This window comes from Medicago sativa, chromosome 6 (assembly GCF_051527215.1).
Source record: "Medicago sativa cultivar Bolivia chromosome 6, Bolivia_mono, whole genome shotgun sequence".
Taxonomy (NCBI): domain Eukaryota; kingdom Viridiplantae; phylum Streptophyta; class Magnoliopsida; order Fabales; family Fabaceae; genus Medicago; species Medicago sativa.
Window position 1 is genome coordinate 385,040 of NC_140754.1, and position 126,427 is coordinate 511,466.

The following is a 126,427-nucleotide window of genomic DNA, read 5'->3' on the forward strand; positions in this document are numbered from 1 at the left end:
CAAGTCGGGACCGGACAAATTTATTATTTTAGAGAGTTTATTAATTTACCGAGTATTAAATTAAAGAGTTTCTACTGTATATAACCTTTGGATTAAATAAAAATGGCTTTTCATATTGTTCACATATAAATGAATCTAAACTAACACAAACATTGAAGAAAAAGATAATGTATACAATTTATGAAGTAAAATAATATTATTTGCTAATGTAATTATAACAACTAAAATCCGATATTTATCTCTTAAGAGAAACTTCTGAAATGCAGTGGATCTTGTTTCCCTGAAAATGCAAAGAATAAAACACTCAATATATAATCAATAACACAACACAAAATAAAACATTAATAATTAAAAAAAAAGCAATGTAATATGCTCACAGATGCATCCATGAGAACCATGTCGAGAGAAAACGGATGAGCATCGCGATTGACATCACGAACAAACCAAGCACGGACAATCCGTATAACTATGCTCCAAGATTCCTTCACCGGACTGATCTCAGATATGTTATCTGATCTTGGAGCCATATGAATATACCTTTTTTTCTAGGTTGAGAGGGAAGAGAAGTTGACAGATGATTTAACAGAAGAAAACATTGGTATAAATAGGCTAATTGCACAAATAAAATATTAGTGGAAGCAATGTGAAAATAAAAAATAACATCAAATAGTTGCAACATGATTGGTTTAAAAGAATGACATTGACACATGTCAATGTAATATTGGACGAATATTTACAAATGACACAAATGACATGAATTAATTTTAATATTTTTTTTCGCGACAGAGGTGTTAGGCGATATGTACTATTAGAAAATTCGGAAATTAGGAAATAAGCACTATATGCATAACATACTCCTATAAATTTCTGTTAAGGAAATAACAATAATCCTCTTTTTTCATTATTTCCGTAAAATTCTGTTAATTTTTTCCGTAAAATTCTGGTCACTTTTGATTGAAATCATGTGCATTAAATACTCTTATAAAATAGACATAACATTTTAGGATAATTCATCAAATTATGATTGTTGTTTCTATTATAAACTTTTTCATATTTATTGTGTACATAAAAGAAAACATTGGTGCATTAAACAACAATTTCAAATTCTGACTTTTTGCACAACATTTTCGGTTACCTAATTTGGATTCCAATTTTGTTTGTTTTTTTCCTATTATAAACTCCATCATATCTTGTGTGTACATGAGAAATAACATTAAATGAGTCTTTCACTAATAGGTTGCCACGTGTACTTTAAAAAAAATAGCGCAAATATATATAATAGAGATAGAGATGAGACTTTATTTTTTTGGGTCATGTTAACTTGTGCCCTAAGGGTACAAGTTAAGGAACTTAAAATGGAAAGTCAAAGCAACTTTTATATTATAAATACAACTTTTGAAACATTTAATGCAATGAATGCACAATTTTCAAGATTTTTTTCTACATTTAGCCTTTTTAACTTATGTCCCAAGGGCACAAGTTAACATTTCCCTTTTTTTTTTTTGAACAAGCTATTGTATGAGACTTTAATCTCTATCGATGGCTAGTTATACCTATATCCTAAAGGAAAATGTTAAATTGTGTTCTTAGGACACTTGTCAATATATTAAAAGTAGAAATTTTAAATTGGAAGTCGCGTATCTCATTTTTCAATGAGTTAAAAGTTGATTTTAAAACATAATTATCATCTATGAATTTCTTAATATTGACCTTTTGGCACAAAGATGATTCATCCTTACAAACCTATTGATACTTTTTGGAATGTTAACGCACACTCTAAGTTGACTTGGTACTAAGCTTGAGTTTAACTTTTCATCTAATTTCATAAAAATAAAATAAAATTACTTGATTTTAACTTTTTTTTAGCTGTTTGTAATTTCATTTATGCATTTTGCATTGTTCTCAATTCATCACAAACTAAATGAAATCCAATTAATAGTTTCTTTGTTTAAATCTCATATTGTTCTCGATTCTCTATGTGTATTACATGTACTCATTTTTCTGTTTATATTTATGTTGCAATTAAATTATACAAAGAAACATATTATATATATATATATATATATATATATATATATATATATATATATATATTAGCACAGTACCTAAACAAAAATAAAAGCAAACTGAAGGGCAATAAGAGATCTCTGTTCATTAGGTTTTTATTTCTTATATCATAAGCTTTATATATTACTCTTCTACATGATGTTCAATGAATTATATTTGTGTATGAATACTATGTATTAATTTATACAAAGAGACATGTCAAGTATATACATAGGTTAGCGCAGTAGAAAAAGTGGATAGATGGACGATAGTATACTATTAAAAGGGAAGGTAGTAGGTTACTTGTAGCCGTCTCAACCATTACGCCTTTGAAGTCCTTGGTGTAAGTCCCAATTATTATTATTTTTTAAATTGTGTGTGCGCGCTCGTGCATCAACAACACTAGTAATGAGATAACAAAAAAAATTTTAACTTTTAGATTTTCACAAAAGTATTAATTTTTTAATCATGTAATATACTAGTGTGCTGCCCGTGCGTCGCACGGGTGGAATCAACGACAGATGAAAACCAGGAACCTGCACAACGACAAAGCATAGCAAGCAACGACAAAAATGTTACAAAACACAAACCACGCCACTACCGACTTAATCCAAAAAAAAAAACCCAAAACACCAACGAAAAAAATTGGGCATAATATGAACACAAAACTACGCTGTTCATTTTTACGCGAAGGTGTAGCAGTAGTCAACAAAGAACCACACAGCATCCTCGAAGTACATGAAAACTCTACAAAGCTTTGAGATAGTGTATACTTGAATGAAAACTCTACCACATCCTAATATTAGTTAAAATACTCCAACAACGACAAAATGGTAGTGACACAAAGAAGTAAATTACAATTTTATTCAACAACGTTACACAAAGCACACCAAATTGGTGAAACATCATATAAACTAAACGGTGAATCTCCACCCTATATTATGACAAACATCAGGTCTAGAAGTTACACAGTGATACTTTTATTCCAATAATACTTAAACAACCATATTTATAAGACAACATACTACATATTTGCAACCAACAACAGTCAAATCTTCTGGAAGACTTCATGGTAGACCACATTTGTCGTTGACGTCGATGGCTTACCATCATCATCAGTTATTAATATTTTCAACCCATTCCTTGATCTAACATGGGAAACAGCAACATAAAGTTGACCATGTGTGAAGACCGGCCTTGGTAAATAAAGTCCAACAGTAGACAATGTATGTCCTTGACTCTTGTTAATTGTCATTGCAAAACACAAACACAAAGGAAACTGTCTCCTTTGAAAAGTAATCGACACATTTGCATCTGAAGGCACTAAATTCATTCGAGTGATATAGACTATCTCACCACTATGAGGCCCGTTAACAACTTTTGCAAAAATAATATTCTTTCCCATTGATGCAATTGTCAACCGTGTACCATTGCAAAGTCCAGATGAGACATCAATATTCCTAAGCAACATCAATGGGACACCTACCTTCAAATGCAATTTATGGTTTGGCATCCCAAAACATTTGATATCGTTTAAAAATTCGGTTGTGATCCACCTTTGATCAATTCCAACATCTTCATCGCATTTGCATATGGTATCATAACTCAAGTATTCCTTTTCTTCTCCAGGTATAAGAGTCATCACAAAATCATTAACCCTTTCAACCAACTCAAGCGTAGGAGCTAGAATAGCTCGATCTTGGAAAAAAGAGAAGTCTTGCATGTTTTGAAGTAAATCAGGATACGTTGCCCCAACGATATCAGCCAAAAAATCACCAGATGTCTTCACAAGCAAATCAGCAGGGATTTCAACAGAAGCCTCACCATCAATTTGTTCCCCTATTCTACCATCACCAATATTTAGAATCCATTGGGCAAAATCCCTCAATGACTCAGTTTCACCACTATCAGAGGACCCTTCCAACCGCATGTTTTTGGTCAACTTCAAAACCTTGCACCACCGCCACAATAGAGATGAATTTATAGTAGCATGACAACATCTGCACGACCTCCTTTAGGAACAACAGGAAGTATTTGTCGGAAATCCCCACCAAACACTATAGTTTTCCCACCAAATGGTAAATTCAAGGCATCACCCCCATTCTTATTCATTATATTAAGCAAGGTACGATCGAAAGCCTCAAACGCCAGTCTGTTAATCATTGGAGCCTCGTCCCATATAATCAAACTTGCCATTGCCAATAACTCTGCCTTTTTGCTATCCTTATCAATTTTACAAAACGACTCTTCAATTAGAACTGGTATTGCAAACTGAGAATGAGCAGTTTTTCCACCAGGAAGAAGCAAAGATGCAATCTCACTTGAGGCAACGTTGAGCACAATCTTACCCTCTGAACGAAGTTTGAAGGATAAAGCATTCCAAAGATACGTCTTTCCAGTCCTACCATACCCATCAACAAAAAACATACGACCTAAATTTCCATAAACAGCATCCAATATTTGATGGTAAGCAAACATCTGCTCTTCGTTCAAGTTCAAAAACAAATCGTTGTGTTTTGAAAACATCTCGGCTGAGTCATATGATAATTCATTCGCCAATAAGATGTTATTGAATGGTTCAGCAACATGAGAATCTAACTTGGGCATGCACTCAAAATCTTCGAGTGATTTCCCGTTACCTCGCAAAAGCTTGTCAATCTCAATCAAGCAGAGTTGCTTCAAATCATCAGAGGATATAGTCAAATCTGCGAAAAATTATTAACACAATAAGTCAAATCAACAACCATTATCTACACTCAAGCAATATGAACAAAATTCATAATCAATAGAACATACCAGGAATATGAAGCAACCTTCGCCTCTCATACAAAATTCCATCTGACAATATCTCCCATGTTTGCTCCCAAACATTCAGTGGATCACCAAGAGAACCACACAACAACAAATTTGCAAAAGTCTTTCGAACAGAGGACCCTGAACAAAGAAATCCTTGTTCAATAAGGGCATCAATAAATTCTCGATCATCAGCCAATAATGAAGTAGAAGATAATAAGAGCAGAGTTAAGGTCAATGCATTGATTCTGTTTCATTTTAAGCCCAATGCATCTTATTGCTGGGTTGGTCCTGCATGAAATATCGTATTATCCTCTGCTCTGTGTTGATTATAGTCATGTTTCATTGTATTAATGATAGCATCTTTTTACTCATTTCATATTTGGGTTGCTCATGTTATTAATAAGATATTAGGTTGGTAACTTGTCTGGATGCATACTGTATTATTGTTGATGCTTTCTTCATGTGGTTGCTGACAGGAAAGCTATATTACTTGCATCTGGTATCTTAATTTCTGGGAGGAACAGCTTATGCAGGCTTCCCTTTCCATTGAGTACACAGCCTCAGTTAATTGTGTGGTGTGGAGTCCTGATGGAACACTTTGCAGTATGTTATGCCAAGTTTATACTCCTGTGTTTTACTCTCATATTCACTGAATATTTCTTGTGATACTTTTGCCTTTTGCATTATATACAAATATGTAAGGAGTTCTAAAGTTGTCTTTATCCTATTTGATACTTCAGGTGTTGCTTATTCTAAACATATTGTCCACATATATTCCTATCATGGTGGGGATGATTTGAGAAACCACTTAGAGGTTCATCTGTCCAAAGTTCATAGACTTTTTAGATCTTTATTCATTTATTTCCAATCCTTACATTGGATGATTGAAAGCAAAAGATCCATAACTTCTTGATATATGGATATCAATATAGTTTTTGTGGCTCAGACAGAGGCTCATGCTGGGAGTGTCAATGATCTTGCTTTTTCTTATCCTACACACACAACTTTGTGTTGTAACATGTCGAGAGGACAGGGTCATCAAAAATCGGTTTACCATACATATTTAATAGACCTATGCAAAAAAATTCATTTTTAAAAGTTTAATGTTTACAGGTATGGGATGCAGTCACTGGTGCAAAGCAATATACTTTCTTAGTCATGAAGCACTTGTATATTATGTATGCCCTCATCACAAAGATACCAATGACACACTATTCATAAATATGCAAACTATCTCTGGTGTATCATCCAAAAGGTATATGCATTGGACTCAATTGCACTCGGTGTCAAAAATCAGCTGCAACTGCAAATGAGAATAAGACATAGCAGCTGCTGTTATGCTCTCTTGCTACAGCCGATCAGCTGATGTGCTAGTTTGTTTAGGCCCATTGTATTTTATCCCTGTTTAGCGCGCCATAGGGACCTCTCTATACTATCTATTTATGGCATGGGCTCTGTCCGTTGCTAGCATCTGCTACTGTCATAGCAGTGGGAGTGTAGGGGGTGGCCTGCTCTTTACCTTTGCTTTGAGCTTTCGTGTTCCGTATAAACGTGGTTCCAACTGTTACCTTATATCATCCATACCTTGCGTCTTGTACTCCTTTGGCGTTAATAAATTTTATCGTTTCAAAAACAATAATAATAACAGCTAAACCTGGATAATAAGCATAGCCTGATACCAAACATAAACATTGCAGTCACATTCTAACAAATTACTTAAAACAGCTGGCCAAAGTTTCAGGCACAAGGAAGATGGAAATAATCAACATCAACCTCAAAACATTACATCTGGATGCATAGTCTAAAAACATGCGGGCACAAAACACATCCCATCTAACGTGACATAGTAATTATAAGCACATGAATGCATACTACAAAACACCGTACAACTTAATTTAGTTAAAACATCAAGGTAAATTACTTATAATGCGTTCAGAAGCTTGGACCACCGAGTTTTTGCGCCTACATAGGCTTTGAGACAACCTCTTGATCAAAAGTTCCAAGCTTGAGTGTCAAAGCCACATCCCACTCACCCAATGATTCTTCGGTCGAACTTGGAACACTCGAGGAAGAGGAACATGAACACGTTGTGCAACACAGGAAGGTGTAATATCACCAAAAGCAGGCCTGAAGATGGACTGGAAGAAAAAAACAAGGTTGGTATATAATTACATATTTCATATAAAAATACACTTTGAGAACAACCCCAGCTATTATCATATGCAAATTTTCTTTTTAAATCCAATAGAAACCATAGGACAGACACACCACCATGAATTCCCACATACCCCTGCACACCTACTCTAAAAATATATGGCAGAACTATTACAAACCTTGATTGGAGTATAATTATTTCCGCAGGCATGGTGACGTCTGATTGTTTCTTCATCATCAGTCAAGCGGACAACCTCAAATAAATCTCCAGCCATGCTCTCCGCAAGCAATGTCTTTTGAACAGTAAAAAGACATTTTTTATTCTTCATAGCCTTCATTCCATCCTCACTCAAAGCAGATTTCAGTCCCTAAAAAACATATCATTAACGGTGGGAGAAATAGCAATGAGCTGCATACTGCAAAATTGACAATATCCCAAAACAACAAACAAAGAACCAACCGTAGTTTTATAGTTCAGTGAAGAAATTCCATCAAGCAAGTAATTAGCCATTCGAAACCTTCCAGTGGCTTCTCCGTCACCGACGACAACGCGCAACCTGGATAAAACTTGTCAGATATCCTTTGCAGAGATAAACCAAAGCCTTGGTTACAAAGATAAAATTCAATAGGAAGAGTCTTACTTCGCAGACACGTTAAAAGTTGTGCGATTACATCTAACACACCGATAAAATCCATCGGCTTGACCCATTATCCTACTACAATCACACAATGGAAACCAACATTTTTCAATGTGGTAAAGACCAGTAATCATAGCACAAACAACGAATAAGCCATCCTCTCGAGCATGAATAAGCTGAGCAATTGATTTCGTAGGAACAACACCGTCAAACTGAGAATGATCAGATCTGACCACGGGCGGCGCATCGTGAACACGGTTAAGGGGACATTTTTTCCCTGAGAGAACTAACCTACACACGCACACAAACAATGTTTTTAATAAAAATGTTCAGCCTATGAATAACAACAGAAAAATAGCATCACACAAACACGCTAAACACCAGACTGATTAGTTTAGCCAACCTAGATTTGAACTGAGCAACTTCAGCAACGGCCGGATTGAATAACAACCTTGTCATATACTCGGTGTTCTTGACCGCAATAGAACCTAACAAAACATTCAATTTCATCAAACTCTCAAGACTTAACACTGAAATATATAAGAGCAATACACAACCCAAATAATATGCCAACCTCCATCAATCCTAATTTTAGCAAACTGGATCACAACCACAGGTAAAAAGTTACTACAATTCTTTAACATCCTCTTGAACGCTGCTACATAAGGACCAGTGAGTGTACAATCAATCCTTCCCCTACACAGTAATTAAATACAAATAGTGAACTACTCAAGTCTCAAAAGCAATGCTTCAAATCAATGAGTAAAGGCAACACACCTCTCGTCTGTTAACTCAAGTCTAACAACGGTGGACAAATTGTCACTTGCATCAACAACACATTCATAATGCACAGAAGTTAATAGCCCCATAACATCTGTCAAAAAGCAAGATTCAGAATCTAAAAAACTACCCTAACACAACCAATGGACAATCCAAGTCAAAAATATTAAAAGGAAGAACAAAATCAAAAAACTTACCAACCAAGTAACGATATCCAAAAATACGCCTCCTGATCTGCTTAGAGGTAAAGAGGGTCAATCCATATGGCGGAATGTAGTAATTATCGATCAAATAAACCCTTGTACTTGGAAGAAACTCGATCCTGTAACTATGATGAGTAGGCCTAGAAAATCCAAAGTTTTCAAATGCTCTAAAACAGGTAATAACATAAGCAGAATTTTCCTTAAGCATTGGCCTCTTAAAAAACTCTTGACATTCAGTAGGCATAGTTGCATGGATCTTAACACCCTACAAAGCCATACAAACAAATCAAATAAGCAACCATAATCCATTGTAACTACAGGAAAGTAAATACCAGCAAAAGAAAGAAAAAAAACCCTATAAGGAATTTATCAGTTCATGAACAAAGATGATCTCATTATACCAAAGATGATAATCATTTTGATTAAGAAAAATCAAAGTATTACATCTCAGAAACTAATGAATGAAAATCATTTGGGAAAATCACTTAGGACTCTAGAGATTGTTTACAGATGTATTATAGACTTTATTTATGAAACATGCAAGCTTTATAAAAATCAAAGTATTGATGATAATCATTTTGATCAAGAAAAATCAAAGCATTACATCTCACAAACTAATCAATGAAAATAATTTAGGAAAATCATCTAGGACTCTAGAGATTTTTTACAAACGCATTATGGCTTTGTTTATGGAATAGGCAAGGTTTATAAAAATCAAAGTATTACATTAGGAAAATCAAAGTATCATGAAAGTATTATATTTCAGAAAATCATTTAGCACTATAGACTTTGTCCATACAACAGGCAAGGTCTACAACAAACACTTTGAAGTACCTACATCAGACCATGAATGGAAATGATTAAAATACTCATATCACCATCAAGCAAAACCATCTCAGTTGAGATAACCTTGCCATGCACTATGCTACTCTCAACATTGCACAACCTAATAACCCTAGCCTTTATCCTCCAATCAATTTTTGGTGGTCTTACACTCGCCAAACAATCAAAGGGACGTTGCATGACTGGAGTTTAAAACACTGTTCAGGTAACCTTGTATGAGAACTTTGAAAATACAGAGTTGGTACTATACTTATAAAGAAACAAAGCTACTAATGGAATACCTCTCTAAGTGTACGACATGAAACATGAGAAATAGGGAGCCGGATTTGAAATACATTTGTTACTATTTTAGGCACTGTAGCAAGCTGTCTTGTTTTGGGCAAAATTACACAACCCCATGTCCGCATTTAATTCTATTGCTGCCTACAAATATTCTCAAGGATATGCAATGATGTTATGGAAAAAGTAATGTTTATCACTAATAAGGTACACCTAATATAGAAAAATCTAGATTAAGAACACTTATTTTAATGGCCAATGAGACATCTTGGGATATGTCACAACTTAATTGGAAAAATAAATGAACGCCCAATTTAGTATAAAAATCACTTGATACAGTGTACACCCTCCGATCAAATTTATAAGCAAAAAAACTATTTTTTGGGTACATTGAATAATTAAATTATTTGATCTTTAAATGTGAATGAATACATTAGTTATTCAAAGTACCTAAAAAATAAATTTTTGCATATAAATATGACCGGAGGGAGTAACTTTTATTCATATTATTTTAAGAAAAGCAAAAAAACACCTATTATAAATGTAGAGGGGAATGCTAGCAACACACGTTCTGACACACACTCTTCAACACACTCTATTTGATTGATTAAAACTGACATAAGTCTCAAATAATCATGTGGTCTTATAAACAAATATATCATCCAAAAAATAAAATACCATATTCGTTTAATCAAAGGTATATATGACAAAAAATGACACTTTAATGCTCATATATTAATTTGAATATAATATTAACCTAGCACCCTACACATGACAACCTACATGACTTAAATGGAATAACCAATTATAATATTAATATGATGAAGCAGAAGAAAAGATGTAGAGTGGTGCTCTATCCGGTCACATTTATAATCAACTTTTACCAATTTAAATTCATTAAATAAATTATGTGTATGTACTACATTATATTATGGATATATTAGATATTTTGAAGAACCTAAACAAATAGAAGTTCCCTATAAATGTGATCGGATATAGTAATTACTTTAAGAGGAAAAAAAACATATAATTGTATATGCGCTCTGAGATACAGAGATGTACGTGAAGATTAATTTCAAATGAACGGGGTTCTAAACTATTTAAACAAAGTAAGAGGACTATTTTTTCCGGTCACATTTATAAGGAACTTTTACCGATCTAAGTTCATTAAGTAAATAATGTGTGTATACTACATATAAATTATGGATATATTAGTTATCTTGAAGAACCTAAAAAAACAAAAATTGCTTAAAAATGTAACAGGAATGAGTTATTACTTTAAAAGGGAAATATAAATTGTTTATATCTTTGCTTTGAAGAACACACGGACATGAAAATAAATAAGTTCAAAAGATAGGGCTGCAGGATTAAAGCTACCAGTTGTTATGGCAATGAGAAAGTAAAAGTTGCCTACAAATTTGATAAGTACAAACTTGATACCTAGGCCTACAATACCTAGAACCATATAACCATAACCATCAGAATGGGAACTTTCTACAATCTCAAATAGGATAAAATATAAATACAACATAATTTTCTTCAGTAGGAACTGTCAGGTACATAAAATAATTTCTCTTTAGTAATTCAACACCAACAACACAAAAGCCAGCAAATATATCCCAATAACTTTCTTATTTAAATATTTTGACCAACTCGTCACAACACCAACAATCCCACATAACCTATTACACTACAAACTTAACTAAGACAGAAATATAACGTCACAGAGAATAAACAACAACAATGTCAACCACACATGGGGTAATTTCATACAACAATAACACTTCTAAGGACCACAAACACAAATCATTCACTCTCAGCAGCCCTTCCATATGTCACACGAATAAGCGACTCCAAGCCATCAACTTCCACATAAGCTTCCATGAATTTCCTCTTAAGGGCTTGTTTCAACTCCCCACCAGCAACTGTTCCAACTACATTGGAGTCTTCCCCTTCCTTAACATCTATACCAGCAGAGGCAGAGATATGAAAAGTATCATAAAGACAGTCAACAGCATGAGCAACCTCGACACAGCGATCAATTTCATCATGAGAAGAATCAACAACTTCAGCAACCTCAACGCATCCATCAGCTGCATCATGAGGATAGTCAACAAACTGAGGAGTCTCAACGCATTGAGCCTATTCCTGCAATAAAAGCACACAGCTTATGTGATCTAATGTATTTAGACAAAGCTAAAGCTAATAATCCAAGCAGTCTCAACTTTCTTTAATTGTGATCAATTAAGGGCTACAAAGCTAATAATAAGCAAACACTTACAACAGAGGATGCCAAACCATATGCAGAATGAAACGGATTCAACCATATATCCATCAAGGAAGGACCAACAAAAAAAATCTTCAACCTTATAAAGCATACCAGAATTGGGACCATCCTTCATCTTCTTTGTTACCTTGAAAAGTAGGGGATCCCCAAAAAAGTCATCCATCTCAATAGGATACAGAGTATATCCTCCATCCTAAAGGAAAAAACAACAACACAACCAAAACCACAAATGAGATTAAAACTACCTAAAAAAAGTGTGCAATAAACAACCACATGCCTTGTATATTGCACAAAACCTACCAACGACATCAAAAGATCGCAGGTATAGGGCGCAGCCTCCATCGCAACACGATCACTAAGAAGGAAAATAGTTTCCTTCTCAACACTCCCAACACTTATCTTTAGTCTAAACCTACAATAACAAATAAAAACCAAAATAATAAGATTCATGTCATGTATTTAGACAAAGTTTCTTAATATATAAAAAACCTAAAATTTTAGATATGAAAACCTAGGATCAAAGTGAGTAGAATCCTCAGGTAACCACATATCAACACCCTCTTCAACCCCAAAGTAGCAAGCAATAACAAAGGAAACACCTTCATCCTCTGAAGAGCAGAAATCAATAAATTTTGTTACTGCATGGTCTCCAACAAAATCAGCAAACCCAGACATTTTCAACCAAAAGATGTCAGATCTATTCAATCAAGGCAAAGGTAACCAACAAATATTAAAGTGTGTTGTGCACCCTTACCATGAAGTGAAGCTTGTGGGATATATATAGCAATGATAAGGCAGTTGGGAGGGAAAACAAAAAATTCAAATAATGCATATAATATGCATATAAAAAATAATATAAATATTTCAGCAAAAAAAATCTGACAACACCAGACCCAATGGTGACAACCAAACAAAATAATATAGACTTTCTTGCCAAAATAATTGAATTAACTAAATTAACTGAATTAACTAAATAAATTATACAAATGATGCATATCTAATTTAAATAACACATTAACTATATTACAAATCACTCCTTCTAAATGGTGCCTATGATTCGTTCTTGAAGGAGCTCAGACTTTCTTTCTTAGTCTCATTGTGGTAAGTCTCTGAGATGTTATTTAAGAGTCAATTTATTGATATTGGTAACAAACGGAGCACTGCCTTATATATTTCAACGCAATCCGCTTAAATTGCGGCAAAAACTGCACCGTAGATACTCTCAATCACAGATGCATTCAATTGACAATCTATTACGATGTAATGGGATACATTTTTATAAGATCAAATGTAGGTCAATGTTTTTCTTTATTTCTTTGAATAGCTTATGTTTAAGTGAAATAAAATATCTACTTTTCTTGAAACTTAAAATCAATTTCCTGTATATAAATTTTACAGATCTAAGGAAAACTGGGAAAGAAATAAAGAAAAATGTATCGGGTTTACTTTCAATCTACAAACACATACATGCACCAGGTTTACTTTCAAGTTGAGGTCTAGTAATAGTGCTCAGAAAATTAAACACTGACAGGCAGAGATACACACCTGACATAGGATTTTATTCCTGTAATTTTCTGAAAAAAGGACTAAAAGACAAAGAAAGAATAGCAGAGTTGTACCGTGTATCTCTCCCTTGCTCTATTCAAAGAACCCATTGCATTTCCGATAAGACAGCTGTCCAAATACTGAAGCTTACCACTTGCTAACAACAACTGTATGAATCAAAAATAATAAATCTGTGATTTGAACAAAACTATAAATCTGCACTTATCCAACACAAACTCCTTACAATACCCATGTCAGGATGGTACTCGAATTAGACACTAACCCATGTAATATCACAGATCAACATGAAATCAATAACCCACTACATCAAAAACGATTGAAAACCAATAGATTGGATATAAGATAAGACAATGAATCAGGCTAATATAAGAATGTTCACAATCCATGAAAATTGCACAAAAATGTAAATGAAAAAGGTATCGCATACTCTTCTATTCTACCTATACGAACAAAAACTCACCAGAAGCTCAACACAGCTGGAACGAAGGAGACTCGCGAGAGTAGAAGGGCTGAGCGACCAGACCTCAAGAAATAACAGAGAACAACGAAAAAAGGGGAGCGACCAAACCTCAAAAACTCAACACAAATGTGGCACCACACTGCAAGGAACATTTTTATATAAGGGCAATCCTTAACTGAACTTAACTTGGCCCAATTTAATAAATATGTTGCTAGCCCAACCCCCAACAATAAGTTTTAACACCCAACAACATAATTAGAAATTTCTTGTGTCAATTACACACCCTTTCAACTATTCTAAGGACCATAATTAGTAAAATGTTATTAATTAAAATAATAATAATGACTAATGTACCTAGTTTAGTTATCCATGGATTCCACTACCCTTTAAATTGGTTTAATTATATAACATATATATTTCCGAGAATTAGCAATATTATATATTCCGATAATTGGTTTAAATTGGTTTAACTATATAACCTATACATTTCTGATAATTCCAGCCTGCACTTTCTTTCTTTTTTTTCCCTTGATCCAATATTATTCTTCATCATTATTTTAGGATCTATTCTCAAACTTCTTAGTTCTCTCCATCTCCCTCATCCACAATGAATAATGGAGAGCAATCTTAGTTCACATACTACCTCTAGCTTGAAGAGAAACCACCACGATGATGCACATCATCACGTTGTTAAATAAGTTTATTAAACATCATAATCATAATCATCCTGGAACATATAACCAATTACCCAACAGATGATGAATTATAGCTATATGAAAGTTATATGCTATGGAAATTAGTGCATGTCAAATATAGGATGGAATTATCAAGAGGAAATTGAATAAAATGTAATGCACATATATTAAAACAGAGACTAAAATGAAGGACAAATACTTTATTCTTCATGATAACATAGATACTCATACAATAGGTATGACATCAACACTAAAAGTCCACAACGACATAACATCAATGCAATAAAATACTCCCACAAACCCAGAGGGAGATTTTAGGAAATGGAACATAGAGGATAAGTTCTATAAATACTTATACAATAAGTGATTATTACAAAGCATAAAGTCTAATGGACAATCCAACACAACATAGTAGACAACCACACAGTCTCAACCCTACAGGTGAACTCAATCCAGATCAAGTTTGGGAGCCTTGGTTTTCTTGGTGGTAGTGGACTTGTCACGACCAACTGCGTCAAATGCCTTGCGCAAATTTCTCTTAGCTTTGTTGACAGCCCCATTCTTCTCAGCAGCAGTAGCTCCTGACAGGTCTGGACTTTTAAAGACAGTACCATCATCCGCCAAACTTACAGCCTCACATCCAGGATCCACAGCTAGGGTCTGCTGCAAATATAAGAATTTATGCAACAATTAAGGTCTACAGAGAGGATTAAATGTAAAGTATCATCCACTAATATAATATGTCTACCTCCTATTCTAAATTTATATAAACCCAACCAAAGTTATAAAAGCAAAATGTTACCTTAAGAACTGGAGCAGTATTTTCATACCCAGATGTATCAGACACACGATCCACTGGAGTAACAACAACATTAGCCACGAAATCCTCAATTTGTGTCTCCTCAACAACCTCTGGATCCTCACCCAATTCATTCAACTCAGCATCCACACCATCAGACACAAACTGCACATTAAAATAGCATCTCACTCACTTTGTTTGGATACTTTGGTAACTTAAAAAGGATATAAAAGTGCATTATGTTGTTTCAATCAATATATTTTTCAGAAAAGGCTTCATAATTAATGGACATAATTATAATTCCTTACCAATATTTTTTTTCTCAATGCTGTTTTATTTCATAATTTATCTCAAAACCACATAATTAGTTAATGCAACATCCATTGCCAGCAAATAAAAACAGTGGTTAGTATATATGTGCTTTGGTTAATCGATTTTGCTTAATTATTCTCTAGCCTGCAAACAATTCATGGGTTTTAAACGACATGATTCACGATGGCGCCAAAGGCAATGACTTCATGCAGACAAAGTGTGCATACAGTATACCATTAAATGTTTCACTCTTTTGAAAACTTAATTATTCTACATAATGTTCACCCTCAGCATGATTCTAATACCTACACTACTGCAACCAAAAGAAACTGTCCAATTTATTGCAAGTGAACTAAACTTGCTCCTACCTAACATAAATTTTCCGTTAATAGAATAAATATACACACCTTGGCCGGTGTCTCTTCAGCAACATCCAGATCCTCTACCAAATCACTAACCTCAGAACCCACAACATCAGAGAAAAACTACAAATGGAAAGCAATCGGTCTTAGGCCATACATCAAAACGCAACAGCTCTATAGTGCTTAACAACAAATGCTAAAAAAAGTTTACAAACCTTGACAGAAGTGCAGAATTCCTCAACAATAGATGGATCAACACAAACCCTCTTCACCCTATAAGATCCATCAAACATGACCCCTGCAGATGCAGTCTTCTCGACCTTAAACAACATCATCCTTCCCTTCAAACTAACAATCTCAAGAGGATAAAATCCAGCATTTTCAGCCTAACAGAGATACATCATCAAAACAATTACAAATTGCAAATAAAGACAAAAACCGGTGAAGAAACCACAACAATATCACCAGGAGAATCATCTATAACCAACTTTGGCTGCAGAAACTAAGTCGCTACACTGCTCACCAAGCAACAGTTGCATGTCACCATCAAACATCACAAACACTGCATCTGATGTAGAATCTCTCACATTGAGCTTCACCTTATACCTACAACACATAATTACAATAAACAAAAAACACCATACAAAATATTTGAATAATAGCGATGGGTTTAATTTAATATAACCTTGGAACCATATGGAACACATGCTTCACACACCCCTTGCAGTAATATGCACCAGAATCAGGAGTAACACTCCTATGACAACGACGCGCAGGATACCACCAATCCTCCCCCTCAACCAAACCTTCCACAACAGCACAGACAACATAAATCCCATCCTCCACAATGGCATTCAACTCATAGATATTTTTCTTGGGGTGATTACGCAAGAAATCCTCTTCAATCGAAGGCCTAATGCGAGGACCAAGCGAAGGAACAACACTAGAAGGTTCAATGCCATGGATTGCAACACTGATATTGACATATTAACACATATTAACACATTAACACAGAGTTTACATATATTAAAAAATAGAATTATATAAAACCAAAGTCACACAACAGAAAAAAAAAAAAAAAACAAAGAACATACAGACCCTTCTCTAAATTTCACAGCCTCTTCAAAAGGAGGATTCACCCAAATTCTAGTCGTGTTCATAACATTCTACATAGAGACCCTCTCTGCATATAAACAGATAAGCTTGATCCATAAATTACAAAATGCAAATAAACAGGCAAACAGGACAGAAAATTTATACCTCGGAATATTTTAATTTTCGCAAATTGAACCACAACAACCGGCAATCCTTCCCCAGCTTCCCCCATCATCTTCTGGAGAGAATCAACATAGCTTCCAAACAACGCACACTCAACCTTACCAATGAGAAAAACACCAAAACAGGGTTAATATAGTTTAATAATTACAATTCAACTACATAAATCACTATTATCTAATAAAAAAACTACATTTCGTCAGTTAACTCGAAAACAACCATCTTAGTAACCTTTCCATCCCTAACGTACTCTCTCTCGGCTGAAATCCCAGTCATCAAACCAACAACATCTACACAGAATTAGTTGAAACAAATTTTAAAATTAAAACAGGCCCTGCATAGTAACCACATCAAACCACACTGGACTCACCAACCAAATAATCATAATCAGCGGTGTGGGCGCAAACTTCTTGGATCTTAATCGGAGAAAGTCCATGCACAGGGATAAGTGAACTCTCAACCCTCTCCACCTTTGTCTTCGTTTGAAATATCAGCTTATATGGATGAATGGTAGTACGGTATGAGCCAACACCAGGGGCAACTGCAAAGTATGACATCTTGTACACTCCTCCTTCTACCAACTTCTTCTGAAAAACATACAACAATTGCCTTCTAATGGTGGCATGAATCTTCCCACCCTACGAAAGGAAGGAAAAGGGAGCATTCAAATATAAATTTCTCAAAAATGCAAAATTCAAATATAAATTTCTCAATAGTACAGGATTCTGAATGTAAGAAATAAACCTGATAGACAAAATAAATAATCAACATACCTTCTCATCAATCAAAACCATCTCAACAGAGTTAGCCTGATCAGGTTTCAAAAAGGTTGGGACCTCCCACATCCTAAGCACACGCACCTTGATCCTCCATGACTCTCTACCAGGAACAATATCACACAAACAATCAATGGATTTATCCATCTAAGCTGCAACCTCAGAACTGTTTTGGATCAAGCTTTGACACTTTGACAATAACCGCACCAGACTGGACAAATTTATAGCACTAAGTCAAGGGTAAAAGGGACAAATAAAAAATAGCTATAAACCCATAGAGTCTGCAGAAACCTGCAACATGGTACAACAAACCCTTACCCAAAATCTGCAAAATCTGCAAAAACCTGCAGCATAGTACAACAATCCAATAGAATCTAGACGGATTATCCATGTCCACCTGCCACACCGCCACTACAAAACAAAAATTTGAAGTTATAGCTTTGCTAGCAATGCAATAAAGTCGAAGGATACATACCTCCCAAACCCTCCTGCGTAAATCCCAGCCAAATCAATTTGATCTGGATCTGACATACAAAGCAGCATGGTACAGCAGGTAACCCAGGCGGCTGTTATCGATTCCGACAAAAACGCGGATTGAAGAGGGAGAAAGGACGGGGTACGCGAGAATTTTGAATCAACCTGGAGCGAATTGGCTATTCTCCTTTGTAAGAGTTATTGATGCAGTCCAGAAAAGTGGCATAAAGGTTGAATATTTTCATGATTTTTTGCAGCCATGTTTAACACGTTAAAATATGGCTTTACGCAAAAAAAATATAATTTTTTCGAGAAAGGAATCTCTTATCATGTCCATAAAACGGGCTCTTAGTTTTATAAATTCCACATGCATTAGTAATTTCTTTACAACTATACTCTTATTTAATTTACCATTGAAAAACATAAATACATTTTTTCTCATGTGATATTGATAATTATAGGGTTAAATATGTAAAATTAACACTCATTTCAGATAAATTGATTTTTTATATTTGAATCGGCAAAATTTATTAAGCAAGCTTACCATATAAAGAAAATACAATATGAGATGGGCCAAACCAAAAAATGTCCTCCCAAATAAACAATCTAATCTTTATACTAACAATTTAGAGTTTTTAGAAATAGCCTATTCCAAAATCCTCTCCTCTAAAGATGTCCACATCATCATAATCCTACTTGGCATTTGTTCCAAAAATTTCTCTTAATTTTTAATACAAGCTTAATAATTATAATTATTATTAAAAGCCGTTTTTTATTTAACATTAAATTTTACATAAAATACATAGTTGGTTACAATCAAATAATTATTAATATAATTATTGTTTCGATTAAAATTTATATGTTACATTAAAAAATTGGTGCGTTACAATCAAATAATTATTAATATAATTATTGTTTCAATTAAAATTTATATGTTACATTAAAAAATTGGTACGTTAAAATTAAATAATTATTATATAATTAATGTTTTGATTAAAATTTATATGTTACATTAAAAATTTGTATGTTACAATCAAATAATTATTAATATAATTAGTATTCAATTAACAGTTATACGGTACATTAAAAATTTGGTAGGTTACAAAATTATAATAAATAACTTGAATAAATTATATTTTGAATTTTGGTCTGTTACAAAATTATATTACTTAATATTAATAAGATATTATTAAATTTCAAATGTTATGAAGTTAAATTTTTGTAGGTTACATGAAATATAATCTAATCCTTTAATGCACATTTTATAATATTAAAGACGTTGATAATATTAATTTCAAAACGGTCAAATTAATAATTAATAGATATCCGTTACGGTACTATTTTTCTATATAAATAGTAGTGCTTTTGGGTACGAGTACACAACATTCACAAAATTTAGTTCTTCTTTTTTTTGTTCTCTGGTTCTCTAATATTTATATTCTAAGTTAGTTCTATAATTTTTTCTATTGCAAAGAAAAATGACTACGAAACACGACTTCATCTCTGATGTTTCGCCAAGAAAACAATCCCGAACATTGGTTGTGAGGATTGTTCGTACTTGGTTTGTTCAAGACTACAAAAATAAATAACTACCATTTTCCATGGATTTGATTCTAATGGATCGAAAGGTAGTTTTATTATTGTTTGTTTTTTGTTTTTTTGTATTTTTTTTTGTTTAAAGTATAGTGTTTTAATCTTTGTTATCTAGGGTGATCGAATTGGTGCGTCTATATGAAGAACATTGATCTACAAGTTCAAGGAGCAGCTCCAATGGTGTTCACGATTTCCTCATTTGATGTTGCTTGCAACAGTGGTTCGTATAGACCATCATAAAACGAATACAAACTTAATTTTACAATCAACACAAAAGTCAATATATCTAAATCTGCTTTGGTCCCTACAAACATGTTTTCGTTTACACTACATCTGATGTTTTCAATGATTCTTACGACATGAAATGTAATTTGAATAATATTTTTATCATCAAACTAATTTCGAACCCCCATCCCTTTCTAACAACATGAAATATATAATATGTTGATGTAGTTGGTGTCTTGACTGGGGTGGATTTTGTTTGTATGAAGACGTCAAATCAATTATATTAAAAACCCTTCAAACACAAGATGTGCATGGCCAACAAAGGAAAATACAAAGTTCAAGATGCATAGATACAAAAAAACCAAATCATGAGGTAGAATAACCAAGACAAGTAGAAAAGATTATTCCACCAACATTTCAACTCAAAATACGTACATGATTTCTTAGCATTTTGTAACCAGTAAACGAGAATTGTAAATTTATCTAACAACACCATAAACTGATTCTTGTGACAAAAATGTAAGAATTTTTGTCTTTCCAAATAATCCAAATGCAAGTCAACAAAATCAACTGAAAACTAAAAGTAACTTTTTTTGGAACAATTGAGAACCACTGAAATGAAGAGTACCCTCACAATAATTAATGGGAAGAACACAATAATTATCCAACCACTTTAGAATATTATGTTATATGATACCAAAGAATTCACACTAAAAATAAAAAAGATAATTTTCCTCTTTTTCACATCTGCCTGAACATAAAAATGAGTCCATGTTTTAAATACTCCATCAAGCTAAGTTGGCATTTTGTTAGAATTCAGATATTCAAGAGCCTACACGAAAACAGAGACATTAGAGGAGCTACTTTGTTCCTAATGAGATTTTTTTAGAGTCATAGGTTCATCATGCTCCACCTGCATCTTTTGATGATATACCCCTTTGTCAGGGTACCTTTCACCATGATCAACTTTAAAGAAACTTATCGAAAATGTTAGCCCTAAAAATAATGTTGTCCAACAAACGTTAGCCCTAAAAATAATGTTGTCCAACAAATAACAATAATATATCCCCTGCACCTCCTTCCAAGAAAAATTCTATGGCATCGTCTCCACCCCATCCAACCTTAACCTACGTATCTCTTTAAATGACAGAGTTATTTTGATATAACTCAAAAGTTCTTCTAAATATATCACACAAAGGACCACTCTACAATCACGAATCATGGCAAAAAAAAAAGGAGTATTTTTCTCATCACTCTCCACTATCATCAAGTTGTCATCAAACCAATTTCTAATCCCCATCTCCGCCCCTATTTTAACACCATGGAAGTAATTTTACAACACATACGCCTAACTGTCCCCACTCTTCACATGAACTCCCCCCAAACTATTCTAAGAAGCTAAAACTTTAAAATGCAAACTCATTGATCCATATTAGCCTCCAAAACCATTCACGTAGCAAAGATAAGTTAAACTTCTGCACTATACAAACCCTCAAGCAACAACTATATCGACCAAGACACACCTTATCTCACTTAACCCAATTGACTTTCCTAGCTTTCGCACTCCCTCCACACTAAAAATAATAAGGATTCAATAAAATAAATTTTACTTAAGTAAGCCTTGAAGAATGAAAGAAATTAAACCGATTGTGGTGGATATTGAAGGAGAATACAAAGATACATTACAAGAACATTGAATTAAATTCGAATGGGTGAACTCGATTTGTTTTTATTTTTAATATATAATACATTATGATATTTAATTATTATTTTAATTATTTGTCAATTAATTTTTAAAAGATATCAGTTTGAATGTACTCTTTTTTCTATCTTTCGGTAAATTTAAAAAGGCGAATCTGACAATTTTGTTGGCAAAAGTTAAGTTGTTCCTAGGTAAGTATTTATAACTATTAACTTGTTTATTTAATACCATTGAAACGTACATATTTATTCATTTACTTGAACCATTTTATTTGTTTATTTAGAGATTGGAAAACGATGTTACAAAATTCTTTTCAATCAACTAAGATCAAATTCAACCGTTAAATTATGGAGACAAAAAGAACTAAAGAAAATGTATGCTTATTTTGATGAAGGAGATTTTTTTTTCACAATCCTTTTAGTAAATACATTTTCTAATAAATGGTAAAACAATTACCTTTATTTTTAGTTGCCTGATCTATCCCGCATTAGCATACCAGAAGAATTTTTTAACCTTACTCTTAGGATCGCCATTGAGGAGTTGAAGAACTTGCATGAAATTGAGTGGGTTGACATAGATCTCCTACCTTTTTCTTCCCCGTGTTTGATGGAGGTTTTAGTTTGTTGGTTTTGGTTAGGAACTTTAAGAAGGAGGAAGTTTTTGCTTGCAAAAAAGGGGAAACGATGAATTCGAAATCATAACTACACTAAAGTATAACGAAATTAGGTTAGAATGTTTTAATTTGTGACCCTTGATCTCTAATTAAAAAAAATGTAGGGAGGAGTTTAAAGAAAATTGTTTTCTCAATTTTTTCTCACTAGAGATAATTTGCTTCCGAGAGAAATAGTCTCTCCAATATTTTTTAGGGACTCTCTTCAATCTTAGATATAAAGAATAAACAATTACATTTTTTTATCTTAAATTAAAAAATATATATATGTATAACTTACTTTGACTCTATTTAATGTTATCTATCCTAATATACATTTTAATTCATGTAAGTTTTATTTTTATTATTTTTTTATTCTCATGAAGAATTTTTTAACCTTATTCATATATATTATTAAAAAAAGGGAAAAATTATATAAAACCTGGAGGACAAAAAAACCTGACCCAGTCAATCCAAGTGGATCCACCCTAACATGTAATACATCAAAAAAAGATCAATAAAGTGGATTCAACCCTAATTAATTCTAACAAACAAATACCATTAACGATAGACGTTTGTGAGGACCAATCGGGTCTATAATTTGGCGAATTGATCGATCGTCAACACAAAATCGGATCACGTACCATCAACTCCCTGCAACGACAACAAGCATTAACGACTCTTTCGAGTCCACACAGTCCCATGTCAATCAAGGATTAATGGGATACGAAACACATACATATTCTTGAGAGTGAAGAGTAGATTCGACCACCAACACGGTAATTAACAAATACACACGCACCAACTGTTTACTGCTATGATCAACATCAAATTAATAGTCATTTCTGGCCCAACACAGTACCGCAACCACCTCCAAAGAAAGGGAGGAGACGGCGGATTCGAATGACCCACCATAACCAATCCACACGGCGGCGAAAAAGGTCCAAAACGGTGGTAAAATAAAGGATAAAGAATGGACCCTTTTGAGTTTCAACCAAACCAACGCGGGGTTCTGCCATTGAGAAGGCAACACATAGAACCAAACAAGTTCGTCGGTGCCAACCAACGATTTACGAATACCAACAACTCAGCAACCACCACCCGTAGCAGACGCGGTACTGGTTGAATCGGAAACCAACGACGCGGATTGTTGTGGAAACCGAAAAAAGGGTGGTGCGGAAGGACGACACCACTCATCGCACCATCGTTGCATGATGGTACATCGTGAGTGATGAAGTTTTGGAAAAAAAAAAGGGGTGAGGTGGCGGAAGATTTCTAAAGAGAGGGCAGAGCCAAAATGGTAGACTATAATAGAGGTGATCATACCTCTTATTAATTAGATATATTTTTAAGAATATAGTAATTATTTATAGTATTTTTATATTTGAAGCATTGTTGTACTTTTTCTCACTATTTTATCACTCTCACAAAAATAGTTATATCTTTATAAAATTTAATTTTTTTGTCCCGATAAACAATGATTTATTGTCTCAATTTTAAATATGAAGATAAAGTACTACATAATGTCAAAATTCTGAAATGAAATCAAACTAAAAAAATCAAATAATAGCTAAAAAAAACTTATTTATGTGTAAACCCTGTTAAATAATTTTAAATAAAATGTATCCCGTGTTTGGCACGGGGCGTTACACTAGTATTCTAACAAAATGAACATTCACATTCACATTAACACACATTCACAACCATTTTCGAAAAAAAGGTCTCCATAACTTTCTGTAACAAAGAAATGCTTTTTGTTGTTGTATTATCTCCTGATTTTATGTATTTGTTTTATTCTTTTTGGTTTTAATTTGTTGGAACAATTAGCATGCCCTAGCTTATGTGAAGGGAGATCGTTTCTATGGAGCAAAGGCAACTATAAACGTTTGGCGCCCACAAATTCAACAACCAAATGAGTTGAGTCTGTCTCGACAGTATTTAGTCAAGGTCTCGACAGTATTGAAACAGGCTGGCAGGTAATCGTGAGTTTCAAGTAGGGCTGGACAATCGGACGGTTCGGTCGGATTTCGGTTGGAAAATGCAAATCCGAGTGACCACCGCGGGTGGAAAAATGAAACCCACAGCCGTCCGTCTGCCTCAACGGTTAGTTCGGGTGACGGGTTATTCGGATGCCGGTTTGGTCGGACGGTTTGCACGGTTTCAAGAGACGAAGGAGAGTAGTGCAAGAAGATAAATTTTAGAGATCAAAGAAATTCAAGAAAGTTGTAAACTGTAATCTACTCTCAAAAGAAACCAGAAGCTTGAATATAAGAAAATATTTGTAGCAAACAATTTCAATATTCATTATTCACGAGCTTAAGAAGAGAAAGGTTGTGTATGTGTGTATCATGGTGAACTCATCCAAGTTGTAGTTCATTGTGAATATGGAGTAGTACAAGAGAAAAGAGAGAGAACTGAGGTGGTGTGGTGTTTTTTGTTTCTGAAAAAAGGTGGGGTTGTGTCTTGAAAGTTGAAGAAAGATAAGGTAGCCACTAGGTTGGTGGAATAGACACGTGAAGGGTTAAGATATGTCTAGAAAAATTAAATATTATCTCACTTTGTGGGTCTCAAGGCAAAAAAATCAGTACTAGTACACAGGTATTACAGTATCTTTTTAGAGTATCACTGTAGGCTTTCATGTGAACGGACGGGTTCGGTCACCGTTGGACCTAAATTTGAAAACCGAGCCCGCCCATATGAACTCACTGTTAACCTTTTTTGTTCCTTTTCAACCCGTCACCCATTCCGACCCGCCCGCGGCGGTTGCGGTTTTCCCGGTTTTTTCGGTTTATGGGCGGATTCGGTTATTTTGTCCAGCCCTGGTTTCAAGTTAAGTCATGAAATGAATGAGAAACTTTAGACCTTAACTTAATCCATATTCATATTTATGTTGAAATTAAATTATAAAAAAAACATATTATATATATATTATATATATATATATATATATATATATATATATAAGTAGACAAATTTATAGAAAAATGATGAATCTCATTTGACTTGAACAAAAATCACAACTGGAATTTATATAAAAGTAGACAAATTTATAGAAAAATGATGAATCTCATTTGACTTGAACAAAAATAAAAGCAGACAGAAGGGCAACAAGAGATCTCTATTCATTAGGTTTTTATTTCTTATATCATAAGCTTTATATATTATACTCTTCTACACCATGTTAACTAAATTATATTTATATATGTGTATGAATATTATATATTAATTTATACAAAGAGACATGTCTAGTATATACATACATTAGCGCATTAGAAAAAACGGACAGATAGGTACGGAAGTGTCCGTCTAAACGCTAGTATGCTATTAAAAGGGAAGGTAGTAGGTTACATGCAGCAGTAAAGTCCTTTGCTTTATGCCCCAATTTTTTTTTTTAAATTGTGTGCGTGCGCGCGTACAAGATGAGGCACAACACTAGTAATAAGATAGCAAAGATTTTTTTTTTTTTTTAACTTTCAGATTTTCACAAAAGTATTAATTTTTTAATCATGTAATATATGTGGAGTTCAAAAAAGTGACCTAGAAGTTTAATCTTTTCATGATTTTTTGTAGCCATGTTTAACATGTTAAAATATGGTTTTACGTAAAAAATTATAATATTTTTGAGAAGGGAATCTCTTATCATGTCTATAAAACAGGCCCTTATCTGAAGGAGGGCCTTATTATTAAAATAGAGTAAAAACAAGCAATATACATGAAGGCCCTTAAAACGTTCTTTCTTTCTTGCTTGAAGAACACATGAACAGATCCTTCAATTTTATTTCAGATTCATCATTCCACATTTTAAATTTCTCTTCTTTTCCTTTACTTTTAAAACCGCAACTTTTGACCATGTGAGAAGCTCCCTGTCATCATTCTTCACAAGACTTGTGTGACATTATGTCGGAAATTATACCTTATACCCCTACATTTAATCCTTTACCCCTACAATTAATTGAAAATGCCAAATTTACCCTTGTCATTTGGCTTCACCCCACACAAAATTCCACCTGCAAAACTTTTTTTAAATTGGATTCTCCAATTTCCAATTTTAGGAATACATCAAAGGTCTACCAGTTAATTAATTTGTAAATCAGAAAAATTGAGATTGAATTGTGAAATTTGAAGAGAGTTAATCAAAATGGATTATGATACCAAAACCCATAAAATTCTTCTTTGAATTCAATTTCTTCATAGCAGAAAACTCATCAAATACAACACAAGGCTACAAATGGTTTACACAATCAAAAACTCATCAATACTTCTTTTTGTTTTACGTTTTTCATTTTACTTTTTTCAATTTCATCTCTGGAATTCACTAACTTTTTTCAATTTCATCTCTTGAATTCACTATGTTTGCCTTTCTCTTGTCTTGTTATTCAATGTTAGTGTGTTTTTCTCCCATGGTGAATTCATGTTTGTTAAGAGGTAAAGTTCATGTTTTTTTGTTAAAAAAAAAAATCGTTAGCATAATATTTTTCTGGTTTTGCCTCTTTATCGATCTAAAGAATTTTCCTTTCTAGTTTTTTGGAACAGTGTATTTTAAATTGTTTATGAAGATGAATCTGGAAACCATCCCGGTTGTTTTTAGGAAAATTATGTAAGGGTGAAATCAAAAATTATAAAAAGGGTAAAATTGGTACTTACCATGATTTGTAGGGGTAAAAGATTAAATGTAAGGGTATAGGGTATAATTTCCCATTATGTCACGGTGACATTAAATCTGGGCCACACAAAGGTGTTGTGTTGTGTGGCCCAGATGTGTTGTATGTGTTGTGTGGCCCAGATGTTGTGTGACAATGTGTGTTGTGTGGCCCAGATTTAATGTCACCGTGACATAATGTCACACAAGTCCAACCCGTTAGCAAGGGGTGATATTTTTAGAAGATAATTTGATGGTTAAGTTAGTAAATAATTTTTTAAAAAGCAAATTGGGTGAATGAGAAATTTTTATTTTTTAATATGTCATTAATAAGCAATTTACAACCGTTCACAAGGAGATTTTTTTTGTGGAAAATAAAACTTTGAAGCTATTTCTACCTTAAGTTAAAAGATTAGAACCAACAATGGATTGATACAAGCGGTAAGGGACTTAGACTCATTAAGCATGTGGTTAAGAGTTCAATTAATAACTTATGTGTATAGAAAGAAAACAGATTGAGAGGGGGAATCTACCTTGAATATTCCACATATTTTTTGAAGAAGATTAATGACCACTAAACATCGGTGAAAATTTCTTATGTAAAATAAAATTAGAGAGCCAACATATATACGAGTCTAAAGGATTTTAATTCATAAGAAAGAAAGCCTACTTTAGTTTTTCTTTTGTGTATTTAATCATTTAAAATCTATTTGGTACCTCCTAGCTAGTCTCTGCACCCCATGTTAATCAAAACTTTAGTATTTAACCACTTTTTACGGTGGTTAAACAATAATCTTTTTATAGAAAAAAAAAACTAAAATCCCAAACATTTATAATTTTGGAACCTACTTTTATTAAAATACAATTATACATTTAGAGTTTGGTGGTATTGTGGAATCCACTTAAATAAATGAGTTGTTTCAGAGTGATGTGACACTGTAGAACCCACTTAACTAACCCATAATAAAGACTAACATTGAAGATGCTAGTAGGAACTCAACTCACTTGAAAAGAAGAAAGGAAGAAAAGAGAAGAAAATCTTAGAACGGCTACCATTGGTTTTTTTTATCAATATGTTAAAAGAATTCAAATAAAATATTACAAAGCACCATTTGGTATTTATTTTCATCAGAATTGTTTTCAATTTTTTTTTTATCAATTTAGAAATAATGTTCTTAAAATAAGTTAAAAAAAAAAAAGAAGAGAATGTTATTATAATACATGCATTGTATGCAAGATAGAATGTTAATGTGTGCCTAACCGTTAAAATATTTATTATAAATGCTCAATGTTCACATATGATTATTGGTTGTGTTCAACATTTTCTCCATGTATGCTGAGAATAGAACTGCTTCCATAACCGTTAATTAGCCTATCAATATCCTTGTTATGGTAAATTTCCAAATTATACTATGAAACTACTTAGAATGACTAAAAATAAAAATTTATATATTTAACCTTGACTTTTATTTAGTAAATAAGCAAAAAAAAATAACGCACTCTACCATAAAATTGCAATTTTCCTTCTTTGATGTAACCAAAGTACAAATCATCTCATGTTCAAGTAAAGAATATGATAAGTAAAAAGTAATTAATCTAATGATATTAACTATAAATATGGAAATGAGAACAACATGTCCAGGCTTGCTCCCAAAGTCACAATATTTGTATCTCTTTCATCTCCATAGTAGAGGTTCACACACAAATAACTCACACAAATAAGTCACAATTCAATGATTGATTTACTAGTAAGTAATATAATTTTGAGACTAATTTGTTTTTTTTTTGAATCAGCAAAATTTTATTAAAAATTAGATCTCTGTACAAGACGAACAGAGATCGGTGTTACAGAAAGTACAAACAAAAGGCGTCGTATATTGGCGGAACATCCGAAATTAGACATAAATTAGACATTAGTTAGTGGAAGGACCAAATTGTTCCGTATTGATTTCACACCTTGGTTTCAATTAGTTCATGTCTAGATCATAAGTAAAACCTTAAACAGTAAGATTTCATCGATTGAATCTAATTTATTCGATTTCTAAGCCAACTTTATTCTTTGAATAGTGAGATTTCACCAATTTATTCTCAATCAGTTGATGGCTTTATTCACTTCATATGAGTAAAAATGACTAGGTGGATTTCAACCTTTAATTCAGATATGAAAAGGATGAACATAATTAAATCACTTTGGAGAATCTCTTCTATGCTCCAACTCCAACATATATCCAAAAATAACTTCTACAAACTACTGATAAAAAGTCTCCATCAACTAATCTCAGTTGATAGGGACATTGCATTAATATATGTATGGTTGAAGTCCGAACACCAGACATCTTGCATATTCATTTTATGAGGTGAATTTTTAACTATTGAACTACATAGTAAAAAAAAAAATACCATTGATAAAAAACTTTTACTATAAACTATATATAATTCTTCTTAATTTATAATGTATAGTATTTCTTTTACGAAATACACCAATTGTTCTTTCCAAACCATCTTTTACTCTCTTTTCTTCTTATACATCTTCTACTCACGTGCCCCTGTTTTTCCTTCTTCCACGCTTGTTATTATTTCAAAACAAATTTCAGTTTCATAGTACAAAATCACATGACTCATATACATCACACCATGTGCATGAAACTAAACAAGAGTCATCCCAAAATTGCATAGCAAAACCAAGAAAATGTAAAACCTAAAATTATACATGAAAGAGGAAAACAAAGTGGTTGGATTCACTAACACTATATCTCGTATCATCAAATCTACATTTATTTACCACTAGCTAGCTATATTTTTGTTTTTCTCTATAAATACTAACAGATAGTTGAATTTATTTACCACTCTCACTCAAAATTCTTCACTACACACTTTCATTTTGCAGATAACTCAAAAAAACCAACAAAAACACCATGGCCAAGTAAGGTTTTTAATTGATTTTTTTTTTGTGTGTTTTAATTTACTTAATTATTTTTTTTGTATATGTTCTTTTTAACTGATTTTTTGTTTTAATTCACATGTAACAAATAAGGTGATTCAAATAACGACTCCTATTATCACATGTTCTTACTTATTCTAGATTATATAAATGCTTAAATTGGTAAAAGTGACAAACATGCAACAGAAATAAAAAGCAAATAAAAAATTTAAATTTCATCAGAGTTCACAAAACATCCCATATATGTTATTAATCTGTCCGAATTCTTAATAATGAACACATAAGCTGTCCATATATGTTTGAGAAAAGAAAGATACCTAGGAAGTATATTTTGATTATGAATCTGAATATCAGAATAGATTTCATTCCTAAGATTTATGCACAGTGTTTTGATCTTCTGGTAAGCGGTAGACATGGTCAAAGGATCCATCAAACAGCTTTCATTATTCTGTGCAATATATTCATCTGTGTCTGAAAGGTGCCTTCTAGCCCTCTTTTTTGCCGCAACCTGAGATAATATTAGTTGTTAATTACATAGAAAAGTGTAACCAATTAGTAAATAGTAATAATAATCATCATCAAGAACTCAAGTTTCTCCAACCTGGAAGTAGCGACAGAAACTGGTTTTGGCCTCAGGAGATAAGATATCGTGAAGAAGCTTGTAAAGTTTAACAGCCGGTTCCAAAACAGGAGCTGCATGACTGGATGCTGGTCTGAAAACCTCAACGATACCAGAGAAAGATGACTCATCAAGAGACTTGTAATTCTCAAATGTAAGTGTGAGTATCTGTTCAATTTTGTCCTTGGTCTCTCCTAGTAGTCGATTCTGATAAGATGACCAAATTGAACGTATTAGATAAGACAAAAAATTCAATCTATTTGAAAGTAAATAAATGCCAACTAAATATCGTATGTTGACTTGTATATGGCTACGCTTGGATAAACAGTTTAATTAAGTGGTTATCATATAAATGCTATGTATAAGCTATTTATAGAACAATAAACAAAATAAAGTATCTCAAAAAACAAAAAAAAAATCAAACTGTCTTCATAATAGTTATAAGTTGTTTTCCACAAGTTGACGTGCTCAAATAAATCAATTCAAACAGGCCCATAGTTGATCTTAAAACAAAACTTTAAAAATATATTAAAGTAGATGACATTAGTTAATCTAAGTTAAAACACTTGAATAAAAGATATGTTGATGATACCTCTTGGTGGCTCAAAGAAGTTTTGCTATTTCCCTTCATGATAACAGGTGCAAGCAGATTATATACCAAGTTAAGGCAATCTGCTGTTGGTGTGGCAACATCCATGACATACGATAGATATCTATTTGAGCAGAAATGCAGAACATTATGAACACAACTACCACAATAATTTAGACAAAGTTTAATAAATTAAATATTTCAGCAGGAAATAGCACATCAACTTCTCATTACCTCAGCTTCGTATATATCTCAGACACGCCATAATATGAAGCAAACTCTGTCAAGAGCCATTTCCATGGACCATGTAATTCTAGGTTCCTTTGCTGAAAGCCCTGAACTTTCATTGCAACTTCTAGAACCAGGTCATATACAACTGTCTCCGCTACAGAACCACACTGCAACCACAAAGACAGTAAAATGATATATTAGGAAACTCAAAGAACTTTAGATAACAATTCCTATAGCAAATGTATAATACATAAAACTATATAATGTTCACAGACGCTAACCTTAAGATGACTATTGTCATCTGCACTGGTTGAATAAAGTATATTAAGTTGTATCTTGCCAACAAGCTCATGGTCTGGCTCGCGGTAAACATTCCACCAGCGTACTTTGTCAGACTGTTTTCGGATTGAATATGAATTATATCTTAATGATCACCACTCAAACAGGCACTAATAACTCTACGACAGAAATGCAATAAAAATATTACCGGATTATCAGCTATAGCAGCCACTTGGACAAGAACACGCCCAAAATGCTTTCCCTTGGAATCTTGAACTTCAATATGCAAATCATCTCCAAGACTATCTGGAAAACTGTAAATGTAATAGTCAGAATATATTCAACCAGCATAATGGTGAATTATATTATAAAGACTGAAAATAAAATAACTTACAACATATGGACTTCACTGGATCCAGGCTGCAACCTAATGGCATCTTCTTCAACTAAACTTTTGAGTCGTAAGAAACACGTGAATGTCTCTGATGATATACACATGCGGAAAATAAGATACAGTAAAATAAGTTAAAACTTATACAAATGAAAAATGGGTAATTACTTTATAAATAATTATAATTCAAACATTGAGAGAAAATCATTTATTTCCAACATTTTTCCCCTTAAGGCATGGATAATAAAAATGAGTGCATGAGTGCATTTTCCCATACCTTGCACAGCTTCGTAAGAGGATGAACTATTCCGCAAAGTTGTTACACCAACTTTTAGGAGTCCAGAGACTTGTTGTATATAGCGTGTGCTAGCATGCACATATGCCAGGCTTTTATGTGTCAGGGAACCATTTGCAGGCAAATGTGGTACAAACCGAACTTTCCTAAGAGCGTGCCAACCAGAAGATAGTTTTGACTGCAAATTTGAGAAGTGGTATTGCATTGAATCCATTTTAAGCCAGTAGGAGGGTCGACCCCCACTTTGACTTTGCGTACTGCAAAAGTGAAGAATGTCACAAAAGACTCACTATGGAGAAGTTAAATAATTTGAAAAGAAAAACTAACACACAATAATGTACCTTGCACCTTCATCTTGCCAATAAGTTTTTTCAGTTTAGGAGCAACACCCTCACTAGAAAGTTCTCCATTGCATTTCACCATTAGCTCCTCTTCTGGTTGAAGAAGCACTTGTCGCAATCTACAAATTAAAAAAATTAAATTACATCAACACTTGAAGGAGAAGAGAGTGTCAGAAGAGTCTAAACTCTAAAGTCTTAACTCACCCAAATGCATCTCTTAGTAAAGAGCATTCATTTTCCAAAAACATTGGAGCTTCCTTACACTTACACTGCTTGTGAAGGCAAAGACGCGCACAGGCGTCATATGCAATTACCGCATACCATGGCCCAAGAGCACTGAAAAGAATTCACGTAGATATATTATCATATATGCTTATGGAGAAAAGCATTCAGCACAAAAAACAAACACTAAATATTGATACCTTGCATGAAATGTTGGAAGGCCATTGATTTTCCTTACTAATCTCCTCCTCTTCCTCGGGAGAGAAATCTCTGAAAATGGGGGTGCACTCGGAACGTCTTCGTCCTCATCATCAGACAACATTCCACTCTGAAAATTCTCATAGCACAAATCACAAAGTTAGGCTAATTTAAGCCAAGATATTTCACCTATGAAGCACGAACACAGACGCGATACCGGACACAGCACAGACACTTACACCAATAACAATGTGTGAAAGTGAAATATTTTAATGTAACTACATGTGGTGCCGTGTGAGTGTCCGTCATGTCATTGACACGTGTTGGACACACCTTCAACCCGAAGTGTCCGTGCTACATAGTATTTCATTCACCCAAAAGAAGCAGTAGCAAGTGCTTAAAAACCAAAAAATTGAGAAAATTTTGTATGAATAAAACACAAATTCAATCTCTAAACTATCTCTTATTAATCTCCTCTTTCAAAAACAATGATTAATTACCCTAATCTAGTAATGATCATTGATCACTGTCAAGTGAATACAATACAATGAGAAAGATTAACATGTTAAACTATACAAACTTAACAGATTAATTAATTTCAAAACAATGATTAATTACCCTAATCTAGTCATGATCACTGTGAAATTGATACAATACAATGCAATTAAAATCTTAAACTATAAAATTCAGAAAATTAATTATTGAAGAGAGTAATTAGGATTGAAGTATTACCTTGTAACCAGACATTAAATCCATTTTCATAGCTCACAGATTCCTTGAAGAAGAAAATAAAATCGAAGCAAATCTGAATTGAATTGATGAAAATCGAAATTGGAAATTTTGAAGAACCCTAATTTGTGTTAAGACAAAATTTCGTGTTTTAAGGTTCGAATCAGAAGAAACACGAAATCGAAAAGTGCTGTTTATATAGGGGTCTCCTACGTGTCGAGCAAGATTTGTTTTTAGATTTGATTTTGAATTAATAACCCTCGATTTTGAAAAGTGAAAAGTGAAAATATATCTTTTTTGAAACAATTTTAAAATCATATTTTTTTTATTTTATTTAAATTCAAAATATAACTTTTAGAAACAATTTCAAAATCATATCTTTCATTTTATTTAAATTTAAATCCAAGATATATCCTTTTCAAATAATTTCAAACTCATAACTTTGATTTTATTTAAATCCACTTTTAAATAAAATATATGTTGTGAAACAATTTCAATATCATATTTGCTATTCATTTTTTCATGTGATATGACAAAACTTTGTGATAACTATCATGTGTATAAAGATTACCTTGTTCCCTTTATATATACATCAAACAAAAGGCATAGTTTGCGGCACCCTTGTATAGTTCAATGTTTATATTTCTTGATTCTTAAATATATTTAGTAACGAATAGGTTCAATATCTCATATTAACTTAGTTCAGCATAGTCATGTATTTTTACAATTATATTCATCATAAGGCCTTAAGATATTTTTGTAGTTATGCAGAAGATGTTATGTCCCTCTTTATGATTCGACAAATACCTATTAACCAACTTTATAGTTCTTCTTTTACATTTAGACAATGTTCGAATGACAACAAAACACTTAAATCCAACGTTTAAATAAAGTACGTCTCATATAAAATTTAGAACCCTCTCCGCACAGAGGAATTTCTACAACTAGTAGCCTTTTCTTTTTGTCTTGCGAACAGATTGTTCCTAATACCCTTCGGACCAATTAAGTTATTTAGGACATGAAAATGGAAAAAGGGTTGAAGATTTAATTCAAATTAGCTATTCAACTGAGTGAGTAAAGTGAGTAGTTTTAATTGTTGATGGATGAACCAATGGTTAATATTATGCACATCCATAATAAATCATAAAAGATTAAGCAACTAGGATCAAGTGATTAACGGCATCAACCAAGTGACGAATTAGTTAAGAAAATGTGTTAAAATATTAACTATTACTTTTCTCATAAGTCATCAAGATCTTTACTTATTTTATTTTCCAAGTAAACTGCTCAATGTTGTTTAATAGTAACTATAGCGGTAATGTAGCATTGGAGGATTTGAAAAATCACCAAAGAAAAAACAAAGATCTTTACTTATTTTAGAATTCATGGAGGTTTCTACTTTTTTTTGTCAATTAGTCACTGCCTAATGGCTAAAGCTTACACATTTAAATATGGAGAAGTGAGATGTCCGGGGTTTGAATTCCGGTCCATACATATAATATGCAACGTCCCTTCTGAGTAAAGCTCACGGAGATGGAGGTTTCTACTTATCCCCTAGAAAACCCAATATATATTCCCTTTTACCTCCAAGTGATTTTATATCTCCCTTAGGCAACAAAAATAAATACATAAAAACTACTTAAATTTTTTTCATGAATGAATTTCATTCTGAAGATAAGAAGAACATAGTAATAGCACAAAACTTATAGTATTAACAGTAGTACTCTTGAATAACTAATTTCTAAACCATAACAACTTTAAAATTTATGTACCCGGTGTATTGGAGAGTCCTTCAATAAATTCAGCATCAAAATTGAAATCTGGAAGATCAATTGATCCATTCTTATCAAAGTCACAAAATTGAAGGTCATCAAGGCAATCAAGATTATCCAAGACCTGTCCCAAACCATGAAATGGTAACCAATCCAATTCAAACTGAGACAAATTCAAACTTCCAACCACATCCAATTGTTGCATCACTTCCAAAGGACTTAAATAAGGCACATTTTGTTCCACAAATTTACCTTCCAAAGGATTAATCTCAACAATAGGTTGATTACTTGAAAACTTACCGCACTCAATCAAATTGTAAACACAATTAACCGATTTGAGCGAAGATAAAGATGCATGTGACACACCGCTCTTAGAAACAACCTTGTTGAAGCCTTTGTTCCTCTCCTCATATGCTTCAAATTCAAATTTTTTAGCTTCATACGCTTTTGAAGCCTCTTCTGCGGTGTTGAAAGTTCCCAACCAGTCACGCGTCCCTTTAATTGGATTACGAATTTCTGCAACCCATTTACCCGATTTCCTCATTCGAACACCTCTATATTTGGAAGTAGGTTGTTTTACTATAGGTGTTGGTTTTGCAGAAATCTTATTCTTATTCCTCATTGTTTCTTCAACACAAACAGTGTCATTAAAAGGATTAGGTGGTATTGTAAATTCATGCACAGCTCTCTTCCTCTTCATTGGTTCCTCTACATAATGATTCTTTTCATTTGTTGATGAATCCGTTGCATAAGGGTCATCATAGATAACTCTCATCCTTTTTGTGCTTTTGGAAACATAAGATGGATCGTTTTTGCCGTGATCCATGATGAAATTTGTAATTGTAAATTATAACGATAGTAATATTTTTTTGTGTGCACCAGTGTTCCATGCGACTTCAGAAACTAATCCTAGTGTTGGATCTCAGATGAGAGGCAAAACTCTTCCTCAAAGATTTATAGTAATATTCTTCACAAAACACCTTAACAAATAACATACCAAAAACTATTTTAGGAAACGAAATGAAAAAAAGAATAAAATAAAAATATTTTTTTTTTGAAGGAAAAATAAAAATATTTTTTAGCATCAAGTGAGATTCACTAAATACATATTTTTGAATAGCATCAAGTGAGATTCACTATATCCATAATTTTGAATGGCAATTAGCATCAAGAGAGATTCACTTTTAATTTAAAGTAAATACATTTTTTTTTGGGTGGAAGTAAATACGTATTTTTTAATAGCATCACGTGGGATACATTTTTTTTTTTATGCCGAGTTAGATTCACGTTTAAAATAATGAAGAATGCTAAAGTACCCTTGAAACAAAAAATGGTGAAGGTAGGTATAGTGTAGTAGACCCTATATAGGGTAATGGGACGGAATAGGAACGGGTTTTATCTTCCTCGTTCCCGAAGCGATTTGAGAGAGAAGCGCGTCTTTGTCACCGTAGAAGTACATGAGGTTGAGGGATGTGAGGTAGGTGAACCTTCTAAAGAAGCGATGAAGGAAAGGGTGTGTTTGTTCAACCACACAGAGCGAGAGTTTGTTCCGGTTGGTGAGGGAGAGAAGTTGTTTGGAGACAACGGAGAGGGACTTTATGTAGTGACAGTCGTCGCCATCGTTGTTTAGCAATTGCAAGACATGTTCCCAACAATCATCAGGTAAATAAAAGTCTCAACCATTTTTGTGTCTAATTAATACAAGGATTAGGATTTCAAACTATATATACGAACCTTCCTGGAAGAAAAAAATGTGCATGAGTGTAGGATAAAATAAACTATATATGAGTAAACAAAAAAAAACAATATATAATTAAATATTTCCTAAGAAAATAAACTTCAATATCTGTTTTAAAAATTCAAAATTTCTCTAAAAAAAAAAACAAATTACAATTTGTTGTATTTTCTTCTAAATCATAATAGTCTTTGGAGAGGAAAAAAAAAGCTCAATTTTATGTCATGATAATAAACCTAGAAGACACTATATAACAATAGAAGACAAAAATCAAAGAATGAACGTGAACGATAAAATAATATAAACGATCATCAATAGAAGACTATATATAACAAAAATTGAAAGGACTTGTTAATCTCTCAGAAAACACAATTGAAAGGATGTAATGATATGAAACAGAATAAGCACAACAGATAATTAAAATATATTTTACCTTCTTTAGATTAATACAGATACGCCATGAATTAGTGATATATGAATGTTATCACTTGAATTATAGAAATATTGCTGTTGAACAAACTTTTTTTTTGGTAATCGGTGTTAGCCAAGTAAAACAGAAATTTAAAGATACAGGGTTTCTAGTCTGTTAGGGTTTATGAAAAAAGGTATATATTTATTATTGACATACTTATTTGTATTTCTTAGATATTTTTAAATAAAATATATCTTTTTAAACAATTTCAAAACCATATTTTTTTATTTTATTTAAAAAAATAAAAAGTTCATAAAACTACTCAAAAAAAATTCATGAATGAATTTCATTATGAAGATAAGAAAAACATAGTACTAGCACAAAACTTCCAGTACTCTCTTGAATAACTAATTTCTAAACTATAAGCAACTTTAAAATTTATGGACCCGGTGTATTGGAGAGTTCTTCAATCCAATAATCAATCTCTTCATCATCAACAAATTCAGCACAAAAAAAATTAAAATCTGGAAGATCAATTGAACCATTCTTATCAAAGTCACAAAATTGAAGGTCATCAAGGCAATCAAGATCATCCAAGACTTGTCCCAAACCATCAAATGGTAACCAATCCAATTCAAACTGAAACAAATTCAAACTTCTAATTGTTGCATCACTTCCAAAGGACATAAATAAGGCACATTTTGTTCCACAAATTTACCCTCCAAAGGATTAATCTCAATAATAGGTTGATTACTTGAAATCTTACCACACTCAATCAAATTGTAAACACAATTAACAGATTCGAGCGAAGATAAAGATGCATGTGACATACCGCTCTTAGAAACAACATTGTTGAAGCCTTTGTTCCTCTTCTCATACGCTTCAAATTCAAACGTTTTAGCTTCATACGTTTTTGAAGCCTCTTCTGCGGTGTTGAAAGTTCCCAACCATTCACGCGTCCCTTTAATCGGATTACGAATTTCTGCAACCCATTTACCCAATTTCCTCATTCGAACACCTCTATAGGTGTTGGTTTTGCTCAAATCTTATTCTTATCGGTCATTGTTTCTTCAAGACAAATTGTGTCATTAGGAAGATTAGGTATTGCAAATTCATGCACAACTCTCTTCCTCTTCATTGGTTCCTCTATATAATGATTTTTTTCATCTGATGATGAATCCGTTGCATAAGGATCATCATAGATAATTCTCATCCTTGTTGTGCTTTTCGAAACATAAGATGGATTGTTTTTGCGGTGATTCATGATGAAAAATTTGTGTGAACCGGTGTCACATGCGGTTTCAGAAACTAATCCTAGTGTTTTGTCTCGGGTGAGAGGCAAAACACCCCCTCAAAGATATATATAATAATATTATTCACAAAACACCTTAACACACTGAAAACTATTTTAGGAAACTAAGGGTGCGTTTGATGGTCAGGATAGAGAGTAAGATATGATAAGCATTTCATATCCTGTTGCAATCTTTTGTTTGATGCACCGATAAGATATGATAATTTATTCCATTTATTTATCTTATCCTATCACTTCTTTGTAATTTATATCCTAAGTTTAGGCTGGGTTAGAATTATCCTATCAAAGGTAACAACTAAAATCTTTATTTTGCCCTCACCCCCCACTCCCCTCTCTATCGATCGAATCTTGTCTCTGTTGCTCTACCTCTTCCTCCATAACTCTTCAACACCATTTCTTCTATGTGTTACAAATCTAATCCCAATTCATCAATATAATCCCCTTTTCCTCAACATGCTTAATTCTCAATTTTCCCTCTTTTTTGGTTATCTACGTTGTAGTGAAGTCAAATTGAAAATAATTGTTCTTTTGTTAACGCCAAAAAAAAAAATTGAAACAAATTGTTAAGATGTCAATTGGTGTTCGATTAAGAAGAAAAATTTGAGTTTATTGTTTATCAATTATAACATATGCAGGTGGAGATTTTATTTAATTGTTGGTTGTAGCTATAAGGTATGCAATTAATGTTGCTTTCCCATTTACTCGTAATTTACGAGAATGGTTTCTAATGGACGAAGAAGTGCTGTAACTGACAAAGGAAGAAGATGATTAATAAAGGAAGTTATAATTTTATATCATTAATATGAATTTAATCGTATTCAAGGGGGAATTAATTATAATGGTATTTTTGTCATTTAATTCTAATATATATGCTATCATGTTTATTATCATGTGTGTATCAAACACATGATATGATAAACATTTATCCTGTCTATATCATATCATGTCTTTATCCAGTTTCATATCATATATTATCTCTATCATATCCTGACCGTCAAACGGACCCTAAATGAAAAAAAGAATAAAATAAATATATATTTTTGAATAGCATCAAGTGAGATTCACTTTTAAAGTAAATACAATTTTTTTGGTTGGAAGTAAATACGTAGTTTTGAATAGCATCACGTGGGATACACTCTTTTTTTATGCCGAGTTAGATTCACTTTTAAAATAATGGAGAATACTAAAGTACGCTTGAAATAAATACATATTTTTGGGTTGTGTTGTTCAAAAGATTTTTTTTAGACCAACAAATCGGTCTCTCAATATGGTTGTCTTTGTTAAAATATAGACAACCTCGTTTGCTTGTATTCCCGCCTAAATCTTGCTCTTTACCCAAATGGAGTTGCTCATTCCCAAAGTAAATGATGGATATACCCCTACACAAATTAACTCACGCAGCGTGAGTTAACTCATGTTAGTTCACCTTTTAGCTTCTCTGTCTACTTCACCTTTTTTCTTCCCATTTCAATGTCCACTCTCTCTAATTTATCTCTCTAAACGAGAGACATAGAACCTCAACCAAAGCTTGTTGCTTCTTCTTCCATCAACGTCCACGAAAATCCATCTTTCAAAATTCATGTGTTAACGTCCTCAAAATCCTTCCTTTAACAGAGTTATGTGAGGATGGATTGGATACATGATTCGCAAAGGCATGAGCGTGAAACTGAGAAGACGAAGACGACACTATTTAACACAAAAGAGAATTGATTCCAATAAGAGGTTTGTATCAAAACAATTGAGCGGTGGTAGTGGTGAACTTAAGGGAGAGTTATGCAGATATTCACATGCGTGTGCTATTTTTTTTTTTTTTTAATTAAAAAAATATCAAAAAGTGCACCGCGTGGAAACAGATGTATTCACATGTCCGTGAAATTTCGTTGTGAAAATTGCCGTACCAAATAGCATTTTTCATCCGTAATTTACTTTGGAAATGAGCAAATCTATTTGGGTAAAGAGCAGTACTCTTCCCGCCTTTGCTAAATCATATGCAACCTCATTTGCCAGTATCCATACAAACTCCACACTAGACTTTACATAAAATTGTTATATGTGGCTAATTTTTCTTCTTGTTGATTAAACTATTCACAATTCGTCAAAGTGCAACCTGAAACGAATCTTATTTTTTATACAATAAATAACATTTTTCGGACCAATGGATCGTTACCGTTCTAAAAATGGGAAAGAGCAAACTAACAAGTGGGGTACAATACTTCACTTATTTTAAGAAAGATCTAGAGATTATTAATAAGATTGATTGAAATATAGTTTATGATAGAACACTACAACGTAATTTGATGATTTGATCTATTTAACCGACCCACTTAGTAAGATCATAAATGAATATTACAGAACTTTTCCGACAATTCTACGCACCAAGTCAGAAATGAACTCTTAAAATTAAAAATTCCACAAAGGGCCATAATATGCTTAAAAATTGGTTCATAAACATGTTTACCAGAAAAAGAAAACTGCAAGTCCTGAAGATAAGTTAAAGATAAGTTTTGGTGATAGCCTCTTCCAGCTCTTGAAAGTCCCATGCATCATCTGCTGAATATTGTCCTGGAGAAGAATTTCATTACAGTTAATAGATCATAGAGACAATCACTCTTGAATTGAATTGAAGGTCAATGGGAAATATTACTTACCAATTGAATCTCTTCGGAGAGCCGTTAGGTGGGCGCAACTACAATTATCAAAGCAAAAAAAAATCGTCAATATATTCACAGCACTACTTTGATGTTGCATCACAGAAAGTTTTATATAAGAAATAATAAAACTAATATTCTAATACCTGCCAAGAGCCTTCCCAAAATCCGCACAGAGTGATCGAATATATGTCCCTTTAGAACAAGTCACTCTAAAAATCAAATTTTGTCTGGAAAAAGTATAACAAATAAATCAGGGCCAAAATGAACAAATCAACTACAAAATCTAAACAGATAAATTTCAAACATAATTTTTATAAGGAGAAAGATCCCCAATAACAAGCGATGCGTGATATGATTAATAAAACATGTAATCCATTATAAGCGCAAAGCTGTTAGACCAGTATCTCAGAGAAATTAAACGTGGTTTATTCTTCATTGAAACGGTGATATCACCAGGGATATTCGACAGACTAGGGATTCTCGTTCTTTCTTTACAGTTTTTCGCCAAAAATCCTCCAAGTTCCTCCTACAGACAATAACTAACTTAGAAGTTCTCACAAGTTTACAAACTAATGGTTGGTTCAGCTTGGGCCCTGTCACAATAACTATAGCACATTCCCCATCTTTATTACATAAACTTGTTTGATCAGAGCTCCCTTCCTATCAAAAACCCGCATAAAAAATCCATCTCCTAATCTTGTGTTTATTGTATGTTTGGAGCCCAAAGGCTAACAATCATTCCATTAGCAGATATTACAAAACCAACAACAAAAAATCCCAACTTTCTACATTGAGGAGTTTCTACCATTTAATTATTTAGGACATGAGAAGGGGAAAAGGGTTAAAGATTAGGATTTAGATCAAGTTAGTAATTCACATTAGATAGTGAAGTAACTCCAATTGTTGATGAATGAATCAACAGTTTATGTTTCACGAGTACGGATCATCTCCATTTCTCAAAATAAATGGAGGGTCCCACCATCATTATTATTTTATATATTTTTTCAAACTAGTGGTGTTGATTTTAACTTCTATTAATGGTCAACTTAAATCATGATTCAAAGGCAAAAAGGGGCACAGAACGGAGGCTCCCAGAAAGTTACCTGTCATCCAAGCTACGCTCTATGTCAAATTGGAAGATTGAAATTCGTCTTGGCGAGAGTTCAATGCTTTCCCCTCTCCTTGCTTTCTCATACAACTTTTCACCTCCAACCTATAAAAAAGCAGTGATGATTGTAAGGAATTGCTTCCATAAGAAACCAAGTCTTTATAAATGACAAACAGAAGTCATATGACAAAGTTTCACGATGCTGAACGATTTAAATACGAAGAAAAATGTTGATTACATAGGATGCATAAAAGCTTTTCTGAGTTGAAAAACCATTTCTGAAATGACATATTTAATAAATTAAATTTAAATTAGTTCAGACTTCATCCAACTTCATAACTTTAACGAAACTATGAAAATTAAATGGTTCAAGAATGGTAATTATTCTTACTTTAATAGCAGAGAACATAGGTGGAACTTGCCAAATCTCCCCACAAAAGGACAAGGCACTTTTCTTTATGTCCTCGTCTTTGATGTGCTCCCATGGCTCACGCTGAATGACCTACATATTAAGCTGGCCTATGAGTGAAAAAATTGCATGTAGTTAAAAACTTAAAATCAAAACTAAAATTGTCATATGAATTGTCATTCCTAATTCTGCTTATGAGTCACATTACAATGATTTGGATGCATTTATCCAGGCTTGAATTGATACTTTTCATTGCCAATAAATAATACTTGTGTATGATGATTTAAAATACTCTTACAAACCAATTTCAATATATTGAAACCGCCCAAGGTCCAAACATCAAATCATATTAATAAACACATTATATCATATCATATTAATAAACACATAGGCCTCATCAAATGGGCAATTTTCGCATGGTGTCAACTTATAAAGCAACACCTCACCATCTTACAAATTCAACAGATCAAATTCAGCCGGTTTTAGTTATTGGACGCACAACTAATGAAGCAGGAAAATGTGCTCAAAGCCCAAACCCAATTCAAATTTCAAACACCCAAACAAAAGAAATCTGCAAGAACCAGTGTTTCGGGAAAAGGTGCACAAGAAAGAATGATACAGCCAATATTTTTTTGTAAAAATTCAAAGTCAGCTTAACCAATAGCCAAGTACGAACAAATAAGACAAAATACTCTCTTTCCATCTTTCTCTTCACCCTCAACCACACACAGTGGCGGATCAGAGGTAGAAAGCAGAGAATCAAACAGAGCAGAGGCAAACGACGATGAACTACGCACTGAAGAACGTGGCAGAGGCAGAGAGGATGGCAAGTTGCATTCTCGCAGGGACTGCCAAACACGAACAAAATTGGAGCATGGACCGTCGGGGATGACAGACGAAGTCGCAGCATACAGAGGTTGAACGCGAGTCACATCGTACAGAGGTTGAAGGGTCCTTTAATGGATTAATAAATTATCTTTGACAAAATGGTCTAACTATGATCTATCTACGGTTACAATTCAATCCCGCAATCAGTGAGAAATCAAATTTTTCGCCTCTCTATTTTAAAGTCATGATAGGAGAAAGTGTTATTTCAGGTAGAAAACGAATTGATTTAGCAATTCAGTTACTAGAACTATTCTGAGAACTATGGCTCGCTATATATATATATATATATATATATATATATATATATATATATATATATATATATATATATATATATATATATGGCGCTAGGACCATAGTGTGAGCTCATTTGTCTATTGCGTTGCGTATGTATGAAATCAGACAGAAATACACTGAGTATCTATAATGCAGCCTTTACATTTGAAGCAATGCAATAGGTGAACCAACCAATAGCTAATTATATAATGTGCTATAAGCTTAAACATGAGAAAAACAGATTAACTCACTGGTGAATCAGCATCCCATGTTGAAGTAGCCTCCCCTAAGCGGAAAACCCCACTATAACCCTTAACCATCCCTTGATATCTGAAGCATAAAAAAAAAATCAATTATTCAGAAAAATTATCCAGATCAAAAATTTTAATTAAAACAAAAACTGTACTATAGTGGAACAGGATCCAGTACTTAGTACTCAAATGGGAACAAAACTCTATTTAAATTCAATCACCTGTCCACCAGTTTTGTTGACTTGCCAACGCAAACAATCAATAAACCAGTAGCCATTGGATCAAGAGTTCCGGCATGCCCAACCTGTAAATAATTAATACTTTAAGTCTACATAAAGAGAGAATTGAAATATATATGTGTACTGTGGAAAATAACCTTTTTCACTTTGACAAGGCGACGAAGCTTTCCACAAACTGTGAATGAAGTCCAACCTGCCACAAATTCACACTTAATTTTTACTTTCATGGACACACATCCCAAAAGAAACACTATTAAGTATCTCAAACTACCATATTTAAGAACATAATGTTGCAAATTGAAAAATTGAGTATAAAAATTGTAGCAATATCCACACAAAAAAAACAAAGATTTCAATCAAACTCCTACATTATGTGATCAATGAAAATGAAATCAGGAAAACAATGATGCCAATACAACCTAAACCGTCACTTAGTGCTGCAGTAAAAGCATATGGCAATGATGTCATTCTCATTGAAAGTGGAGCTAATTCAGTCATCACGAGTAGTGTACTAATGATAGTTATTTTCCAAAATTTGCATATATTAAATATAATTATAACTATTAGTAGCTTTTATAATTACCCAAAAGTAAATCAACATGCAAGCAAAACGAAGCAAAGCAAGGATTCCTGCCATCAGGTTAACCACTCAGTAACGCAGTCTCAGCATTCGGATAGCTTGTATTCCAACTTTGCAAATGAGTGCAAAACACGAAGTTGGAACACAGACCATCTAGGTCAACAGCTGTCTGATTGCCTGACTGCAGCAATGTAGTCTATTTGCAACACAAAATAGATTTTAGTTTGAATTCCGCTACAATGCAAAATAGGTTTTAGTTTGAATTCCGCTACACTACAGTGCCATAGCTCCACGATAGCAGCTATTAAACAATACTTTATACTAAATAGCGTATTACATAACGATAGTGATTTGCTTAAATTCTGTTACGCTATAATGCAATAATACTAAATAGCTACTATTTGACAACACTGGACTGCATCAAACTCATTTTCGTTTCCACAATAAGAAATGTAAATAGCGAAGTGGCTACCTTTAGGTTTGTTAATCAAAAGCACAGTCCCATGCGAACTATCCCAAACATGAGGAAGTCCCGTCCTCCTCGAACTAAAAAACGGCTCAACAACTTCAACCTCCTTCTTCACATTCAAACCCTTAAAAAACTCCTCTACCTTCTTCTCACTAACATCTTTACTATCCACACCCCTCTTCCCCTTTTCCTTTTCTCTTTCCACACCTTTCTCATTCTCCTCAAAAAACATCAACTTATCATCACCATCACCAACCTCATCTTTCTTCCCCCCAACACCAAAAACACCAACTTTCTTGCTCTTAACCCTAGCATTCGCATTCTCATTCGAACTTGAACTTGCATTTCTACGATCATCGTCTTTCCCATTCTCATCAAAAAACACCAACTTATCATCATCAACAACCTCCTTATTCTCCCTAAAAACACCAACTTTCATGTTCCTAACCCTAGTATTCGCATTCGAATTAGCATTTGACTTTGTATAACTAGCATATGAACAATTAGATTGACCAGGTTTCAAAAAAGCCTGATCCAAACACTGATTAGGAAAATACTTTTTCTCCAACTGATACACCATTTTATAATGCTTATCTTTCTCCCAAGGATAACAAAAAGCATCATACATATACAATTCCTCTTCCCTCTTATGCAAAGTCCTCAACTCCACAACTTCCGGTATCATCTCCACCAATTGTTCCTCGTTACGACGATGATCATCATCGGAATCAGACCCATACATTCTCTTCCTCCTCTTGTTATAGTATTTTCTCTTGGATTTATCAAGATTGTGATCATCAAGTTCAAATTTTGACGAACCGGGTCGGTTTAATTCCGGTTCAGTGGTTAATTTATCGTTGGCCCAGGATTGGAGGGAGGAGTTTTGAGGTGGGGTTGGTTCGCGTTTAGCGGTTCGAGTGGGTTTGGGGAGATTGGGACGGTTGATGATGAGTTCGTATTGAAGTGGGTATGGGGTTGTGGAGAGGAAACGGAGAGTGGAGAATGGGTTGAAGAATCTGGAAGAGGTTGTTGTTAGGAAATGGAGATGGTGGGTTAGAGATAGAGATATTGGTTTCACCATTGTTGAAGAAAAGAAATTCAAAGATTTCAGTGAGGGTAGTGCAGTGGGTTGTGTAAATTATTCAATAATTAGTTCTTCTAAACAAATTAATCATTATATTTTATGACAAAATTACCCATAAAATTATGTAAACATTGCTGTGTTTTTGAATAAGTTTAGTTCATAGGTCCCAAGCTTACCTCACTAGGCAAAAGATAATGCATATTATATACAAGGTTGAGATTCGAACCCCAAACACTATATTTATTCATCTGATAATGTATGTTTTTTTTTTTTTTGAAAGAATCTGATAATGTATGTTAACACCCCACTTATTCACCTTAAACTAAAATTTTTAAGCAGCTGGGTTACTTCACCAAAAAAGAATCGTTCATATAATATCGAAGGCTCTTCGAATAATTGATAAGATAATTTATCGTGAATAAATTTATAATTGATAGATGATAAATCAGCAGATGATTGATAACAAATAAATTAACCTTTTTTAATCTGTTATGTTTGATAAAATGAAAGATTAAACTAATCTAAAAATAAAGAAATGACATGAACAAATATATTTAGTTAATATTTAACTTTATTTTTTTGGGTCAAGAATATTTAATTGTTTTAATTAGTATGCTTGAAGTAATTTGTTACTCCATAATGTGTAATTCATCTTACAATATCTATTTAGGTCATGTGATTTTTTTTTTAATTAACTCTACGGTCAACGTGAGAATGAAGCTTTGGTAATTCTGAATTTGTTGTTTGATAGTAGTTTATTAACCAGTGCTCCGGAGGCACTCCTTGATACTACCCTTAAAAAAACATAATAGGTTTTAGGCTTAAATGCACTTTTCACCCCGTATGTTTCAAAAAGTTGTGATTTTGGCCCCTTGTAAAAAAATTGGATATTTTGACCCCCTAACTTTTGGCCCTCTTTTGATTAGCTGATTTTATGCCAATTTCTCAGTCTCTGATGGTGTAAACTGACATGGGGATAGAAGGATGCTGATAAGTGGAGTCCAAAATTGCATGGTGTCTAAACTGACATGATAAGTGGAGTCCAAACCGATAAGTGGGTCCTTCTTTAGGGGGGCCAAAAGTTACGTCATGCCAGTTTGGACTCCACTTATCAGCATCCTTCTATCCCCGTGTCAGTTTACACCATCAGAGACTGAGAAATTGTCATAATCTCCATCAAAATCAGCTAATCAAAAGAGGGCCAAAAGTTAGGGGGTCAAAATATCCATTTTTTTTTATAGGGGGCCAAAATCGCAACTTTTTGAAACATAGGAGATGAAAAGTGCATTTAAGCCTAGGTTTTAAGATCAAAAATCTATCTGTTAAGGAAAAGCTAGATCACTAAATCCTTGGAGTTCTATGTTAACTTTTCATTACACGTTTTTTTAAGGAGCTTTTCATTACATGTTAAATATTGTCATTTGATTTACTTGGAAATTATTTACACTAATTAATGATGAAAAAAACTATAGAAAAATCCCAAAAAATGCAAAACTATAATCTTATCATAAGGCACATTATGACAAAGGAAAAAAAACTCTTGGAACATTTTCAAATCAATTCAAATACTAAAAAAAGAGTCAAATACAATAGATAGAAGAAGAAAAAGGAAAGAGAGTATTGAAATTGAAAATTGAAAATTTGAGCACCCGCGTTCGCGCTTCATTCCAAATTTTCAAACACAAATGGAATCCGAAGACGACGAATGGGAGCTTTGCTACGACGACGGCTTCGTCTACAAACGCCGCAAACGCCGTCGTCTCAACTCACCGGAACCCTCCTCAACAGCGCCAGATCAGAACGCGCTAGAGAAGTTACGAAAAGAACGAAAGAAAACGACACTTTTGAAGCTTAAATCCAAGTATGAAAAGGAAATTGTTCAGTGGGAACATTTATCAAACACCTTAAGTGCATTGCAGCTTTCTTCTTCAAATCAGCTTAATGAGCAGCAACAGAACCAAAATCAAAACTTGTCGATTCCTTCTACTTCTGGATCTGCTGAATCGTCTCTTCTTGATGATCTTCTCTCTCAGGTAACTTCACCATTCTTCGTAATTTTGAAAGAAATTTTGTTTTTGTGGGTGTTGATAAATGTGTTTGAAATTTGTGTTTTTTAGCTACCCGTTATCTATTTTGTTCATGATTTTGAATAATATGAAAGAAAGTTTGAAAATTTGGGGTTTTTGTGAAGTGGGTCTGAAATTTGGGTTTGTTAGAGTTGTGAAATTCTGACAAAAAAAATTATGTTTTTTCTTTGTGTTTCTGTTGGATGTTGGAGTTTGAAGTGATTTATGTGAATAATGATGACATGTATGTATGCTGGAATTTAGTTTACAGTTACTATAGATTGCGTCAATTTTGTTGGTTTTAGGTTCAGCTGTAAACCTGGTTTGTGTGCAGTTACTGCTTAGGAAGCATTGTTAGTCTTCTAATTTGAAAAATTGGTAAATTGGGGCTTAGGAGTGTTTGAATTTTTCTTTTGTGGTCCGTAGACAAGGTGGTAAACAACTAAACATAACTGAAACTCACGCATAATTGTGAGGTCCTGGATTCGAACCCGAGTCAAGGTGTCTAACCTAGCAATTTCGACATTGTGGTGAGTTTAGCTGGACTTTACAGACCCGAGTGTTTGGAATTGGAAGAAGTTAGAAGTTAAAAGTATTAAAAAATATTTATGGAGGTTTCTGGCTTTTATGATTTATCTCATGTTATTTCTGTTAGCTTCTTAATTGAGTTTATGAAAAACATCAATATGAGCTTAAATATTATGCATGGACTGCGTAAAAAAATTATAAAAACATTCACCGTATCTTATGGATTTGGATCAGACGCAGTAATTGTGTCATGTAGTATTGCGTCTTGTCGTCCGATCTGAATCGATGGCTGAGATCAGTTAACTATGTAATCTGAACTATCCGATCTCAAATCAATGGCCAAGATCGCTTAAAGCTTGAAACTGTGTGCCAAAGTAACTACGGTCAAGATAGCTTCTTAGTTCAGTTTATGAAAAATATGAACATGAACTTTATTGTTATGCGTAGTTGTTGTAGAAAAAAATTATAAAAACATTTGTCATATATTATGGATTTGGATTAGACGGAGTAACTGCATAATGCAGTACTTCATCTTGCCCGTCCGATTTGAATTGATGGCCGAGATCGGTTAACTGTGTAATTTGAACTGTCAGATCTCAAATCAACGAGTAAGATTACTTACAATGTGAAACTGCATGTTGCGGTATTTGCAACAAATCCCGCTCCATATCTTACCATGTAAATACTGGTGCAGATATTTTGAGAAAGGCTAATGTTAACTTGTGCCCTCAAGGCACAAGTTAAGAAGTAAAAGTAGAAATATTTTGTTGTAATTAATACATTTGAATTTAACTTTTTGACTTTTAACTAATTGAATGCACAAAATTTAAGAAATAATTTCTACATTTGGGTTGCTTAACATGTGCCCCAAGGGCACAAGTTAACATGACCCTTTGAGAAATGATGAGTAGGATATGATTGATTGTTTGTGTCACGCTTTTGGTGCATTGGTGTGTATGATGATTAAACTCAATTAAGTAGCCGTTATTTCTGGCCTTGGAACATCCTTTGTAGAATTATAGACTTGTTAATCTAACTGAACTGCATATGTAGTGAATGGTGTTGAATGTTGATGAGTTTGTCACTCTTAATTTAGTATTCTCAAACTTGCAGGTGGAAGCTCAGGAAGCAATCATTCATGACATTTCCAATTTATGCGACGTAGCCGAAGCAATGTGTTCTAAACAAGAAGAACAATATAAACAATCTTTGTTTGATCTACCAATCTGGTCTACACCACTTGAGCTAATGCAAGTTTTATGCTATGATGATTGAAACAAGTTCTATTTTATACCATTCACTAGGTAATTATGTCAAGTTCAAAGGAGGGTCTACACTGTTCAACAAACAATTACATTAATTGTAACTCTTAAATGTAATGATGTTAAATAGATTAGACCATTGGCAGATTGGTAAATATTCTTAGACTATTGATTGATTGTATTTAAAAGCATCCAACTTCTGGCTGGAGTCATCCAATTAGAATTAGCTTATGTTGAATGTAAAGAGTGAGAAGGTAGTTTGAGTTCGGTAGTTTTGTATGTTTGGAATGTTGGAATATTAAATGAGATGATGACTATTGTGCGGTTTCTGACTGATTTTCTCTTTTATTTGCTACTCTTACTACACATGATGCTTAAATATGATATGAATTCAAAACTACTGAGTTCAATTTACTACTTCACTATTGTGCAGTTTCTGACCGATTTACTACTTCACATGATGCTTGGAGTTTGATATTATGACTTCATTGTAGGACACCCTTATCTATAGGCATAAGATTTTACGTTTTGAGGTGCCAAATTTGTGCTGAGATTTTACTTTACAGTTTCCAATTCTTATTTTTAGTTTCATTATGAGACCAGTGGCAATGGCAAGCCATAGTCTAAGCTGGTGGCTTCAAAAATCATTCTAAAAGATGGAATATCATTTTAGATGACTTTATAAATTAACAAAAATTACAGACTATAAATCACAGATGTTACTTATCCTTGTCAGGAAAGTTTAGTACTCCAATGCTACTAATGTGTATGTGCAAAAGATAAGGATATATATTCAATTTGTTCCCTAAAATTGTAAGATCGGAACACCTTGATTGATTTTTGCATAAACCGTAATGACATTAAATTGATAAGGAGAATGGTCACCAGCGCCCTAAGGGTATTGGTTAAGCAACAAAAACAAGTAAGTCTTTATAAAAAGGTAATCTCATCAGAAGTAAAAACTTCCATTTTCAAGACAAAAATTTTATTTAAGGATTCCTTAACCAGTACCCCAAAGGCATCAGTTAGCAAGATACCAAAAAGAGTTACTTAACCCAAATTTTGAAACATTGAAAATTCTATTCAATTTGCAGGAGACAAATGTATATCTCAGTACATAAACCTCTCAACAACAACAAAACTGGACCATATTCAACCCATGTGTTTTCATTTTTAAATTCATCCATAAAAAAACATGAATCTCATATTGAAAATTCCAACTCATAATTAATGAGATGGATATGCTTCTTCTGGAGAACAACTAGTACATTACATCTTCATGGTTTTCAAGTCCATTTCATTTAAACGAGAAGGAAAAGGTTCAAGAGGTATCAAAACAAATCCTGCTTTATGACATTCATCCTCAAGAAGCTTTGCTTGAGATGTCCCCTCAGTACAATATGCAACAACAGCTCCTCCGCTACCTGTAAATTTTGACGCGGCTCCAACCTTCCTAGCAACCTCTACCATTTTTATGTTCACATCACCAAGTGCATCATCTCCAAACATTAACCTGTACAATATATAAAGACCAATAACAAAGTTTAATACAAGTACAAGAATTCAATTTTCCTATTCCTTTAATTAGTTGGCGCAAATAAAAATCATGATTTGCGATTTTTATGATATAATAAGTGTACTACAGCCTTCTTCAAAAAAAAATAAGTGTACTACAGCAATTTATGTGCGACATCATAAAGATGCATCCCAAAGAACGTTTAAAGAAAAATGACTGTGTAACCTAGGGAAAAATTAAAGTCGGTTATGAGTATATTAGGTGAGATGATAGCTCTTTTATTCGGGTGTTAGGTGGAGAGGACCATTTGCCTATTTGTTTGGACAAAAGGTGAGTGAGTCTTGAGATTTACCAGATTAGTTGTGGTCCTTAAGGATTTTGCAAAGCATAATCATATATGCTGGACTACAAAGCTTAAAGAAATATATTTTGTCGCTTTGTTGTTTAATTCCTCTGAGATTCTATGTGACTACCTCATGTCCCTTTCAAAATTTTCAAATTATCCGGAAGTTAGACAGCCAGCATGGAGCTTGTCTGTGTGGCATCTTTCTTGTGGATAAAGCCTTGTTTTATATTAGATGCCAGACCCTTGTTGAATACGATGTTCTAAACTTTTAAGAGCCGACTGGGGAAGAACTTGTGCTTATTGTGTATTCATGAATCATGTTGGAACTTTTACCACTGGGGTTTAGCACAAGTGGTTGCTGCACACTGTGTGAAAGAGTTGTAAATCCGACGATACTGAGCTCAACTCCTACTGATCAATAAATTAGTACACTGGAGTTAAGCTGTAAAGTTAGTAGACTTGCTTAGATTAGGCTTAAGTCTATATGTTGGTCGTAGTTTAGAGCTTTTAGTGGGGACCAAAGAACCAAGGGAAGGACTACCTATCAATAAGTAAGTTGATGTTTAAGTTTCAAAGTTGGAGTTTTTAAATGCTATCAGTTATAAAAATCAAATGGTCCAAGTCCAACTATATGTAATGATACTGAAAAAACAGCAATTACCTTCGCAGGTCAAAATTTCGGTTCATGAGAGCTGCTAGTTTGGAATAGTTCTTTTCTTCTAATGCTGCCTTTCCTTCTTTCGCAATACATGCCACTTCAAGCATTGATTTCACAATGAACTCGTCACCATCAAGCCACCTCTGCCGCACTTTACTATGTACCTGCATCATCAATTACAATTAAAATTTGTTTATATATGAAAAATCAAATTAAGCGAACTTTCCCGTGCTCTTATTAGAAGTGATAGCCCAAAATATCACTTTATGGTGTTTAGTGCTATCTCAAACATGCTGAATAACACAGTGCATCAAATTAGCAGTCAAATACAACAGATAAAAAAAGCCTCTTCTTAGCCTCATAGCACATGCTACAGCAAACACCTCTTATTTTAGAGAAAAGAATTGGGAAATTTATGTAAGTAAGCAAATGAAATATATCTCAGAAAAACATACTTGCAAGAAACAGAATATGCAAGTTAGGTGTGATGTAATAGCACTATTGTAAAAGGTACAGGGAGCATACATATACATATAAAATAACAGATAAAGCCATTCGATGACACTAACCTTTCCAGAATCACTAGGATTCGTTGCATAGATAAGGTATAGAGGTGGGAGTAGACTCAAATCCATTGGTATATAAATTCCATGCCCTAGTTTATCCATGTTTTCCTTGTTGAAGTCCTATAAAAGCAGAGAAAGTTGCATCACATGATTAATTGGTATTCATTATAAACATCTGAAAACGAATGAGTTGATCAAAATTAAACAATGTACCATGTAAACTAGTCCACCATAAACTTGCGCCACCCGATCTTGAAGACCTGCAACTATTCCAAGTTCTTTCTCTGCGGCGAGGATAAGGTTAGGCCTCACCTCCACCTTGATTAGATGCCTAACTTTGTAGAAATCAAGAAAGCAGTTCAAGGCAGCACTCACAATCCCACTAGAACCCGAAAGTCCACTCTGAAACACAAAATTCAAAACTTAATCCATACTATTTCCTCAGCAAAACAACAGATAGAAATATGAAAAGGAAACTGTTTACACTAATAATAAATAATGAATGAGTGAATCCGGCTAAGAACGCCTTCAGGGCACTGTACTGGTTAATAAACAAAAGAAAGACCGTAAGGGCACTTGCTAAATAACAAAAGTTGAAGTTTTTATAGAAGAACACAGCATTTAACAATCATGTGACCTTAAAAAGATGTAACATGGCCGTGACATAAAGGTTCCAAAAAAAATCCTGACTCTAATTTGGGCCGCGACATAAAGGTTTTTAATGTCTCTAGAACATGGCCGCGATTGAGGTCACTCACATCAGCATATTTGAGTACGATTTCCCACAATATCAAGGATCACAACCGGTGAGACCTATAGGCCATGGTTCAACTGCCTTAAACAAGGACGAAACCACGATCAAATTGCCAAAACAACGGAATCAGGACGATTCAAGGTTCAACCAGTTAAACAATCTAGTTTAGTTTGGGTTTTAAAACACTGATCACCGGCTGAACTGTCCAGTTTGATTTTTTAAAACACTGATCACGACACAACCAGGACTTAAAATCATACCCTCAAGTACATTAACAAGGATCATAATAATAGATAGATAAATGGTTTACATTCAACACAAGAAAAAGGTAGTGAGTGATATAAACAAGTAACGAGTTTAATTTTCATACACTATCTGTATAAACAATTTTACACTTTCAACACATTACAATCATCCATATGACTTACTACTTTATAAATAATAATTCGTATGAAAGTCAAACATTTGATAATGATCTGATGATTATGATTGATCTAGAGTATAAAAGTTGTTCACACAGACTATGTGTACTCACTCGACACATGACAGCTCACGATAAAATTCAAAGATTGTTTTGGATCTGACAATTATGATTGATTAACAACAACATAAAAACTCTTAAAGGTGAGAGTGTATGTATATGAATTAAATCCATAAATTATAGCAAGATGGTTATATACCTGACGAGGGATGTTAGTATCATAGGAGAGAGTGAAATTGGTATGATGAAGAAGATGAATATTATTATCTTTACAATAATAATAAAAAACTTTATAAATAGCCATAAGCAATCGAACTCCTCCATAATAACCTTCAGCATTTATCCTATCAACCTGCATAACATAACACAACATGCATTAACAACAGAATATCATGCTCACTGATAATTTGAATCTAATGAATGTAATCACATGTGTAAGTGCCATGTCAGACGCCTACACGTGTCGGATACCAGATACACCTTCGATCAGATATGTATGTCGGTGTTACAGAGATCATCGTGATCATAACAAAAGAAGAAAATTAAGAGACATGCAAAAGAAAGAGAGTACCAGTTGATGATGAGAAGAGAAGTTGACAAGATCATGAGTAGGATGAGGTTGAATGATGAGTTCATTGGAAGGAACGAGCTTAACGGTTGCAAAGAAATTGGAAATACTGAAAGCAATTGTTTTGCCGTAATAAACATCGCTTGGATTTCCTAACAATCCAACTCTTGCATATGCTTTGTGTTCAATCACTTCCATTGCTGCTGCTGCTGCTGCTGCAAATTCGATTTTGATTCATTCACCTCTTTTCTCTTTCTCTTTCTCTTTTATGATAAATTATTATTATAAAGTTTTATATCATTCATTTAATTTAATTTAATTAATTAATGCTATCATTCAATTCAATCTCGCACCGTTTTCTTTTATTTTTATTAGACCAGACCAAAATAACTCACCTCATACCGTACTCATCGTGACATGTCAGCAGGGGTGGGATTGATTAAAAAGTCTATATAGATTAAGTTAAAATATATCAATTCCTTGAAGAAGAAAAAAAACAAGTGATTGGGTCTTATCCTAAAATTTGTTTCCGTGTGAGAATGAGGTGGCGACAACTCTTTGCGTATAGCTTTGAATTTGTAACCTTCCACGATACGAAGAAGCCAACATGACATGTCATGTTTTATTTTTGTTTATTTATGGATGGATTGTATGGTGGGCCCCGGTTGGGTCATGACTCATGGGACATGGTCTGTTCCTTTAGTGGAAAAAGCTTAGTCAGGTGCTTTACTTTGAAATTGAAAGCTTAGTCAGGTGGTCACATCACTTAAGTTAAATATGGTACCACCAACTCAATTAATAATATAGAATTTATTTGTAGTTTGTTTAAATTCTCCATAGCTCAAATTTCTAAATGGTAAGTGTAAAAATATATTTGAACACTCATATTTTTAAGTTAATTTTTAAGATGAGATCCGTTCAAACTCATTTAGAAAATTGTTGTATACATATCTTGTAAGGTGGAAAAACACCAGTAAAAGACGAAAATGCTCCCGCGACATTTAACTATCGAAATTTAGAATCGGCTGCAGTTAACTACCGAAATTTCTTCGGCAGTTAACTGCCGATGGAAAAAGGAAAAAAAAAAAAAAACCTCCTTCGGCACTTAAGTGCCGAGGAGGTCAAAACTGCCAATTTTTCCCTACTACCGAAATTAAATTTGCTATGATGATCGAAATTGTTAGCAAACCATTTAGTCTTAAATTTCAACGTGCAATTCCTTCTCTTTCTTTTGTATTTTACTAGTGTAACGCCCCGTGCCAAGCACGGGATACATTTTATTTAAAATTCTTTAACGAATTTTACACATAAATAGGGTTTTCAAATATTTTTGATTTTTTAATTTGATTTCATTTCATAATTTTGACATTATGCGGTACTTTATCCTCATATTTAAAATTGAAACAATAAATCACCATTTATTGGGACCAAAAAAATTAAATTTTATAAATATATAACTATTTTTGTGAAAGTGATAGAATAGTGGGCAAAAGTGCAATTATACTTAAAATATAAAAACACTATGAATAATTAATACTCTTAAAACAATATTCTTAAAACAATATCTAATCAATAAGAGTTCAAATTAACTTTGGTTTCCCAGTCATTCAATATATTAAACAGTTATGATTACCTCTGTTTTAATCTACTACTATGAATAAAATTATTACTTTGTTTCATTGTTTCCCCTTTTTCCAGGCAAACACTTCTTTCCTCCTATAGTTCCTAACTGAAACCCACAAACTAAAACCTCCTCCTAACGTGGGGAAGAAAAAGGTAGGAGATCTATGTCAACCCACTCAATTACATGTAAGTTCTTCAACTCCTCAATGGTTATCCTAGGAGTAAGGTTAAAAAAACACTTCTAGTATGCTAATGCATGATAGATCATGTAACTAAAAATAAAGGTAAAAAACGAAGGTCAGAAATATTACAATTTATTAGAAAATGTATTTGCTAAAAGGATTGTGAAAAAAAATCCCCTCCGTCGAAATAAGCATAGATTTTCTTTAGTTCTTTTTGTCTCCATAATTTAACAGTTGAATTTGATCTTAGTTGATTGAAAAGAATTTTGTAACATTATTTTCCAATCACTAAAGAAAGAAATAAAATTGTTAAGGTAAATGAGAATATATATGTACTTTTCAATGATATTAAATAATCAAGTAAATAGTTATAAATACTTACCTAGGAACAACTCAACTTTTGTTAACAAAATTGTCAGAGTCGCCTTTTTAAATTCACTGAAGATAGAAAAAGAGTACATTCAAACTGATATCTCTTCAAAATTAAATGCAAATAATTAAAATAATAATTAAATATCATAATGTATTATATATCAAAAATGAAAAAATAAAAAATAAATCAAGTTCACCCATTCAAATTCAATTCAACGTTCTTATGATATATCTTTGTTCTTGTAATGTATCTTTGTATTCTTTTTTCAATATCCACCATTATTGGTTTAATTTCTTTTTTTCTTTAAGGCTAGCAGAAGTATAATTTATTTTATTGAATCCTTATTCTTTTTAGTGTGGATGGAGTGAGGAAGTTAGGAAAGTCAATTAGGTTAAGTGGGATAAGGTGTGTCTTGGTCGATATAGTTGTTGCCTGGGGATTCGTCGTATACTGCAGAATTTTAACTTATCTTTGTTGAGTGAATGATTTTGGAGACGAATATGGATCAATGAGTTTGCAGTTTAAAGTTTTAACATCTTAGGTTTGGAGGGAGTTTATGTGAAGAGTAGGGATAGTTAGGCGTATGTGTGGTAGAAATACTTCCATGGTGTTAAAATAGGGGCGGAGATGAGGATTAGAAGTTGGTTTGATGACAACTTGATGATAGTGGAAAGTAATGAGAAAAATACACATTTTTTTGCCATGATTCGTGGTTGTAGAGTGGTCTTTTATGTAATATATTTAGAAGACTTTTTGAGTTATCTCAAAATAACTCAGTGCCATTTAAAGAAATGTGTAGGTTAGAGTTGGATAGGGTGGAGACGATGTCATAGAATTGTTGTTCTTTGTTGGATAACATTTTTTCTAAAGGTAGCATCATTGATAAGTGGACATGGAAAGTTGATAATGGTGAAAGGTACCATGACAACGGGTATATCATATGATGATGCAGGTGGAGCATGATGAACATACGTCTCTAAAAAATCTCATTAGGAACAAAGTAGCTCCTCTAAATGTCTCTCTTTTCGTGAAGGCTATTGAATAACTGAATCTAACAAAGGATAACTTAGCTTGATGGAGTATTTTAAATATGAACTCATTTTTATGTTCTGGCTCGTGTGAGAGAAAGGAAAATGTTAATCATTTTTATTTTTAGTGTGAATTCTTCGGTAGCATTTGACATAATATTCTATTGTGGTTCGATTATTATTATGTTCTTCCCATTAATTCCTGCGAGGATACTCTTCATTTCAGTGGTTCTCAATTGTTCCAAAAAAAAAGTTCGTTTTAGTTTTCAGTTGATTTTGTTGACTTGCATTTGGATTATTTGAAAAGACATAAATTCTTACATTTTTGTCACAAGAACCTGTTCATGGTGTTGTTAGATAAATTTACAATTCTCGTTTAGTGGTGGCAAAGTGCTAAGAAATCAGGTTCGTATTTTGAGTTGAAATGTTGGTGGAATAATCCTTCTACCTGTCTTGGTTATTCTACCTCATGATTTGGTTCTTTTGTACCTATTCATCTTGAACTTTGTATTTTCCTTTGTTAGGCACATCTTGTGCTTGATGGGTTTTTAATATAAATGATTTGACGTCTTCATACAAACAAAATCTACCCCAATCAAGGCACCAACTACATCAATATATAAATGTTAAGTAACTTAACACTAAAATTTTCACGTTGTTATAAAATGGGTGGGGATGGGGTTCAGAATTAGTTTGATAATAAAAATATGACGGGTTCAACTCTTCAACATACTTTCCAAAAAGAGTACATTTTAAACGATACCTATTTAAAATTGTCAAAGATTATACAAATATTAATTAATACCATAATACATGTTTAAAAAAATTCACTTACAAAAAATCAAGCATTTGAATCCAGTTCAATGACATTCCTCTTAATTTTTCCACCGTCTCTTTGATATTCTCTTTCAACACTCACTCCAGTGACTCCAATTACATTTGCAAATATAACACAAATTAAAATATTGATTAAATTACCATTTAATATAAGAATATAACGTATACTTGAATTATATTAAACAAAACATTTTATTAGCATTAAAACAAAGATCTAAACGGTTATTTAATTATTAAACCTATTAATTCAACCTTTAAGATAATTATATAACGTTTAAAAATAAATTGTAACATTGAAATGCCATTAAAAAAATATATATGAATGAGCAAAATTAACAAAGAAAAAAATTGATATTGTAAAATAAAACTATTTTCATCAAAAATTAATTAATTAATTATTGTAAATAAACAATAGTAAGTAATACAATTGATACAAAGAAAATTATATAACCTTAAAAACTAATTACTACAATTAAATTTTTAATTAGTAGGTTTTTGTCATAGTGTAACAGACCAAAATTCAAAATATAATTTATTCAAGTTATTTATTATGATTTTGTAACCTATCAAATTTCTGATGTACCGTATAAATGTTAATCGAATACTAATTATATTAATAATTATTTGATTTTAACGTCCAAATTTTTAATGTAACATATAAATTTTAATCGAAACAATAATTATATTATTGTAACGTACCAATTTTTTAATGGAACATATAAATTTTAACCGAAACAATAATTATATTAATAATTATTTGATTGTAACCAACTATGTATTTTATGTACAATTTAATGTTAAATAAAAAACGGTTTTTAATAATAATTATAATTATTAAGCTTGTATTAAAAATTAGGAGAAATTTTTGGAACAAATGCCAAATAGGATTATGATGATGTGGACATCTTTAGAGGAGAGAATTTTGGAATAGGCTATTTCTAAAAACTCTAAAATGTTAGTATAAAGATTTATTTTTTGGTCAAATGCACGTAAATAATTTTATTATATTCCATAAGAAAATGGTTTTTTAATTAAATAAATAAAATCGCACATGAATTGATGATATTTCTTGGATACAATACAACATGCACATGTGTAGTAATTTAACCTCGCATGAGTTCATTTCAGTGTAAGGTGTAAACATGGGTTATGTGGGAGTAGGGAAAAATTGAAAGTTTTGAGCTCCTTAGCACTTAATTGTCGAAGGAGTTTTTTTTTTCTTTCCCTTTTTTCATTGGCAGTTAATTGCCGAAGAAACTTCGGTAGTTAACTGCAGTCGGTTCTTAATTTTTGTAGTTAACTGCCGCGGGGGTATTTTCGTCTTTTACTGGTGTTTTTCAGCCTTATAACATGTGTACACAGCAATTTTCACTCATTTAACATGAGTTGAGGTTAAAATTGAATTATCGAAATTGGACTCAAACCCACACTATGTAGTTTGTTTAAGGGTATTGAAATTGCAATGTCAAAATTGAACACTCACATTATTCAGGTTCCCACACTGAAATGTATAGATGTATTTAAACACCTTGAGATAGTTTTTAGGATGGGATTTAAACTCATAACAAATAAAATTAATGATAATATGAATTAATTATGAATTTTGAAATGGAGGTCGTTATGAAGTTGACCCCAAGCTCTGCAAGGAAGCACACTAGTAGGGGAGGTGTTATGTGTTTGTTGGAAACATTTCATCAGAATTGGACCAAATACAAAGTACTATTGTTGAAGAACAATCACATTGTACCTATAAATAAGTGGCAAAGAGATTTTGTCAGAGATGAGAAGAATTCGTACTATAAATATATGACGTGTCTGACAAGAAAACATTTGGTAGGTAGTCAGTCATCAATCATCATCGGAGGAATGGACATAGGCTCTCTTTGGTAAAAATAACGGATAGCTGATAAGTTAGCTGATAGCTGATGACTGATAGCTGATGACTGATGACTTATAGCTGATAAGCTAATTGAAGTGTTTGGTAAAATTAGCGGTAGAACTAACTTGTAAATGTAAAATGACATAAAAGGACATTCTTAATTTATAGTAAAATTTATATTAATTTATATTTAAGTGTTTATAATTTAATGATTTAATATATTAATTTATATTTAAGTGTTTATCATTGCACTGAAAAATATAAATTCAAACTTGTCATTTTTATGAAAAAAATCATAATGTAATTTATGAAGAAAAAAGATATTTAAACGGAAGGTAACGAAGATTTTTGAAAGAGAAAAAAAATTATATTGCATCCATGGTATATTGCATTGAAGAAACAATGGAAGGAAATATATATATATATATATATATATATATATATATATATATATATATATATATATAACAACGGAACGTAAGTTCCAGTTTAAAAAAAAAATGGAATAAATTATGTTTTAAAAAAAATAATTATTATCAGAACCTTCATTTATAAAAAAAAAAACCTTCAAATATGCATATTTAAAACACACGTATTTTAATTTATATAATATAATAAAAGATAAAGGGTGAAAATGGAATTTAGTTAGACTAATAAGGGTAAAAATGGAATAAAAGATGATAAGCTATAAACTATAAGCTCAAACGCTACTTGGAATAGCTTTGAAAAATAGATTATAAGCTCGTGAAATAAGCTATAAGCTCATGGTGAAAAAGCGTTACCAAACAGAGCTTTTTTTGTCAAACGAGCTTATAAGCTATCAGCTATAAGCTATAAGCTCTTTTTTGGGTGTTACCAAACAGACCCTAATGGAAGAGGATATAAGTCTTATGAGGCATAAAGATGGATGAATGATGATATTTGTATAATTATTGTGTGACAATTTTTGAGACAATTTTTTTTTTATTTTGGTCAAAATTAATAGTGAGAAAAGGAGGAGAAAGAGTAAGAACACAATAAAAGTATAAGAGAAAGAATTGTTTTAAGATTATTTTAAAATAGTTTTATAAACATCATTTTTGGACATGAATATAGCAACGTAGAAAACTTTTTGGCCAAAAACAAATTTTGTAGAAATGTCTAATAGGAGTATCTTTCTCATAACAATCATTTTATCATTTCATTTTAATTTTATTTTACTAAGCAAGCTAAAGGGTTGGTCCCCTCAAAAAACAGGAGAAACTCTTCTATGAGCACAACCTTAAATAAAAAATATTTGATCAAATTCATATCAAATAAAAAATTTAAAAGAGAATAAAATCAAATGATGTTGATTGATGTGATTAAATTACTTTTGTTTTAATTTTTTCATTTGATGTGAGTGTGACCAAATATTTTTTATTTGGAGTTGTGACCATAAAAGAATTTCTAAAGAAAAAAGGCAAGGGGTTGTTATTAGATAATAGCAATTAGAAAAGTCGAGCTGAAAATGTTTTTATCAATAAGTTGGGCTAAATACTTAATGCTTGAACTTGACTTGTGAAAAAAATAAATGGTTGGTGATCAATTCACTTATTTAAACGAGTACGTTAGTATCATTCATTGTTGTAGGAAATTGTTTAGCACATCTTTTAACAACTCTAACGTTGAGTTTAGTCGGATGCAAGCAAATGAGGGCCTGCCACAAATTAGGGTTCATTTCTACATAGGCTCAAGTGAGTAGAATCCCCTTCTCACCTTGGATCATCACCGTCTCAACGAAGCCTCATAATGTCATGGTGGCTCATAAGGGCCATCATTTACCGCATTTATGGGCACCATTCTATAACGGTTGCCCCATCATCCAACCATTACTACATAACGGTCTCCTCGACCCTATATAAAGAGCTCTTAACAAGGTCACAATGTATGTATCTCTCTATGCTTCACTCTCACTGTTGTTTATACACTGACTTGGGCGTCGAAGCACCTACATATACAACACCTCCTTCTCCTCAATGGGGTTGAGACCACACGTCTTCGTAGCACCGCCATCAACGATCAAAGCATCTCCTTCATCTTTACACCACCACCGTGACTATCCTCACTCTTTTCAAGTAAAATCTTATGTTTGTTCTGAACAAAAATGACACATAGTGTTAAGAATTTAAAAATGAATCATTTGTTATAGCTTTTGTAAAAATGTTTTTTATACTGTTTCATTTTTCTTTAACAATTTTAAGAAAACTTCAAATTAGAAATTGGTTCAAAAAACATATGATAAAAAGGCATTTTAAGTATTTCATTTTTACTTGACATTGATGTTTTGATGATAATAAAAGTAAGAGATCGATTATTCACTAGTTAATTGTTTAAGTGTGCAGATTAGATTCATACAAATATAAAAAAAGTAAAATGTTAAAGAGTGTCTTTAGAATATTAGTTAAGAGAACAAAATAAAAATAATGTGTTGAAAGTGGTGATATTTATCAGAATTTGGGATGATTATCTATAATTGTAAAACTATCTTTAAACAATATTATGTCAACTCTAATGTTGAGTTTGTGAGGAGACAAGTAAATGAGACATCCCATAAATTAGCTAAGGCGGACACATATTCACTTAATTTTTAGATTTTGATAGAAGTATCAGATTGTATTGAACATATTTTAAGTAATGAAATGATATAAACTTCTATCTTTAAAAAAAAAAAACAATTGTGACTTGGTAATAATTGTCGCATGAAGGAAAAAAAAAAATTATTAACTAACGAACAATTAACTATGCTTACTACTGATAGAGTGAGTTACAACTTATATGAGTATGTCTAGTCAAAGCAACAATGTTATGGTTCATGCCATATGTTTACGTTAAACTTTGCAGAACGAGTCGAGTATTGATATCCTCTAGTGAGTCATGGTCTAGTAAGTAGTAAATAGACAAATCACAAGTAGGTTAAAATACATGTAGCTTTGAATCAATAAACCATTCACTTACGGTATGATAACAAAATAAAGTGTGAACAAAGAACAAATAATTTGAACTTGTTGGTAATCAACGAAATACACTCATATGATCAACTATTAATGTGTTCTCATATACTTTGATTGATATATGATTTGAAAATGAAATATCCTCTCTATGAGGTAAAGTAAAGAATACTTTGTATCTTTGAGAAATAGGAATAACACTCAACTCAAGAAGTAGGTCGTAAGATCTTGAAGAATCTAGAAGAGTTACTTCTAATTTTGCGTTGAGACATTATAGTACTACAAGTAACTCGACGAGGCTTTAATATGAAACACGTGGAGAGCTTGTTAATATACTTATCTGATTTAGTTGATTATTCGAGTATAGAAGACAAATCTCTCTATAAGGAGAGGACTATATATAATAATATGTTTTTGTGATTTAGTATAAAAATGTACACATGTACAATTGTCTAGTAGCATCAACAACAACAAGTGTGTGTTTTATCATTTGATTAAGAAATGATATCATATCTCATTTGATCTAATAATGTGATTTTTTTTTAGTTATTTTTCATTTTGAGAAACGAGTTCTAATAATTTGAAATTCAATGGAAAAATAAGTAAAGTAACAAAGAATTGTTTTATAATCAAACTCAAGTTTATATGAACAATTCATATTTGGTGAACTCGTTAATCTACTTAAGCCCTATTGCTTGATTTAATGATATGATTTATTGATTTAACGAGTGAAACCAACTTTTACATGATAGAAAACATGTCTCACACGCATACATGTACCACATTATTGGTCTTATAACAAAACTCTTGGCTAATTGATGTAAACTTTCACTTATACAAAATAAAAAAGTTAAGATAAGATAAGAAAGCATATTCTTATCATCATCCAATTTTAAAAGCAACTTACGAATATTACTGTCACTAGTCACTACCATAACTCAACCATGTTCACTCATTAATCTAATTTCATACATCAACATGTCATCTAGATCTATATTCCCATTATCCTCAGATTCTGATTTAACTTAATTAATTCATTGTTCAACTCATTTGAAATTTTACAATACCAAAGAAAACCAAAATAAATTGAATTGGCTAACTATAACAAAAAATTTAATTAAATTGTGCTTAGTTGACACGTGTACGACCCCATATAATAAATATAGCCCAGTATTTATAATTATAAAATAAAAAATATATTATTTTATTTCGTCTGATCAAAATCGAACAACTATAGATATCCCAAACACATGAATGCGATATTTTTCCAGCTACAGTGAATTCCATTTTCGATATGACACATTCAATTATGTCATTTTTTTTTTAAAATTATCGACGTATCAGTGTCAATATCATATCTATAGCTGAATGTGCAACTACCATGTAGTAATCAAGAGAAAACCAATTAGTATGTGTGTGAATGTCAACTAAACTAAAACACTATACTTGTGACAAAGACTAAATTCCTTCCACCCTTTTACTTTGCCAATGGCAGCAACATCACAGAAACAATACAATAATCAATCAATACGCGTTACACAGATTATTAAGCTATATATTAATATCAATATCAATATCATAAGATATCATTTTTATCTTTATTTATTTTTCTTTCAATTCAATCAATCTTCCACCACCTTCTTTCTTTTCTTCATCTTTCAATCTGGGCCGTTCATTTTCTCATCCCTCTTTCATTTTTCAACCTTACCCTTATCTATCTCTTCTTCCACATTTCTTCTGACATAGCCTATTATTTTGGATCTTTGCTTAATTATTATTTTTTGTTTTTTTATTTAATTTAATACTTATTAATTATTATTCTAAGCACCTCTTAACATGTGAAGTTTTATTCTTTGCTCCCTATAAAAAAGCAAATTTTTATTTCATTCTCTTTTCTTAATCATCATAACCGTGATTTTTGGGATAAGTTTGTGTGTGTTTGTTTTGGGAAAGTTGCATAAAGTTTAGTTTTTTTGTTTTTGTTTTCTCAGGTTAATTATAGTAGCAGTACCACTTTGTTGTACTTTGTTGCTGTCATGTAACTATGTTTCAGTTCAGTTAAGGGTATGTTTGGTTTTTGGTAAATGGTAAATGTTGCAAAAAGTTTAGTTTTTTTCTACTTTGAGTAAAAAAAAAAAAGGCTTTTTTTTTAGAAGGGTATGGCTGGTTTTTGGTGAGTGTTGATTGATGATATATGGTTGATAGATAGGTGTGTTTGGTTGAGAGTGAAATTGAAAATGGGATCTGGTAATGAAGTTCATTCTGTTGGAGAGTTTAATTTAGATGCTAAATGGCTTATAGATCCTAAACAACTATTTGTTGGTCCTAAAATTGGTGAAGGTGCTCATGCTAAAGTCTATGAAGGAAAGTAAGTCAAACTTGTCATTTTTCTTTTAATCAATTTTGGATTTTGAGTCCTTCTATCATATGAACTCATCAGAAATAAGTTTGTTTTCATTTTCAAGTCTGTATTAATATGGTTCTGCTTTCATCTAGATTTATATCCAATTTCACATTCGTAGTTTGTACTTAGGGTCTGTTTGGATTGACTTACTTGAGCTTATGTAGTGACATAAATACTTGTGACTGTTAGACTGTTTGGGAGAGCTAATGGACACAACTTATGAACACAGCTTATAGCTTATATGAAAACAAGTTGACTTTATTTTATCTTTTGTTATAGAAATAGATAATACATGAAAACTTATATGATAATTGCTTAATTAAGTTGCTTATCCAAACAATGTCTTAACCTGTTTGGAGAAATGCACATCATGTATCTGTCGGTTAGGATTGTTTGCTGACTTATTGAGTTATTTGTTGGATTTTCTGATTGCAGATATAAAAATCAAACTATTGCTGTTAAAATCATTAACAAGGGTGAAACTCCAGAAGAGATTTCAAGGAGAGAGGCTCGATTTGGCAGAGAGGTTGCTATGTTGTCGAAAGTTCAACACAAAAATTTGGTCAAGGTACTTTTTCACCAATCCAAAATCTAATTATATTTACTTTAACTAGAATTGATAAGAGACTATGTTGGTAGTGATTACCTGGAAAGAGAAAAAAATTGTCTCATAAAATGTTGCATTTGTTTTTTGTTTGATGCCAGTTTATTGGTGCCTGTAAAGAACCTGTGATGGTTATAGTAACTGAGCTTCTATTAGGTGGAACATTGCGTAAATATCTGTTGAGTATGCGACCAAAGTGCTTGGATATGCGTGTGGCTGTTGGATTTGCTCTTGATATCGCTCGAGCAATGGAATGCTTACACTCACATGGGATCATCCATCGTGACCTTAAACCTGGTATGCCTGCAAAAGTGTTATTCACATTTGTTTCATTAATTAGTTCATTTAAGTATAAGCCGATGGGACTTCAATGGAAAAGTTTGCAGCTTAGCTATATAGTTTTGCGGAATTGCTCATCCTGCGTGAATTACCTTTCAAGCTAGAAAATGGTACCTTTGCTTTGTTGACCACTATACTATGATCACTGTTCAATAGAAAAGTACTTTAAAAAGTGACATTGTTATTTTTAATAAGCTTTACCATGATACACTGTACAATAATCTATAGTTAAGGAGTTTTATATAATATAAATTTATGTAAATTGTGTGTCATTCTCCCTATATACAGCCTAATATGATCAAACTGTCATCACCATCCTTGTAAGGCCATGTAGGCCATATTTGGGCAGACATTTTAATTAAGTGTTTATCATAAAGTGCTTATGTATAAGCTATTTCTCTAACAAAAATAAAACAAAGTCAAACTATTTTTATGTAAGATCATATAAGCCATGAGTTGTTTGCATAAGCTCTCCTGGAGAGCTTATTGAAATAAGTTGAAAACAGCATCTGGACATGCCATAGGCTGTTTCCATAAGCTCTCCCAAACAATCTTATAAGTACTTATCTGAGATTCAAAGTTGCTAATTATCATACAATTTATAGTACTGTATTGAAGTATCACTTCTCTGTATCAAATAGTAGAGCAACCTTAATCTTGATAGCCTGTTTCCTTTTTTCCTTCCCAGATAACTTGATCTTGACCGGAGATCATAGGACAGTTAAACTTGCTGATTTCGGTCTAGCCAGAGAAGAGTCATTAACAGAGATGATGACTGCTGAAACGGGAACATATCGTTGGATGGCTCCAGAAGTACGTCTTAATTTCTCAAACTTCGAAAGTTTATGAATTTTTCGGTTTGGTTTCTATGTTCGGTAATTATTGTTACTTTATGTTTGGTGGCAGCTTTACAGCACTGTTACTCTAAGGCAAGGTGAGAAGAAGCATTACAATCATAAAGTGGATGCCTACAGCTTTGCAATTGTGTTGTGGGAGCTCATCCATAACAAGTTGCCCTTTGAAGGCATGTCTAATCTACAAGCAGCATATGCAGCTGCTTTTAAGGTAAATGACATTCTTATGCTTGCTTGATAATAATTTCTACTTATGTTGATCGTACTTGCACAATTAATGTCCAGTAGCAAAAGGTCTACGTTTCAACCTCAAGTCCTCCACACTGCTTTTCCGATGTATTGGTCGTTTTGGGCCTTGTGTAAGCCCTCACGGTTTTGTCCTTAGTTAAAAGGCGTCTCGGTGGGTTGAGAAGAGATGGTATTCATAAACTACCCTTAGCTTCAATTCTCGAGCAAGCGAGACTTTTTGGTGTACCAAAAATAGCCCCCTAGTGGAAGCTAATGGACTAAAGGGCCTGTCAGCCTTCGTGCGTCCCTTGACTGGGGGACTTTTGTTCCAATACACCAAAAAGTCTAACATTTCTCGACAATCAAGGCTAATGGTTGTTTATAAACTCGCCATGACACCTTTTAAGTTCGGATAAAACCATGAGGACTCCCACAAGGTCCAAATCATACAATACGTTGGAAAAGTAGAGCAGACTTGAGGTCGGAACAGTCTACATTCGAGTTGTAGAATTGTTGTGAAGTTACATTTTGGAAATCTTGATAATTTCATGTAAAGCTACTTGAGACGTATATGGTTTCTATTTGGGATTATCTCTGATCTTTATCCGACTATAATCATAATTTAACTTGTGTTTACCACTGAATTCACTGCTGCTTGAAGTTTACTAAGGATTCATGACACAAATATTTTGATTATTTCAGAATACAAGGCCTAGTGCTGAAGATCTTCCTGGCGATTTAGCTATGATTGTAACATCATGCTGGAAAGAGGATCCAAATGATAGGCCGAATTTTAGTGAAATCATACAGATGCTCCTTCGGTATCTCTCTACCATTTCGCCATTAGAACCGGTTGTTCCAATGCGGATGGCTTCATCTGAGAATATTGTATTGCCACCAGAATCTCCTGGTACAAGTGCATTAATGTTTCGACGAGACGACTCTGGAGAAACCCCGAAAGCCAACGTGGAAGACAGGTTCAAAGGGTATTTTGTCTGCTTCAATCAGTGTTATTGATGCCTCAAGATCATTAATAGGAAAACAAAATAAAACCATATTCACCAATTGTAACAAACTAGAAACTCAATAAGAAAATGTTGACTAATAGCAACTCAGAAGGCACCTTTATTCTCAACAAGAGTGGCAAGTTCTTTTAACATTATGAAGTTGTTAACTTTTTTTTTTTGACTTGATGTATAAGGATGCTCAGAGAATTTTGGGGTTAAGGTTGCTGAGATGTAAATAGTCCTGTAAAATAAGGTTCATCCAAAAGCCTTCACCTCTTGTTTATATGTGTATGCCATGGATAATAAAAAGGAAGAGAGGAAATATTCATGTTGGCATCATGAAACTTTGTATTATCACCAATTTGCAATGTATCTATCCTTTTTTTTTAGTATTGATATTTTGTTTGTGATAAATTCTAGGGTCTATTTTTTTTATTTTATGAGAACAAAATTTAGTTGACTTGAGCTCCGGAGGTTCACTAGGGTTGGTGCATGCCTCAAGGCTTAGCGAGTATTGTCGGGGTTACGGTTTTTTTGGGAGGGGAATTTTGGATGGTGGTTTTGTAATCTCGCCTGTCAGTGTTTGAACTGTATCAGTCGATCGTCCCAGAGAACTTATTTTGAAAGATAGTTTAATGGAGAATATTTATTACGTAATATCAGCTTATTACGGAGTAAGTGTTAGAGACGGATTTAACACGCTTAAAGAAAGGGCAATTTGGTAATTGCGCGGTTAAAGGATATTTATTTGGGAAAGGGACCAAAATATCTCATTTTCTCTTCTTCCTTCTCTCTCTAGGTTGGAGAAAGGATTTTGCTCTCCCTTCTCTCTTCTCCATCGATCTCCCTCCTTCTCCTCACCTCACCACTTCATCAAAACTACTTCCTCACATGGCATGCTTCTAGATTATGTTTCTCAACATCTCTTAAGCTTGGGGTTTTGTTTGATTCTTCTTTTCTTCCTTTCAAGAATGGATTCAAGTTAGGGTTTTGATCAAGTTGGAAGTTGAAGCATGTTTTGGTGTAAGCTTGGGTTGATTCATGGTTAAGAGACAAAGAGGAAGATGATTGAAGATTGATTAGTAAGCTAAGGCCATGGATGTGAACAAATCAAGAACTAGGGTTTGTTGAATAAAGCTTTGGGTTGGATTTGTGATGAGCTAGCAAGGATGAAGATGTTATGGATTGCAAGAAAACTACAAGAGTGAGATGGTTTGATCAAGAAAGCAATAAGGACCAAAGCTTGGGTTTTGAGGCATGAAGTGAAGTTGATGCTTGGAAGCTTTTGGGAATCAATTGTAATCTTTTAGGTGAGTTCCTTAGTTAGTTACCTACCCTTTGGGTTTGTGTATTTATCTTGCAAAGTTAATATGTATTTTAGGGTTTTTAAAGTATAAGTTAGTTGCCCCATTTCTTACCATGCTTGCTATACTTGTGCACACTTGTTCCATGACTGTTTTTACAGGTTCCTAATGATCCTAAGGGTCATATAGCACTTGGAGATGCTTGGTTTGAGGTTTTTAAGTCAAAAATATCAATTTTGAAGTTGCAGGACTGTCACAGCTCGCCACGGCGAGCAAATGGCTCGCGAGGCGAGCTAGAGGGCCGAACAGGGGGTCCTGCTCGCCCCCAACTCGCCATGGCGAGTAGGAGCTCGCCTCCCACACCAATTTACTCGCCTAGGCGAGCTACACAGTGGGGAAACCCATTGTTTGCTCGCCTCAGGTCGTTTCGGCGTTTCGCGAGCGGTTTTTTCTTGTGCAGTCTTTTTAAGAGAAATAAACCCCTCAAACCAAGGTCCTAATTGTTAAGCTTTGAAAGGAGACTTTCTTTTAAATGAACCAAGTGTTTGGCAAGTATGGTAAAGCATGGTAAGCGAGAGTATGAAGGTTGATTCGGGTAGCAAGATAATCCTTAAGAAAAGGGAAGAACTAGAGCCTCGGTATAGTTATCGAGAACTAGAATAGTTAGAAAGAATAGAATGCTTTGCATTAGTAATATGCTTGTTAGACGCGAGGTAATGAGAGTATTATCTTCGCATAGAAGCAAGTGCCATACGAGCATGGCAAGACGTGAATTGATTTTATATCCATTCACAAAGTAAGTTGAGCAAGCATATAGTTACCTCTAGTGGGATCGTCTAGGGATCCGAGGTAAAGAGTTAGCATGTTTAAGTTAATTTTCATGCATAAGACTAAGACTTTTAAGAAAGAAAGAGTGTCATGTCTCTTGTTATCCAAATTGGATTCAAGGGGTTCCCCAAGGGGAATGGTTAAGCCGCAAGGGAGCCGCATTTCACTAAGTTAAGGTGTCGTGTCTTTTGTATTCCTTCCAAGGTTGGGTACAAAAGGTTCTCCAAGGGGAATGGGGTAAGCCGTAAGGGACCCGCACGTTCACTAAGGGAGTCCGGTGCGCTCTTGCTAAGCATATCACCGGTAGTAAGGGATTATCTTCCGGGGTTACTCCACTCGGGACTAATCCGTAAAATGAACTCAGATAAGTTGTTTGTTACACGTTAACATAATCAATGAAGCTAACTATGCATATCTATTATACATGTTTATGTTATGTCATAGAGCCTTGACGTAGATCGTCAAGAACAAGTAGAGACTTGGCGTAGTTCGTCAAGAAGTAGTAAATAGCAAGAATCACTTAGGTGATAAGAGATGATATGTTGTAGATACAACATATTAAGCAAGTAGAAGCAAGTAAAGAAAGATTTGCCGACGACGATCTTAGGTTACCCCTAATCGTCCGGTTTAGAATCGTGTCATGATAGAGATATAAGAGAGCCTTGATGCTTAGAGTGTACTCTTGGCAATGCGGTTTTAGTTCCCCCTTCACCGCCATGACACGTATAGCAGAGAAGCCTATAACAAGTTAAGAATATTAAGACGGCCCTAGCAAGCACCGCCGTCTAAGAAAGCAAGTCCCCACACACGTATAATCAACCGTCAGGTTGTATTGTAGACACGTGGTGACCGTAGGTTTCCCCCGAGGTTGTCAATAGCCTAGGGTTAGGTGGAACTCACTGAGACATTATGTCTCATCCCAATCCTTATTTGTTTCAGATATCAGGATGGTTTGCAAGCTAGTAGCCGAATGGATGCTGCGACAAGTGTTGGTTCGTACCCGGTGCCGGATGATATGGATCTTCAAGGATGTATACATTATGTATTAGGAAAGTTTAAGATGTAATCTCTTGTACGAACGCATGTTGTTGTATATAATTTTCATTCGAAGTTTTTATGTTGTAAATTTTAATGTATCCAGTACTAAACTAATACACATGCTAGACTTTCTAGATACGTCTAGTATGGGTGTTACATTTGGTATCAGAGCAGGTCGATTCAGATCGTACCTTGGGTCATTAAGTTACAACTAAGGTAGTGGGGCCATTGGGTTCCGGGTAAATGTTCTAATTGTTGATGTTAGTTGAGCCTGATCAACTCAATTTAACATTCGACGATTAGGACGGATGCCTGAGAGCTGAATAGGACCTAGGAGGAACGAAGCATAAGTTGGAGATGCACTAGAAAATGTAAGATCAGAAGTAAGAACTCGGAATGAGTGCTTGTAAGAAGTTGATCGTGCCAGTAGGTGGTCGGTGAACTAAGTAGGTAGAAGTATGAATCTTTCAGGAATGTAAGGTAATGAAGAAAAGGAGCGTTCCGACGGCGTTCGATAAGATGTGGAAGATACTTCGTATACCGTAAGTAAGAGTTTGGAAATGTCTAAGTATGATCTGAAGTTTCAGTAAGATTTGTTGTTGGAACAGACTTATTTTATGAGAAGTATTTGTATTCCAGAACGTCAGCGCAAGGCTTTAAGATAAGGAGAAGTCGATATATGTTGACGGAGTTAGTAAGCTCTCAGGAAGTGGTTATGTGATAAAATTAAGATTGTGTTAAGCAACACGAAGAGAGGGAAGCTACTCGTAGCGGAAGAAGCTAAGAATTTAAGCGAGAATTTTATGTCATCAGGACTGATGCATTAATTCCAACGTACCGAACATTGTATCGAATTAGGTTGATGCTTGCCATGCATAGATGATAAAGTATTTTATGAAGGTAGGAGTGATTGATGTGCATTGGATTACTTGAGAAATGATAATTGTATGTAAAGTACTTTTCCATAGAATTGAACTGGAGGAACTCGCAAATAGCAAACCTGGAATGAGATTTCCTATTCCCCAAAAACCGTTAATTCATCTCCAGGGTTTCGTTGACTATTGGAGGGTTGTTCTCATAATATTTTTCATGCAACGAAAACCTTTTTATGACATCAAGTAACAAATGCATATCACATTCTGAGGTTTCCATAGGAAAAGGCACGGGCAACCATTAACGAAGTCGGTTCAGTTTAAGGTAACTTGGGAAGTTAATGTATCAAGAGTTAAGAATGAGCTTAGCCTAAGAGTTTAAAGGTTCCGGTATGTGGAATGGACATCACGGATGAGAAAGCTTTAAGCAAGATGTTAAGTGGTGTGAAATCACAAGGTTCACGTTTTTGTGGAACTAAGAGTATTCCTCGAATCTATGTTTTGTTTAATTGACTTGCTAAGGCTCGTTACGATGTTAAAACGTAAAGTTTATATGATTTTAGAAAGATATATGCGTATGGGTGATTGAAGTTGATATTTCGGAAATTCAAAAGAAATTTTTGCAGGTACCGGTTGTTACGACTCGCGTAGGGTATACTAAACTCACCAGGACTAAGATTTGATGGCACGTATGTGTTGTCAACTCGTCCCGTGAATTTAGAGTAACAACTCGGGCATAGGTTCAGCATATTTTATAAATGTATATAGTGGAAAATTATCAACGTCAATAACCCATGTGCTAATTTACAAAGTTTCCTTTAAAAGAAAAACCAACGAGCAAGCATAGGCACGATTAAACAAAATGTAGAATACAAAGATACGAGGTTAGATGTTGAGGAGGATATGCCTGAGAGCAAAAGGAGTTTACCATGGGAAGTCGTGAGGACAACTCATGAGAATGGCAAGTATGTAGTAGCTAGGAGGTACATCAAGAATTAAGATATGCTCTCTAAGTTAAGATTGCTCGGAAACAAGTTTCAGAATGACAAGTATATTGGAAGGTAAAACCAACCAGTAAGAACATAAGGTATATTCCCAAGTAAAGTGTTAAGAGTATAAGATAAGTTCACCGTGAGATTTGATCTTACAAAGCAGTGGTAAGAGTTAGAGAAAGGTTGCATCATGTAAGATCCTGAAAATAGTTCAAGAAGATAGAATCCATGAGGTAAACAGGATTGTGGTGTTTTACTCGTCACAACATAATGGGATATTGGTTTAAGCTAACCGGTGGAAATCAGAGTAGCGCAACGGAAATCAATTGGTAATCATGGAATGCGGATTTGATAAGAAGAATCTTTGTGAAGAATGTTTGAGAAAGTAACGCAAATTCAGTGGGAAGTATTTAGAGAAGTGTACCTGAGATATTTAAGTAAGATAGGAAAGGATAGGGAGGCATTCGCTTCTGGAGTTCAAGAGTTTTATTCCGTAAGGATACGGTACCTGAGTTAAGCATGAGGAAGTAGATATCATCTTGTACCATACTTGTTGAAAGATAACGGTACTTGCTAGAAAATTTTAAGTCATAATTTCATAGCTTTAAAAGCTGAAATGGGTATTAAGGAACTTGGGAACGGTGTTTATTCAAAATTAAAATATTTCGCATTGTTGAGACCGAGGAGATACGTCGTAAGTGAACAAGCTCACTTAAGACATACAGACTTCAGGACCGACTTGCTATAGTCAAGTGTGGGGCGAGATGAAAAACTTTTTCAAAATTTAGGGACTCGTCCTGTGGTTCTGCGGTACTAGTACAAACTCGGGTTCAAAATGGGATTTTCCTTCAATCAAGTAATTGTTCGTTCCAAGAACCTATGTACCAAAGTTTAGAATTCTAGAAGCAAAATACTAGAACAAGTATCGTTATTAATTAACAAGGAGCGGTATTAAAAGGTGTGCAAATGGACTTGGCAAGAATTTAAGAGCAAGTGAACCAGCAAACTGGTTAGTAGTTTGTCCAAGGAATCAGTGTAATTGTTTACATTTCTCCAAGACAAGTTATTGAGTTACCCAAGAGTTCGGGTGCAATGAGATTGTAAGTTTTCTTTAAGACTTTGAGAAAAGACAAGAAGATTTGTAGCATCATTGAGATAAGTAACGTAAGTAAGAGGCTTGAGACTCGAAGTACAGTGAGAAAAGTTATGTGTGCATGATAAGATGTTTTGATGCAAAGGAGCACTACAGGGTAGATCCCGAGTGTTTTAGTTAATGAAGGTTATTCAAATTAATGGTATATGCCAAGTAACTAAGTTGTGGATACAAGATAACCAAGTTGCATCCAGTAAAGATGTGGTTCAAATGCGATGTCTTGAGATAGCTCAGTGATTTAAGAAAGATAATAAGATTGAGAGATTTTATTCGTTTTAATGCGGATAAAGAAAGAAGTCAAGTTAAGTGGTCTAACGAAGAAAGTATACTTCGAGATCTTTAGAGTGGGCTTGGTCAGAATCTGTTATGAGAATTAGTAGGTGATCTCTAAATTTCGAGGACGAAATTTCTTTAAGGGGGGTAGAATGTAACATCCCGTCTGTCAGTGTTTGAACTGTATCAGTCGATCGTCCCAGAGAACTTATTTTGAAAGATAGTTTAATGGAGAATATTTATTACGTAATATCAGCTTATTACGGAGTAAGTGTTAGAGACGGATTTAACACGCTTAAAGAAAGGGCAATTTGGTAATTGCGCGGTTAAAGGATATTTATTTGGGAAAGGGACCAAAATATCTCATTTTCTCTTCTTCCTTCTCTCTCTAGGTTGGAGAAAGGATTTTGCTCTCCCTTCTCTCTTCTCCATCGATCTCCCTCCTTCTCCTCACCTCACCACTTCATCAAAACTACTTCCTCACATGGCATGCTTCTAGATTATGTTTCTCAACATCTCTTAAGCTTGGGGTTTTGTTTGATTCTTCTTTTCTTCCTTTCAAGAATGGATTCAAGTTAGGGTTTTGATCAAGTTGGAAGTTGAAGCATGTTTTGGTGTAAGCTTGGGTTGATTCATGGTTAAGAAACAAAGAGGAAGATGATTGAAGATTGATTAGTAAGCTAAGGCCATGGATGTGAACAAATCAAGAACTAGGGTTTGTTGAATAAAGCTTTGGGTTGGATTTGTGATGAGCTAGCAAGGATGAAGATGTTATGGATTGCAAGAAAACTACAAGAGTGAGATGGTTTGATCAAGAAAGCAATAAGGACCAAAGCTTGGGTTTTGAGGGATGAAGTGAAGTTGATGCTTGGAAGCTTTTGGGAATCAATTGTAATCTTTTAGGTGAGTTCCTTAGTTAGTTACCTACCCTTTGGGTTTGTGTATTTATCTTGCAAAGTTAATATGTATTTTAGGGTTTTTAAAGTATAAGTTAGTTGCCCCATTTCTTACCATGCTTGCTATACTTGTGCACACTTGTTCCATGACTGTTTTTACAGGTTCCTAATGATCCTAAGGGTCATATAGCACTTGGAGATGCTTGGTTTGAGGTTTTTAAGTCAAAAATATCAATTTTGAAGTTGCAGGACTGTCACAGCTCGCCATGGCGAGCAAATGGCTCGCGAGGCGAGCTAGAGGGCCGAACAGGGGGTCCTGCTCGCCCCCAACTCGCCATGGCGAGTAGGAGCTCGCCTCCCACACCAATTTACTCGCCTAGGCGAGCTACACAGTGGGGAAACCCATTGTTTGCTCGCCTCAGGTCGTTTCGGCGTTTCGCGAGCGGTTTTTTCTTGTGCAGTCTTTTTAAGAGAAATAAACCCCTCAAACCAAGGTCCTAATTGTTAAGCTTTGAAAGGAGACTTTCTTTTAAATGAACCAAGTGTTTGGCAAGTATGGTAAAGCATGGTAAGCGAGAGTATGAAGGTTGATTCGGGTAGCAAGATAATCCTTAAGAAAAGGGAAGAACTAGAGCCTCGGTATAGTTATCGAGAACTAGAATAGTTAGAAAGAATAGAATGCTTTGCATTAGTAATATGCTTGTTAGACGCGAGGTAATGAGAGTATTATCTTCGCATAGAAGCAAGTGCCATACGAGCATGGCAAGACGTGAATTGATTTTATATCCATTCACAAAGTAAGTTGAGCAAGCATATAGTTACCTCTAGTGGGATCGTCTAGGGATCCGAGGTAAAGAGTTAGCATGTTTAAGTTAATTTTCATGCATAAGACTAAGACTTTTAAGAAAGAAAGAGTGTCATGTCTCTTGTTATCCAAATTGGATTCAAGGGGTTCCCCAAGGGGAATGGTTAAGCCGCAAGGGAGCCGCATTTCACTAAGTTAAGGTGTCGTGTCTTTTGTATTCCTTCCAAGGTTGGGTACAAAAGGTTCTCCAAGGGGAATGGGGTAAGCCGTAAGGGACCCGCACATTCACTAAGGGAGTCCGGTGCGCTCTTGCTAAGCATATCACCGGTAGTAAGGGATTATCTTCCGGGGTTACTCCACTCGGGACTAATCCGTAAAATGAACTCAGATAAGTTGTTTGTTACACGCTAACATAATCAATGAAGCTAACTATGCATATCTATTATACATGTTTATGTTATGTCATAGAGCCTTGACGTAGATCGTCAAGAACAAGTAGAGACTTGGCGATAAGAGATGATATGTTGTAGATACAACATATTAAGCAAGTAGAAGCAAGTAAAGAAAGATTTGTCGACGACGATCTTAGGTTACCCCTAATCGTCCGGTTTAGAATCGTGTCATGATAGAGATATAAGAGAGCCTTGATGCTTAGAGTGTACTCTTGGCAATGCGGTTTTAGTTCCCCCTTCACCGCCATGACACGTATAGCAGAGAAGCCTATAACAAGTTAAGAATATTAAGACGGCCCTAGCAAGCACCGCCGTCTAAGAAAGCAAGTCCCCACACACGTATAATCAACCGTCAGGTTGTATTGTAGACACGTGGTGACCGTAGGTTTCCCCCGAGGTTGTCAATAGCCTAGGGTTAGGTGGAACTCACTGAGACATTATGTCTCATCCCAATCCTTATTTGTTTCAGATATCAGGATGGTTTGCAAGCTAGTAGCCGAATGGATGCTGCGACAAGTGTTGGTTCGTACCCGGTGCCGGATGATATGGATCTTCAAGGATGTATACATTATGTATTAGGAAAGTTTAAGATGTAATCTCTTGTACGAACGCATGTTGTTGTATATAATTTTCATTCGAAGTTTTTATGTTGTAAATTTTAATGTATCCAGTACTAAACTAATACACATGCTAGACTTTCTAGATACGTCTAGTATGGGTGTTACAGGTTTATTTTTCATTTCTAAATTAAGTAAGCTATAAAATGTTTTAAAATGAATGAAGTGAGATTAAAATAGGCTTAATAGCACTTTTGGCCCCCTATGTTTGACAAAATTGCGATTTTGGCCCCTATCTTTGAAAACTACAAAACCGCCCCTTATGTTTCGATTTCGTTGCACTTTTGGCCCCCATGGTCAATTTTGACCTGGTCCACGCTGACATGGCACCCACATCACTTATATGAGGGGCCAAAATCGCAACTTTTGCAAACATAGGGGGCCAAAAGTGCTATTAAGCCTATTTTTTATTTTTTTTAATTCATTTTCTTTTTTTTTTCCATTTTTTTTTGTTTTGAAAAAATTAAAAAAAGAGGGAAAATTAATAAAAATCGAAAATAATGAAAAAAAATACTGAAAAAATTTAAAAAAATTGGAAAAATTAATAAGAATGAAAACAAAAATCTGGAAAAAAATTAAATCATTTTTTCGGTTTTTTTCCATTTTTTTGAAAAAATTAAAAAAAAAGGGTTAATATGTCTTTACCCCCTGTAATTTAGGCGAGTTCCGGTTTTCCCCCCTGTAAAAAAGATTCTTTCAATTCCAACCCTGAAATATGAAGATTCTTTCGAAAACCCCCTGATCCCATCTAAATCAGATTATTTTTTAATATACATACCACATCATTCAATCATTTTAATAATAAAAAAAACATTAAAAACTGAAAATCTTTTAAAAATAACAAAAAATCAGATTATTTTTTCGAAAAATGAAAGAAAAAAGCAGAAAAGACATTTAGATTTTTTTTTCAAAATTTAAAAAATTAGAAAAAAGTTCGGATTTTTTTCAAAATTTAGAAGATATTTAAAAATACAGGAATTTAATTTTCAAAATAAGAAAAGTTTAGATTTTTTTGCGAAATAAAAAAATGGAAAATATTTAAAATTTTAAAAATTTGGATATATATTTTTTTAAAATCCAATTACAATAGAAAAATTAAATTTTAAAAATCATATAATCTGAAGAAAAAAAATTGATTTTAGTTTAATTAAAAATTTAGGAAAAAAATCTGAGAAGCTTGAATTACATAGGAATATTTTTGTTAAAAGAATTATTAATGCGTGTAAAATTTTAAAAAGTGTCTTATTTAAGAGACATTAAAATTTAAAAAGTGAGTACCTCAAGTTGCTCTTCCAATCTCTTTTGAACTAAAATTGATTTTTTTTTCTTCAGATTATATGATTTTCAAAATTTAATTTTCATATTGTAATTGGATTTTAAAAAATATATATCCAGATTTTTAAAATTTTAAATATTTTCCAGTTTTTTTTCGCAAAAAAATCTAAAAAAATTTTATTTTGAAAATTAAATTCTAGTATTTTTAAATATCTTCTAAATTTCGAAAAAATCCGAACTTTTTCTAATTTTTTAAATTTTGAAAAAAAATCTAAATGTCTTTTCTGCTTTTTTCTATTATTTTTCGAAAAAAATAATCTAATTTTTTTGTTATTTTTAAAATTTTAAAAAAATCAATCTTTTATTTTTTTAAAAAGAATAATCTGATTTTTTGTTATTTTTAAAAGATTTTCAGTTTTTAATGTTTTTTATTATTAAAATGATTTAATGATGTGGTATGTATATACACACATGTCATGCGAAATTTTTTTTCCAGATTTTTGTTTTCATTCTTATTAATTTTTCCAATTTTTTTAAATTTTTTCAGTATTTTTTTCATTATTTTCGATTTTTATTAATTTTCCCTCTTTTTTTAATTTTTTCAAAACAAAAAAAATGCAAAAAAAAAATAATATGAATTAAAAAAATAAAATATAGGCTTAGTAGTACTTTTGGCCCCTTATGTTTGCAAAAGTTGCGATTTTGGCCCCTCATATAAGTGATGTGGGTGCCATGTCAGCGTGGACCAGGTCAAAATTGACCATGGGGGCCAAAAGTGCAACGAAAACGAAACATAAGGGGCGGTTTTGTAGTTTTCAAAGATAGGGGGCCAAAATCGCAATTTTGTCAAACATCGGGGGCCAAAAGTGCTATTAAGCCATTAAAATATTATATGATCAAATCATATATTATATTCTTTTAATTTTTTAAAATCTTAAATATATATTAAAATATGGGTCTTGTTAACGAGTGCCCCGGGGCACTCTTTAAGGATTCCAAAAAAAGAAATTATACAAAAAAGTCAAATATTTCAATTTCCGATACATTGATTACACATATTTTCATGATAAGTTACCTTTTATGGCCTTAACCGGTGCCCCGGGGGCACTGGTTAACATTTCCCTTAAAATATACATCAATTCCTCTAAAACTCTTCCCTTCAAAATTCTCCTATCACATAGACTCTTAGATCTCTTTGGTTCAATCAAGAGAAGAGATTGGAGATATTTTATGCATGGAAAATGTTCTCTTAGCCAAGAAATGTTGTATCACATGCAATTTTGAAATTAGGACACACTTTTGCCATTGTCTACGTTGACAAAGCAAACCACTCACAATAATAACACAAACTTTCACAGAAAAAGATCTATATCTATTCAAATATAACATGATGAATAGAGAAAATAAATCAAAATATTTAAAGACCCATTAATAGCTTGTGTTCAACCCTTTCAACAATCTTCTTGTAGAAATTATAGATAGATTATTGGGAAAGGATAAAGAAAAATTACAACCTCAATGCAAGCATTGTAGCCAAGACATCTTTTATAAGTCGAAAGTAAAACATGTAGAAATCATAAACTACAAGAATGTATTTCAAAAACAAGACTGAAAGTAAAACATGAGGGAATGTGGAAGATATATGTGTTTTGATTCCAATAGATGGCTTTTTTTTTTTTTTTTTTTTACCAAACCAAAATTAACTATCATTAATCAACCAATGTTCAATACATGAAGGATAAGAATAAAAAATACGGTGACTAGCCCAAGAACAGGTCGCCCTAGCTAAAGTATGAGCAACCATGTTCGCTTGTCTCCGAACAAACTTCACCTCGAAGTCGGAATGTAAAGATAACTGATAAATAATACTTGAAACAATAGCACATAATTCTGAATCACCATGGCCCGGAGACGATAAACTCTGCACTAAAGAAGCGGAGTCGAACTCGAAAACAACCCGGTCCCATCTGTTCACATCAACAAAGTGAATGACATCGAGTAAAGCGACTGCCTCCCCCTCCAAAACTGTCATATTTGCCCACTGCCATTTCGTTTGAGCCCGAATAAATTGTCCACGGGAGTCTCTAACACAACACGCAAAAGATGTAAACTGGTTACGATCATGGAACGCGGCATCCACATTACACTTCAGCCACGTCTCGCGCGGTTTCTCCCAAACTAAACTATTCCAATAGATGGTTTAGTTATAGAAATATATATCATCAGGTTCTCATAGTTTGTTTGTTTAATAACACAAGCATTCTTACAATTAAAATGGAATGTAGATGTGTTTGTGAATAGAATAGAAAGAGTAACGCTAGAAAATAAAATGCATTAAGTAAGATCAATATTATGAGATAGTTTATAGATTAGTCATACATAAACCTCCAATCGGGAGAAAACTATCCATATAAATTGCTATATGGCACCAAATCTCGTATCCTTTAACACCAAGCTCTTTAATCATTAGTGTACTCAAATCAAACCAGACTAGTTCATCATCATCTTTTCTGAAGAATATATCACCTTTCTTCCCTGTTCCGATATGACGTCCAATGCAAGGTAAGAGCTCAACAGTGAAGATTTTAGCCCATGATTCCTTCACACCAAGCTCACCCAAGATTCTTATGTTAAAAGTAGTTGTTTCATCATACATTATGAAAGCAATTGACCCATTTAAGAATGTTAAATGACAAATATCGTAACGGTCAACCATGTCTGAGGGCAAAGGAGTTGTAAGGAACACCTCATTGCATAGGTCAAATGACACCAAGCGTGGCTCCACATTACTATAATTATTGTCATCATTTAGACTCCACCAATGACACACTCCATTTACGTATAATTTCTCATTTGAACCACTACAAGGCATTTTAATATCAAGTTTCCTCCAAGAATTACTTCTTAGACTATATATCTCCCACATTGGTTCGACATCTAAATATTCCCTCCTTGGCTCATCTACGCCGGCATTGTCATAGAAATATAACCACCGAATCACCTTATAGTCATCTCTAACATGATCATAACCAAAACCATTAAAATTTACTACAGGGTCCATGTAACATGATTGGAAGAGGAAAGGGTTGGATGGAATGACCTTGAATTCATTTGTAGTAGGGTTCCAAAGTACACGTTTTGTATACTGGTCAGAGTCTTTTGCAAGGCAAAGAGTCCAATTGACACTAGTTCTACTCAAAATATCAATAAAACTATCATCCTCATGAAATGGAGGTGGCCAATCTACTTTTATCATATTCTCAAACCTCTCTCCTGAAAGTAAATACAATGTAGAGCGAAATCCTTCACCGGGCAAATTTATCTGGTTTAAGAGGATAGAAGTACCATCGTAATAAGAATGATTATTAAAAAGGAAGTGGTTGCGATACATGGTCATGAAATGAAGATTTTATAACAAGAGATTTGCGTACACATCCAAATCGTTTTAAAGATTTTAGAGGCAATTTTGAGAAGATAAAGAAGACCAAATCTTCAGGTATATGGTCTCTAAACTTAAGATTTGTGGCACCCTCAGATTTCTCCATCTCAAAATCACACAACAAATTTTGTTCTTGTACTCTTAACTCTTAACGAGAATGGGATTGATGTAGTCCACTCAAGCCTACTGCAAATATCGCATCATAAACAAGATCAAATAAAAGATTATATTTTTATCATATAATAACAAACTAATAAGTAAAAAGAGAAATTCATATATTTTTTTTAGAGTCAAAATATAAAATAATAATTCAAATTCATATACTTCATCCTGTCACCATTATATATAAAAAAAGAAGACTTTAGTTTCATTGAAAACTGCCGTATTTAATCTATATGTAAACCAGATATATTAATTTTTAAATGAATATAAACAGTTTTTTTTTTTTTTTACAAAAATGAATACAAAAAGTTGTTTTTTTTATAATAATAATAATGAGTGAGTATATATTCAAAAAATTCATTCATCGGTTTCAAAATATCTCTAAGATTTTTATGATAACAATAGATTTTTTGACAGGAATAATTAGATCATTGAATATCTTTTTTCTAAATGGTTGTGTTCATATAAAAATTAAATATCACACGCATGATATTCAGAAGAAAAGGAACATATAATGAAGATTCAGAATATTAGCAACAGTAAAAACGTGAATAATATATATATATATATATATATATATATATGTATGTATGTGTGTGTGTGTGCGCGCGCGCGCGTGTGGGGTAGATATACCTCTATGATGTGAACTGCTACTGCACCACTTGAGAACTGCTCTAGATCTATTTCTTTTCTCTCAATTTTTGACTCTTATTTGAAACCCTTGAAACTAGAACCCAAATGTATTCTCCTCTTATCTTCTGTGTTAGTGTACTCTATTTATAGAATTTTCAAGTTAATGTGGATATGGAACGAAATTAAAGAAAATATTTATAGAATTTTCAAGTTAATGTGGATATGGAACGAAATTAAAGAAAATAAATAAGATTAATTATGAAATCATTTATCATTTAACTTGTTTATACTGTCATTAATTTCTCCCTTTAAAAATAATTACTAACCTAAATGCAATCGAGTTTTTTTTGCCTAGCCCATTTAATCAATATACAAGTTAGGTTGGATTGGACTAGGCAATCGGACTTCGAGTCGGTCCACTATCAATATTTTTTTTTGACAGACGGTCCACTATCAATATTTTCATTTTTTTTTATTTTAAATACTTCATTTTAATTTGCTCAAAAAAAAATACTTCATTTTTAAAAAAAAAATATGATCAACTAATTCTTATTTCAAAAAAAAAAAAAAGACCAACTAATCAAAAAATTTATATCTATATATTTACGGTGTACATCTACATCTACAAAATCAAACATTTTTCTTTCTCGAGTATATGTGACACTTTTTTTGGCCAAATATACAATTAATGTGTTTGTAATTAATTATAGTTGATTATTTTTCAAATGTTTAATAATGATGCATTTCCTCCGGTCATGTTTATGAGATATTTGAGTTAACAAAAGTTAATTTATTTGATCCAAATTTTGAATTTGATATATCAAGTTTTGTTTACTCAAACATCTCTTATAAATATGATCAGAGGGGGTAAATGATAAATGGATCACGTTTACATGAAAGTGCGCTCTAACTTCACTTCTTAATACTCTCTCCGTCCTAAATTGTATGTCGCTTTAGAAATTTTTTTTGTCCCAAATTATATGTCGCTTTACAATACCAATGAAATATTAATGTTATTTTTCATATTATATCTTTAACTATTTATTACTTTATTTTTCTCATATCATTTATTAAGAATAATTTTGTAAAATAACTCGTAATATTTTTTCTCACACAAAATTAATTACATTTCTAGTGAATGAGTGAGACAATTAGTGAAAGAGTGCACACAAATTGGATTCGAAGGTTTTTTCCCATCTTATACATGTGTTGTTGGATTAATCCAAGGCTGCAATGTGGCTGCAGAAGTAGCGGGAGAAACTCTACTACTGTCCTCGTGAGCTTAGCTCAGTTGATAGAAACAATGCATAACATATGCAAGCCTTCAGATTTCAAACTCCGTCCAAAAAAAAAACTCTACTGCTGAGGACCCATTCATGTATTTGGCTAATTTATAATTTAATATAAATAAATTAATGTTTGAAGTGGGATTGAAAGTATCCTACATTTTTAGGCCTAATAATTTCATCGATATACTCTAAAGTTTAGTTTGATAATAGAGCAAAACTTATTTAAAACTAGAACGCCGACCCGTACGAAATTGTATATATTCATCAAAAATAATATGTCAATTTAGGGGTGTTCGCGGTGCCGTTTGGTTCAGTTTTGAGGCTAAAACTCATCCGAACCGCAAGATAAAAAACATGTGGTTTGGTTTGGTTCGATTGACTTTTAAAATACAATCCGAACCAAACCAAACCAAACCAATGCGGTTTGGGTTGGATCGGTTGGTGCGGTTTTTTCGGGACAATAGAATTTTGTGTTTCCAACATTAAAAACGAGTTAAAAACGTAAAACACAACATATTTTCAGCAATGTTTCCGACAATGTTTTTAATTTCATTTCACATTACATTTTCATTTTCACCAAACAACATAAACCAAATTAAAAACGTGGACAAAAATTAATTCTATTTTGTAAGAAATGTAAAATACCAAGATTTTATCATTCTCTAAAAGCTTAAGTAGCACATAAATATATTTTTGAAATAAAAAGCAAAGAAGAAATTTAACAAGAGAAAAAAACATGTCATTTTGTTAAAGTTTCCATTGAGTTTCCATTAGTATTGATCTAGGTGACATAAATTTTAATTAGTGTTTTTATTATGTTGCGGTTTGGTTTGGTTTGGTTGGTAAAATGAAAACCGCAAACCAAACCAAACCATGCGGTTGAGTAAAAAAGTGATCCGAATACATCCAAACCAAATGCGGTTTTTTGCGGTTTCGGTTTGTGTTGGTTCGATTTGCGGTTTTTCTATTGGATTGGTTCGGTTTTAAACACCCCTATATGTCATATTATTTTACTATCCGAAATGAATTAACTTGAAAATGGATCAATTTTAGAATTGAGTTTTCCGGTGACTTTGGGCCACCTTTTAACAGCCACACCACCACCACCAAATGTTGTAACTTCCCTTCTTTCTCTTCCTTGTTATTAATTGTTAAAGATGTATTTAGTTTTTTCTTGTTTGCTTACAAAATTAATTGGGTATGGAGATGACCCTGATAAAATAAAATAAAAATAAAATAAAATAGATGACTAAAAACGTTTGTGCACCAATAATGAGTATCACCATAAACAATTTTTTTTACTGAAAATGAGAGTACAAAATTAGTTCCAACTCTCATCTCTATTGAGCATGCTGACATATATTCTAGGAACAAATTTTGAGTGAGATTGAAATTCAGAGAAGAGAAACTATAAAACGAAAGAATCCAAAGAAAAGAATAACTAATCAACTTACGTTTTCACACACGCTCTTCCATTGATCCACATCACCGTTTATGTAAAATTTGTTACCGGTTTACCTATTGTCTAAACTGATTGTGTAACATTTTGATAATTTCATGTAAAGCTACTTGAGACGTATATGGTTTCTATTCTGGATTATCTCTGATCTTTATCCGACTATAACCATAATTTAACTTGTTTACCACTGAATTCACTGCTGCTTGAAGTTTACTAAGGATTCAAGACACAAATATTTTGATTATTTCAGAATACAAGGCCTAGTGCTGAAGATCTTCCTGGTGATTTAGCTATGATTGTTACATCATGTTGGAAAGAGGATCCAAACGACAGGCCGAATTTTAGTGAAATCATACAGATGCTCCTTCGGTATCTCTCTACCATTTCGCCATTAGAACCGGTTGTTCCAATGCGGATGGCTTCATCTGAGAATATTGTATTGCCACCAGAATCTCCTGGTACAAGTGCATTAATGTTTCGACGAGACGACTCTGGAGAAACCCCGAAAGCCAACGTGGAAGACAGGTTCAAAGGGTATTTCGTCTGCTTCAATCAGTGTTATTGATGCCTCAAGATCATTAATAGGAAAACAAAATAAAACCATATTCACCAATTGTAACAAACTAGAAACTCAATAAGAAAATGTTGACTATTAGCAACTCAGAAGGCACCTTTATTCTCAGCAAGAGTGGCAAGTTCTTTTAACATTATTAAGTTGTTAACTTTTTTTTTTTGACTTGATGTATAAGGATGCTCAGAGAATTTTGGGGTTTAAGGTTGCTGAGATGTAAATAGTCTTGTAAAATAAGGTTCATCCAAAAGCCTTCACCTCTTGTTTATATGTGTATGCCATGGATAATAAAAAGGAAAAGAGGAAATGTTCATGGTGGCATCATGAAACTTTGTATCATTACCAATTTGCAATGTATCTATTCTTTTCGGTATTGATATTTTGTTAGTGATAAATTCAGGGTCTATTTTTTATTTTATGAGAATAAAATTTAGGCGAGTTCGGCTCTCGAGGCTCACTAGGATTAGGGAAGTCGAAAGTAAAACATGAAGAAATCATAAACTACAAGAATGTATTTCAAAAACAAGACTGGAAGTAAAACATGAGGGAATGTGGAAGATATATATGTGTTTTCATTCCAATAAATGGTTTAGTTATAGAAGAAGAAAAAATTGCATCAGATTCCCATAGTTTGTTTGTTTAAAAGTTATTATAACACAAACAAAGATATATCTACCAAAACCTAAAGGTCATTAAAGAAAAGATTACATTATTACAATTAAAATGGAAGGTAGATGTGTTTGTGAATAGAAAGAGTAAAGCTAGTCATATACTTAATAAACCTCCAATCGGGAGAAGACTATCCTTATAAATTGCTATTTGGCACCAGAACTCGTATCCTTTAACGCCAAGCTCTTTAATCATTTGTGTACTCAAATCAAACCGGACTAGTTCATCATCATCTTTTCTGAAGAATATATCACCTTTCTTCCCTGCTCCGATAGGACGTCCAATGCAAGGTAAGAGCTCAACAGTGAAGATTTTAGCCCATGATTCCTTCAAACCAAGCTCACCCAAGATTCTTATGTTAAAAGTAGTTGTTTCATCATACATTATGACAGCAATTGACCCATTTAAGAATGTTAAATAACAAATATTATAACGGTCAACCATGTCCGATGGAAAATGTGTTGTAAGGAACACCTCATTGCATAAGTCAAATGACACCAAGCGTGACTCAACATTACTAGTATTATTGTCATCCTTTATACTCCACCAATGACACACTCCATTTACGTATAAGTTATCATTTGAACCACTAAAAGGCATTTTAATATCAAGTTTCCTCCAAGAATTACTCCTTAGACTATATATCTCCCACATTGGTTCAACATATAAATATTCCCTCCTTGGCTCATCTACGCCGGCGTTGTCATTGAAATATAACCACCGAATCACCTTATAATCATCTCTAACATGATCATAACCAAAACCATTAAAATTCACTACAGGGTCCATGTAACGTGATTGAGAGAGGAAAGGGCTGGATGGAATGACCTTGAATTCATTTGTAGTTGGGTTCCAAAATACACATTTTGCGTACTGGTCAGAGTCTTTTGCAAGGCAAAGAATCCCATTGACACTAGTTCTACACAAAATATCAATAAAACTATCATCCTCATGAAATGGAGGTGGCCAATCTACTTTTATCATATTCTCAAACCTCTCTCCTGAAAGTAAATACAATGTAGAGCGAAATCCTTCACCTGGCAAATTTATCTGGTTTAGGAGGATAGAAGTATCATCGTAATAAGAATGATTATTAAAAAGGAAGTAGTTGTGATACATGGTCATGAAATGAAGATTTTCAAACAAGAGAGTCCATGATTTGCGTACACATCCAAATCGTTTTAAAAATTTTAGAGGCAATTTTGACAAGATAGAGAAGGCAAGATCTTCAGGTATATGGTTGTTAAACTTCAGATTTTTGGCACCCTCAGATTTCTCCATCTCCAAATCACACAACAAGTTTTGTTCTTGTACTCTTAAATCTTAACGAGAATGAGATTGATGTAGTCCACTCAAGCCTACTGCAGATATCACATCATAAAAAAGATCAAATAAAAGAATATATTTTTATCACATCAAACAAATTAATAATTCACATACATATATCCGGACATTATTATAAGTAATAAAAAATTTAGTTTCATTGAAAATTGTCGTATTTAATCTATATATAGACCAAATATATCAATTTTTCTATAAATCTAAAAAAATTGTTTTTTTTCCATAATAATAATAATCAGAGTGAGTATATGTTAAAAAAATTCATCGATTTCAAAATTTCTCTCTGTTTTTTTTTTGGGTAGTAATTTCTCTATGATTTTTATGATAACAATATATTTTTTGACGCGAAAAATTAGATCTTTGAATATCTTTTTTCTAAATGGTTGTGCTCATATAAAAATTAAATATGTATATGTGTGTGTGTGGTAGATATACCTCTATGCTGTGAACTGCTACTGCACCACTTGAGTACTGCTGATCTATTTCTTTTCTCTCAATTTTTGACTCTTAATTGAAACTAGAACCCAAATGTATTCTCCTCTTATCTTTTGTGTTAGTGTACTCTATTTATAGAATTTTCATGTTAATGTGGATACGGAAGGAAATTAAAGAAAATAAACAAAATTAATTATGAAATCAATTATCATTTAACTGGTTTATACTGTCATTATTTTCCTCTCTTTAAAAAAAAACTACTAACTCAAATGCAATCGAGTTTTTTTGGCCTAGCCTATTTGATCAATATAAAAATTGGGTCGGAATGGACTAGGCAATCGGACTTCGAGTCGATCCACTATCAATATTTTCAGTTTTTTTTTTTTTCAATACTTCATTTTAAAAAAAAATATATATGATCAACTAATTCAAAAAGTATATGTGACACTTTTTCGGCAAAATATAATCGGACTTCGAGTCGATGCCACATGTATTTACGGTGTACATCTACATCTACAAAATCAAACATATTTCATTCTCAAGTATATGTGTGACACTTTTTTTCGGCCAAATATACAATTAATGTGTTTGTAATAAATTATAATCGATTATTTTTCAAATATTTAATAATGATGCATTTCCTCCGTTCTTATTTATGAGATATTTGAGCTAATAAAAGTTAATGTATTTGATCCAAATTTTGAATTAGATATATCAAATTTTGTTGTCTCAAATATGCATCATGTTTACATGAAAGTGCGCTCTAACATCACTTCTTAATAATATTTTAGAACAAATTTATAAAAAGCTTTTCTATATTTTCTACCTTAATACTCCCTCCGTATGAGATTATATGTTGTTTTGGAAAAAAAAATTGTTCCAAATTATGTGGCTTTATAATATCAATGAAGCATTAATGTTATTTTTCTATTATATCATTAGCTATTTATTACTTTATCTTTCTCATATCATTTATTATGGATAATTTTATAAAACAACTCGTAATAGCGAAAGAGTGCACACAAATTGGATCCGAAGGTTTTTTCCCATCTTATATATGAGATGTTGGATTAATCCAAAGCTGCAATGTGGCTGCAGAAGTAGCGGTAGAAAACTCTGTTAGAGAAGGCTAATGAGCTGTTTGACCCATTCATGTATTTGACAAATTTTCATATAATTTAATATAAATAATTTTATTTTATTTTTAATAAGTGAGATTGCAGCAGCTGCTACAAGCTCAAAGCTTTAATAATAATAAGAAAAGGAGATTACAAAATGAGAGGGGGGACATGAAACCTAACCCTCAAAGGATTAACAAAATCTAAAGTTAGGTAGCCCTAACCTATTCCTCACAAAATCCATTCTAATAGCAGGAGGGATAGCAGAAAACCAAGTCTGAGATGTCATAGATAAACCAAGGTTTGCTAGAAGGTCTGCACACTTGTTGCCCTCTCTATATACATGAGTGATACAAAAAGTGAAGGAGAGAAGAAGTTTCAAGCAGTTGTCCCATCTGTTCCTAAGGTTCCAAGGCACAATGCTAGCATTCTTGAAAGCTAAGAAAACCAACATAGAATCTGTTTCAAGCCAGAGGTTAAGTCAATTTTTTTGAAAAAGCAATCTCTATTGCAGACATAGCACCAATCAGTTCAGCATTCAGAGCAATATTGAAACCAAGATTAAAGGCAAAGGCTCCTAAGAACTCAGAATTAGCATTCCTGAACAAGCCACCACAAGCTGAGGCCCCATCAGTATTGCACTTGATGCAATTGAGAATAGGTGGATGCCAGAGTACTTCTTTGATGATATGAGGCTAGGAGGTTTAAGGATGACTTCAAACTTCTTAAGAATAACAAAGTTTGAAATAGAGGAGTTAGCAGCCAGCAAAGTAAGTAATGTTACCAGAAAGTGATATATGCACCAGAAATGATCAAGTTAGCTGCTACCAGGGACGGACCTGAACAAGGCATGGTGTGGCAAGTGCCACACCAGTTCAGGTCCGATTTATTTTTTTTATAATTTTGTTTTGTTCGATTCACTTTATATTTTTACTCGTATATTAACACAGACATCTAATTTTTATTATGTTTATACGTCTGTCTATATTTTTACTCATATATTAATATGAAAACATTTTTTTTAATTTATATACGTGTCTATATTTTTACTCATATAAAAGAACCTTTTTTTTTAATTTATACATGTATTTATATTTTAACTTGTATATTAATACGGAGACCGATTTTTATTTTTAATTTATACGCATGTCTATGTTTTTACTCATAGTTAATACGAAAATAAATTTTTGTACAATTTGTACATATGTCTATATTTTTATTAATATATCAATATAGAGATTTTTTTTATAATTTATATGCAATTGCGACTTGCTTCCAAATAAAGAGCGAAATGCTCTCACCCGTCTGTATGCACGGGTATCCTGCTAGAGCATTTGACATCTCTTTTTTTTTTTGAAGGAATGTTCTTATACAGAAAGAAATGTTCTTAGCACAAGTAGTAATGATATAATTTTAGTTCATTTTCAACAAATGAAAAATATATTATGAAGAAAAAAATATTTAATTATTTGACAAAAAAAAAATTGCCCCACTAGTATTGAAAGTCCAGATCCGCCCCTGGCTGCTACTCTAGGTGTAATAATCTTCTCTTGAAATCTTCTTTGGTTTCTGCAGTACCAAATAACATTAAAACCATGAATAATTGCAGATATAACAACCCATCTACATTGAGGAGACCAGTTTCTTTCAGCAATCTTGATAATATCTAAAAAAGAGACAAAGTTGCTAGTAATGTTGAGAATTCAGCCAATTCCAAATACTCTTGGCAAACTTACAATCCAAAAACAAATGCTGAGAAGATTCTTTGTGAAGTAAGAAATTAATGTTTAAAGTGGGATCGAAAATATCTCACTTTTTTAGGCCTGATAATTTCTTAGATACTCTAAAGTTTAATTTTCATAATATATTAGAGCAATACTTATTTAAAATTTTAATTTATTTTTTTTGTTTGATTTGGGGCAAAACTTATTTAAATTTTTTATTCTTAACTAGCAAAAAGACGGGCACTCATATGTCCGTCTTTCCGTTCTTTTTATTGTGCTAACGTTTGAAAATTATTAATGGTGTTTTTTTTATGAAATTTTGATTTGAATTAAAACTAAAATTATGAATGTTTGTTGCTATCAAGTTATAACAAACCAAACTAATCATGATTATTTATTTTAATGACACCAATATAATAAAAAATATATAATCTAAATTATTTTTTCAATGACATAAACAACGATTTTTATTATAGAAAAAGTTGTTTAAGAGTATAATTGAGATTATGAAAAAGTAAATATAAATATACTCATCTAGTTTGTTACACTTTTTAAATGATAAGGGACAAAAAACAGACATATATATATATATATATATATATATATATATATATTCATATCGTGTTTGTTATATTTTTTAATATTTAAATTTATTCTTATCTAATTGTTACATGTGTTATTTATATTCAAAATTAAGGGTATTTTTGAAAAGGAAAAAGTCAGTCCAAAAGTGCTGAAAGGTGTAGTTTTCTTTATATATTGTATAAATTTAAATAAATGAATACAAAAATATTATATATTATTGAATAATTTGATGATAATTACATACCCAATCAAATTAAAACGTACCGTTATATTCACTTGCTTAAATCTTGGTTGTTATTTCCATTTCAGGTTATAATAATGAATATAATTGATTTTCTTCAAAAAAAAAAATAATGAATATAATTGATTGGTTGGAAGGAAATCAGCATGCACCAAAGGTGATTGATACTGTAATTAAATAAAATTAAATTCATTTTCATAAGGTTTTTTTCAGGCAGATCACGTTACAATATATCTTTTCAAAAATAAAAAATAGAATTTTTCGACAAAGAATAGAAACTCAAAAACCCAAAAAACAAAATAATAGAGATCTCGACCTAAAAATCGAATTTTGAGTTAATTGATTTTAGAGACATTTATAAAAATACATATGAAGGATTTACAAAGTTTCATAATATCTCAAAGACGCCTAGATTTATTTTCGCTTTCAACCAAAACGTGCAAAATTGCAATTTTACTCTGAGTTAGCAATATACTCATGGGTCAAATTTTGTTCCCTAATTTTATAGGCAAAGTTATGACATCATAAGAACATTCATGATCAACATAAAATTTTGGAGTTTTTAAATGAGGAAAGAAGTTTGTCAAAAAAATGAGGGACGAAGTAAAAATGTAACTTGTTTGAGAAATTCCCAATTATAGGAAATAAAAATTCATATTTAATTATTCTGAGTCAAATTTTTTTAATTTTTTGTGAAATAATGTTCTAAACATGCTTGCAAATAAACCATGAAAAAAAATTCAATCCTTCGTGTATATTACAGGGTCAAATATATTAAGGGTATAATATATGTTTTATATTTTACAGGGTTATTTTTCAGACTTTGCGTATATTTCAATGTCAATTTAAACAATGAACTCTTTCAGAAAGAAAAAAACTCTAAAATAAAAAATTGAAAGAAGAGAGAGTAAGAAATAGTAAATAGCAAATGGTATTTTACAGGGTTATTTTTCAGACTTTGCGTAAATATTTGTTGAGTATGCGACCAAAGTGCTTGGATATGCGTGTGGCTGTTGGATTTGCTCTTGATATCCAACGGCGAAGCTAGCAGCATTTTTACGAGGTGGCCACATATAAGTTTATGGACACATCATAAGCTGTTTTCATAAGTTCCCCCAAACAGATTCACAAGTGCATATGTGAGATACAAAGCTACTAATTATCATACAATTCATAGTACCGTAAAGAAGTATCACTTCTCTGTAACAAATAGTAGAGCAACCTTAATCTTGATAGCCTGTTTCCTTCCCAGATAACTTGATCTTGACCGGAGATCATAGGACAGTTAAACTTGCTGATTTCGGTCTAGCCAGAGAGGAGTCATTAACAGAGATGATGACAGCTGAAACAGGAACATATCGTTGGATGGCTCCAGAAGTACGTCTTAATTTCGGAAACTTTGAAAGTTTATGAATTTTCCAGTTTGGTTTCCATGTTCGGTGATTATTGTTACTTTTATGTGTGGTGGCAGGTTTACAGCACTGTTACTCTAAGACAAGGTGAGAAGAAGCATTACAACCATAAAGTGGATGCTTACAGCTTTGCAATTGTGTTGTGGGAGCTCATCCATAACAAGTTGCCCTTTGAAGGCATGTCTAATGTACAAGCAGCATATGCAGCTGCTTTTAAGGTAGATGACATCTTTATGCTTGCTTGATAATAATTTCTACTTATGTTGATTGTACTTGCACAATTAATGGCCTGTAGCAAAAGGTCCATGTTTCGACCTCAAGTCCTCCGCACTGCTTTTCTGATGTATTGGTCGTTTTGGGCCTTGTGTAAGCCCTCACGGTTTTGTCCTTAGTTAAATGGAAACAAGCGAGACTTTTTGGTGTACCAAACAATAGCCCCCTAGTCGAAGCTAATGGACTAAAGGGCCTGTCAGCCCTCGTGTGTGGCTTAGCCCCTTGACTGGGGGACTTTTGTTCCAATACACCAAAAAGTCTCCCATTTCTCGAAAATCAAGGCTAATAGTTGTTTATAAACTCGCCATGACACCTTTTAAGTACGGATAAAACCATGAGAACTCCCACAAGGTCCAAAGCATACAATACGTTGGAAAAGTAGAGCAGACTTGAGGTCGGAACAGTCTACATTCGAGTTGTAGAATTGTTGTGAAGTTACATTTTGGAAGTCTTGATAATTTCATGTAAAGCTACTTGAGACTTATATGGTTTCTATTTGGGATTATCTCTGATCTTTATCCGACTATAATCATAATTTAACTTGTGTTTACCACTGAATTCACTGCTGCTTGAAGTTTACTAAGGATTTGTGACAAAAATATTTTAAGGTTTAAATGTGTCATTGGTCCCTGCACTTTCATCAGATTTTGGCATTGGTCCCTGCACTTTGTAAAAATATTGGTATTGATCCCTCTGTTAACTTTCTGTTAAAAAAAACACAAAACAAAAAAGTGCAGGGACCAATGCCAAAATTTTATGAAAGTGCAGGGACTAAAGACATATTTAAGCCATATTTTAATTATTTCAGAATACAAGGCCCAGTGCTGAAGATCTTCCTGGCGATTTAGCTATGATTGTAACATCATGCTGGAAAGAGGATCCAAATGATAGGCCGAATTTTAGTGAAATCATACAGATGCTCCTTCGGTATCTCTCTACCATTTCGCCATTAGAACCGGTTGTTCCAATGCGGATGGCTTCATCTGAGAATATTGTATTGCCACTAGAATCTCCCGGTACAAGTGCATTAATGTTTCGACGAGACGACTCTGGAGAAACCCCGAAAGCCAATGTGGAAAACAGGTTCAAAGGGTATTTCTTCTGCTTCAATCAGTGTTATTAATGCCTCAAAAGATCATAAATAGGAAAACAAAATAAAACCATATTCACCAATTGTAACAAACTAGAAACTCAATAAAAAAATGTTGACTCTTAGCAACTCAGAAGGCACCTTTATTCTCAGCAAGAGTGGCAAGTTCTTTTAACATTATTAAGTTGTTAACTTTTTTTTTTTTGGACTTGATGTATAAGAATGCTCAGAGAATTTTGGGGTTAAGGTTGCTGAGATGTAAATAGTCCTGTGAAATAAGGTTCATCCAAAAGCCTTCACCTCTTGTTTATATGTGTATGCCATGGATAATAAAAAGGAAGAGAGGAAATATTCATGGTGGCATCATGAAACTTTGTATTATCACCAATTTGCAATGTATCTATCCTTTTTTTTAGTATTGATATTTTGTTTGTGATAAGTTCTAGGGTCTATTTTTTTTTATGGGAACAAGATTTAGGTGACTTGAGCTCCGGAGGTTCACTAGGGTTGGTGCATGCATCAAGGCTCAGCGATTATTTTCGGGGTTACTGTTTTTTTGGGAGGCGAATTTTGGATGGTGGTTTATTTTTCATTTCTAAATTAAGTAAGCTATAAAATGTTTTAAAATGAATGAAGTGAGATTAAAATATTATATGATCAAATCATATATTATATTCTTTTAATTTTTTTAAAATCTTAAATATATATTAAAATATAGATCTATTCCTCTAAAATCTTCCCTTCAAAATTCTCCTATCACATAGACTCTTAGATCTCTTTGGTTCAATCAAGAGAAGAGAGAGGAGATATTTTATGCATGGGAAATGTTCTCTTAGCCAAGAAAGGTTGTATCACATGCAATTTTGAAATTAGGACACACTTTTGCCATTGTCTACGTTGACAAAACAAACCACTCACAATAATAACACAAACTTTCACAGAAAAAGATATATTCAAATATAACATGATGAACAGAGAAAATTAATCAAAATATTTAAAGACCCATTAATAGCTTGTGTTCAACCCTTTCAACAATCTTCTTGTAGAAATTATCGATAGATTATAGGGAAAGGATAAAGAAAAATTACAACCTCAATGTCAAGCATTGTAGCCAAGACATCTTTTATAAGTCGAAAGTAAAACATGTAGAAATCATAAACTACAAAATGTATTTCAAAAACAAGACTGAAAGTAAAACATGAGGGAATGTGGAAGATATATGTGTTTTGATTCCAATAGATGGTTTAGTTATAGAAATATATATCATCAGATTCTAGTTTGTTTGTTTAATAACACAAACATTCTTACAATTAAAATGGAATGTAGATGTGTTTGTGAATAGAATAGAAAGAGTAAAGCTAGAAAATAAAATGGATTAAGTAAGATCAATATTATGAGATAGTTTATTGATTAGTCATACATAAACCTCCAATCGGGAGAAGACTATCCTTATAAATTGCTATATGGCACCAAATCTCGTATCCTTTAACACCAAGCTCTTTAATCATTAGTGTACTCAAATCAAACCAGAGTAGTTCATCATCATGTTTTCTGAAGAATATATCACCTTTCTTCCCTGTTCCGATAGGATGTCCAATGCAAGGTAAGAGCTCAACAGTGAAGATTTTAGCCCATGATTCCTTCACACCAAGCTCACCCAAGATTCTTATGTTAAAAGTAGTTGTTTCATCATACATTATGAAAGCAATTGACCCATTTAAGAATGTTAAATGACAAATATCATAACGGTCAACCATGTCTGAGGGCAAAGGAGTTGTAAGGAACACCTCATTGCATAGGTCAAATGACACCAAGCGTGGCTCCACATTACTATAATTATTGTCATCATTTAGACTCCACCAATGACAGACTCCATTTACGTATAATTTCTCATTTGAACCACTACAAGGCATTTTAATATCAAGTTTCCTCCAAGAATTACTTCTTAGACTATATATCTCCCACATTGGTTCGACATCTAAATATTCCCTCCTTGGCTCATCTACGCCGGCATTGTCATAGAAATATAACCACCGAATCACCTTATAGTCATCTCTAACATGATCATAACCAAAACCATTAAAATTTACTACAGGGTCCATGTAACGGGATTGAAAGAGGAAAGGGCTGGATGGAATGACCTTGAATTCATTTGTAGTAGGGTTCCAAAGTACACATTTTGTGTACTGGTCAGAGTCTTTTGCAAGGCAAAGAGTCCCATTGACACTAGTTCTACTCAAAATATCAATTAAACTATCATCCTCATGAAATGGAGGTGGCCAATCTACTTTTATCATATTCTCAAACCTCTCTCCTGAAAGTAAATACAATGTAGAGCGAAATCCTTCATCGGGCAAATTAATCTGGTTTAGGAGGATAGAAGTATCATCGTAATAAGAATGATTCTTAAAAAGGAAGTGGTTGCGATACATGGTCATGAAATGAAGATTTTCAAACAAGAGAGTCCATGATTTGCGTACACATCCAAATCGTTTTAAAGATTTTAGAGGCAATTTTGAGAAGATAAAGAAGACCAAATCTTCAGGTATATGGTCTCTAAACTTAAGATTTGTGGCACCCTCAGATTTCTCCATCTCAAAATCACACAACAAATTTTGTTCTTGTACTCTTAACTCATAAACAGAATGAGATTGATGTAGTCCACTCAAGCCTACTGCAAATATCGCATCATAAACAAGATCAAATAAAAGATTATATTTTTATCACATAATAACAAACTAATAAGTAAAAAGAGAAATTAACTTGCAAATATATATATTTTTTTAGAGCCAAAATATAAAATAATAATTCAAATTCATATACTTCATCCGGTCACCATTATAAATAAAAAAAAAAGATTTTAGTTTCATTGAAAACTGCCGTATTTAATCTATATGTAAACCAGATACATTAATTTTTAAATGAATATAAACAGTTTTTTTTTGTTGACAAAAATGAATATAAAAAGTTGTTTTTTTTTTATAATAATAATAATAATCAGAGTGAGTATATATTCAAAAAATTCATTCATCGGTTTCAAAATATCTCTAAGATTTTTATGATAACAATAGATTTTTTGACAGGAATAATTAGATCATTGAATATCTTTTTTCTAAATGGTTGTGTTCATATAGTAAAAATTAAATATCACACGCATGATATTCAGAAGAAAAGGAACAACATATAATGAAGATTCAGAATATTAGCAACAGTAAAAAGGTGAATATATGTGTGTGCGCGTGTGTGTGTGCGGGGTAGATATACCTCTATGATGTGAACTGCTACTGCACCAGTTGAGAACTGCTCTAGATCTATTTCTTTTCTCTCAATTTTTGACTCTTAATTGAAACTAGAACCCCAAATGTATTCTCCTCTCTTATCTTCTGTGTTAGTGTACTCTATTTATGAATTTTCATGTTAATGTGGATATGGAAGGAAATTAAAGAAAATAAACAAGATTAATTATGAAATCATTTATCATTTAACTGGTTTATACTGTCATTATTTTCTCCTTTTAAAAATAATTACTAACCTAAATGCAATCAAGGTTTTTTGGCCTAGCCCATTTTTTTTTTTTTGGTCAATGGCCTAGCCCATTTAATCAACATAAAAGTTAGGTTGGATTGGACTAGGCAATCGGACTTCGAACCGGTCCGCTATCAATATTATCGTTTGTTTTTTTAATTTTAATTTATATCTACATATTTGCGGTGTACATCTACATCTACAAAATCAAACATTTTTCATTCTCAAGTATATGTGACACTTTTTTGAGCCAAATATACAATTAATATGTTTGTAATTAATTATAATTGATTATTTTTCAAATGTTTAATAATGATGCATTTCCTCCGGTCCTATTTATGAGATATTTGAGTTTTTTTTTTTAACAAAATGAGATATTTGAGTTAACAGAAGTTAATTTATTTGATCCAAATTTTGAATTAGATATATCAAGTTTTGTTTACTCAAACATCTCTTATAAATATGATCAGAGGGGTAAATGATAAATGCATCATGTTTACTGTTTACATGAAAGTGCACTCTAACTTCACTTCTTAATACTCTTTCCGTCCTAAATTGTATGTCACTTTAGAAAAGAAATTGTCCTAAATTATATGTCGTTTTACAATACCAATGAAACATTAATGTTATTTTCATATTATATCTTTAACTATTTATTACTTTCTCTTCTTTCAATTCTTTAATTTCTCTTTTCCATACCATTTATTAAGGACAATTTTGTAAAACAACTCATAATATTTATTTCCCACACAAAATTGATTATAATTCATAAAAACGTGTGAAATTCCTAAAATGTCATACAATTTTGGACGGAAGGAGCAATATTTTAGAACAAATTTATAAAAAGTTTTTTTCTTTTTCTATATCTTCCACTGTACTACTTCCTCCGTATGAGATTATATGTCACTTTAAGAGAAAAAAAATTATCTCAACTTATATGTTGCTTTACAATATCAATGAAGCATCAATGTTACTTTTTCTATTATATCATTAACTATTTATTATTACTTTATCTTTCTCTCTCATACCATCATTAAGGATAATTTTGTAAAACAATTTGTAATATCTTTTTCTCACACAAAATTAATTACATTTCTTGTGAATGAGCGAGACAATTAGTGAAAGAGTGCACACAAATTGGATCCGAAGGTTTTTTCCCATCTTGTATATGAGTTGTTGGATTAATCCAAGGCTACAATGTGGCTGCAGAAGTAGCGGTAGAAACTCTACTATTGTCCTCGTGAGCTTAGCTCAGTTGGTAGAGACAATGCATCATATATGCAAGGTTCAGAGTTCAAACTTCGACCACCACCTTGTCAAAAAAACTCTGACCACCACAAAAAAAAAAACTCTTCTCCCGAGGATTCATGTATTTGACTAATTTACATATAATTTAATGTGAATAAATTAATGTTTGAAGTGGGATCGAAAGTATCCCACATTTTTAGGCCTAATAATTTTTTAGATATATGTACTCTAAAGTTTAGTTCGATATAGAGCAAAACTTATTTAAAATTTTAATTTTTTGGGTTTTGGGATTCGAACCGAGACCTTTGTATATATAATGTATTAAATATGTATTATCCCTACTAACTGAGCTAAACTTACGAAAATTTACTTTTTTGATTTGATATGGGGCAAAACTTATTTAAAATTTTTATTTTTAATTTAAATAAATTAATACAAAAATATGATATATTATTGATTTGGGGAAAAACTTTTTCACCGAACCGTTGAATTTTTTCAGGTAGTTTTAGGACGTTAAAATATATCTTTTTTCCAAAAAATTAGAATTTTCCGACTAAGGGGATAAAATCAAAAACCCAAAAAAACAAAACAATAGAGATCTCGACCTAAAAATTGAATTTTGAGCTAGTTGATTTTAGAGACATTTATAAAAGTACATAGAAAGAATTTGCAAAGTTTCATAATATCTCAAAGACTTCTAGATTTATTTTGTTTTTTCAACCAAAATGTACAAAATTGCAATTTTATTTCGAGGAAACATATACTCATAGGTCAAATTTCGTTCCCTAACTTTGTAGGCAAGGTGATAACATCGTAAGAACATTCAACATGAAATTTTAGAGTTTTTAAATTAGGGAAGAAGTAAAAATGTAACTTGTCTGAGAAATTCCCAATTATGGGAAATAAAAATTCATAATCAATCATTCCTTGTTGGAAAGTTTTATTTTTGTGTGGAAATAACGTTCTATGCAAACAAACCATGAAATAATTCAACTTTTAGGTCACTTTTATCGACTTCGTGTATATTACGGGGTCAAATTATCAAATATATGAATATATGTTTTATATTTTACATGGTCATTTTTCAGACTTCGTGTATATTCCAATGTCAATTTGAACAATTAACTCTAATTAAAATAAAGAATTAAAAGAAGAGAGAGTAATAAATAGTAAATGATATGATAGGAAAAGATAAAATAAATTTTCATTAGTATTGTAAAATCTATGATTTATCGTAATTTTTTTTCCAAAATGATGTATATTAAAATTCACAGAGAGTAATTCACAGTGATGATGCATTTGATCCAAAATTTAAACCAATTTTATTAATTTAAACAAAAGAAAATTGATGTTCCCTAAAAAAAGATTGATGTATTTAATCCAAAATTTAAATCAAACAATCAATTTTGTTTTATTATTTTTTTACTCACCTTTAGGGCCCGTTTTATGGTTAGGATATGGAGACATGATATGTTATCTCATGTTTGCTTCATCAATGAGGTAGAAAAAAATAAACCATTTTCCTATAAGCATAAATTGAGTTAGAAACTATTCTAATATGATTTTTGTCAACAAAAAAAAAACTATTCTAATATGATTAAAAAATTCATTCCTTATTTATTTTTATATTATTATATCGTTTTTAAAATGTTGTCATTCTTTACTTATTTATAATTAATTACATGCCGTTTTTAGAATATTTAATTAATTACGAGAGTAATTTTCTCGTTTAATTATGATAAAATAATGATATCATGTTTGTTATCATGTGCGCAGCAAACACATGATATGATTAATACTTATCGTATCATGTCTCTATCCAGCTTCATATTATATATCGTCTTTATCATATTATGACCATTAAACTGTTCCTTAAGATAATAGTGTCATTTTTGTGTTAAGATTATTTAATTAATTACAAGAGTAATTTTCTCGTTTAATTATGATAAAATAATGATATCATGTTTGTTATCATGTAAGCAGCAAACACATGATATAATTAATACTTATCGTATCATGTCTCTATCCAACTTCATATTATATATCGTCTTTATCATATTATGACCATCAAACTGTTCCTTAAGATAATAGTGTCATTTTTGTGATTATTAAAATAATGACGGTCCGAATAAGGTCCAAATATGTGTTACATTAAGGGTACTTCGATACTGCTTTTATAAATTAATCAAGATGGATTTAGGCGGCTTAAATTATTCATTTGAAATATAATTTTATGCATTTAGATTTTAGAATAATAAAGAACAAAAAATATCAAATAATAGAGTGTTAATTTCTACCCTAAAAAAACAATAGAGTGCAACCAAAACACGCTTTAAAACTTAATTTTCAACATATTTTCTTTTATTCATTAAAATTCGTGTGAGTTTCATCAAATTATGTGTGGTTTGTATAAATTTGGTGGAATTCTTATAAATTCTAACAAATAAAATAGAGTGTTGAATATTGTGTGTTAGAGAGGATTATTTTTTGGCTAATGTTAACTTGTGCCTTCAAGGCACAAGTTAAGAAGTACAAATAGAAATGTTTTGTTGTAATTAATGTATTTGAATTTAACTTTTTGACTTTTAACTAATTGAATGCACAAAATTTAAGAAACAATTTCTATTTTTAGGTTGCTTAACATGTGCCCTAAGGGCACAAGTTAACATGACCCTTATTTTTTTTAAGATGAAAGAGTGCGTTTTTTTTTCATTACTCATCAAATAGTTGTGAAAAGAGAGTCATGGAAGTCAAGCCACTTATAGAAAATGTTTATGGAATCAGTGCCCTTTTGTATTAGATGAAATATTAATTGAAAACTCACACACTTAAATAAAGGAGTAGTCACGACATTCACGTCGTCCGATATAACAATTTTGATATTTTTGCATGTTGAGTTCAGGCTTCTGAATAGATGTCTTCTGAAAAGAACATTGACAATCAAAAGATTATTATTGACAATTTTGAAAATAAGGATATTCCTTCAAGTTCTAAAGGATTTTGCGAACAAATTAGTGAAACTCCTATAGTTCAGCCTCCCATTAAAATTGAGAATTTCAAAATTGATGATAATTCTAATGAATTTATGAATACTTTACATGAGAAACTTAAAAGATTAAATCTTAATGTTATTTCTAAAGATGATAATTCAGATAATGAATCTAAAGACTCGAATAAAGATTTTGAAAATGTGGATGAGCTTGCTACCATGTTTAATGATTTTAGTCTTAATGATAAGGCTGATATTAATACCGTTTATACTAAACGCGGAGTTGATAAAATTTATTACGATAGACCTTCTCCTCAAGATTTGCTTTTTGAAGAAAATGAGGATATAATTCAAAACTCGTACTCGGGTAGATCCATTTATGAATGGAACATTGACGGTCTAAATGATAGACAAATTGTCACAGTTATTCAAAAAATGCTTATGTATTCTACCATTTGTAAACAGCAAGGAAATTCTGATAGAAATATTGCTAGTTTCATAACAGTTGGTTTTGTTGGTCAACTTAGAGGTTGGTGGGATTGGTATCTCACAGATGTTCAAAGAGAAGAGATTCTTTCTCATAAAAAGACCATTAAAAATGAAGCCACAGGATCTGTGACTAATACTAATGAAACGGCGCCAAAAACTTGATAGGCCAAACCGCAAGTGCACGGTCTATCGAAGTAATAGTAGTAAAAGAGTATCGTTCCGCTAGGGAGTTATGAATTCGATTAACTTTTAGAGAATGATTAGAAAAGAAGAAAGATTATAAAAAGGGAGGTTTAGTTGCTGAAGGTAAATAACAATAATAATAATAAAAGAGCCTTGAGATTATTGGTTCATCATAACAACGAATCTTTTCGCAAGCAAGCCTTAAACTTATAATTATGCGTTAATCTTAATTTCTAAGGACAAGTTTCTCTTTAGCATATCACAGCTTCTCTCGAAGTCAGTGAGTGTATCCCTCCAACAACCACACCTATTCTCATGGGTGATTGCCTTTGGGACCCTTGAAGATCGAAACTTTATGTGTCCCAAGGTTTGCTAGACTATTCTCATGTTTCGCAAACCTTGTCTAAATTCACTTGTTCGGATATCAAAGCTCCGCGTTCGCTTTATGAATTGATATCTGTAATGATGAATTAACCATTATCAAACCCTCCGCGTTCGCTTCCACAGTTTGATAATAATTAATTCATGTTAAAACGGTGAATTCAGATAAGAAATTAAGGTAACATATAATTAGGGTTTAAGGCTTGGCTTGATCCGGATTACGTCATTAGACTTATCCAACAATCCCAAGACAAAGAAGTCTACTCACTAACGTTCATTGTAGACATGGGGGAAGAAGAGAAAGCAATAAAGTAAAAGAACAATAATATAAAAGTGAACTTTTATTCCAAGAACAAAAGATGAATGTTTATGATGGAGAGCTACTCTATTTATAGCTTTACAATTGACTTAAAATCTAAGCAACTATAAGGGCTATTCGGTAAAACTACAACAGGGTAACTTGGGCCTAAAGCAAAAGCAGCAAAAGTTATCCAGAGAGGTGGCACGGCCGTGCCAACCTTAGCACGGGCCGTGCCAGGCTTCTGACTTGGGGGCTCTATATTTTTGTTCCGAATCTTTCGTATTTTTGCTCCAAATCAGCTCCAGACTCATTTCTTTTGCTCCAAGACACCTTCCATCATATATTCGTTCCTGAAATATAAAATATGCAATTGTAGTAAAAAGATTCAAAAAAGGAAATATTATTGCAATAAAATAAATTCAAATCTAAATAAAACTAAACTAAATAATGCATAAAAATAGACTAAATATAGACTCATCAAACTCCCCCACACTTGAATCTTTGCTTGTCCTCAAGCAAAAGGCAATGGACATAGCAGCAACTAAAAGGATTAATTATGGCAATGCAATTGAAAACACAAGTCTCTTTGAAGGTTTTGTTTCAAGTACACTAATCACAATTTCAAACATTCCTCGTGAACCTATTCAACCCAACATCAAGTCTCAAGTGAGTGTGTGTGTGCAGTCCAACCCTTTTCTTGCTCCTGTATAAGACAGATATTATGAGGAACAGGTTCTATCCTTAATGCTAAAGTAACCGAAAAAAGTCCTTTCTTCATTTCATATAAGAGTGATGGGAATTTAAGTTAAAATTAAATTAAATTAACAATTAAGCACAAAGGGGCTGCAGATGCTTAGGGGCTATCTATCCTCATAGGAAGTCTTCTCGGATGTAATTGTCCTTTCCCCCTAGATTCAAAATCACCCTAAGCAGTGCTGCAAAATTAATATTTGTTTCATCTCCGCGTAGGAAGTCTTTTTGGATGTAATTGTCCTTTCCCCCTAGCATTGATGAATTTGTTTCACTTTAAGTTCAAATCAGGGAGTCACCACCACAATTAGGAAGTTAGGGATTATCCTTTCCCCCACATGTTGGTGCCATTCTCCTGCCCCATTTTAACTTTAACAATTAAGCATAAAACAATTAAGAACATTGATTATTTTCCCACACAAACTTATATTACTTTTACTCTGAAGACTTTAAAGGGTCTAAGTTAACACTAAAGATAGAACGTGCTCCTTAAAATACCTATTCATACACTTGCTCAAAGATTGCAACTGGGTGCTTTTCTCATTGGAGATTTTTCACAATAAAACAAGATGTGGGTATAGCAAGAACACAAGAAACTACTTTCATGTACAAGAAACAACTTTTAAAGAAGAGACAAAACAAAAAAATTTATGCCATATTTTACATTAAAAACAAGCTACTAATCATGCCTCTTGCTATAAAAACAAAACAAAAGAATAAAGTTCAAGGGAGTTTGGGAACACTACGACTCTAGACACTTTATTAGCCCCCCCCCCCCCCCCCCCCCCCCCCCCACACTTAGGGGAAGCATTGTCCTCAATGATTCAAAGAAAAAGAAAAGAGAAGAAGAAGAAGAAGGAGTAGAAGAAGAAGAATAGGAGAAGAAGATGAAGAAGAAGAGATAAGTGAAGAGAGGAAGAGGAAAGCTCACAATTGTTCATTGAGGTCCGTAGGGAGGACCTTGGAGATGAAGGTGTTGCATCATCCGGCGGAGCATTTCATTATTTTCTTGTGTTAAGCGGTTGCCCCTTTGAACATCATTTCGAAGCCCGAAGATCTCAACACCTTGCTTTTGTTGCTCGGTGCTCATCCTCTCAATCTCATTGTGGATCCATGTCCATCTTTGATCTTCATTTAGATTATCGGTGTTATGGCCATGGTGCTCCTCCTCTTGGTGCTAGTTAGCATTGTCTCCTCCATCAAGATTGTTCTCTTCATGTACCTGATTATCATCAACATACAACAAATTTGCTTCCACCTCGATGCTAGTCCGAGATGGTTTAGGAAGTAGTAACAAAATAGACACATTAAGCTTGAGTGAATATTGCATGGGCGGATGATGTTTTATGAAGTTCATTGCAATGAGGGTTTCTATGTTTAGCCTATTCCCTCAATTGGATTTACCCCCTCATTTTCACCCACTCAAAATTGCCTAGTTATGTATGTGATGATGCCACTCACTACTATCTCCCCCTTTCCGGCAGGTCTATTACCTACATCGGCAAGATAATCAAGCAAGTAGAAACAAGTGTTCACAGCCTAAGTGGAAACAAACTCTATGGTTAGGATCATCAAAATTCAACCTATCTTTAGAAAAAACAATTGAACTTAGAAACTCATAGGTGAAATTCTCACACCCTCTCATAGGTTTCAATATCTCAATCCATCCTAAGTTTCCTAGCAACTTATACACATTATCTCTAATGCCTAGCACATTCAAACTATGAGAATCAGGATATCGACAAGGATGTAAAGGTTTAGAAGTTAGAACTTGATACCTATCCCTTTGTGTGTTGTCTTTGAATTGGATTCCATGATTCTTTGCCGGTGCTTTCTTCTTTGCTTGAGGTCCTCCGGAAGAGCTTGCTACTTCTTTACCACCTCTTCTTGAAGCCATTAACCTTAGGTTAACTTTGTGTGGTTTGGGTAAAGGTTAGGGTTTGGGAAGAATTTTGGTAGGAAAGGTTGGTTTAGGTGTGGAGATTGGTTAAGAATATGTGGTTTTTGGGTTAGGTTTTAGGGAAATAAGGCTTTGGTGAATTATGGGTTTGGGTGGATGAAAGTTGTTTTTGATGGAAGGGTTTTGTGTAGAATGAAGTTAAGAGTTGATTGGGTTAAAGAGTTGATTGGTTTGGTGAAGTTTTGAGGGAGATATGAAGGTTTGAAGGTGGATGGTTATGGAGGTTTAGAGAGAAGTTTGAAAGATGAAAGAGGTTTGTGTGTGAGAATGAGGAAGAAGAAGAGAAAAATTGTGGTTATAGAGGCATAGGGGTCGGGCACGGCCAAACCGCAAGTGCACGGCCTATCGAAGTAATAGTAGTAAGTAGAGTTATCGTTCCGCTAGGGAGTTGGTCAATCCAATTAGCTTTTAGAAATTGATTAGAAGAGAAAGAAATAAGGAGTGGGAGAGTGCAGTTTTTGAAGGTAAATAACAATAATATTAAAAAGCCTCGGGATCATTGGTTCATCGTAATAACGAATCTTTTCACAAGCAAGCCTTAAACTTATAATTAAACGTTAATCCTAATTACTAAGGACAAGTTTCTCTTTAGCATATCACAGCTCCTCTCGAAGTCAGTGAGTGTATCCCTCCAACAACCACACCTATTCTCATGGGTGATTGCCTTTGGGACCCTTGAAGATCGAAACTTTATGTGTCCCAAGGTTTGCTAGACTATTCTCATGTTTCGCAAACCTTGTCTAAATTCACTTGTTCGGATATCAAAGCTCCGCGTTCGCTTTATGAATTGATATCTGTGATGATGAATTAACCATTATCAAACCCTCCGCGTTCGCTTCCATAGTTTGATAATAATTAATTCATGTTAAAACGGTGAATTTAGATTAGGAATTAGGGTAACAATTAATTAGGGTTTAAGACTTGGCTTGATCCGGATTACGTCATTAGACTTATCCAACGATCCCAAGACAAAGAAGTCTACTCACTCATGCTCATCGTAGACATGGGGGAAGAAGAGAGAATGCGATAAAAGTAAATTGCAAAAGAAGAAAGTAAAACTAAATAAAGACTTTATTGAAATAGCAATTGAAATAACAAAGTAAAAGATGATTGTTTATGGTGGAGAGCTACTCTATTTATAGCTTTACATCTGACTTAGAAACTAAGCAACTAGAAGGATAAAACAGTAAAGCTGCAACAGGGTAACTTGGGCTTGAAGAAAAGCAGCAAAACAGGTCCTGGAGACGGGCACGGCCGTGCCACATGTTGGCACGGGCCGTGCCAAGCTTCTGAGTTTGGGGGAACTTATTTTTGTCCCGTATCTTCGTATTCTTGCGCTGTATTTGCTCCAGTCCTCTTTCTTTTGCTCCAAGGCACCTTCCACCATATATTTATTCCTAAAATAAAATAAAAGACAATTTGAAGTAAAATATTCTAAACTAAAATAAAATGCAATAAAATGAAATCAAATCTAAAATAAAACTAAACTAAATAAGGCAATAAATAATACTATCTATGACTCATCAAACTCCCCCACACTTGAATCTTTGCTTGTCCTCAAGGAAAAGGCAACAAACATAGTAGCAACTAAAGATTGATTATGGCAATATTAAGAACAATGTGTCTCAAAAGAAAGGCTTTGCTTCAAGTACACTAATTACAACTTCAAACACTTCTCATGAACCTATTCTACCCAACATCAAGCCTCAAGTGAGTGTGTGTGTGCAGTCCAACCCTTTTCTTGCTCCTGTATAAGACAGATATTATGAGGAACAGGTTCTATCCCTAGTGCTAAAGTAACCGAGAAAAGTCCTTTCTTCATTTCATATAAGAGTGATGGGAATTTAAGTTAAATTAGATTAGATTAACAATTAAGCACAAGGGGCTGCAGATGCTTAGGGGCTATCTATCCTCGTAGGAAGTCTTCTCGGATGTAATTGTCCTTTCCCCCTAGATTCAAAATCACCCTAAGCAGTGCTGCAAAATTATTATTTGTTTCATCTCCGCGTAGGAAGTCTTTTTGGATGTAATTGTCCTTTCCCCCTAGCATTGATGAATTTGTTTCACTTTAGGTTCAAATTAGGGAGTCACCACCACAATTAGGAAGTTAGGGATTGTCCTTTCCCCCACATGTTGGTGCCATTCTCCCGCCCCATTTAACATTAACAAATTAATAAGAATATAACAATTAAGAACAATTTGATTAATTTTCCCACACAAACTTATACTACTTTTACTCTTAAGACTTTAAAGGGTAATTGTCCTTTCCCCCTAGCATTGATGAATTTGTTTCACTTTAGGTTCAAATTAGGGAGTCACCACCACAATTAGGAAGTTAGGGATTGTCCTTTCCCCCACATGTTGGTGCCATTCTCCCGCCCCATTTAACATTAACAAATTAATAAGAATATAACAATTAAGAACAATTTGATTAATTTTCCCACACAAACTTATACTACTTTTACTCTTAAGACTTTAAAGGGTCTAAGTTAACACTAAAGATAGAACGTGTTCCTTAAAATACCTATTCATACATTTGCTCAAGGATTGCAACCGGGTGCTTTTCTCATTGGAGAATTTTCACATTAAAACAGGATATGGGCATAGCAAGAACATAAGAAACACAAGAAACAACTTTTATGTACAAGAAACAACCTTTAGAGAAGAGACAAAACAAAAATTTTCATGCCATATTTGCATTAAAAACAAGCTACTTAGTCATGCCTCTTGCTATAAAAACAAAACAAAAGAATAAAGTTCAAGGGAGTTTGGGAACACTACGACTCTAGACACTTTATTAGGCCCCCCCCCCCCCCCCCACACTTAGGGGAAGCATTGTCCTCAATGATTCAAAAGAAAAAGAAATTAAAAGAAGAAGAAGAAGAAGAAGAAGTAGAGAAGAAGAAGGGGTGCAGAAAGCTCACAAGGTGTTATAGATAGGAAAAAAAATGAATTTTTGGACTCTGTAGGCTGGCACGGCCGTGCCAACCTTCTGGTTCCAGGGACTTCAATTTTTTTCATTTTCTTGAATCGTATTCGGACAATTACCTACAAAACAACTTAAAACAAAACGAAAGCAGTTAAATGCGTGGGTTGCCTCCCACGAAGCGCTCTTTTACCGTCACTAGCTTGACGAAAGATGTAAGAGTGGTTCCTCATGGAGGATCTAAGAGGGCTAGTATTGTTTCTTCTTCAACAGCTTCACCTGCATTGTAAATCTTTAGTCTTTGGCCATTAACTTTGAAAGGTCCAGTCTTTTCAGAAAAAATTTCAATTGCCCCATAGGGGTAGACAGTACGAACAGTGAATGGACCAGACCATCTTGATCTTAACTTACCTGGAAAAAGCCTTAGCCTAGAGTTAAAGAGCAGTACAAGGTCACCGCTCTTGAAGTTCCTTTTGAGGATATGCTTGTCGTGCCATTTTTTAGTTCGTTCTTTGTAAATACGGGCATTTTCATAAGCATCAATTCTAAGTTCTTCTAACTCACTTAACTGAAGTTTTCTCTTTTGACCAGCTAAATTGGGATCTAAGTTGAGGTTTCTTATGGCCCAATAGGCTTTATGTTCAAGTTCAACCGGAAGGTGACAAGATTTTCCATAGATTAGCTTAAAAGGTGTCATTCCAATTGGAGTTTTGTAAGCCGTTCGATAGGCCCAAAGAGCATCGTCGAGCTTACTTGACCAATCCTTCCTAGAGTTTGAAACTGTTTTTTCAAGAATGGCTTTTATTTGTCTATTGGAGACCTCAACTTGTCCGCTAGTTTGTGGGTGATAGGGTGTAGCAATTTTGTGTTTCACTCCATACTTTTGTAAAAGTTTTTCGAAAAGTTTAGATATAAAGTGAGACCCTCCATCGCTTATTACAACCCTTGGCACTCCAAACCTTGGAAAGATAATCTTTTTGAAAAATTTATAACAACATGTGCATCATTAGTGGGTGAGGCAACAGCCTCAACCCATTTGGACACATAGTCAACTGCCACCAATATGTATTGATTTCCAAAAGAAGAGGGGAAAGGTCCCATGAAATCAACACCCCATACATCGAAAATTTCGACTTCAAGAATGTTGTTTAAGGGCATTTCATTCCTCTTAGTAATGTTACCGGTGCGTTGACATTTGTCACATTTAGAAACGAATTTATGCACATATTTGAAAAGCGATGGCCACCAGAAACCAGATTGAAGAATTTTGAAAGAGGTCTTTTGAGTACTGGCGTGGCCACCATAAGAAGAGGAGTGACAGTGGGTTAGAATACTACTTACCTCGTTTTCAGGAATGCATCTTCTGAAGATCCCGTCTGAGCCTCTTTTGAAAAGGTAGGGTTCATCCCAATAATAATGTTTGAGGTCATGGAAGAACTTCTTCTTTTGTTGGTAGCTCAATCCAGGTGGTAGTACTCCAGCTGCAAGAAAGTTAACAAAGTCTGCATACCAAGGTGCATTAGTTTGTGCCAATAAGAAGAGTTGATCATCCGGAAATGAATCATCCAGGGGTAACTCATTCTCATTGGTCTCCCTAAGGCGGGACAAGTGATCAGCTACAACATTTTCGGTACCCTTTTTATCTTTTATTTCAAGGTCAAATTCTTGAAGGAGCAAAATCCATCGGATCAACCTCGGCTTGGCATCTTTTTTGTTTAACAAATATTTTATTGCCGAGTGATCTGTGTAAATGATGATTTTTTATCCTACCAAGTATGGCCGAAATTTGTCAATGGCATAAACTACCGCTAACAATTCTTTTTCTGTTGTGGCATAGTTTACCTGTGCCCCATCAAGGGTCTTACTTGCGTAATAAATGGCATGCATCTTCTTGTCTTTTCTTTGTCCCAACACAGCCCCTACTGCATAGTCACTCGCATCACACATTATTTCAAAAGGCAAGTTCCAATCTGGTGGTTGTATGATAGGGGCAGTGACCAAAGCTTCTTTTAACCTGCAAAATGCCTTTAGGCATGCATCATCAAACACAAAATCTGCATCCTTAAGGAGCAAGCTTGTTAGTGGCTTAGTGATTGAAGAAAAATCTTTAATGAAACGGCGGTAGAATCCCGCATGTCCTAGGAAGCTTCTAACTTCTTTGACCGAGGTAGGAGGAGACATTTTTTCAATAATTTCAATTTTTGCTTTATCTACCTCTATACCTCGCTCAGAGACTAAGTGTCCTAGGACAACTCCTTCTCTTACCATGAAGTGACATTTTTCCCAATTCAACACTAAGTTTACCTGTTCACATCTTTCCAAAACTTTTTCCAGGTTAGCCAAACAATTATCAAAACTAGATCCATGCACAGAAAAATCATCCATAAAAACTTCCATTATATCTTCAACAAAATCAGAAAAAATAGACATCATGCATCTTTGAAAGGTAGCGGGGGCATTGCAAAGACCAAAGGGCATTCTCCTATAGGCAAAGGTACCAAAGGGACATGTGAAAGTGGTTTTCTCTTGGTCATTAGGGTGAATGGGTATTTGGAAGAATCCAGAATAGCCATCTAAGTAACAAAAGTGTGAATGCTTAGCTAACCTTTCTAACATTTGGTCTATAAAGGGGAGTGGGAAGTGATCTTTACGGGTTGCTTTGTTGAGCTTCCTATAGTCAATACACATTCTCCAACCGGTGACGGTTCTAGTGGCAATGGATTCATTTTTATCGTTCTTAATAACAGTGAGACCACCCTTTTTAGGTACTACTTGAACCGGGCTAACCCATTTGGAATCAGAAATTGGATAAATGACACCTGCATCTAGGAGTTTTAAGACCTCTTTTTTCACAACTTCTTTCATGTTAGGGTTCAACCTTCTTTGGTGTTCAACGGAGGGCTTATAGTCCTCCTCAAGTAGTATCCTATGTGTGCACAATGAGGGGTTTATTCCTTTAATGTCGTCAATGGTATAACCTATAGCCTTAGGATACTTTTTGAGGACATAAAGCAATTTTTCAGTTTCCACCTCGTTTAGATTTGCATTTACAATGACAGGGTAGGTCGAATTGGGGCCTAAGAATTCATACCTCAAGCTTGGTGGGAGTGGTTTAAGCTCCACCTTTGGTGCTTCCTTTGGTGAAGGGGTTGGTTCTTTTCCTATTAGCTCCTCTATGCCCACATCTTCCATAGGAGGAGTTCCATCTAACATCTTCTCATACTCTTTGGCGTCTTCATCTAGTTTTGTACCTGCATCACTAACCAAGCATACTTCCAAACCATCATGTGTAGTTGATGCCAAAGGGCACTCTTTCACACAACGGTCAATTATATCAAACATGTAACAAGAGTCTTTAATGGAAGGATTTTTCATTAGTTTAGCAAGTTCAAATTCAACAGTATCCTTACCAACATTAAATTCCAATTTCCCATGTTTAACATCTATTATAGCCCCAGCGGTAGCAAGGAAGGGACTTCCCAAAAGTATAGGTACTTGGTTATCCTCCTCTATTTCCATCACAACAAAGTCCGTAGGGACGTAGATTTCTCCTACCTTGACAGGGACATCCTCTATGATTCCAGCTGGATACTTAAGGGAACGATCTGCTAATTGTAGGGTCATCCTAGTTGACTTAAGCTCCCCCAGTCCTAATCTCTCATAAAGAGATAAAGGCATCAAGCTGACACTGGCTCCTAAATCACACATTGCCCTCTTTACTATTTCAGACCCTATGACACAAGGTATTGAGAAACTTCCTGGATCCTTAAGCTTGGGTGGCAACTTATTTTGGATGATGGCGCTACATTCCTCCGTAAGGTTCACCGTTTCACTTTCCTCAATTTTTCTCTTTTTTGAAAGAATTTCTTTTAAAAATTTAGCATAGGTGGGCATTTGAGTTAGGACATCGGTGAAGGGAACGTCAACGTAGATTTTATTCATCATCTCAATGAACTTTTTAAATTGCTCATCAAGCTTAGACTTGGCAAATCTTTGAGGGAAAGGAATCTTTGGTTTGAAGGGAGGTGGTGTAACTTCCTCACTTTGTGGTTTCTCACTCTCTTCTTTAGCCATCTCACCTTGCGGTTCACTAGTCTCTTCCTCACTAGGCTTGACTCTTAAGGGGTCTTCTAATTGCTTACCACTCCTAAGTGTAACGGCGTTCATTCTAGGTTGGCAAAATTGAACAACTAGAGAGAGCTGAGCCTCTAAGACCTTATTGTGAGAGGAGATAGAGTCTACTTTTGATGTAAGTGAAACAAAAGAGTCATTCAAAAGTCTAGTTTGATTGGCAAGCTCTTTGAGCTGCTCGGATTGGTTAAGAAGATAATTTTCCATTAAAAGTTCAAGATTAGACTTTTGAATAACCTTTTGGTTATTAGCATAACTTGGTGGTGTTGTTCTTTGAACCAAGGGATTTTCATTAGGGCTTTGGTCAAGACTTACCCCTTGGTTGTTTTATCTTGGTTTTCGGGTGTCAAACATTGATTACGTTTGAACCTTTTTAACCGGTGATATCTTATTTTTTCTTGGGAAGGGAAAAAGTAAGCAAAACCCTTGAGAATCGAGGTCCGGGAGTTGTTTTCGCTACGGGAAGGTGTTAGGCACCCATAACGACTATAGTATCCTATAGGAACCGTCTTTAATTTCTACGCGCGCGCTTTATTTTTAAATGCTATTTGAAAATGTTATTTATTTAAACCTAAGAGTTTCTAAGTGAAGAATTGGAGGGAGAAGAATGTGTTTGGAGTTTTATTTTATTTGAATTGAAGGAATTTTGTTCCTTGCCTACGTACCCGATTAAGGGATCAAATCCACCGTAGTTCTCTTCCAAAAAATGTTTTTGTTTTTGTTGATTGATTTTAAGTTTGAAAAATGGGTTTTGAAGAATAGAAAGAGGCCTCAAGGGCATGAGATTAGGAAATAGTGAGGTTGGATTAGTGAATTGCAAAAGAGGTCAAAGTTTGATTATTTTCATTGAAATTTGATTAAGAAAATGGAAAAGAAAATACAATGGGATGTTGGATCCCAAGGTTTATTTGGAAAAGCTTTGAGTGAAGTTGTTCACATTTGTTTGAAAAATTGGTTTTTTCTAAGTAAGAGTCCTAGGCATTCATCTAAACATACAATCCTAAGCATACATCTAAACATGCATATTCTAGCTATATAGTGATGTGTGTGCATGTGTCGGTGCTTGTGTCGGTGTACATCATTAGAGTCCATTGTCCTTTACATCATACCCTAGATACATTCTATGGCCTCTTTGCCAAGAAATTAAAAGCATGAAAGTAAAATATTACAAGAATTCCTAGGCTTTTACATTCTAACTTTGCATGAAAATTAAAGTGTAAGAAACAAAGTGGAAATGGAGGATAGGATGCTTTAAGAAACATGAAACAAAAGGGTTAGTTGCACATGACAATATCAAGAAGTAAAAGCAAGTAAAAATTACTATAACAAAAGTAAAGAAATTGCCACAAAAACATAGCGAAAATGATGCAAAATAGAGCTAAAATCCTACTACAAGATGCAAGGCTCACATGACTTATAATCCTCATGTTTTAACACATTTTAAAGACATGAACTCAAATTGTAAAATGGGGATCAAAGGGATGTGATAGACCATGCATTTTAATAGTGAATTTAAGCATATTCTACATTATTTATTCACAAACGAATCTTGCAAAGCAAGCAACTAGGCACAAGACACACATTCAACAAAAGACATACCCACAGTAGCAAAAAACCCTCACAACATCATATATCATGAATTACCAACATCTATCAAGAAATGGAATTGAAACTAGGCAAGAAAACCGCAAGTTTTTAGCATAAAATCTTACAATTAAAGCAAGAAAAAAATCCACACTATTTTCTATCAATTTTCAACACAACACATATCATAACAAGACTACAAGAAAAGGAGTACATATGAATTAATTTGGAATTTTTTAAGACGTTTTAGGCAAACAGGGGGTGCAGAAAGTAACACTAGGGGGTGAATATAGCGAAATTGGATGAACAAAAAGAAGGCAAATGGGCTTTGCACAAGCCTGCAGGGTTATGGTTATGGAATTGGAGCGGTTCATGGGTCAGATCCATGGGTTGGATTTGGATTCTTTCTTCTTCCACTTACCAAACACGTATCCTTTCTTCTTCTCAATCGTTCCTTTCTTTCTTTCTCTCAAACATATCCTCTCTTCTCAAAAACAATCAGGCACACAAACATGAACACATACATAACAATTTCACGCTAACTCGATTTGAAAGAACAACGAAGAAGAACAAACGCACATAGGCATACACAACAGCACTGATGGAATAGAGTTTAAACATGTTAAAACAATCAATTCAACAACATATCAACGCAAAGCTTCATCCAACAATTCGATTTCAACGTGAAACAGAGACAGATGAACTTTAAGCATGAAGACGATATCAATCTGGGTTTTAAACACTGATTTTGCGCAAACAGAGGGAAAAGAATCGAGTACCTGAGTTGAATCGGCGAGTTGAGGGGTTATGCCGGAAAGCCTCACCTTGCTCGTTCTTGCGCTCTCTCATGCGTCCTTGTACCTTTCAGTTCTTGTATCTTGCGTTCTTGCTTCGATCCTCTTGCTTCGACTTTTTCCTTCCTTTCTTCGAATCCGATCCGGCTTCAGCCTCAATCCTCTTGCTGATTGCGTTTTGATTTCGAACTGCTTCACGTTGTTGCTTGTTGGAAGGAGCGAAATGCTTGTGCTTGTAGAACTCAGATTCGTTGTTGCCGTGAACTTGTATTCGTTCGATCTGGACGTGATTTTGGCTTTAACGGTGTCGTAGTTTCGAACTTGCTGAAATTGTGGAATACGGATTTGAGGCTGAAGTGTGATCCCAATTCACTCTGTGTTGTTGAAGGTGGAATCCGAAAATGGAATGGATTAACGGAAGTTTCCGGTGGAAATGATGGTGGATTGTGGTGGTTTTGGTGGCGGGAAGTGGCGGTGTTGTGGTGGTGTGAGGTGTTTGTTACGGTGGTGGAGGAAAATGGTTAAGAGTTGGTGGTTTGAAGTGGTGGTGAAGTGGTGTTGGTTATGGTGGTTGAGAGTTTGTTAGGGAGGAGGAGTGGTGGAGAGAGAAAGTGGTTATGGTGGTTGAGAGTTTGTTAGGGAGGAGGAGTGGTGGAGAGAGAAAGTGGTTAGGGTGGTGGAAAGTTGTTAGAAGAGAGGGAAAATTGAGAGAAAATAAATTATGAAGTTTGTGATTTTTTGTGGAATTTTGTGAAAAAATGATTGAGTGATGAAAATTGACCACAAGTTTGACTTATATAGGTGATGTGGTAGGCTTGGACCAATGAGATAATGCCATGTGGACTTGACTTGTAACAAACTTAAAAGGGGTTAAAATGTAAATAACAAAAGTACGAGGACTAAAATGAAAATTAAACTAAAATTGAATTGAAAAAGTAAATCGAAAATTAACGTAAAACGGGACGATTAAAAACAACAAAGCAGATTAAAACGAATCAGAAATATTATGTGAAATGACCAAAACGCCCCTAGGGACTAAAATGACTCGAAACGACTCAAATGCAATTTTAAAAATGATTTTTTAACAAGGGATTAAAGCAAGAGTTTATACAAGCGAATTAAAAGACTCAGAGACAATTTTTTAGAATTTAAACAGGGTTTTGACACATGAAAAGACCAAAATGCCCTTAGGGGCAAAACTGACTCAAAAATGACTTCAAATGCAATTTTTGGCAAGGGTTTTGACATAGAATGAAACAAAGACTTATTCAAACTACTTGAAAAGACTCAAACAAAATTTTGAAAGACTGAGAGAAATTTGACACAGGAAATGACTAAAATACCCTTTTATGTGAATTTTGCAAATAATACTGAAATGAAATGCAGAGAAAGATGCAATTGATCAGAGACATATCAAATGACTTGAAATGCAAGAAAAGAAAAATTGACTAGTATTTTTAGGTCCAAAATTAGGGTATAACATTGGTTGTTTTGAATAAAGTTTATTTGTTCAACACTACCTAGTTCGCGTTCACTACATGTTTTACAAGGGGATGTAGGAGTAGTGTCACTAACATTAAGTTTTTCAAATTTGTGGGTTAGTGCGTCAATCCTAGAAGCAAGGTGGTCATAATTAGAGACTTCGTACATACCTGCCCTCTTTTTGGAGGGTGAAGACTTTGTAGCGATTTCTTCATCAGTCCATAGAAAGAGATTTCGAGCCATGTCTTCAATCAATGCATAGGCTGTTTCGAAATCTTTGTTCATTAGAGCGCCACCTGCAGCTGTATCAACAAAGATTTTAGTAGCATGAGATAAACCATTGTAAAAAGTGTGAATGATCAACCATTCATCTAGTCCATGGAGGGGGCAAAGTTTAAGCATATCCTTAAAACGTCCCCATGAATCGTGAAGAGATTCCCCCTCTTTTTGAGTAAATTGAAAAAGCTTTGCCCTTAGTTGGCCAATTTTTGATGGGGGAAGGAAACAGATGAGAAATTCACGCTTCAATTGGTCCCATGAGGTGATGGAACCAACTCTTAGGGAATGGAACCAATTGAGAGCTTTATCTTTTAGAGAAAAAGGGAAGAGATGTAGTCTCAAGGTTTCTTGGTTTTTCTTATATGTTACGGTGAGCCGCCAAAAAGTTGAGATATGGAGATTGGGATCCTCATCGGGGGATCCCGAAAAATAATTTTGCTGCACCATTTTAAGTTGGGCAGGCTTAATTTCAAAATCTTCACCTTCAACCGTTGGATACACAATAATAGCATATGGCTCTTCCATTGAAGGAGTCGCGTATTCTTTAAGAGCACGTCTTTCAGCCATGTTTGGTATTATTTTTATGCTTTCCAAGAAGTTAATGATGAATGAAAAGAGTAAAAAGTTAAAAAAAAAATAAAAAGAAAAGAGAAAGAAGAGAGAATTCTAATCACTAAGAAAAAGCTAATTAAATTAGTTAACTCCCCGGCAACGGCGCCAAAAACTTGATAGGGCCAAACCGCAAGTGCACGGCCTATCGAAGTAATAGTAGTAAGTAGAGTTATCGTTCCGCTAGGGAGTTGGTCAATCCAATTAGCTTTTAGAAATTGATTAGAAGAGAAAGAAATAAGGAGTGGGAGAGTGCAGTTTTTGAAGGTAAATAACAATAATATTAAAAAGCCTCGGGATCATTGGTTCATCGTAATAACGAATCTTTTCACAAGCAAGCCTTAAACTTATAATTAAACGTTAATCCTAATTACTAAGGACAAGTTTCTCTTTAGCATATCACAGCTCCTCTCGAAGTCAGTGAGTGTATCCCTCCAACAACCACACCTATTCTCATGGGTGATTGCCTTTGGGACCCTTGAAGATCGAAACTTTATGTGTCCCAAGGTTTGCTAGACTATTCTCATGTTTCGCAAACCTTGTCTAAATTCACTTGTTCGGATATCAAAGCTCCGCGTTCGCTTTATGAATTAATATCTGTGATGATGAATTAACCATTATCAAACCCTCCGCGTTCGCTTCCACAGTTTGATAATAATTAATTCATGTTAAAACGGTGAATTTAGATTAGGAATTAGGGTAACAATTAATTAGGGTTTAAGACTTGGCTTGATCCGGATTACATCATTAGACTTATCCAACGATCCCAAGACAAAGAAGTCTACTCACTCATGCTCATCGTAGACATGGGGGAAGAAGAGAGAATGCGATAAAAGTAAATTGCAAAAGAAGAAAGTAAAACGAAATAAAGACTTTATTGAAATAGCAATTGAAATAACAAAGTAAAAGATGATTGTTTATGGTGGAGAGCTACTCTATTTATAACTTTACATCTGACTTAGAAACTAAGCAACTAGAAGGATAAAACAGTAAAGCTGCAACAGGGTAACTTGGGCTTGAAGAAAAGCAGCAAAACAGGTCCTGGAGACGGGCACGGCCGTGCCACATGTTGGCACGGGCCGTGCCAAGCTTCTGAGTTTGGGGGAACTTATTTTTGTCCCGTATCTTCGTATTCTTGCGCTGTATTTGCTCCAGTCCTCTTTCTTTTGCTCCAAGGCACCTTCCACCATATATTTATTCCTAAAATAAAATAAAAGACAATTTGAAGTAAAATATTCTAAACTAAAATAAAATGCAATAAAATGAAATCAAATCTAAAATAAAACTAAACTAAATAAGGCAATAAATAATACTATCTATGACTCATCAAAGACGCTGTTTATACGCTAAGTCTTTCTATCATAAATAATTTTGTTGGTACTAGAATACCTGTTGGAGAGCGTATTTGCACTCTTTTACAAAATTTACGTTGTCCTTCTTTGACACATTTTAGATGGTACAAGGATACCTTTTTATCAAGACTTTTCATGATAGAAGATCCTAATAGCAGTCATTGGAAAGCTAAATTTGTTGATGGCTTACCTCATCTTTTTGCCGAAAAAATTAGGCAGTCTTTAAGAAATAGAAATGATGGGATAAATATTAATTACCCAGAATTAACTTATGGTCAAATTACGAATACTTGTATTCAAGAAGGCCTTTCTTTATGTAATGACATAAAGCTAAAAAATCAGCTTAAAAAGCAGAAATTAACTGAGAAACATCAATTAGGTGAATTTTGTGAGCAATTTGCCTTCGACTTAGGTAAACCTACAGTGGAAAGAAAGAATAAGAAGAAAATCAGTTCTTCTAATGATACTTCTCAAACTAAGAGAAAGAAACATCATAAGTCTTCTAATAGGAAGAAACATAGAGAAAATTTCTCTAAAAGAAAGTCTAGGGAAAATTTTCCTAGTTCTAAAAACAAAAGGAAAGCTGATAAGTTTTCCAAAGGTATTACTTGCCATAAATGTGGCAAAACTGGTCATTATGCCACACAATGCTGGACTAAAAAACAGCTTAATGACATAGAAGATGATAATATATATATATATAATAATTACTAGTATGGATACCCGTGCCAAGCACGGGCTAGAATTCAACCATAATTAAGTGAAAAAATGTTGTATGTATCATGTGTAAGTTACATTTCAACATTGAATAAAAGAGTGGAGGTTGGACAACATATAAGTTGGAAGACTCATATATTTAATACCTTAAATATTCGGTGAAAATGTAATATCATTCTCACTTGGATGATTGCTCTAGCTCCAATGGATCGATCCACACCACCGTGAGTTCCCCCATAAATTCCAACGGTCGTAACAAAACTCGGTTCGACTTTGTAGCGGGAGCGCGAGAGGGAGAGTTGTTATTGTGTCAAATGTGAGTAAAAGTTCAACATTGAATTCAAGAGTAGATATTGAGCAACATAATATTTCTAATGTCTTAAGATTTAGGGTGAAGATGTGGTGTCAATATCACTTATGTGGTTTCTTTTAGTCTAAAGTGATGATTAAACTAAATGTATGATCTCCGGTAGTAAGAAAATTATGAACTATTTTTTTAAAAAAAGTTTTTAGATGTCATGTATTTCTTTCAAATAATTCTTAATTCATTCTTTCAAACATTAATTTTAAATGAAACATGAATTCAATTTGTATAAATAAAAGCTCTCGCCAATTTGAGATTTTGTATGAGTCGCTTATACACATTACTCATTTATCTTTTAATAATAATACTTAATAAGAATGTAATTTCTTCAACAAATGAGTTCCACAAATAACTATATTGTTATATTCCAGCAACACTTATTTATTTTAAAATAATTTATTTAGTTAGATCTGTATAAAAGTGAAGAGAGTCGTTTCATAAACATTATTCTCTATTAGGCCCACCACTGCTAATTATGGTGTTAGCCCTATGCCTTTAAAGCTAAAGGGGTCCTAGTAATCTTAAGTTAAGTCGGAAGGTCAGTAAAGTTTGACCATTAACTGTTCCACCTAGAATCAAACTCATGTTCTCCATAATAATTCGTCGTTGATGGAGCTAATTGACCACATGAACAAAATTTCTTGTTTTATTTATTTAATTTTTTAATTTAACATCGTGGTGATTTTGTTTGAATCTACAACAATTACTAATCAACATTTATTTATCCTCTAAAAAAATTAACATTTATTTATTCAATATTGGTATTAGCATTTACTTTCTATTTTCATAAACTCCTAAAACATACAACACTCATGACATTCATATTTAAAAATGGTTTTTATAATATATCGTTTCCATTTTTTTTGGAGAGAATATCCTTTCCATTTATATAAATTAGAGCAATTATTAAAATATACTCATGAGATATTTTGTATTTTTTCTCTCAAGTACTCCAGCGGTTAAATTCACACAATGAGGGGTATAAGTTTGAACATTGACACATGCGTATCAATATCAAATGGAGCTTCCAACCGAGTTGCAATTATAGGACTATAAAATTTATTTGAGCATTAATATGAATTATGAAATTATAATTATTTGAAATATTTTTACTAAAAAAGCATTGATTGTAATGTGATTGAACTCAAGTGGTTAGTGAGTTCCAAATTAATCAGGAAACCCGAGTTTGATTTTTCAGTAAAACAATCTTTAGATCAAACTCCGGTATACAAAGAGTCCTTTACAACAAAAATATTTTTTTTTCACAAAGAAAAAAATTCCTATTTTGAGAGGTAAAAAATTAATTACTTCACAAATGTTTATAATTTAAATTTAATTTCAATTGTATACCGATATTAATCATATTTATGTGGTTAAAGGTCACTGCATGAAATATATTAACAATATAAATATAAATTCCATATTAATAAAAAATGGGAATACAATCTTGGTTTAATTTCAAAGTAACTTTTTAAAAATTAGTAACAAATTTGCTTAATTTTTTTTTTTTAGCAATTCTCATGGTCCAAGACAAAAAATTGTAAATTATAATTATTGATGATGGTGCTATGAATAAGAAACTTCTATAATAAGCTGAAAAAATTTAATGTATATAGTATAATATTTAAGGCTTTAGTAAAAAAATTAAGACATTTTTTTTACAAAAGTTTAAGGCATTGTTGTATTCTTAGAAATATTTTATCACAAATTAATTTTAGCATATGTGGTCATATCAATGAACAAAGTTCATTTGATTAAATGTCATAATATTTTCAAATGAAATTCAAGATGATAAAAACAACAATTGGGACAAAGACTATCACTGAAATGAATAGAAAAGACCGTGTTGGCTCTTTTTTTGGATTCGATTTATGTCCTTAATTTTTTATCGGGTTAGATTTACGTCCCCTTGGAAAGTTTGCACGGTTTCTTGGAGTGTGATGTGTCGATCTTGGTCTGAAGGGGGTCTTGATTTGAAGCCCACCCGTTTGATTAATGAAGCATCTATTCTGAAATTGGCTTGGGAGCTTTTAGCAAAGAAATCGCAATGGTCTACCCTCTTCAAAAGGCGCTTCTTCTCTAATGGTATTCCGATCAATCGACATTTCAAATCGTCGGTTTGGTCGGGTATTAAAGTTCACATTGGCACCGCTTTGGAAAACTCATTGTGGATTGTAGGAACGGGAGAGAATATTTAGTTTTGGACGGATAATTGGTTAGGTGAACCGTTGGTGAATTTGATTCAATTAGACCCCGCATTACATAAGCATATTCAAGGAAGGGTGTCAGACGTTATAGTTAATGGTGCCTGGGAGTTGCCTGCGGCTTTCAGAGATTTAAGGGACATCAAAGATCGCTTGGAAGCTATAGTTTTTCCTACTGGACAGCTGACTGATGTGTTGGTATGGAGACACGCACAAGTTGGTGTTCTCACTTCGAAGCTTGCTCTCTCTTTTCTTCGGCCAAGAGTCACGGTACAGCCTTGGGCGGAAGTCATTTGGAGCTCAGCTGTTCCTCCTTCTCATTCTTGTATTTATTGGAGGCTCCGTCATGGGAAGATGCCTACGGATGAAAACCTTAGAGTCCGTGGCTGCATTGTAGTGTCAGTTTGCAGCTTATGTTTAGCTACTGATGAATCTTCCGATCATCTTTTTCTTCGGTGTCCGTATGCAACACAACTATGGAATTGGATAGGTAGTATGCTTAATTGTGCTGTCAATGTTTCTACAGTGGATTCTCTTCTATCCTGTCGGCCGATCAGGTGTTCTTCT

At 33.4% G+C, this 126,427-nt stretch overlaps 11 protein-coding genes, 1 non-coding gene and 4 pseudogenes across 13 annotated transcripts; 4 read left to right on the plus strand and 12 right to left on the minus strand.

Annotated features, from left to right (window-relative positions):
• Nucleotides 1-3,094: 3,094 nt before the first annotated feature.
• Nucleotides 3,095-3,976, minus strand: LOC146911812 (uncharacterized). Its single transcript, XM_085717878.1, has one exon. It carries the CDS (start codon nt 3,974-3,976, stop codon nt 3,095-3,097), a length of 882 nt encoding a protein of 293 aa, XP_085574004.1.
• Nucleotides 3,977-4,026: 50 nt separating this feature from the next.
• Nucleotides 4,027-5,178, minus strand: LOC146911813 (uncharacterized). Its single transcript, XM_085717881.1, has 3 exons — nt 5,121-5,178; nt 4,843-4,980; nt 4,027-4,751 (listed from the first exon to the last, which is right to left on the minus strand). Exons 1-3 carry the CDS (start codon nt 5,176-5,178, stop codon nt 4,027-4,029), a joined length of 921 nt encoding a protein of 306 aa, XP_085574007.1.
• Nucleotides 5,179-6,490: 1,312 nt separating this feature from the next.
• Nucleotides 6,491-8,861, minus strand: LOC146911814 (uncharacterized). Its single transcript, XM_085717882.1, has 9 exons — nt 8,612-8,861; nt 8,412-8,508; nt 8,209-8,330; nt 8,038-8,122; nt 7,638-7,925; nt 7,457-7,553; nt 7,176-7,364; nt 6,876-6,980; nt 6,491-6,514 (listed from the first exon to the last, which is right to left on the minus strand). The coding sequence occupies exons 1-9, from the start codon at nt 8,859-8,861 to the stop codon at nt 6,491-6,493; spliced, it is 1,257 nt and encodes a 418-aa protein (XP_085574008.1).
• A 7,517-nt stretch (nt 8,862-16,378) lies between these two features.
• LOC146911815 (uncharacterized) lies at nt 16,379-18,437 on the minus strand (annotated as a pseudogene).
• Nucleotides 18,438-30,679: 12,242 nt separating this feature from the next.
• LOC146911816 (uncharacterized) lies at nt 30,680-34,556 on the minus strand (annotated as a pseudogene). The gene is made up of 12 exons (XR_015014652.1): nt 34,392-34,556; nt 33,662-33,789; nt 33,444-33,575; nt 33,240-33,358; nt 32,881-33,155; nt 32,607-32,694; nt 32,421-32,526; nt 32,215-32,328; nt 31,937-32,100; nt 31,706-31,826; nt 31,096-31,320; nt 30,680-31,002 (listed from the first exon to the last, which is right to left on the minus strand). The product of XR_015014652.1 is annotated as an uncharacterized LOC146911816 (transcript).
• A 1,489-nt stretch (nt 34,557-36,045) lies between these two features.
• LOC146911817 (ethylene-responsive transcription factor ERF118-like) lies at nt 36,046-39,698 on the minus strand. Its single transcript, XM_085717888.1, has 4 exons — nt 39,350-39,698; nt 39,140-39,268; nt 38,754-38,946; nt 36,046-36,994 (listed from the first exon to the last, which is right to left on the minus strand). Exons 1-4 carry the CDS (start codon nt 39,569-39,571, stop codon nt 36,153-36,155), a joined length of 1,386 nt encoding a protein of 461 aa, XP_085574014.1. The 5' UTR covers nt 39,572-39,698; the 3' UTR covers nt 36,046-36,152.
• A 2,211-nt stretch (nt 39,699-41,909) lies between these two features.
• Nucleotides 41,910-47,637, minus strand: LOC146911818 (Pseudouridine synthase family protein). The gene is made up of 9 exons (XM_085717973.1): nt 46,494-47,637; nt 45,579-45,634; nt 45,424-45,506; nt 45,203-45,281; nt 43,770-43,880; nt 43,374-43,483; nt 42,414-42,497; nt 42,268-42,305; nt 41,910-42,181 (listed from the first exon to the last, which is right to left on the minus strand). The coding sequence occupies exons 1-9, from the start codon at nt 47,569-47,571 to the stop codon at nt 42,111-42,113; spliced, it is 1,710 nt and encodes a 569-aa protein (XP_085574099.1). The 5' UTR covers nt 47,572-47,637; the 3' UTR covers nt 41,910-42,110.
• Nucleotides 47,638-49,099: 1,462 nt separating this feature from the next.
• On the plus strand, nt 49,100-51,757 carry LOC146911819 (cryptic loci regulator). The gene is made up of 2 exons (XM_085717974.1): nt 49,100-49,607; nt 51,282-51,757. The coding sequence occupies exons 1-2, from the start codon at nt 49,260-49,262 to the stop codon at nt 51,441-51,443; spliced, it is 510 nt and encodes a 169-aa protein (XP_085574100.1). The 5' UTR covers nt 49,100-49,259; the 3' UTR covers nt 51,444-51,757.
• Nucleotides 51,758-52,490: 733 nt separating this feature from the next.
• LOC146911820 (glucuronokinase 1-like) lies at nt 52,491-56,559 on the minus strand. Its single transcript, XM_085717975.1, has 6 exons — nt 56,323-56,559; nt 55,951-56,103; nt 54,730-54,918; nt 54,520-54,636; nt 53,954-54,114; nt 52,491-52,943 (listed from the first exon to the last, which is right to left on the minus strand). Exons 1-6 carry the CDS (start codon nt 56,515-56,517, stop codon nt 52,700-52,702), a joined length of 1,059 nt encoding a protein of 352 aa, XP_085574101.1. The 5' UTR covers nt 56,518-56,559; the 3' UTR covers nt 52,491-52,699.
• Nucleotides 56,560-66,952: 10,393 nt separating this feature from the next.
• On the plus strand, nt 66,953-71,042 carry ATN1 (Protein kinase superfamily protein). The gene is made up of 6 exons (XM_085717977.1): nt 66,953-67,578; nt 68,050-68,182; nt 68,320-68,515; nt 69,246-69,370; nt 69,464-69,622; nt 70,342-71,042. Exons 1-6 carry the CDS (start codon nt 67,448-67,450, stop codon nt 70,654-70,656), a joined length of 1,059 nt encoding a protein of 352 aa, XP_085574103.1. The 5' UTR covers nt 66,953-67,447; the 3' UTR covers nt 70,657-71,042.
• A 12,471-nt stretch (nt 71,043-83,513) lies between these two features.
• Nucleotides 83,514-84,696, minus strand: LOC146911822 (F-box/kelch-repeat protein At3g06240-like; annotated as a pseudogene).
• A 3,683-nt stretch (nt 84,697-88,379) lies between these two features.
• Nucleotides 88,380-90,654, minus strand: LOC146911823 (F-box/kelch-repeat protein At3g06240-like). Its single transcript, XM_085717890.1, has 3 exons — nt 89,487-90,654; nt 89,367-89,386; nt 88,380-88,676 (listed from the first exon to the last, which is right to left on the minus strand). The coding sequence occupies exons 1-3, from the start codon at nt 90,652-90,654 to the stop codon at nt 88,380-88,382; spliced, it is 1,485 nt and encodes a 494-aa protein (XP_085574016.1).
• A 5,621-nt stretch (nt 90,655-96,275) lies between these two features.
• LOC146911824 (uncharacterized) lies at nt 96,276-98,014 on the plus strand. The gene is made up of 2 exons (XM_085717978.1): nt 96,276-96,447; nt 97,311-98,014. The coding sequence occupies exons 1-2, from the start codon at nt 96,409-96,411 to the stop codon at nt 97,623-97,625; spliced, it is 354 nt and encodes a 117-aa protein (XP_085574104.1). The 5' UTR covers nt 96,276-96,408; the 3' UTR covers nt 97,626-98,014.
• Nucleotides 98,015-98,995: 981 nt separating this feature from the next.
• LOC146911825 (F-box/kelch-repeat protein At3g06240-like) lies at nt 98,996-100,186 on the minus strand. The gene has a single exon (XM_085717891.1). It carries the CDS (start codon nt 100,184-100,186, stop codon nt 98,996-98,998), a length of 1,191 nt encoding a protein of 396 aa, XP_085574017.1.
• A 12,232-nt stretch (nt 100,187-112,418) lies between these two features.
• LOC146911826 (uncharacterized) lies at nt 112,419-116,682 on the minus strand (annotated as a pseudogene).
• Nucleotides 116,683-120,708: 4,026 nt separating this feature from the next.
• On the plus strand, nt 120,709-120,815 carry LOC146911827 (small nucleolar RNA R71). Its single transcript, XR_015017216.1, has one exon. It is a non-coding gene; the product is annotated as a small nucleolar RNA R71 (small nucleolar RNA).
• The last annotated feature ends 5,612 nt before the right edge of the window (nt 120,816-126,427 follow it).

Bases quoted from the DNA above. Each gene is read 5' to 3' on its own strand.
- LOC146911823 (XM_085717890.1), bottom strand. From the start codon at position 90,654: ATGGAGAAATCTGAGGGTGCCAAAAATCTGAAGTTTAACAACCATATA. The intron at 89,387-89,486 runs GTTTATTAAGTA...AATGACCTTTAG, and splicing joins TAGTCTTCTCCCGATTGGAG to GTTTTGGTAGATATATCTTT. The intron at 88,677-89,366 runs GTTTGTGTTATA...TGATTGAAGCAG, and splicing joins GTTTTGGTAGATATATCTTT to ACGAAATACCCTTTGAACCT.
- LOC146911818 (XM_085717973.1), bottom strand. From the start codon at position 47,571: ATGGTGAAACCAATATCTCTATCTCTAACCCACCATCTCCATTTCCTA. The intron at 45,635-46,493 runs GTAGCCACTTCG...AATTTGTGGCAG, and splicing joins TTTGATTAACAAACCTAAAG to GTTGGACTTCATTCACAGTT. The intron at 42,182-42,267 runs GTAAGTAATATT...ATTCTTCTCCAG, and splicing joins TCTCCGAAGAGATTCAATTG to GACAATATTCAGCAGATGAT.
- LOC146911814 (XM_085717882.1), bottom strand. From the start codon at position 8,861: ATGCCTACTGAATGTCAAGAGTTTTTTAAGAGGCCAATGCTTAAGGAA. The intron at 7,554-7,637 runs GTAAGACTCTTC...AGTTTTATCCAG, and splicing joins ACTTTTAACGTGTCTGCGAA to GTTGCGCGTTGTCGTCGGTG. The intron at 7,365-7,456 runs GTTGGTTCTTTG...TATGTTTTTTAG, and splicing joins CACTGAACTATAAAACTACG to GGACTGAAATCTGCTTTGAG.
- LOC146911812 (XM_085717878.1), bottom strand. From the start codon at position 3,976: ATGCGGTTGGAAGGGTCCTCTGATAGTGGTGAAACTGAGTCATTGAGG.
- LOC146911825 (XM_085717891.1), bottom strand. From the start codon at position 100,186: ATGGAGAAATCTGAGGGTGCCACAAATCTTAAGTTTAGAGACCATATA.
- LOC146911819 (XM_085717974.1), top strand. From the start codon at position 49,260: ATGGAATCCGAAGACGACGAATGGGAGCTTTGCTACGACGACGGCTTC. The intron at 49,608-51,281 runs GTAACTTCACCA...TCAAACTTGCAG, and splicing joins TTGATGATCTTCTCTCTCAG to GTGGAAGCTCAGGAAGCAAT.
- LOC146911824 (XM_085717978.1), top strand. From the start codon at position 96,409: ATGTCTAATGTACAAGCAGCATATGCAGCTGCTTTTAAG. The intron at 96,448-97,310 runs GTAGATGACATC...TAATTATTTCAG, and splicing joins CATATGCAGCTGCTTTTAAG to AATACAAGGCCCAGTGCTGA.
- LOC146911820 (XM_085717975.1), bottom strand. From the start codon at position 56,517: ATGGAAGTGATTGAACACAAAGCATATGCAAGAGTTGGATTGTTAGGA. The intron at 56,104-56,322 runs GTACTCTCTTTC...TATGTTATGCAG, and splicing joins TCTCTTCTCATCATCAACTG to GTTGATAGGATAAATGCTGA. The intron at 54,919-55,950 runs GTATATAACCAT...TTTGTGTTTCAG, and splicing joins ATACTAACATCCCTCGTCAG to AGTGGACTTTCGGGTTCTAG.
- LOC146911817 (XM_085717888.1), bottom strand. From the start codon at position 39,571: ATGAATCACCGCAAAAACAATCCATCTTATGTTTCGAAAAGCACAACA. The intron at 38,947-39,139 runs GTATGTCACATG...AATTTGTTTCAG, and splicing joins CAATGTTGTTTCTAAGAGCG to TTTGAATTGGATTGGTTACC. The intron at 36,995-38,753 runs GTCCATAAATTT...TTACAATTACAA, and splicing joins AGAACTCTCCAATACACCGG to ATTTCATCATGGATCACGGC.
- ATN1 (XM_085717977.1), top strand. From the start codon at position 67,448: ATGGGATCTGGTAATGAAGTTCATTCTGTTGGAGAGTTTAATTTAGAT. The intron at 69,371-69,463 runs GTACGTCTTAAT...GTTTGGTGGCAG, and splicing joins ATCGTTGGATGGCTCCAGAA to CTTTACAGCACTGTTACTCT. The intron at 69,623-70,341 runs GTAAATGACATT...TGATTATTTCAG, and splicing joins CATATGCAGCTGCTTTTAAG to AATACAAGGCCTAGTGCTGA.
- LOC146911813 (XM_085717881.1), bottom strand. From the start codon at position 5,178: ATGACTATAATCAACACAGAGCAGAGGATAATACGATATTTCATGCAG. The intron at 4,981-5,120 runs GCAATAAGATGC...TTCTTTGTTCAG, and splicing joins TTTCATGCAGGACCAACCCA to GGTCCTCTGTTCGAAAGACT. The intron at 4,752-4,842 runs GTATGTTCTATT...AATTTTTCGCAG, and splicing joins AAGGTTGCTTCATATTCCTG to ATTTGACTATATCCTCTGAT.